We start from the raw sequence: 121,896 nt of genomic DNA on the forward strand, positions 1-121,896 counted from the left end.
ATACACTCTGGCCAGCCAAAGTTTTGCAGCCACTCCTTAGGACTCTGTTGACTGCATCTCACGTATATGAGTAATCTTGGGTGGAATTTCTGAATAAGCTAAAAAAGACAAAGCTACATGTTGCTTTTATCAGGGTTAGGGGGACCCCTGTGAGTTTCTCTTCGAGGTCAAGTCCTGCTGTGCGCCCTAAGGGTCAGCATCTTTCCCAGACACAGAGGTGGGAATTGGAGGGCCTGGGCCTGGGACCTCTGAATGCATTCCCGTTACATCATTTGGATTTCTTTATAGACTGGAGAGTTTACAACATCATCAAAACACATGTTTTTGTGATTTTCCAATAGCCTTGATTCCTGCTACCATGTCCTGTTCCCAGGCCACCACTGAGCACAGCAGACAGATGCCAGCAAGCATCTGAGCTCTCAAATGCACACAGCATGTCCCTTCTCATGGGTGGGGAGCTTTGGAAAATGGAACACTGGGTGTGAAAGACCCAGAAAGGGCCCTGTGAGGCTGCAGAGAAGGGGTGAGGGTGAGGCCAGCCTGCCCAGCCAGACCGTAACTGTGGAGACTCCGTGAGTTTCCAGAGTCGTGATCAGCATGAAGAAGCCCCTGGGGCCCAGCACAGCCATGATGACCAGCACAGTCCACTGCATCAGCCACCGAGGGCCTGGGCCCCATGGAACTCGCCAGGGTAGTGCTCGTGATCCTGCTTCTCAGTGTATCTGGACTAGGAAACCCCGTGGTGGTCAGGACATCCAGGGGAGCTGACAGTCTGTGGCCACATCACTCTCCCCCTCAGGCCCACCAGGCTGAAAGGGCAAATTCCAACCCTCCTTCAGAAAGGGAGTTCTCCCTGAGTCCTTGAGATCCACTGCTCTCTTGGGGCTAAACTGTGTTTACGAAAAATTCAGATGTTGAAGTCTCAACCCCCAGTACCTCCGAATGTGACTGTATTTGAAGATAGAGTCTTTAAAGACATGACCGAGTTAAAATGAAATCATTAGGATGGGCCCTAATCCAGTATGACTGGTGTCTGTATAAGAAGAGGAGACGAGGACACAGACACTCAGAGGGAGGACCATGTGAGGACACGGCAGAAGGCGGCGTCTGCAAGGCAGGGAGAGAGGCCTCAGGAGAACCCAGCCCTGCCGACACCCTGATCTTGGACTTCTAGCCCTGTGGGAACTATATGGGAAACTGTGGGAAAATGAAGCCCCCTAGTCTGTGATTCTTTGTTTCTGTAGCTCAAGCCGACTAAGACAGACACTCCAGAGCCCTGGCCAATGCGGGCCTCTCTGCTGGGTGAGGAACCAAGCTTAGCATGCCTCATGAAGGGGTTCAGGGGTGTCCCTGAGACCTGTGCCCACTGCCTCCTCTGTCTTCCCCCTGGGTAGGGCCCTTCAGCTCTGTCTGCCCTGGGGCATCTCAGTCCTGCCCTGGCTTCCCATCCCCACAGGGTGAACTGCTTGAAATGCAGATGTGCTCATTGAGAAAGGGGGGCTTGAGCCAGGTTTCCAGGCAATGCTCACTTGACTGAGCCCCAGACGGCAGCACTTTGGGCCCCATCCCCCAGGCACGGCCTATTCCCCTGGAGCTGCACAGAGGATGTGGGGCTGTTACCTGGAGCTGATCCTTGGTGCTATACAGCCCTTTTCTCTCTGGCCTGAGCATTAGCCCTCTCCCCAAGGGGGTCCTGCCTCCTACCCCCAGAGGGGTGTGCTTCCCTTTAATTTCCTGCTTCTTCCGTGAGGATCTGGAAGCCACCTTGCCTCTGGGTGGGATCTGAACCACACACCTGTAGCTGGAGATGCTGCCACGGAGGGGAGAAGGAAGGAGGTGAGCTAAGAGAAGGGGTGGGTGACAATTCTGACACCAACCGGGGACCCACAATTCAATTCAATTCTAACACAACTGCCTGGAGCTAGCACCAACCCCACAAGCTAGGGACTCTGCCCTGCAAGACTGCACCCACTTCAAGACGCCAGCCACAAATCTCAGGGGCCCCAGGCCACCTGCACTTCTGCCCGGCAGAGTACACATCTGGGGGCTCCCACAGACCGCCCCCTTGATAATTTGCTAGAACAACTCACAAAACTCAGAAAAGAGCTGTCCCTACTATTACAGTTTATGATAAAGGCTACAGATAGATGGCCATATGAAGAGGTCCTTGGGGCCAGATCTGGGGCAGGGCCCATGCCCTCTGGGCTCCCCTTCCAGCACACCCGTGTGTTTCAGCATCAGAAAGCTCCCTGAACCCCCCGTTGCAGGGGCTTTGTTGGGGTTTCGCTACACAGACATAATGGATGCAATCACTGGCCATGTGATGGAACGCAATCTTCAGCCCCTGTGCCTCCCTGGAGGTCAGAGGTGGGCGGGGCTGAAAGCATCAGTCCTGTAATCAAGTGCTTGGGTTCTCTGATGCCCACCCCTGCCTTATCCCACTCAGGTGTGGAGAACTCTGGTGAGGGCCCTCCTCTGGGATACAGACCACTGGCTTCTCAGCATTTTCATGTGGCAGAAAGTGGGTAAGAAATATTCTGGGGGTCCCTTTTATAAGGCACTAAACCCATTCCAGTGGGCTCCACCTTCATGACCCAAATCACCTCCCAAAGGCCCCAGTCCTAATCCCATTACCCTGGGGATTAAGATTTCGGCACACAAATTTGGGGGGACATAAACATTCCATCCATTTTCTCTCCCCTCTCTCCCGAGTGACCCCATAGGGTTACTGGGTGAGGGTACCACTCTCGGCCTGCAGGCCCCACTCCTCCTCCCACTGCCGAAGGTGTCTAGACCCAGAGGAGGAGACCCTGCCCCGAGTCATGCTGCTCCCATACTGCCACCAGGCTGCTGCGATGCTGGGTGGGGGACTGCAGAGGCAGGCGGGGGCCTCGAGAGCAGTGTTAGGGCACCCATGCCCGATCTTCTAAGTGACAGGGAGAGTGGGGTGGGGGTGGCACCCATGAAGAAAGGCTGTTTTGCTGTCCACGTGGAGAGTCATACAGGGGATCACAGTGTACAGCCTTGGGAAAGCTCTCACTAAATAGTCCCTGAATGGAACTGGGGGGCCTGAAGCAGGTGGGTTAAGGGAAGCCTCCATGTGTCTGAAACCTAAGAGCAGGACTAACTCCTGGATAGCCCAGGAGCCTAACTCCCCACTTGCTCCACCCACCAACACCTTGTGGACAAGCGCCCCCCAGAGCCCAAGGGCCCAGGGCAGCAGCCCGTCCTGGAAACTGCTGTGAGGCCTGGTTGTGCACTCAGGGGCAGTGGCCGGGCTCCTGGCTTCTGGCAGAGTCCCACTGGGAACTCCAAGAAGGGAATGGTGAGTGGGAGGCCCTGGCCTTCTTCATGTGTGTGGATGGAGGCAGCTGGACACCATGGGGAGCCCAGGTCACAGGGGCTGGGCCCCGGGAGTGAGGGGTGAGGGAGGCCGGAGCCAGTATGTGCTGGGTGCAGGTCCAATCCCGCCAAATCCTCACCCTCTTCACGGGAGGGGATGTGGTCACTCTCATGAACCCTATTTTACAGAAGATGAAACAGGCTCAAGGAGGGTTAGTTCCCTAGGCTCACTCAGCTGGGGGCAGAGCTGGGATTAAACCAGGTTGGATGGGGCCAGGGACCCTGGGTGAATGCACCACCCACGCTGCCCTGCAGAACCATATGGAGATGGGCACAGTGACCGGAGGTGGTCTTGGGGGTCGATGACATTTGCAGGCAATAGTATAGCTCTGGCTCTCTGTAGTATTTCCTGTAGGGAGGCAGAGGGCAGATGGGGTCTCTGCCTCATGGTCCTGCAGGGAATCTGCTGTCAGCGCTGGAGCACCTGTGGGCACTTGATCCTATCCAGCTGTAGCTGCTGGCATCCCCAGGAGGGAACAGAGTGGCAGACAGACCTCCGTGCCTCTCTTCAGGAAGCTAAGGGTGACTGGAGCTCACAGGCCTCCACCCAGCCTGGACTCCTCTCTCCCAGGCTTCTGGGAGTCGTCCCAGAGGAGGTGGGGCCCAGAGTCCATCCTGTCCAAGGACCACAGACTTGGATTCCTGCAAGGGCCGGGAAGGATGAGTAAAGAGCTGAGGATGGGGCCTGGTGGAGGCTCTGGCCACCCAACAAGCACCAGCCTCTAAGAAAGGCACAGCCACTGACTGTGCATCTGTGGGCTACCAGGCTACAGCCTCATATGGACAGGGTCAGATAAGCCCCTGCTCACACAGGTCTGGGCTCGCAAAACCCTACAGCCACCCTGCCGCACCACACAGGGGAGGGAGCAAAGGCCCCCGACTGAAGAAGCCCCACCCCATCTGGCTTCAGTCTTCTCTGTCTCTGGTCCTGAGGCCCTCACACGTTCCCTGCTCTGTGCCCAGCACACCCTCCTCCACCAGACTGCCTCTGAGAGCAGGGCACAGGCAGCAGGCTATGGAAGTGACGGGCTGTGGAGTTAGGCCTGGCTCGCTCCACCTCCCTGCTGTGTGACCCTGGGCAGGTGCTTAACCTCTCTGAGCTTCAGTGTTGTCACTTGACAGGTGGTTGTGAAGATCCAAAGCAATAATGTGTGTCAAGTGCTTTGCATGGAGCAGATGAAGCCTTCCTTTCCTGCCTGAAATTAACAAGCGCAGTGCTGGGAAGTGGGAGTCAGGCATAGTATTAAGTCCATGCTCAAATAGGATGTGGGTCTGATGGCAGAGGTTTCCCAGCTGGGGCTCATCTATTAGCCGTGAACTTCTGACCCAGAACAGAGGAGGAAACGCAGGTTCAGCAGCTGAGCGTGTGGGTGGGGAGTCAGGGGAACCTGCTTCCCAGAACCTGCCTCTGGCAGTGTCCTCATTGCTGCGTAGGTGGGCAGCGCCACCTAGTGGGCATGCATAGTGCCATGACTCAGGGTATTGATTGTCCTCACAAACATACACACGCACAGAGCTGTGAACACACACCGCAGGCCCCTACCCACACCTTCACCCACACACAAACGTCTCCTAGCTTCCTACCCCTTGGATCCTATCTTGGAGCTGAGCATCAGCAGCCATAAAACCATGCATCCTTCCTCTTTCCAAAAGCCAGTTTGGGGATTGTGTGAGGACAGCCAGGTAGTCTGAAATGGAAAGGGGGTGAGGTCACATTTGCTAAGGGCATGATAGTGCATGCCAGGCTCCAAGCCATGAGGGAGGTGTCACTGTAGCACTGAAAGGTTAAGAGCTTGCCCAAGCCCACCCAGAGAACACAAGACTGCAAGCCCCAGGCTGTGCAGCTGGACGGCCTGGTTCCTACAAGCTCCACAAACTATTCCATCATAAAAAAGGGTTTTTCTGGATCCTTTAACTTCCTTCTTGAAGTAGGTTTTTTTGAAATGGAATCAACTTGGCTCATGATTCTATTTAGGGTCCCGAGATGATTTTCTAAGTGACAGCAGAACCTGCATTCTCAGCAGCCATTGTCTAACCTCTGCTGTCCTCCTCCTCCTTCTCCTCCCAGCAACGGTGTGTGTGTGTGACTGTGTGGTTTGTGTGTGCACAAATGTGTGTGTGTGGTTGTGTGTGTATATGTGGTGTGTGTGGTGATGTATGGTGTGATATGTGTGTGTGGTGTGTAGTGTGTGTGGTGTGTGTGATGTGTGTGGTATAGTGTGTGTGGTATAGTGTGTGTGGTGTGTGTGTGTGGAGTGTGGAGTACTTGTGGAGTGAATGTGTGGTGTGTGTTTGTGGTATATGTGCAGTGTGTGTGGTGTGGTGTGCATGTGTGGTGTGTGTAATATGTGGGTTTGTGGTGTGCAGTGTGTGGTGTGTGGAGTGTGAAGTGTGCATGGTGTGTATGGCATGGTGTGTATGTGTACATGGTATGTGTGATGTGTGTGATATATGTGGTGTGCCATGCATGTGTGGTATGTGTGATGTGTGATGTGTGTGATGTGTGTGTGTGGACTGTGGGTAGTGTGTGGTGTGCATGTGTGTGGTGTGTGTGATGTATGTGTGTCTTGTGGTGTGCATGTGTGTGGTGGGTGTGGTGGGTATAATGTGTGGTGTGTGTGGCAAGTATGTGGTGTGGTGTGTGTGGTGTGGTGTATGTGATGTGTGTGTAATGTGTGGTATATGTGGTGTGTGGTATGCATGTGTGTGGCATGCATGTGGTGTGTGTGTGGTGGGTGTGGATTGTGTGGTGTGTGTGGTGTATGTGTGTGGTGTGCTGTGCATGCATGGTGTGTGTAATGTGTGGTGTGTGATGTGTGTGGTGCATGTGGTGTGTTGTTTGGAGTGCATGGTGTGTTGGAGGAGTGTGTGGTGTGGGGTGTATAGAGTATGTGGTGTGTATGTGTGTGGTGTGCTGTACATGGTGGTGTGTGTAATGTGTGGTGTGTGGTGTGTTATGTGTGGTGTGTAATGTGTGGTGTGTGTGGTATGAGTGCGTTCGTAGTGAGTGGGGTTCGCGGCACCAACAGGCACTCAGAGTGTAGTTAAACCCCTGCTCTGCACCAGATGTCCTGGGTGTGTTCCTGTGGAACCCGTGCCTGGACTGCAGGCTGCTCCTGGTGCCTTGTTTCTAATGAACAGAACAAGGCAGAAGTCATCGGCCACCACTTCCAAGATTAGGTTACAAAAAAAAAAACCTCGGGTTTTGCCCTGGGTGCCTCCTGCCCGCTCGCTTGCCTGTTTCAGGGAAAGCCGGTGGCCAGGCTGTGGCCTGGAGAGGACCATGCAGCAGAGAACTGAGCCTGGCCTCAGCCAACAGTCAGCAAGTGATCCACAAGCAGCTGCCTGAGTGTGATTGGAAGCAGAGCCTCCGAGTGAAGAGAGCCTGTGGGACACCCTGAGGCAGAAGACCCAGCGAAGCCACCCTAATCCCTGCCCCATAGGAACCGTGCGAGGATAACTGTTGTTGGAAGCCACCAAAGGGAGGGCAGTTTGTGACACCGCCACAGAGAACTAACTCAGTGGACCTTTTCTGTCCCCTTCCGAGCCCCACACTCCCTGCTATAAAGTAGGGATTGGGTCACAGGTCATGCTTGCTTAACACGGTGCTTGGGACCAAAGAGAGACTCAACAAAAGTCCCCTTTTTCCTGTCCACACTCAGAGGCAGGCTTGGATCCTGCTCACCCAGCCTGGTGTGATGAAAATCCCCAATCAGGATCCATCCCACAGCTGGGGGCTGACAAACAGCACCCCTTTGCCAGCCACGGCAGCTGGAGAAGGAGGTCGCCAGCAGGAGGGCTGGAGAGCACATCTGATGGCATCAGCTCGGGCTTGCTCCGTCCATGCCAGGCTGGAGTGTGGCCATCACTCCCAGCCACAGAAGCTAGTTGATCTCTGACCTCCCTGGTGGGAACAGACCCTTCTCCAGGACAGGCCAGGGCACCTGCACTCAGACAGTCTGCGGGTGCTCTCTAGGCCAGGGCTGACAGCCCCGATGGAAAGCTGATGCCCTGCCTTTGGCACAGTGAGTCCAGGAAGAGGCACCTAGCCACCACCCACATCTATGGGAGACATGCCTAGCCAGCTCCTGATTCCCTAGCCTCACTCCAGGCACCTCCTAACACTCCTTCCATCTTCCTAAGGGGCAGGAGGCAGCCTCCCACCCCAACAACGCTGGCTGCTGCCCGGGCTAGCCCAGTGAGCTCCAGCTGCAGTCCCATGGCATGGATCCCAGGACCCTGACTCTCCGGGGTGGGCCCTGGGAAGAGTTTCAGAGCTGCTGTCTCCCAGGGGAGGCTGGCCAAGCCCCTTTTCTCCTGCTCTCCCTCCCGTCAGGCACAGCAGCCCCCTGCTCTGGGAAAGTACAAAGACCTCACCTCTGAGACCCCTCCACCTTCGAAGCTCTAAAACCAGGATTCTCGCATGAGCCACCCTAACAGCAACCCTGATAAGATGTTCTTTCTACTTTCTAGATGAGGAAAGTCAGACTCTAAGGCTCAGAGTTTTTGGCAAGGTCACACAGCAAGGGTGGCAGTCTTAAACATGGCCCCAGAATCCCTTGACTTTCCTTCCACTGTGGGATGGGGTTTATGCCCTCTCTTTGAGCCTAGGCTCTGTGGCTGCTTGGCCAAGGAAACACTGTGGACATGATGCTGGGCCAGTTTCTGGGCTCAGGCTGTAAGAAACCTGGGTTCTCTTGGAACCCAATCATCCTTCTCCGAGGGTGCCCAAGTGGCCCAAGGAGAAGAACCTGGCTTGGCCCCCTGCTGACAGCCATGCGGTGTGCCATCTTGAAAGCGGACCCTCCACCCCACCTTGAGTTGCCCAGGTGATGCCACGGGGAACCATCCCCATGAAGCCCGACCCACAGTACAATGTCATGAGCTAAATAAATGTGTTTTTCTAAACCACTAGGTTTCAGGGTAATTTTAAGTAACTGATACAGCAAGAAGTGATGAACACAGTTCAGATGATCTCCAAGTCCACGGTCTTTTTGATTCCCATCCATGGCTGCCTCCCTGATTCTCACTGTATTAGTCTGAAGAGCTTATTAGGGGAGGAGCAGAGGCCTTGAAAAGACCCCCAAACTGAATTCCCCTTCCTCCCAGGGACAGCCCCCACCGGGAAATTCCTTTCAGGGCTGTCCTCGCTGCATTTCATCTCTAGCCCTGCGGCAGCGGTAGAATTGTTAGATGACCCCTAATGACTCCTGTCTTTTTTATAATTTTCCTCGAGTGAGTAAATGTGAGTATGAAAATCTATCACTCTCAAGGTTATGTTACTTACTTTGTGCAAAGACTCTGCAAATGTTATGAAGGTTACTAGTCAGTCAGTTGGCCTTAAGGAGATATTTTCTGCATGGGTCTAACCTAATCACAGGAGACCTTTAAGAGTAGAACATTTTTTTCTGGTGGTGGGAGATGAGGTAGTCAGAGAGATTTGATGCTTAAAGGGGCTTGTACACTAGGGAAGTTCTCCTCTCCTGAGACAGAGGGGCCATGGGGCCAGGCCCTGAGAGGAGCCTCTAGGAGCTGGGGTGGTCCTCAGATATCAGCCAGCAAGAAAGTGAGGACCTCAGTCCAACAACCACAAGGACATGAATTCTGCCCACATCCTGAATGAGCTTGGAAACAATTTTTTTCCCCCAAATTGTCCAGAAAAGAATGCAGTCCTACAAACAACTCAATTTCAGTTGTGGGATTCTGGGCAGACAACCCAGTTGAGCCCACTGGGACCTCTGACCTACAGAACTGTGAGATAAATGATTTAAGTTGCTAACTTTGTAATTTGTTACATAGGAATAAAATTAATACGATCTCGTTCTTTTTGTTTCCAGACTCTTCCTTCTCCAAAACTGTCCTTCCTTTTTTTCATTGCAGACCTTGTAAATGGGGTGACATGTAGATCTTCAAGCCGTGGCTGAAGCATGGATCTACAGCCTTGGCTAAGGCCCCTGGGCCAGCCCTTGGGAGTAGTGTTTCCACCCATAGCTGAGGGCTGAGTGTGGGCCCACAGTGGAATGCCTGAGCGTGCTCTAGCTGGGCCTCCATGGCCTGGCAGAGCCTTCCTGGGCTGGACCGGCTGAGTTTCTGAGTCCAGGGGAAGCCTCCAATGATCAAGCTCCCAGACTTCCTGTTAGGGTGACTAAGCCCAGCCTTAATTAGGTGGACTCTGATGATCTGGACTCTCCCAATTTCCTCATTTCTAGGACAATAATGGTTCTCTGTTCATACCAGACTTTCCTCCTAAAGAACCAGCCCCAGACTCTTCACACAGTTTATTCAGTCTTCTCCCTGTGTAACCCCAGCCTTTCCCATCCCTTACCTTTTCTGAAACCCAGTCACACTCTTACAGCACACGCTTACACTGCTGTACAGGTGGGGCTGAGTGTGCCTGACGCAGCTTGGCCTCCTCTCCTCACCCCAGTTCTTGGCCACACTCTAGAAGGCAGACAACACAGGAGTTCTCATGTCTGTCTTTGAAATGAGAAGCCTGAGGCCCAGAGACCTCAGCACGGAATGGAAGGCTTTGAATGCAAACCTAGAGGGTTCCTAGTTACTTTATGTCTCTGCAACTGCTTTCCAGGTTTTTAAGGACAGTGATCTTTGTCTTCTATCACCACTGAAGTTATCTCCTTCAGAAAGAAGCACTGGCCTAGATATGCAACAGATTGTTAAAAAAAAACTGTCTGATAATTGCAAGGTTTATATTTACTTATCATATCAAGAAGAAACATGTGGTTTTGACTCTCCATTTCCTTACTAATCATCTCATCTGCGCTACAGCCCCACTATATTATCTGTGTCCACTCCACGGTGGTGTGTTCACCACATCACTGGAAAATAATGCCACTCCCTGACAGCACACCCCCACAAAACTCCATCTTCTCAGAGGATGGGGGCCCAGACCCTCAACACCCTCTTCACTCTGCTCTCTGCCATTGTCTCCAGGATGGGAGAGGACACCAACCTCCATGCTCTGACTCTGCTGAAACCCTGTTCCCAGGCCCTCTCTGGTGGCCTCTGACTCCACTCTTCTCAGCCACACACAGAAACATCCTTATCTTGGGTTTCCTCATCCCTCAAGAATCAAACCAGCTCCTAGGCCAAGCCCTCTGACATTGCCATCATTCGCCACAATCTGCCTCCCCTTCCACCTCTCCCCAGGCCTGGTTCACCTGCTTTTTATTTCCATAAAGAAAACCCCATTCTTTTACCCTGCAATCCCTGCTGAAACCATTTTCAGCTCTATCCTCACACACAGACCAAACCCCTGCAGAGTCCCCCTTTCTATGGCTGCCTTGTCAGGAACCAACCATGGATAAGCCACCACCTGCCTTCCTCTATCTCCTGGCCAGTACGACATGGAGGGGAAGCTGTGCAACTGTGTACCTTGGCTCCTTGACAAGCCAGGCAACCTCCACCAGCCCCCAGGCTGCTGCACAGCCCAGCTCTTCATCTCTTGCTAGCGTCCCAACAGCTGTTCCCAATCTCCTTCTTTTTCCCCAGTCCACAAACCCACCCCCACTTCCCAAACTCATACCAGATGAATTCACTTTATAATTTATTGAGAATTTCATCCTATAATGACATTCTCACCTTCTCTCCCCTTCTCTTCAGAATGTCTCTTATCTTCCCCCAGTGTGTCTTTTTCTGAGAAATACCCTTCCTCTTTTTGAAACAAACATTTCCCTCTGGACTCTAAATCTGTCAGCTTCCTGATTCCTTCCTGACCTCCTTCCATTTTTCTGTCTTCTAACTTCTTCCAGTTTTCTGTCTTCTAACTTCTTAAATTTTTATTTTTTTGCTGTATTGAGATAGAATTGATAGAAAGAAAATTGCACACATTTAATGTATACCTCTTGATGAGTTTGGACATATGCACACACCATCACTACAACTAAGGAACTAAACATATTCATCACCTCCAAAAATGTGTGTAGTTTTGTAAGTCACGTTTTTTTGTAAGAACACTTAACATGAATTCTGTCCTCTTAATGTATTTTAAAATGTACAATGCTATATTGTTAACCATAGGTACTATGCTGTACAGCAGATCTCCAGAACTTACTCATCTTGCATAAGAGAAACTATACCTTGAAAAACAATTCCCCATTTCTTCCCCCCACCAGCCCCTAGCAGCTACCATACTACTGTTTCTATGAGTTTGACTATCTTAGATGCCTTATATAAGTGACATCATGCAGTATTTGTCCATCTGTGACTGGCTTATTTTACTTAGTATGTCTTCTAGGCTTATCCTTTTTTTTTGCAAATGGCAGGATTTTCTTCTTTTTAAAGGCTGAACAATATTCCATTGTGTATATGCATGGTAGTTTCTTCATGCATCCATTGATGGACATAGGTTGATTTCATACCTTGGCTATTGTGAATAGTGCTGCAATAAATGTGGGAGTGCAGATATCTCTTTGATATACCAATTTCTTTTCTTTTGGGTAGATATCCAGCCGTGGAATGGCTGGGTGATACAGTACTATTTTTAGTTTTTTGAGGAACGGCCATGCTGTTTTCCATAATGATTGTAGTAATTTACATTCCCACCAACAGTGTAAGAATGTTCCCCTTTCTTCACATCTTTGCTAGCATGCTATTTTTTGTCTTCTTGATAACAGCTATTTTAACTGTGGCTAGATGATATTGCATTATTTTGATTTGCATTTCTCTGATGATTACTGACGTTTAGCATTTTTTTCATATATCTGTTGGCCATTTGTATGTCTTCTTTTGAGAAATGTCTATTCAGATATTTTTCTCATTGGATTATTATTATTATTATTATTATTATTATTATTATTTGCTATTGAGTGGTTTGAGTTCCTTACCTATTCTGGTTATTAATCTCTTATCAGATGGATATTTTGCAAATATTTTCTCTCATTCTCTAGGTTGGTTGTCTCTTTGCTTTGTTGTTTCCTTTGCTGTGTATAATTTTTTTAGCTTGATGTGATCCCATTTGTCCATTTTTGCTTTGTTTTCCTCCACTTTTAAGGTATTACCTAGGAACAATCTTTGCCCATACCAAAATCCCGAGGCATTTTGAACTGGGATCCTTTTGAAAGTGAAGCAGATGTCATTAATAATTACGCAGGTCAATAGGCATCAAGTGGACTGTCCTGATCATCCTAGCCGCAGGGTTGCCATAAGGATATTTGGGATTTGTTTGAATCGGGTGTGGTAAGACACACAGGGATTAAAATGACTGTCATGAAGGAAGAGGCCTCCACACAGGTCCCTGGAAACAGGAGGCGTGGTGCCCCAGTCAGAGCCCAACAGGGAAGCACTGGGTTTAGTCAGGGGGCAAGGGGAGTGGGAATCCGTGGGCAAGAGACTTTATTGAGGTTTCTGTGAAAAGCAACAGGCAAGGCAAGGTAAACAGGCCTAAGATGAGCTAATTTGAATAATAGGAGAGGGCTCTGAGGCACAGGGGCTGCCCAGGTGTCTGGCACCTGGCCCTGGGTGATTAGGGCAGGTGAGTAGTGATCATGAGTGAGAGTCCCCTGGAGAGGGTCACTCAGGGTGTAAGCTCTGGACTGGTTGGTCTGTGTCTGAAAAGCATGCGCTTGGGTGACTTATTCACTGTCCTTAGGAACTGGCAGCCCTGGGAGGGGCAGCAAGGCCCCAAGCTGTCAGAGCAGCAGAATACAGAAAATAAAAGGGATGGCTAATATAGGGATTATCAGAGTCACCCAAGAGGCTTTTTCATAAAGTCCATGCTCCCTTCCCACCCCCGAGAGTTAAGTCCGTGCTCCCTTCCCACCCCCTCCCCCAGGTAAGAATGACTGCCTGAGTGAGCCAGTGCTACCCATGTGCACGTGCACACACCAGGTGCATGTGGAAAGGGAGAGATTGGGAGCCAGGGCTTTGCCTGCCGCCTCCCCCCGCCCCCCTGACTTATACTGACTTGACACATCTAATGCCTCAAGTCTAAGTTTGTGTCCTTCGCCTGCTGGACTGGATCCCACCTCCTGCCTGGTGCCGCAGTGACTCCTATTTTCTCTTTCACCTGGAACGCCTTCCCCCTCCACCTGTCAAAGACCCAGCTCTCTCAAGGCCCTGCTACAAGGCTGTTTCCTGGAAATTCAGCTTAGGCCTCTCTCCCTGCCTGAGTCCCTGCTGCAGTTTACACTCCCTCCCAGCGCCCCAGCCTGCTTTCCACCATGTCCACCTCTCCTATCAGTGTGCGCTTCCTAAGCAGCTCCTCTGGGGCAGAGAGAGGTGTAGACACTCTTAGAATGAACGATGCTGCCCACCTCCAGAGTAAGGCATGCGTGCCGATGTGCCAGTGCCTTACTCCCTAGCATAGTAAATGGGAGCAGAAGCCTCTGGGAAACACGCTGTCTTAGCCTAGTGTTTCCCATAGTAGGTTACAGGGCATGTGCTCTTCCTGGGGTTTGCTGAACTGCAAAACTTCTCACAGCTTAGATACTGAGGAGCCTGTGATGAAGTGATTCTCCCTAGGACATTTGAAAACCTTTTTCTTTTCTTTTTTTTTTTTTTTTTGTAGTTTATGTACTTGCCGTCTTTTTTCTGAGACTCACGGGACTGGTGGTCTTGAAAAGCATAAATGTCTAAGAGAGGTGCTTTCAGGAGACTGTAGGGCCACACTTAAGCAGGTGGCTCCTCCCGCAGACTGCAGGTCACGTTGGCTGGACTATCACCTATTTCACTGATGATCCTAAACCTCCAATTAAGGTGACATTTGCCTGGTGAAGCTAATATGTCCCATCTGCTCCTTCTCTTTCGTCCCCCAAGGGACATAAACTAAGCCAGCCCATCCCCTTGCCCTTGGCTCCAGTCAAGCTAATCAGCTTTCAGTCCCCTGAATGCACCACGCTTCTTCTCACCTCTGTGCCTTTCTCACACTGCCTGCTTCAACCACAAATCTCTCTCTCTCATATACATCACCTAATGTATATATGACCATATATACAGATATAAATATAATAAACACATATGTACATATGTATGAAGTTGGACATGCATGTGTATATGCTAGGCTAGAAAGATGATAGATACATGATAGATGATATAGATGATAGATGATGGATAGATAGTAGATAGATCAATAGATAGATAATAGAGAGATAATAGGTAGATTATAGATGATAGATATAGATGATAGATTAGATAGATGATAGATAGATATAGATAGATAGATAGATAGATAGATAGATGATAGGAGAGATTGCTTATTAGGCTGCCCCTTTTACTTAGGACATATCTAGAAATATTCTCTAAATGAAGAAAGGAAAATTAAACTAGAAAGTAAGTGAATGGATGGATGGATGGGTGGAAGGATGCATGGATGGAAGTAGAATTTGTATTACACATATTGGAGAATTTAAACTGATAATAAATAGAAGGTGTGGCTTGACAAGGACTCCTTCCTTGCCAGACTTTAGTCAGTCTCCTTTGAGCCCTCTTCTTGACTAGGCCGTGGCCTGTTGAACTCAGTTTACGGAGACTCCCCCGACCCTTGATATCTAATTAGGTTCCTCTCAATGATTTTCCACCCACTGACACCTAACTATACCCCTGCACTTTGGCTATAAATTCTCAGCTGTCTTTGCTGTATGCAGAGTTGAACTCAGTTCTATACTTGAACTTTTCTTGCCATTTTTAACAACTGTTCAGTGCAATTTCTTCTTGACAGGTGGTGAATGTGTACATGTATAGACCCATTCTGGGTTTCACTTGGCTGCTTTGGACAAATCTTAGGCATTGTAAGTTGTCACCGTCACATTTGTAAGATGGGTGTACTGCCCACTGGGCTCTCTGAGGAAAGCCTTCCAGAAAGGGTCAGAAGGCGATTCTTAAATGTAATGTGTGCTTTACAAGTCAGCCTAGATTTGAAGTGGTGTATCAGCACTGAAGAAACACTGTGTTCTCCTTCAGCACGCTGGAAGAACAGCAAAGTGTTATTCATTCAAGTTTGTCCTCTTGGCCCTTGGGCTGCCAGAATAAAAGATGGCTTCTCTAGAGTCAGAAGGGCAAGAGAACTGTGGGGAAGGAAGTGAACGCTGGCTCAACTGCTAGTGCCTGCCTGGTTCATGCTAAGCACTCTGTCCATGTGGCCTCACACAATCTTGCCAGCAACCTGCTTGGGCAGATATCATCACTGTTTCACACCTGGGTGCTCATCCGTCTGGCTTCTCTTCACCTGGCCTCTTGGCGTTAGTCTAGCCCTTGCTTCTTTATAGCGTGATGGTGGCTTCCCCAGGGTAGCAGAAGCTGCTGGTCTGCTTAAGGGCCAGAATCAGGACTGGCTTAAAAATCATCACTTTGTCTACATTTTATTGGTCAGGGAGTGTCAAAGGTTTGCCCCCAATTCAAGGGGCAGGAAAAGACTCCACTTCTTGAAAGTAGAGCACTGTTCCTGCATAGGGAGGGGAGGAATTGATGGAGACCATCTACTGCCTGCCCTGACCCAGGACAGGGACCTGGTAGGGATTCTGCTCACTGAGGCCAGGAAGCAGGTATTGGACACCTGTGGCATCATGGACCGGAAGTGCATTATACCTACCTGGGCCAGGTACAGGTTCTGACGGACTCAGAAACGGAGGTGGGGATTAGTGGAATCCAAGACAAACCTACACTCGCTTACAGTAAGCCTGCATGTCACAAATCCGAGGTGTCCCTCTAGAGGGAGCCACGGCCTTTTTCTGCTAGTTTGGGCTAGCCCTGGGCCACAGCAGCCAGCCCATCGGTCCAGGGGGAGTCTAGAATGTGGAACAACGCCCTCCGGGTGCTTGCTGGCCAAGCTGCCTGGGCTGTGTGGCTGTATCACAGTCCTGACCGCACCCTCCCAGCCTTCCCAGAACAGAGCTTCCAAGGCGAAAACACCTCCTGGCTGTTCTCATTCCCCAAATGGCTATGTTTTATGATGTGCTAAGTTTGGGGAGAAAAAAGAAAATTCCTCCAGCTGTGGTATGATCCCATCTGAAGGCATTCCAGGGATTTGATTTATAATCTCTGGGCACAAGCCGCATGCTGGGCTCTGTGAGAGGGGCGCCTGTCCGGGGCGCTGCAGGGCCAGGGCCGTTGAGGCCCTCCGGGTGGAGCTGCCTCCTTTGTGGGTTCCCGGTTTCCAGCATGCTGGAGCTGTCTCCAAGCCCAAGTTGTGCATGGAACAGGCATGCAGCTAATATTCAGAGTCAGGTGAGCTCACTCTGCTACCACCTTGCATAATATTTATTTATTCACTCATTTAATAAAGTTTCTGGGGACTAGAAAATACCTTAGGTACTGATAATACAAAATGAATATGGCAAAGATTGAAATACGTTTGAACCAAGGTTAATTTCAGAGGTAGGTATTGAAAGTTTCAACCCAACAATCAGCTTGTAAAACAGCGGGTCTGTTTTCTTTCTTTCTTTTTTTTTTTTTTTTTTTCAAGGGGATTTGAATTATTTTTGCGAGGGTGCTGGTAAGAGGAAGTTCTACATGAATTATTGGAGAATAACAGTTCTGAGAGGAGACGCAGCTGTTCTAAGCCCAGCCTGATGCTGGTCTCCCCAGTGTCTTTCTCGAGAGAAAGAAACAAATGAAAGTTGATCTCAGCAACCAGGACCCATCTGGGTAACCACACCTTTCTTTCCCAGCAGCCCTGCAGGGTTGAGGCTTGTTCTCACAGCCTGGAACACAGGAATAGCATGTGTTCCAGATGGAGCAGAATGATTCTGGCCTAGGAAAGACATTATACCGAATGGGTTTCAGATTCTTATTGGTATCTGGGAAAGGACAGACAGCCACTTCTACTTAAAGAAATGCCCACAATCCCACTTCCCATCATGGGCAAAACATACACATGAACTGCACCCCACAGAGGACCCTGTGTGCAGGGTGGTGCAAGGCCAACATAAAATCAAGTCAGGCCAAAGAGGAAGTGTCTTAGCCCAACCACGGTATTGTGAAGGGAGCCTTGCACAGCTGAGTCACTATTTTGATTCAAAGACTGTCTATTTCTTTTTGTCCTCCCTTTGTCCCTTTGTTTCCTTGGTTGAGATTGTGTTGGTGAGTGAACTGTTGCTGGCCTGCTACCAGGGTCAGCAGGGCCTGAGTCTCATGTCACCTTTGATCATCATTGGCAGCTTCTTCAGCTCCCTGAGACAGTCAGGGCAGGGGGCTTTAAAATCTTTGAGCAACTATACACATAGAGGGCTGAATCCTAGACACAGCTGACATATACTATGACTTATTTCATTTTAAACCAGTAAGTCTTGGGTCTATCTGTTATTAGCAGAAGCTTCTAAACAAAACAGGAATTCCAAAATTCAGGAGGATTAGTTTGACAGATTCCCCAAACACCTTGGACAGCAGCATGAGTTAAAATGTGACCCCCATCACCACTATGCACTCATCATGACTAGCTTGCCTCTCTCAAAAAATGGCCTGGGAGAGAATGGGCCAGAGGTGCTGTTCTATCTGTCAAATGTGATCTATGTAATCATCCTAGTTGGCACTGCAGAATGAAAACTCAAATGTGTCTCTTCTCATTCCATGAAAAAGGAAAGCCCCTGAGGGTTCTCTGTGACAATACTTGTGCTACTTATTCTTGGTCCTGTGGTGGCACTCAGTTTCTCTAAAAGCGAAAGGACATTATGGTGGCCTACTTCACCCAAATGCTAGGAGATCACACAGTGAAAGTCAGGTATTTGCATTCATTCACTCCTTAGAAACTATGTACTGCTGGAAACTGAGGAGCAGAGACATCCCCTGCCCCTACAGGACAGTGTTGGTGAGGATGGATTTAAAGACAACAGAGCAAAATCCGAGTTGCCCCCTGCCCTGATTCAACACCAGCTGTCAACATCAGCTGGCAGAGAGGAGGAAAAGCGGCTTCCAAAGAGGAAAAGAACAATCAAGGAAGCCATTCGAAGATAGTAGAAAAGAAAGCAACAGGCAGCTCAAGAATATGCAGTAGATGAAAACTACGGCTTCCACACAGGAAGAGCTAAAGGAGAGAGGCCCTCAAAGAAGGGTAACAAGAAAAGTTTAAAAGTGAGTTGACCATTTTAATGATATTGATTCTTCCAATCATGAGCATGGAATGTTCTTCCATTTGTTTGCATCATCTGTGATTTCTTTCAGCGTGTAATTAATTCTCCTTGTAGAGATCTTTCACCTCCTTGGTTAGATGTATTCCTAGATATTTTTGTGGCTGTTGTCAATAGGATTGTATTCTTGATTTGATTCTCACATTGAACATTATTGGTGTATAGAAATGCTACTGATTTTTGTACACTGATTTTGTCTGATGAAACTTTACAGAAATTGTTTACCACTTCTAGGAGCCTTCTGGTGGGGTCTTTAGGGTTTTTTTTTGGTTTAGAATCATATTATCTCTTATTTCTTTTTCTTGCCTGATTGCTCTGGCTAGGACTTCCAGGACTATGTTGAAGAGAAGTTAATGGGTATGGGCATGAACAGACACTTCCCAAAACAAGACATACATGCTACCAACAAACATATGAGAAAATACTCCACATCACTAATCATTAGAGAAATGCAAACACAATGAGATACCATCTCACACCAATCAGAATGGCTATTATTAAAAAGTCAAAAAATAACAGATGCTGATGAGGCTGTGGAGAAAAGGGCATGCTCATACATTATTGGTGGGAGTGTAATTAGTTCAGCCACTGTAGAAAGCAATTTGGATATTTCTCAAAGAACTTAAAACAGAGCTACCATTTAACCCAGCAATCCCATTAATGGGTATATAGTCAAAGAAAAATAAATTATTCTACCAAAAAGACACATGCACTTGTATGTTCATCTCAGCACAATTTACAATAGTGAAGACATGGAATCAACCCGGGTTCCCATCAGTGGTGGATTGGATAAAGAAAATGTGGTACATATACACCAGGGAATACTACACAGCCATATAAAAAGAATGAAATCATGTCCTTTGCAGCAACATGGATGCAGCTGGATGCCATTATCCTAAATGAATTAACGCAGGAACAAAAAAATAACAAATACTGCATGTTCTCACTTATAAGTGGGAGCTAAATATTGGGTACTCATGGACATAAACATGGAAACAATAAACACTTGGAACTCCTACAGTGGGGAGAGAGGGAGGGAGACAAGAGTTCAAAAATTACCTATTGAGTACTATGCTGATTACCTGGGTGGTGGGATCAGTCATATGCCAAACCTCAGCATCACGTAGTATACCCTCGTAACAAATTTGCACATGTATCCCCTGAATCTAAAATAAAAGTTGAAATTTTTTAAAAAAGAAAGAAATGACTTAGCATGTCAATGAAAGACTTTATATTAATGACAAACTCTAGTGGAATATATGCCTATTTTCTTCACTTTTACCTAATACAATTTAAAACTTTCAAAAATAAAAGATAAATGAGTCGACAACAGTGCTTGGGGAAAACAATTCTTGTTTCTTAATGCCCTCCAATCCAGCTCTTTTGCCTTCCAGCTGGCTAGTCATTAAACAGTTAAATGAAACAATAAAATGTGCTCACTCCCTCTGTGTATGAGAATTATGTTTCCAACACAATAGATTCCTCCATAACAACACTGAATGTTAAGAAAAAGTAAGTGAAACAATGTCTACAAGCCCTCCAAGTGAGAAAAAAATGATACATGAATTTTATACAGAGCCAAAATGTCACGTACATATAAAGAACTTCAATTAATTGAAAGAATGCCAGAAATCAAGGACAATAGAACTTGTGAGCCCATCTTGGAAAACCTTTTGGAGGATGAACTGTCATCAGCCAAGTTATGCATAATGAAATGTCTGTATACTAGCTAAAAAGACAAAACAAATTTGTCACTACATTATGCTCTTTGGATATTTAATTCACTCCTCCTTACCCTTATATTCCTAATTTCATAACCAGAAGCTGAAGTGATGTCATTTTTTCCATGTAAGTTCTTCTCCAGGTTCTTCAGGTGCTAATACGCTTAAATCTCTTCAAATATTTTGTAGTGTTTGTTTTTGTCGACAATTGGAATATGACCATGTTCCTGCCTGTCCTACTTATTATACAGGTGTGTCAAAAGGACAAATGTGTCACAGGGCAAGTGGCATAGTGCCAGGAGACACACACCTGCACGAATGTCCATGTATCTGGGTGTGGGCAACCAGAGTGCACATGAGAATGAGAAGGGCTACTTCTGTGACTTTCCTGAACCAATAGTCACAATAGAGCCAGGCTAGAGCAAAACCACAGCCTCCAAACCCAGAGGTGCCTCCCCCAGCACTGATTTAGGAGCCCCCAGCCCATCTCCAAGTGTTGTGCGACACTCTGAAGTTCCTCCTCACCCCCTTGAGGCAGCTGCTCCGGGGCTCTGGACTCCTCAAACTCTGATTCCCCTGGCAGAACACCCTCCCGGCTGCAGGTGTGGCTCCTGTCCCAGCCTCAAAGCAACAGGTTCCTGTGCTCTCATCATTACAGCAAAGAGCTGAGGGTTCTTTTCCTTTCATTGAAACCCCTGAGGAGCACCCCCCCCCCAACAACAGGATATCCCCAGGCTATCTGTTCTTACCATACCCATAATGTTTTGGCTTTGTCATGCCATTTACCCAGCCTCAACTTAACATACTTTCCCTGAAGGTCTAAATCCAGACAAAAATACAAGCAACCCTTCTCAACACTTGGCCTCCCTAACATAATTACAAACCCCTTATTCATGGTCTTTGGCTCTGTCCAGAGCGTTGGCAGTCTCTTCATGCCTGGATGATTCTCCCACACAGTATGTGACCTGAGAAGTCAGGAATGGCCATTGTGCTCTAATGTCATAGCAAGTGGTATGCCACCTAGCTCTGGGGGTGGCAGTCGGTGCCAGAGGCCCAGTCATTGTCTTCCCTAGAGGCCATAAGAACTCTCATAGAAATAAGTTGACCCCACAGGTATGCCAGCCCAGACATCCTGGTGAGGCCCCAGCATGCCCCAGTTCTCAACGGCAAGCAGCTCGGGAAGTACCGAAAGGACCCAGGCACCATTTAGTTTTGTAAGGCCATACAGTAAAGCTCAGGCTCTTGGAAAGCCAGCCTCTTTGATTCAGTCCTTTGTTGCTATTCGCTTTAATGTTTACCTCATTTTCTACTTCATGCAGCCAGAATTACTGGTAAATAAGCCCTTCAGCAACCGTAGAGTCTTGTGCTCTGCTGGAGATGTATGTGCTTGGAGAATGAAATACTGTGAACACACATATTTCAGTTTGGACTGTGAAGTGCCTTCTATACATCTGATTTGTAAGAGAGATGGTTCTGATCGCTAACATCTCAGTGGTGATCCTGAGGAGAAAGTCTTGACAGAATTTTAAAAGTGCTCTATGGAGTATAATTAACCAAATCCACTCCCCCCCATATCTGAAAAAGAATTCTGGCAGTGTTACCAGTGAGGAAGATAGGTTCTTTTGCATAAAGGGACGTTTAGTTGTTTCCCAGGGGTTATTATCTCCAAGCCTGGCTGTGTGGTGGACTCAGTTTCCCCAGTTGCATTCCAATCCATTCTTCAGACCAGTCCAAGACAGTACTTGACTTGTAGGAGAGAAACAGTGTTTTACCATAAAATGTGCTTCTGTTGTAAGTTTGCTGTAGCTATGTCCTAGCAGATTAAGGTAATTCCCTTCTATTCCAAGCTTACTAAATTTTTTTATTTTTAAAATATAGAATGGATATCAAATTTGATTAGAATTTTTTTCTGCATCTGTTGAGGAATGGCTCTTGGGAACAATATTTTCTGAGCTCTTGCATGTTGATTTCAATTTTCACCCTGTGCATCAAGGGCAGTTTTTCTAGACATAACATATTTGGCTCATAAAAATCTTTCCTTGGACATCTTAACTATATTATTCCATCTTCTTTTGTATTAAAGCATTACTCTTAAAAATCTGATAATCATCTAATTTTCTTTTCCTCATATTCTTTTGCATAAATCACCCCCTCCATTTTCTTTCTTCAAACTGCAGCAATTTTACTTAAAAATTTATTAAACCTTGGTATTGGTCATACTCATTTGATGGTTTCAGGTATGTACTATTATATTTCAACATATAATTTTAAAAACAATTATTTCAGGAATATTTTCTTTAATTATTATTCTAAATATTTCTTGAATTAGTGAATTTGTTCTGAACCCTTGCTTTGGTTTTTCTTCTTTAAACTTTCTATTATCTATCACTAGTCTTCTTTACCTATCATTGATTCTTCTTATGCTCTTAAATCCTGTTTTCTTTCTCCATTTTGTTTTGAAATTATTCCTCTTAAGCTTTCTATTTATTGTAAAGCATCAGTTATCAATTTTTTGTGTTCCTTCTAGTTTATAGATTTTATTTCTAATTTTTGTTTCTAACTCTTTCTTGATTTTCATACTGCTTTAAATTTTTCTAGTTCTGATTTTTGTTGTTCCATCCCGTTTTATGCAATTTTCCTATTGTCTTTAAGCTCATTTTGAAATAGTAGGATATCATTTTCTGTGACTTCCCGAGCTGCTTGCCATTGAGAACTGTGTTTTGAGTGTATCTTTCTGGTGTACCTTCATTGTTTGTAAGGGATGCTCTTCAGCTCCTCAGTCTTTTTCTTATGGTAACTTGTACGGGCTTTGATCATATTTTCTAGTGCTTGTTTCCATGTGAATTTGGTTTTCCTAAACTAAACTTGACTTGGACAGACAGCTCTTATAAGTTCACTGAGCTTGCTTTCTGAGGATTTCTGGCTCTATTCTCCTCAATCACTTTTATAGGACCTTCTCTTTTCTTCAGCCCATTCTCTCCATTCTCTCCTCAGTTTTGATTCTAAGGTTTCTCCTCAGTGTGACTCTGTTCTGGAAAGGAGCCTTGGCTGGTCACCTTTTAGAGCAGATAAGAGCTACACTGCTCTAACCCCTTCAGGCCCTACCATGTGTTCCTTGCACTTTTCCACTTTGAAAGTGAGCAATGCCCATCCAGTTTCAGATGCCACCCTCAGCTTAGCCCCACCACACCTCCTAGTAAATATCTGTTGGATCTTTAGGCTGTGTTCAGGTCTATCAGTTGGTAAATAAAACTGGTCCTTCACCGGAGTTTGAGAAGCATTGCTGAAGGAATCAGCAGAGGGAGAGATGAGTGTTAGAAGGCTTCATGGAAGAGATAGTTCTTAGGCCAGGCCCTGGAGGGCAATCAGGGTCGAAGTGAATGTTGAAGTTCCCCAGTTCTCTGCCCTTGGCCTTCATCTCACTTTCTTTGTGGAGCTCATCCATTCCCATGCTCTCAAACATCACTTTCAAGGCAAGCATTCTTCCAGATCTGAGTTTTCATCTCAGGAATCTTTTTTAACACGAAACTTGTAGAGACACTTGCATAGGTATAATGAATTCAGCATGAACCAAACAAGTGCATGACTTTTTCCCCAAGTTTTGTCAATGAATCTCAAAAGTTTTTTTGCGTTTTTATTTTCGTTCAGTTCCAAATATTTTGTAACTTCTAATTTTTTCTCTGACTCATAAGTTATTTAGAAGTATGCCGTTTAATTTCCAAATATTTTGGAATTTTAAACATATCTTTACATTATTGATTTCTAGTTAATTCCATAAGCATACTTTATATAGTTACGTTCTTCTGAAATATAGTGAGATTAATGACCCAAAATATAGTCTCTTTTGGTGCTATGTCCGCTTGAAAAGAATGTGTATTCTGCTGTAGTTTAGTGTTCTATAAGTATCAGTTAGGTCAAGCAGGTTGGTAGGTTATTCAAATCTTTTATGTCTTATTTTCTGTTTACTTGTTCTATCAATTACTTAGAGACAAATGCTGAAACCTCAAACTCTAATTATGGATTTGCATATTTTTCCAGTTTGATCTTATCTATCCATTTTTGTTTCATGTATTTGAAGCTCTGTATTTGAAATGCTATCCTTAGCATATAGTAAATTCACAAATATAAATGAGTCTGTAATGCTCAACTCTATTTTGTTCCATTTATCTATCTATATATCCATGTGCCAGAATCAGATTGTTTTAATTACTGTGACTTTAGATAATACTTTGACTATCGCTAAGGCAAACCTTTTCCCTTTCCTCCAGTTAATTTTTCTTTCTCAAAAATATCTTAGCTCTTTTCAGACATTTACTGTTCATTTAGAATGTAAGCATCATCTGGGCACGTTCTTGTTAAGTTTAATCTTAAGTATTTCACATATTTTATAAAATATACATTTTATATATGCCTGTTGCTCAGAGATATTTTTCCTGTTGAAGATACAGAACAGGAGTTGGCAAAAATTTTCTTTAAAGGGCCAGGTGGTAAAAATTGTAGGCTTTATAAGACATGTGATCTCTGCTGATACTATTTACTCAGGCATCGCCATAATACAAAAGCAGCCGTAGTAGACAATATGTAAACAAATGGGCATAAAACTTTTACAAAAAAAGGCAAGAAGTCAGATATGGCCTGTGGGCCATAGTTTGCTGGTTGTAGATAAAGAGACAGACTAACAGATATAGAGAAAGATTAATTTTTACATAGTTATCTTGTATCTTAACTTCATATTAAGTTTGCTAATACTATTTTTGAGTTGAGTCTATTATTTCTATGTGAACAACATATAAACAAAAGATAATTTTGTTCTAGCTTTCCAATATTTACAGCAATTATTCCACTTTTGTAGTCTTACTGCATTGGCTAGATAACTCTGGAGCAATACTCAGCTACTGTGCTAACAGGAGGTATTGTTTTGTTAATGGGGGGGCTCTATTTTTTCACCTACAAATTTGATGTTGCTGTTGGTTTCTAAAAAATGTTCTTTATCACGTTCAAGTTTCAGATACGATGCTTGTATTCAATCTTTTAAGATCCCTTCTAATTCAAATTGTTTAATTATGAAGTAATTACCAGTTTTTGATTGAGGCTATAGACAAATGAGTGTTCCAGTGAGCAATCCATCACCCCCATTGAATACCAATGACTTGTTTTTACTTAATAGAGACCTTCTGAATCTTCTTGTTCAATTACATGAACCTCAAGACAACATAGAAGAAAACGAATTCTTCCCAGGAATTAGAAAAAAATTAAGTAGGAAATAAAAGTATTTTGCTTTAGACTTTTTAAAGGTGTTTTCCTTTGAGGTTTTTCAACAAAAATAAATCACTAAAATAACTTTTGAGTGCTAAAGGTAAATTTAGCTGAAAATTCAATAATGTTCTAAGGATATTGGGGGTAAAAGGTCCAAAGGAAGATAAATTACTAACTCTAATATGGAAGAAAAAAATCTAAGATGTTTATTTCTGAAAAGCTTTGGTCTAACATGTAAGCCTCAAGAACATACAACTTTAAAAATATGTATTTAAAATTGAAAGTTAATAAATGTATATATGCTTATATTTAAATATTTTAAAACTTCCTTTAAATTAGCATTCATATACTCACAAAGGTGTCAATGAGAATTTCATATTCATATTGCAGGCAGAAATTGATTCATTATTGATACAAAATTATTTCAATCAGTCAAAAGTTTTCACTTTGGCATTCACCTTCCAAGAATGAAGTGAAAACAAATGCAATTAGTATTTCCATATTCACTCCTTTAATTTCCCTGGAAAACTAAAAATTAGTCCAGCTGTAAAAATATGAGGCACACATTAAATAAGAGACATGTTTAACATCAAGCATTGTGGAATTTTTCTTTACAAGACGATTTCAAGGCCCAGATAAATAAAAACACTTCAGGCAATACATAGTAAATATTTTATTTTAATAATAGCATAGAATTCTTCTGAAGAAAATTGTTATACATTATAGCTATTGTTTTACAGTAACAGAGAGAAAATAAAATTAGAGATACAAATATTAAAGGCCAATTATCAAAATGAAATTAACACAGATTATTATTCATATGAAAAATGTAAACAGAATCATCTATTTGATTTAACATCAAATATATTTTTGGCATATAATTATTTTTACAATGAGAATTATTAATTATTCAACGAATTCAAATATACTCATTCAGCCAAAAGAACAAAATAAGCCTCTTAGAAATTCAAGATTTATAGATTGATATTAAACATTTTCTCCATACATAGAATATTCTGATCGCCACTGAGTTAAACTGTACAAACACTCATATCTATTGTTTTATAGCTTATAATTAGGTATAGCTGGTCACCAGAACTCCTTGTCCAAAATATCACTATTAATTGTACGAGGCAAAGTCCTATAATAAAATTACTGTAATAATGGCCACATCTTTTCAAAAACAGAATATGTAAGTTTCCATTTTCATGACTATGAATCTGGTTTTCCAAAATCTGGTTCCCAAATCCAGTGTCTAAATGTTTCAACAGAGGTGAGAAAGTAAAGGAAATAAATGATTTAATGGAACTCTGGAAAAAAAACTATCATAGATCTTAGTTTGAAAAATACATCAAACATGAGAGATACCATGAATGACTCAGAATTATATAATAATGCCTATATCAAACTTTATTAGTTAGCTAAAGGGCAAAGAGTAAGAGGCAAGTTAAACGTAATACTTGCTTTTAACAAAGCAGACTAAGTAATATGTTAAGTGTTAGGGTGGGATAGGAAAGAACTCAGGCCTGGCAAAAATCTCCTCTTGGACTTTCTATATAAACATCTATTTTAGTTTTGGACTGTTCACCGAGAGGAGCTCTCCCTATCCATGACATGCTTCCCAGACCAACAGGTCTTGGTCTAGCTGCTGTAGGAAGGCAGCAGCGTGAAAATGTAGGAAATGGAAGCCAATTAGTGTCCAAAGTTAGTCCACCCTAACTGGACTCTTTTTAAACTGGGTTATTCAAATGCCAGCTAGAAGTACAGGCTCTAGCTAAAGAACATGAATAGACATCTGTCTTAAAAATGCCTGGAAGAGGTCATGATTATTGGCCTTATGTTCTCCCAGAATAAGAACTTATAAAGTCCTGGAAATCCTCAGCTCTCTCCAGCCACCTTTCCAAATAAAATCTTAATGAATATATTTTAAATCCTTTATTGGGCTCTGTAATCCCTTCAACCAAATAGCCAAGCTGCAATCGTTTTATGTAACATCTGTTTCACTGGAAAATTTGGGAAGTTATTTTGATATTGTCTAGCAAGATCAATGAGTAAACACTGTTCACCCCAAGACAAATGATGTTGCCCTTCAGGGAGCTTTTAGAAAGAAAATAAACTGATAAACCAAGAAAGTAGATTGTCCGCATAGCAAAGCCCTTCAGCACAGTGCAAACATGTTCTTTATGAGGAGGCACAAAGCCACTTGGTAATTTCAAGTGAGAGGCAACAGAAGTCTTTCTTAATCCAAAGTCAGAAGTTTCCGAAGAACTTCAAGCACGATATCGTAACAAAAGTGATACTGCTCCTATATACATATATATAAAAAACAACAGAATGTTAAGTAATTGAATATCAGAATCCACTTTCAGAAAACACATTTGTAATTTTCAGCCACACTGGAAAGTTCCTAAAAAGAGCAAACATTTAACTATAAACACTTAAGAATTTTATGCGAATACATTTTTAAAACTATGAGGAAGATAAATGATCAAAATATAGCTCTTGGCCTAGAACTAGTTACCTTAAGGCTTAGCATAACTGTTCTTTTTAAATCATTATCCATATTCTATTAATCTGCTCTCCCAATGACTACTAACAAATCTGTGACATAAATGATGTCTTTTTATGACATCCCGATAACCTTGACAGTTTAGTGGCAAGTAAGTATCTCAAACTGCTATCCAGAAATGTTTTAAAAATAACTTTAGATGTCACTTAAATAGCACGGCATTATGGACAAAGCATGTGTTTGGACACGAGAAGACCTCAACTTGAGGCTTGGCTCCTCCCCTTCTATCTGAGTGACCCCATGGAGCAGGTTTTATTGCTCTGAATTTGAAGTACTTGGTCAGGAATACCAGAGCACCAGAGCAAAACTAATGTCTACCTCAAACAGTAGGAATTCAATGAGATTATGTCAATAAAAGAGCTTTATAAGTGGTAAAGTGTTATGCAATGTTAATCTTTATATTCATTATTCTTATTATTATGTACGTGGTGAAAGCTTACCTTCGTTTGCACCATGCCAGAACGTTGTTCTCTCATTTGGGCCACTATATCCATGATGTTGAACTGTAATGAGATGACAGTAATTTTGTATGATCCACATAGGGGGAAAAACACAAATTCACAGATTGCCAAAAAGGGTAAAAGAGGTGTCAAGATTTAATCAGAAAGATCTCATTTTCACTCACAACAAAATGTACTATTTTTAACTTAGCCCAATGGATAAGGAAGACTATTTTAATAGGTTTTCAGGAGGAAGCAGTAAGCAATCATTCATAATAAGAGATGCTCTCCAAAATAAGTAATAAATTTGCCCTTGTGTGTCCCTGCTTGTTATCCAAAGGCAGAACTTAAAGCAGCACTGTAATTCTGGAAAGGCACAGAAGACTTTCTCTGGCCCCAACAATAGCATATCTGTTTCTTATATGAAGATCCCTGTCAACTCACACAGAAACCGGGAGCAAAGGTCGACCCAACACTAGATTCCAGACTGTGTGTGGACACCAGTACATCTGGGTGTGGTCATTGAGTTGGTGCAGGCCTACAAAGTCTGTTGCTGGTCCACAATGAGTCAAGAAACTGGGAGTAAGTGCTCAGAAACTCTTATGGCAATTTGACACTGGCACAGCACTGAGAAGTGTGCTCAGCTGAACAGGATATAGACCAGCTCAGGTGTTGCTGAACTTGCCTGGAGAGTCACATGTGGGACAAGCTGAGTATGAGTTGTTTCAGCAAGACATTGTGGACACATGTAAATTTTGTCACCTGTAACCCCAAAGCATATAAAAATAGAAAACAATAAGCATTCCTTTATTTTCATAGCTTATCATTTTTATAATTAAAATTTTTAATTAACCCTTTGAAAAAACTTTTTGTTTTTTAGAGACAGGGTCTTGCTCTGCTGTCTCAGCTGCTGGAGTACAGTGGTGTTGTCATATTTCACTGCAATCTCAAACTACAATCCTCCCTCCTCAACCTCCTGAGTAGCAAGAACTATAGGTGCATGCCACCATGCCCAGCTAACTTTTTTATTTTTATTTTTGTAGAGATGGGGTCTAACTATGTTGCCCAGGCTGGTTTCAAACTCCTGGCCTAAAGTGATCCTCAGCCTTGGCCTGCTAAGGTGCTGGGATTATAGGTGTCAGCCACCATGTCTGCCATCAAAAAACATTTTATTTTATAATACAGATATACAGGAAGTTGTACAGGGTGGCCCTGTGTATCTTTCACCCAGTTTCCCAGATGGTGTCATCTTGTTTAACCAGATATAGTATCAAAACCAGGAAACTGACATTGGGACAATCCACAAAGCTTAATTCAGATTTCACCAGTTTTACATGCAACTGTTAGTGAGTGTGTGAGAGTGTGTATGTGTGCATGTGTGCACGCACACAGCTCCATGCAATTGTATCATATGTGAAGATTCATGTAACTATAACCACAATCCAGATGCAGAGCTCTTCCACCACAAGACTTCCTCCTGCTATCCCTATAGAGTCACACTCGCCCACCCCAATCTCTAACCCTTGGCAAATAGTAATTTGTTCTCCTTCTCTATGATTTTGCTATTTCAAGAAGAAATAGCAAAATTCACCATACAAATAAAATTGCACAATAGCTAACCTTTTGTGATTGACTTTTTTCCCACCCAGAATAACTTGGAGATCCATCCAAGTTGTTGGTGTAACAATAGTTTGCTTCCTTTTACTGCTAAATAATATTCCATGATGTGGATATGTGCCACTTTATTTAACCATCAATTTGTTGAAGGACATCTGGGTTGTTCTGGTTTTTGGCTATTTGAATATAATCTGCTATGAACATTTACATACAGGTTTCTGTATGAACATAAATTTTGATTAATCTGGGATAAATGCCCCAAGAGTGCTATTGCTGGGTTATATGTCAACTTTAGTTTAGTTAATTTTTTCCCCCACCAAGAAACTGCTCAATTGTTTTCCGCAGTGGCTGGTACCAGTCTACATTCCCAATGTCTCATACATATGGGTAATGTATGAGCAATACAGTTTCTCCAAATCTTCACGTAATTCTCCAAATCCTCACCAGCATTTCCAAATCTTCATCAGCATGGGGTGCTGTCACTATTTTTACATAAGCCTTTCTGATAGGTGTGTAATGCTACTCCATCCTGGTTTTAATTAGCATTTCCCCAAGGGCTAATGAAGCTGAGTGTCTTTTCACGTGCTTGTCATCTGTATATTCTCTTTGGTGAACTGTCTGTTCATGTCTTTTACCCATTTCTGTTTTTCTTTTTTTTTAACTATTGATTTTTGAGGGTTCCTTATAAATTCTAGATCCAAGGCCTTTGTTGGATATGTGCCCTGCATACAGTTACTCTCTAGCTTGTTTTTTTTTTTTTACCCTCTTCATTGGGTCTTTCACAAAACATAAAATTTTAGTTTGTTTTCCCTCTGAGATCAGTGATGGCAACAATGCCTGCTCTCACCACTCGTATTCAACATAGCGCTTGACATTTTAGTACAGCAATAAGACCAGAAAATAAGTAGGATGTATACAGATCAAAAAGGAAGAGACAAATCTATATGCACATCGCATGACTGTCTATGTAGACCACACCAAAGAATCTAAAAAAAAAAAACCTACAAAACCTCTAAGAGCTAATAAGTAAGTTTAACAAGATCACAGGGTACAAGATCAACAAATGAAAATCAATTAAATTTCTACATACTTGCAATGAGTATGTGGAAACTGAAAGTACAAACACAATACCATTTACAATTGCTCCAAAGAAAATGAATAGGGTAAATTTAACAAAACATATACAAGATCTATACACTGAAAATGACAAAATGCTGATGAAAGAATTCAAAGACGACCTAAATAAATAGAGATATTTACCATGTTCATGGATTGGAAGATTCAATACAGTAAAGACGTCAGCTCTCTCCAACTAAACTACAGATTTAAAGCAATTTCCATCCAAATCCCAGCAAGTTTTGTGTAGATGTAGCCAAACTAATTCTAAAATTTATTAGGGAAAGCACAGACCCTAGGATAGCTCAAACAATTTTGAAAAAGGAGAATAACGTGGGAGGAATCATTCTATCTGATGTTAAAGCTTACTATATCACTACAATAATCCAAAGGGTGGTACTGGCAGAAGGACAGACACACTGATAAATAGAACACAATACAGAACCAGAAATAGGCCCATACAAATATGCGCAATAATTTTTGACAAAGGTACAACAATAATTCAATGGAGGAATAATAGAATTTTCAATAAATGATATCGAAACAACTGGCCATCAATAGGCCAAAAAATGATTCTTCACCTAAATTTCATAATTTATTAACTCAAAATGGACTATGGACTTAAATGTCAAATATGAACTTACAGAATTTTCATAAAAGAACACAAAAAAATTATTCAGGCCCTCAGCTAAGTGATGAGCTGTTAGACTTGATATTAAAACATGATCCATAAAAGGAAAAACTAATAAAATACAATCTCATCAGAATTAAAAACTGTAACTTCTTTAAAAGTATTTTTTAAAATTATAATTTAAGATTAGGCAAATTATGGAAACACATTTGAATTACTAATTTTTAATCAGTTTACTGACTATAAAACAAACATCACTGGACTGTTTAGTTAAGAAAAGACACAGCTTTCCAAATGTGGCTGTAGTGGTTAATCAAATAATGAAGATGGAAGTGACTGCAACGAAATGAAAACCAAGAGTTACATAATTTTCACTTGGAGTTATGATTCCTCATATATTGGGTTTTGTAGTCATTATTGATTGTGAAGCTCTAAAACTACACTTGTGTTATTTCCAAAGATGTATTGGTTAACAAAGCAAAGGAACCATTAAGACTTATTTGTAATTTACATAAAAAATAATTAATTCAAAGATAAAATAATTATCTTAAAGAGAATTAGATTAAAAAGACAAGGGAGGACTTCTGGTTCCAAAATAATAGTGTAGAAGCAAGCTGGCTTCACTTCTTTACAAAGAAAACCAAAACCAAAACCAAATATACAGCACTGAAATGATCACCAACAATATCCCAGAAATCAAATACGAGGAGAAGACAGTTCCTGGATCCACAGAGATGGGGAAAAAACTCTAAGTAGGCAGTAAGAGAACTGGGTTTCCACTTCTGCAATGCCCGTTCCTCCAATTTGCCCAGCACCAAGAGTGCAAAAAATCTCCACCTGATTCATGATTTCTATACTAGAAAAGGTGACAGCCAGGTTTCCCACCATCTGGGTGACCTGGCAGGAAACCTGTCCTTACCTCAACCCACAGGAAGCACTACATGTGCCTGAAGAAAGAAATATCCTGAGAACGGTCAGAAACAAACAGGTGAGGTGGGACTACCATCCCCAGCCCTGGAAACTCTGGTCTGTAACTCAGCTAAAGGAGATGCCAAACCAGAGTGGTTGTTTAGTAGCACTACATTGCAGAAGATATGTTGCACAGGACCCCTGGACGTGAATCTCTAGCCACCTTTCCCACACTGCCATGATATCCCCTTTGAGACTTTCCCTAATTGGGATGAGCAGCTCTCTTATTGTTTACTGGAGCCAAGGCAAACTTGGTCGTAAGGTGACATCTAGTGCCAAAAAGAAGGCAGCAACTTAGCCCCTCACAAAAAAAAAAAAAAAAAAAAAAAATCAACAGGTAAATTACAGCGAATCTATAAGCAAATATATTCAATAAAAAACAAAAATAAGCCAGACAGAGAACACTGGAATAAATAACTAATCCTTCATTCAAAGACATCAATACAAGATATATATTTCTTGCACATCCACAAGAAACTGCAGTCAACACAAAACCATGACCTCCCCAAATGGATAAAGCAAGGAACCAGTGACTGACCCTCATGAGATGGCCATATGAGAGCTCCCCGATCAAAAATTCAAACTAGTATTAATAGCTTTGAGGAAACTCAGAGATCTCCAAGGTAACAGAAAACCAATTCAAAAATTTATTAGACAAACTTAACAAAGAGATTGAAATAATTTGAAAATCAAATAGAAATCTTGGAGCTGAGAAATATATTAGCTGAACTGAAAAATTCATTACAGCCTCACAATAGCAGAATGAATCAAGCAGAGGAAAGAATCAGTGAGCTTGAAAACCGGCTATTTGAAAATACAGTCATAGGTGAAAAAAGAATAAAAAAGAATGAAGATCATCACCAGATATAGACAATTACCTCAAAGACCAAATCCAAAAATTACTGGTGTTCAAGAGGGAGTTGAACAAGAGAAAGGGGTAGGAAGCTTATTCAAAGAAATAATAACAAAACTTTCCAAAATGCAATAGATATAAATATTCAGGTATAAGAGTGTCAGAGAACACCAAACAGATTCAACCCAAATAAGGCTAAACCAAAGCACATAATAATAAAACTCTAAAAAAATAAAGAGAGGATCCTAAAAAGTAGCAGGAGAAAAGATGCAATTAACATGTAAAAGAGCTCCAATTCATCTGACAATTGACTCTCAACAGAAATCATATGGAGGCCAGGAGGAAGTGGGATAAATTTTCAAAGTGTTGAAAGGAAAAAAAAAAACTACCTGTTATCCAAGAACACTGTATTCAGCAAAGGTACTTTCAAATATGAAGGAGTGATAAAGTATTTTTCAGATAAACAAAATCTGAGGATTCACCACCACCAGACCTGACTTACAAAAAATGCTAAAATGAGTTCTTCAGAAGGAAAATACAAAAATACAAAAAAACACATGCACATTCAAAAAGAAAACTTTTCAAGGCATAAAATCCACTGGTAACATTAACAACATGGACAAAGCCAGAATACTCTATTACTGTAATGATGGTGTGCAATCCATGCCTAACTCTCGTATGAAGCTGAAAGATAAATTCATAAAAAGCCATAATAGCTACAGCAACCTATTAAGAGAAAGGTAATATAAAAATACACAAATTTAGATAATAAGCAGTTGAAATGTGGTGGGGATGGAGTTAAAGCATAGAGAATTTTTTTTTTTTTTACTTTTTTCTTTGTTTGTTTCTATTCTTTACTTTGTGATCTAAGATAAGTTGTCACTTCTTTAAAATAGCTTCTTGAGATTCAGTCAAGGCAAAAAGAACTGGGAAGTCCCCACAGCTGTCTGCTGGGCAGAAAACCCTAGGCTATGGGTGCCACATCAGCTGTACACCCACGGCAACACCGCCCTGCCTGGAGATCTCACACCCTTGACCTACTGCATCAACAAACCATCTGTAGACCTACCGCACAATTAGCTCTGACTCCCAAGCACACAGGATCAGCAGGCCTCCAGCGTGCTGTGGATCTCCTGGTGACCTAAACTTTGGCTCGAGCTGCCCCAAGGGAGGACAGAGCACAAGCTGCCTCTCTTCCTTGGGGTTCCCCTTGGGGTTAAAGAGATGTGGGCATGGTGCCAGTAACTGGAGGGGGCTCCCCTAAGGCCTGGAAATGGACCTGGCAGGGGATCATAGCTACCCCTTCCCACCCCCATTGCTGCAAATGCGCTGAAATATAAAAGAGCCCTATTTGCCGGCCATTACTCTCAAGCACCATCTACTGGATTGAAGCCTAAATTACAACATCCAAAACTCTTCCAGTATACACTGTCTGTGAAATCAGTGCCAGAATCTAGCCACAGTATTAATAAATATCCCATACAGAGCATTGGCCCTCTGAAAGCACCCATAATAAAGCCAACTGACTATACTCAGCTTACGCTACAGTCAAACCCTCAAGGGATATAAAGAATATAAAAACAAAAAGCCTTATCAAAATGATAACAAATTCAACAAGATAAAAGAACACCTGCCCTCTCAGAAGAGAAAGATTTAGTGCAAGAACTTTAGCAATTCAAAACATCAGTGCCTCCTTATCTCCAAATAATTGTACTAGCTCGCCAGAAATTGTTCTTAACTAAATTGAGATGGCTGAAATGACATAGAACTCAGAATCTGGGTGGTAAGGAAGCTTAATGAGATTCAGGAGACAGCTGAAACCTAATCCAAGGAATTCGGTAAAATGATCCAAGAGTCAAAAAGTTGACAAAGCCATTTTAAGAAACAAACAAACTGACCTTCTGGAATTGAAAAATTCACTACAAAAATTTCATAATACAGTTGGAAGCATTAACAACAGAATAGACCAAGATGAGGCAAGAATCTCAGAACTCAAAGATTGGTCCTTCAAATCAATTCAGTCAGACAAAAATAAAGAAAAAAGAATTTCGGGCCGGGGGTAGTGGCTCATGCCTATGATCCCAGTACTTTGGGAGGCTGAGGCAGGAGGATCACTTGGCGCTAGGAGTTCGAGACCTGCCTGGCCAACATGGTGAAACCCCATCTCTACTAAAAATACAAACACTAGCCAGGCATGGTGGCATGCGCCTGTAGTCCCAGTTACTCAGGAAGCTGAGGCATGAAAATTGCTTGAACCTGAGAGGTAGAGGATGTAGCGAGCTGAGATCACGCCACTGCACTCCAGCCTGGGCGACAGAGCAAGACTCTGTCTCAAAAAAAAAAAAAAAAAAAAAAAAAAATTGAAAATGAACAAAACCTCCAAGAAATAAGAGATTATGTAAAGAGATCAAACCTATGACTCACTGGCATTTCTGAAAGAGAAGAAGAGTAAACAACTTGGAAAACGTATTTGAAAATATAGTGCACAAAACTTTTCCCAATCTCACTAGAGAAGTCAATAGGCAAATTTAAGAAATTCAGCAAAGTCCTGTGAGATACCATAAAAGATGACCATCCTCAAGACATATAGTTAACCGATTCACCAAGGTCAATGCAAAAGAAAAAGTCTTAAAGGCAGCTAGAGAGAAAGGTCAAGTTACTTACAAAGGGAATCCCATCAGGCTAGAAGTAGACCTCTCAGCTGAAAGTTACAAGTGAGAAGAAACTGTGGACCTATTTTCAGCATCATCAAATAAAAGAAACTCCAAACAATAATTTGATATTCTGCCAAAGAAAGCTTCATAAGCAAAAGAGAAATAAAATCCTTTTCAGACAATCAAAGCTAAGGAAATTCATGAGCACTAGACCAGTCTTACAAGAAGTCCTTAAGGAAGTGCTAAACGTGGAAATGAAAGAACAGTACCTGGCACCACAAAAACACAAGCACATGACCCACAGACACCATAAAGCAAATATACAATCAAGTCTACAAAGCAACCAGCCAACAACATGATGGCAGCATCAAAATCTCACATATTGATATAAACCTTGAAGGCAAATGGTCTAAATACCCCATTTAAAAGGCTTAGGATGGCAAATTGGATTAAAAAAACAAAGCCCAACCATCTTCTGTCTTCAAGAGACCCATCTCACATGTAAGAACACCCACAGGCTCAAAGTAAAGGGATGCAGAAAGATCTATCATGCAAATGGAAAACAAAAAGAAAGCAGGAGTCACTATTCTTATATCAGATAAAACAGACTTTAAACCAACAATGATCTAAAAGGAAAAGGAAGGGCATTACACAATGACAAAGGGAAAAATTCAAAAAGAAGACTTAACTATCTTAAATATACACACAGCTAACAATGGAGCACCCAGATTCATAAAACAAGTTCCTCTGGACCTATGAAAAGACTTAGTCACAAAATAATATTGGGAGCCTTCAACACCCAACTGACAGGATTAGAGAGATCATCAAAGTGAAAAATTAACAAAGAAATTCTGGACTGAAATTCAACACTTGACCAACTGGACTCAATAAACATCTACAGACTAGTCCACTCCAAAACCATAGGATATACAGTCTTCTTATCTGCACATGGAATATACTCTAAGATCGACATATGCTCAGCCATAAAGCAAATCTGAACAAATTTAAAAATACTGAAATCGGCCGGGCGGGGTGGCTCACGCCTGTAATCCCAGCACTTTGGGAGGCCGAGGTGGGTGGATCACGAGGTCAGGAGATCAAGACCATCCTGGCTAACATGGTGAAACCCCGTCTCTACTAAAAAATACAAAAAATTAGCCGGGCATGGTGGCACGCACCTGTAATCCCAGCTACTTGGGAGGCTGAGGCAGGAGAATGGCGTGAACCCGGGAGGCAGAGCTTGCAGTGAGCCGAGATCATGCCACTGCACTCCAGCCTGGGTGACAGAGCGAGACTCCGTCTCAAAAAAAAAAAACACTGAAATCATCTCAAGCATACTCTCAGTACTCTCAGACCATAGTACAATAAAAATAGAAATTACTACCAAGAACATCTCCCAAAACTACACAATTACTTGGAAATTAAACAACTTGCTCCTAAATGACGTTTGGGTAAACAAATGAATTCAGAAATCAAAAAAAATCTTTGAAATTAATGAAAACAGAGACAAAACAAATGCAAATCTTTGGGATGCAGCTAAAGCCATGCTAAGAGTAAAGTTTATTGTGCTAAATGCCTACATCAAAGAAGTTAGGAAGATCTTAAATGAACAACCTGATGTCACACCTAGAGAAACTAGAAAAAAAGAACAAATCAATCCCAAACTAGCAGAAGAAAACAAATAACCAAAATCAGAGCAGAATTGAATGAAATTAAGATGGAAAAACACATACAAAAGATCAACAAAACTTTTTTTTTTTTTTTGAGACGGAGTCTTGCTCTGTCTCCCAGGCTGGAGTGCAGTGACACAATCTCAGCTCACTGCAACCTCTACCTCTTGGGTTCAAGCAATTCTCCTGTCTCAGCTTCCCAAGTAGCTGGGACTGCAGGCGCACACCACCACACCCGGCTAATTTTTGTATTTTTAGTAGAAACGGGGTTTTGCCATATTGGTCAGGCTGGTCTCGAACTCCTGACCTCAGGTGATCCACCCACCTTGGCCTCCCAAAGTGCTGGGATCACAGGCGTGAGCCACCAGGCCTGGTCTGTTTTTTGAAAGAATAAACAAAATTGATAGACTGCTAACTAAACAACAAAAAAAGAAAATCTAAGCACAATCAGAAATGACAAAGATGACATTACAACTAATCCCACAGAAATATAAAAGATCCTCAGAGATTATTATAAATATCTATGCACACAAAAATTAGAAAATCTAGAGGAAATGAGTAAATTCCTGAAAACACACAACCTCCCAAGACCGAACCAGGAAGAAATTGAAAACCTGAACAGACCAATAATGAATTCCAAAAGTGAATCAGTAATAAAAATTCTACCAACAAAAAAAAGCCCTGGACCAGATGGATTCACAGCTAAATTCTACCACATGTACAAAGAAGAACTGGTACCAATCCTACTGAAACCATTCCAAAAAATTCAAGGAGGAGGGACTCCTCCATAACTCATTCTATGAAGCCATTATCATCTTGATACCAAAATCTGACAGAGACACAATGAAAAAAAAGTTCAAGCCAATATCCCTGATGAACATAGATGCAAAAAAAATCCTCAACAAAATACTAGCAAAACAAATGTAACAACACATCAAAAAGATAATGCACTATGACCAAGTGGGATTTATCCCCAGAATGCAAGTATAATTTGACATATGCAAATCAATAAATGTGATACATCACATCAACAGAATGAATGACAAAAACCATATGAGAATCTTAATAGATGTAGAAGCATTTGATAAAATTCAACATGCTTTCATGATTAAAAAAAAACTCTCAACAAATGAGGCATAGAAGGAACATATCTAAACACAATAAAGACCATATATGACAAACACACAGCTAAGATCATACTGAATGAGGAAAAGCTCAAAGCCTTTCTTCTAAGAACTGGAAAATAAGTCAAGAATGCCCACTTTTACCATTCTTATTCAGTATAATGTTGGATGTCCTAGCCATTGCAATTAGTCAAGAGAAAGAAATAAGGGGCATCCAAATTGGAAAAAAGGAAATTAAATTGTCCCTCTTTGCACGTAACATGACTATATATTCATATATTCATATATATATATGTATATATATATATCCCCCAAAACAATGACTCTACCAAAACACCCTAAGAACTAATAAACTAATTCAGTACAGTTGCAGGATACAAAGTCGACATACAAAAATCAGTGATATTTCTAGATGCTGATAATGAACTAGCTGAAAGGAAATAAAGAAGGTGATCTTATTTACAATAGCTATAAAAAAAAAACTTAGGATAAATTTAACCAAAAAAGTAAAAGACCTCTATGAAGAAAACTATAAAACACTGATGAAAGAAACGAAGAGGATAGAAACAAATGGAAATAATCCCATGCTAATGAATTGGAAAATGGAATACTATGCAGCCATAAAAAAGAGTGACATCCTGTCATTCACAGCAATATGGACAAGTCTGGAGAACATTGTATTAAGCAAAACAAGGCAGGCACAGAAAGATAAATACTGCATGTTCTCATTTATATATGAGAGCTAAAAAATCGAGCTCATGGAAGTCGAGAGTAGAACTGTGGGTATTAAAGATGATAAAGAAAGGTTGGCTAACAAATACAAAATTACAGCTAGATAGGAGGAATGAGCTCTGGTGTTCTGCATCACTGCAGGGCAAATATGATTAACTATAATTTACTGTATATATTTGAAGAGGTAGGAGAGAAGATTTTTGATGTTCACAACACAAAGAAATGATAAATGTTTGAGGTGATGGATATGTTAACCACCTTGATCTGATCACTACACATTGTATACATATATCTAAATATCACTCTCTGTACCCCACAAATATGTACAATTATTACATGTCAACTAAAAATAAAAGGAAAAACAACACAGATGGAATCATTTTAACAAATAAAACTTGAGAATAAAAATAATCATAAAGGAAATATTGTAATCATCACATCTGATTCCTGTGTCTATCTCTTAGCTGGTTCCAAATTAAAAAGAAAAGTAAAGGATTGTGAATTATTGACTCAAACTCAATTATATTATTATGTTTATTTTGCAAATGAGAAAACTAGATTTGAGAGAGGATGAGCAATTTACCCAAAGTCACCAAAATCTAAAGTATGTGGCAAAACAGGCAGTCAAACAGGGACCCCTCACTAACTCAGAAGTCTACATTTTTTCTCACATTCTTATGTGCTTGTCACTTATACTCATTAAAAATAGGCACATTCCATCAACATTCTCTAGTAAGAGTCTAAACACCCTGTGTAAGATACAGGGAAGGAAAAGGAAATGGAACTCACATTTTCTGTGTATCTATTATGTTCCAGACATTGTCCTAAGCCATTATTTACATTACATACTTTAATCCTCACAAACACCCCCAGGAACCTGCAGCAAGTTCAGTGAGAATCAGGTATCCAAAGCTCATGTGCTTTTGATTTACTAAGTTGCTTTTGACGACCAAATATTAGTCTTCCAAATAATCAGGCTGTTAAATGTAGCGTGTTTACCAACAGCATCAGTGTATCTGCTTGATTCACACACTTACTGAACAGTTCTTTACGATGGCACACAACACGACATCCACACATAGGAACACCCCTGTCCGGCCTATGCCAGCACTGCAGTGAACAACCATGGGTCCCGTAAGGTGGCTCTTCCTTGCATAACGAATATATTTTATGAAGCTATCTGCTGAGGCAGGAGTGCCATGGTCTGGCCACTTGGTGAACTGCAACTGTTTTACAGAGTGACTAGTTCCCGTCTGTAAGAGAAAGAAACAGAGCGAGAAAGATATTTATTGATTTCTTATATTAGAGACCTCACGCCAACTTCTAATATTCAAATGATAATAATAATGGCTATATGGTATTACCTTGGTATTATATAGAACTCTCAAAAAGTACTCAAATCTCTTTTTGATGTTTATAAGAATTCTGGAAGTTGCTAGGAATAGAGGTTTTCTCTATTTTACAAAGAGAGCACAGTAACAACAATAAAAATACCAGTATTAACAGGTAACAAAAATTAAGCACTTGCTGTGTGGCAGGTACTATGCTAGGGGCTTCACATGAATTCTCTCCTTTAATCTTCACATCAACCATGTGAGGTAGGCACCATTTTATCTCCATTTTACAGATGAAAATTTAAAGATGAGGGGGACGAGAGATGTATGCTAGGTCAGAAGGTTCACACGTTTAGAGCTGGAACTGTAATGTAGGTGTCTTGAATTCTAATCTACCGTCATTCTTCTGTACCATGAGGCTGCAGGAAACCAAGATTTCAAAATGCTTAGAGTGAGAGATGGATTTTCATGTTAGGAATAAGACCAAAAGGCAAGGTATCTTAGTTTAGAAATGACATATGAAATTTAATTAAGACATACAGGTGTCTGACAAGAGAGGCACCAATCTCTTCCAGCGATGAAGACAGGGTAGTCAATGACCATGAGAGTAGATTGTGGGTCCCACTATTGTGCTGAGCCCCCTTGAAGTGGAGTCATGAAACTCTTCCCAGCATTGTCAGCTAAAGCACTTTGAATTTACCTATATCTCATCCAAAGGGATCATGACCCTTTCCTCAATGTGGGGCCCTTATTTTACCACACATGGGACCCTAATGGAAGAACTCAAAATGAGTTTCTCACTTCTTCTCTGCTTCTCCCGAATGCACCTCTTTTTCCTTAGTTTCCTGAATAAAGATGCTAGTGCTCAAGCTCTATTCTAATCCACAGTGTTGACTGAAATTTGTGATAGTTAATTTTATGTGTCAACTTGGCTGAGCCCTAGTATCCAGATACTAGGCCAAATATTATTTTGTGTCTATGTGAAGGTATTTTTAGGTGAGATTAACATTTAAATTGGTAGAATTTGAGTAAAGCAGGTTATTCTTCACAAAGTGGGTTGGCTTCATCTAATCAACTGAAGGCCTTAAGAGAACAAAAACGGACCTCCCATGAGCAAGAAGGAATTCTACCAGCAGATTGCTTCTGGACTCAAACTGCAATTCTTCCCTGGGTCTTCAGCCTATTTTCCCACCCTGCAGATTTGCCAACCCTCCACAATCACTTGAACCAACTCCTTAAAATTAATTTCTCTCTCTGGATCAGTCACATAACCTGTATTCAGGGATCTCAATGTTATACTGCTAGAAAAAAACATATAATCACATATTTTGTTGCTACTGTAAATGTATGGGTCAAACCTCAGCATCACTCAGCAACCCTTTTCCTGGTGATTGTGCTCCAATCAACTTCTTTGGTGATGACTCCAAAACTCACCATTCTCTATAAGTTTCCTGTTCAACTCCTATTCCCTTCACTCTTGTTAACACATGTATCACCTACCTGCCAACTGAATCCACTAGAGCAATCTAACTCATTGTTTCTCCTATAAACCATTCCTTTTCTGTTTTCTAAGTCTATTAGACCAAGAAATCCATGAATTATTCTAGACCAATGCTTCTCAACAGAACTTTCTATGCTGAAGCAAATGTCTTAAATAGTGGCAATACAGTAGCCACTATCAACATGTGACTAATAAGCGCTAGAAATGTGGCTACTGCAGGTGAGGAACTCGATTTGTTATTTTACATAAATTTAAATAACTTAAATTTAAACTTAAATATCCACATGTGGTTACTGTATTGAATATATTTTCAACCCCTCCTCTGTCACTTATAAATCATGAGTCATAAGTCATGTATAAGTCTCCCAATTTTACCTGCAAAACACTTGCATCTGTGCTTTCCACCCCCATGCCAACAGCCGTAGTTGATCATGTCACTTACTAAAATCCTTCAATGTCTCCCAATTATCTTCATAATAAAGTTCATGCTACTTAGCTGAAACTTAAGACATTTCACATTCTAGCTGGCCCCTGCTTACTTTTGATAACCTCATCTCATCTTTTATTACTCCCTGGCACTGAACTTTTACATTTCAGAAACACTTAACTACTTACATTTGTCTCTACATACACCTTATGCTATTTTATATTTTGATCATCTACTTTCTCCCTCCATCTTTCTCATTTGCATAATTCTCAAAACAAATACCACCTCCTCCAGTAAATCTGTCTCAAAACCCCAAGTAAAGCTAAGTATTTACCTTCTGAGCCCCAAAGTGCCCAAGATGTATCTCAACATTATCACTGAACATGGTAAGTTAGGTATCTATCAGTGAGTGTACCAACCTCTCCACTACTTGGTAAGTACTGATAGTGTCTGGCCCAGTGATTAGCATACCTTAAGGACTCAACACGTATCTGCCACACTTGGCAGAGGTAGGTATAATCCAGAATCAGACAACTTCAACAGTCACTCTCCCTGCCCCATCTCTCTTTTCCAATTTTTTCTTCTCCACAGAATCTGGTTAAGGAGAAGTAGAAGTGGTGGTGGCTTCTGGTACCAGGGATAAGTAAAAAGTTACTTTAAGAAGTATCATCGATCTATTTTCCATCCTACTGCTAACTTCTAGTTCTAAGACATCTGCTTATGTGGTGAAACATATATCTAATACTGATGTTTAAAAACTTACGGACTTCTCCACAACTTGAAACATTCGAATGATGAAATATTGAAGTATCTGGTAGTTCTCCAGGAATACACGGAAGTGTTTCAATTCCAATGGCTTCTTCAGAGAAATGGGCCAGTAATGGTAGCATTTGATAATTCCATCTTCTATCTCTCTGGTTATCATGGCAATAACATTCGAATTATTTTCCAATACCATTTGCCAAAAGTCATCTATGGTGCTCAGCAGTGGTCCTTGAGTAGCGATATAAAAATACTCTTCTCCACAATTGACTATTCTAATATAACTAGCATTGATGTACTCCTTGCTTTTTCCAAGAGGAACGCGTGTTGAATCATCTATTACAGAAACAGAAACATCTGGTAGATAAAGGTGGGAGATACGTCACACCCAGACTTCATGAAAGGATTTCACACACGTAAATCCATGTATCTCTTTGACCAATACAGAAGATGGCCTAGGAGTTTCTTTTCAAAACAGTTGAGTCCACGAGTTTAAATTATTTCCTCCCTGAAAACTATTGGCATGACCGAAGAACTGTACAATTATGGGATGTTTATTTTTCAGATCAGTTTTTAATAAATACAGAATGATATCATTAGCATCCAGGTACTTTTGGAAATTTCTGCTAGAAGTGGCATGGGCAAGATTAAGTCAAGGGAAGTATCCTCTAGTTTGCAACTGAACACAACAGAGGAGAAACTCTTTGTGGGAGTAAATGAATGGTATTCTCCTGCAAATCTGAAACCTGCAAACCCAGAGCAGCAGGGGCCAGGGGAAAAAAAAAATCTGATAGTTGACTGCAGACAAATTCTAGAATTAATGGAATTCCACCAGTGTCCCCAAACTAGACAGCCATATTTTATGTCCATTCTCAGCCTTCATCTGGTGATGGGACATGTTATTCAAAGCAAAGATACTGTGGCAAAAGGATGCTACCAAGGGGATTTGCTCCAAGTAATATGGGACTCATCTAACATGGACTGTTATAACAAATATGAGAGGGAAAACCAGCTATTTGACCTACTAAGCTTTACTGCTCCAGGAGTTCCTTCTTCACCTGACACAGACATCTGAAGCTCTGGTTCCACCACCATCCCCACATTGAGAGCAGAAACACACACAGCAAAGGAGGCCCTTCTCTGCCATGCAGCTCTCTCACCAATAACCTCTCCTTACTACTCAGAATCACATGGACCACTTATCGAGTAAATATGCTGACAAGACCTGAACAGGCATTTATATAATATCTGGCAGAACTCTTCTCAAATTTTAACATAGCACACAGAAACTTTCCCTTGTAAATATGAATGAACAGAAAAAACAGCCAGGCGCAGTGGTTCACACCTATAATCCCAGCTACTCAGGAGGCTGAGGCAGGAGAATTGCTTGAACCAGGGAGGCGGAGGCTGCAGTGATCTGAGACTGTGCCACTGTATTCCAGCCTGGGTGACAGAATGAGTGACACTCCATCTCAAAAAAAAAAAAAATTGCTAGATATATAAAGATACCCGGTATTTCAAAAAGGGAGCCCATTCTAAAAAATCACAACAAATATTCTCCTTTCTATAAACGGTGATAACACCTTAAAAACTCCTATTTGTATATTAAATAAAATTCAAGAGAGCATTATTTAAAACAACACTTTATAACTATGTTTACTAACAAATATGTTATATTACTAAATTATAAAGGCGATAAACAATGGCTTTGTAGGGAGATCTTTCATCATATTTATGTAGATATATGATGATATATGTCATATAATAATAATAAGCCTGGCAAGTGTTCATCACAATGTTAGCAGTAGTTATTACAGTATCTAAACCGTATAAATTACTTGATAGTAAAAAAAGCATTTTTTAAATTTTGAAATGAGATTAAATACGTGAAAATTAAATAATCTAAAATAATAAAAGCTTGATTTCATATAAAAGTCACAATCATTCAACTCAAACTCCGAAAGCAGGAATTGAACAGAAAACCAAATTTGTGTTTAGAAAACCAGCTTAAAAAATTTTGCCAGAACTCAGAAAAAAAAGATTAAAAAAACCTACAATAATGATTAAAATGCTAAAAGACACAGTGCATACAAGGGGAATATAAAAAAGGAATTTCAGAAGCAAACTGTGGAATTCACTGCAGAAAAGAAATAATTCAAGTGATCATAGGAAAGCTCCCTAAACAGAAGCGGGAGTACTAACAGAATGCAGTGAAACATGCTTACCAGGTTCAAGCAGCACGATATGCTACATGTATCACCTTGTCAACTCCAAAACAAACCGTTGAGGGAGATGCTACTATATTCATACTTTTCAAATAAAGAATCTGTACAAAGTAACTTGTTCCATATTACCCAGCAATCTTCTAGACTCCACAGACTAGGTAAATCTAGACCCCGGTCCAAAAATAATTCCATGCTCTGTTGTCCATCAAGGAAGACTCAAGTTTGCAGACAGAAAGGCCTAAGTGTCAGACAACATTAATGAAGAGAGCCACTAAGACCCCTAGACCAGCAGAGCATAAGGCCACAGGAACAGGAAGCAAAAATTATGCTAATGGATGACTAGGGGTAATGGCGACTGGTGCCACTCCCCATTTCCACCCCTTGATTCTTGAATCCTGGCTATGGTAGAAACAGCATCATATATTGGATGCTGACATGGGGCATATATAATCTCCTGAAGAACATTACCCCAGCCCTGCAAGGTACTGCCACCTAGCTTTCACTGTAATTGAGTCTTCAAAAGGCCATTCATCCATTCTATCAAGCCAGCTGCTTTGAGAGGATAAGGAATATGGTAACATAGTGGCAGTAAGGCCATTGCCACAAGGTATTTGCCACAGAGTGAGTTCTTTGATTACAGCAATGCTGTATGGAATACCATGATGGTGGATAAAGCATTCTGTAGGTCCACAGATGGTAAATTGGTGGAACCACTGTGTGCAGGGAAGGCAAATCCATACCCAGAGTTACTGTCTATTCTAGCAAGAAAAAAGTACTGCTCCTTCCATTATGGAAGTGGTCCCAGTGTAATCAACCTGCCATCAGCTAGCTGGCTGATCATCCCATGGAATAGTGCCCATCAGGTACTCAGTGTTGGTCTCTGTTGCTGGCAGATTGGACACTCAGCAGTAGCTGTAGCCAGGTCAGCCTTGGTGAGTGGAAGTTCATGTTGCTGAGCTCATACATAACCTCCATCCCTGCCATTATGGCCACTTTGTTCATGAGACCTATGGGCAATGACAATGACAGGGGTGGCTGGGGGAATAGTCTAGCTGATATTCAGAGAGCATGTCACTCCATTCATTTGATTATTAAAGTCTGCCTCTGCTGAGATCAACCTGTGGTGAGCATTCACATGGGATACAAATATCTTTGTGTTTGTGCCTATCTAGCAAGGTCTATTCACATGCCTCTTCCCCAGACCTTATTGTCACCAATTTTTCCAATCATGTTCCTTCAAATTCCCTGACCATCCAGCTAAGCCATTAAACATAGCCCATGAATCAGTATACATTTATACCTCTGGCCATTTCTCCAAGCAAAAAAAAAAAAAAAAAACACCAAGTGCACTACCCAATGTTCTGCCCACTGGGAGTATTTCTCTTCACCACTGTCCTTCAGAGATGTCTCAAAAAAGGGGCTGTAGTGCTGTAGCTGTCCTCTTCTGGTTGGTACCTTTATATCACGCAGAACCTTCTGTAGACCAGGTCCAAGTCTTCTCTTCTTCTGTCAGCTGATCATAGGCAACTCCTCATGAGGCAACAGGTGCAGGCTGAAGAGAGCAGGTAATGTAGCAGGGGTGGGAACAGTGAGCATTTGGGCAGCTTCTTCGTGTAACTTATTTGTGCCTTCAGGATCTGCTCAAGCCCAATCTTGTATCTACCACTTTCATGTGATGGTGGAGTGCTGCTGTGTATGCCCAACTTTATGGCCCATAGTTAAGCATTCTCTACTTAGTTCTCTATGAAGCAGTCTCTACCAAGGCCCAGTAGCAGGCCAAAAGCTGTTTCTCAAAAAGAGAGTCCGCAGAGGGTGGCAGGAATTTGCTCTAAAATCCTATGTGCCTGCACTGTGACTCATCTAAAGGGGTCTGCCAAAGGTCCAAACAGCACCTTTATCTGCCAATGACACTTCAAGCACCATTGGATTCGCTCGATCATACAGCCTACATGGCAGAGAGGCTTGCATGGCAGACTGAACCTGTTTCAGAGCCTTCTCTTGTTTTGGGCCACACTCAAAACTAGCAGCTTTTCACATCACTTAGTAAATGGACCAGAGTAGCACATCCAAATAAGGAATGTTTCCTCCAAAACGCCTAGGTTCACTAGCCATTGTGCCTCTTTTTTGCTTGTAGAAAGAGCCAGATACAATTTATCCTTCACCTTATGATTATCTCAACATGTCCCACACCACTGGACCTCTAGAAACTTCACTGAAGTAGAAGGCCACTGAATTTTTGTTGGATATATCTCCTACCCTCTGACAGACAAATAAGACTAAAGCATTTGCTACTTCTTGTTATTATCAGCACAATGTCATCAATGTAATAAACCTCTGTAATACCCGTGGAAGGGAAAGGTGATTGAGATCCCTGAGAACTAAATTACAACATAGGGCTGAAGAGTTAATACACCCCTGAGATAGGACAGTGAGGGTGTATTGCTGGCCCTGCCAGCTGAAAGTAAACTACTTTTGGTGCTCTTGATTAATAGGTATAGAGAAAAGAGCATTTCCCAGATCAATAGCCACATAGCAGGTATGAAGAGATGTGCTGATTTTCTAAGGCAATGAAACTATATCTGGTATAGCAGCTACAACTAGAGTCACCATCTGAGGAAGCTTACAATAATCCACTGTCATTCTCCAAATTCCATCTCTTTTTTGTGTAGGTCAAATAGGTGAGTTGAATGGGATGTGATAGGTATCAACATCACTTCATCCTTAAAGTCCTTGATGGAGGCATTAATATCAGCAATCTCTTCAGGAATGTAGTATTGCTTTTGCTTTTTTACTATTTTCCTAGGTAGAATCAATTCTACTGGCTTCCATTGGCCCTTTCCTGCCATAATATTCCTCACTCCACAGGTCAGAGAAGCAATGTGGGGATTCTACCAGTTGTTGAGTATGTTTATTCCAATTATTCATTCCAGGGCTTGGAAAATAATCACAAGATGGTTTTACGGACCTACTGAGTCCACTGTGAAACGAACTTGAACTAAAGCTCCATTGAATATCTGACCTCCATAAGCCCCTGCTTTGATTTGTAGACCACAGTGATGTTTTGGGTCTCCTGGAATTGGTGTCAATTCAGAGCCAGTGTCCAGTAGTTTCTGAAAGTTCTGACGATTTTCTTTTTCCAAATGTACAGTCACCCTGGCAAAAGGCTATAGATCCCTTTGGGGAAGGCTGAAAGATTAACAGTATACATTTTTAGCAGTGCGCCAGGGTCCTCCCTTTCATTCAAGGTGTTCTCTGTGTGTAAACTGGCTCAAGTCTGGGAAGTTATTGACTGGTTGTAATTCTCTGTTCCTATGGTTCAGGTTAGAATTTTGCTCACTTGACCTAGAACTCTTCTGCTTACACCTATCAAGGAAGAATTTAGTAGACGTCCCATCTAGTTCACTTCTAGGAACACCATGATCAACTAATCAACACCATAGGTCTCTATAGGTCAGACTGTTCTGATTGCTGCTTTGACTCTGCTGTCTATTACCATACCACACTCACCTTGCCTTTGGCTATCAAGTGCCACCACCTGGCCCTTATCTCTCTGGGATCCAATTATACCCACTGCATTCAGGTTTCCCAACTCAGTGGCAGCAATTTCCACTGCAATATCTGAGCTACAGAGAAGAACAATCACAGTATTCTTCAAGGATGCTGGGACTCTCCTCACAAATGTATTTCTCACAGTTATGAGAAAAGCACATCCTCTGGACCTCCTGGGGTGGGTGGGCAGCTCTTAAATGATAAACCCAATCTAATGTTCCAATCTCCCTAATCCTTTGGGTCCCTTCCTTCACAGTATATAGTATATCGAGGCAGTTCTGGCATTTTATCTTCATTTAGACTGGGCCACCTTTTGGTCCATTTAATACAACCAACCAAATAAACTGTAAGAGCTCTTTCTAACTCCCTAAGCCACATATTAAGTCCAGAATCTCTTCTTTGTGGTCCCATTTCAATAAATTCAGCCTGATCAAACACTAAGTTCCTTCCACCACTGTCCCACACCCTTAAAATCCCTCCCCACAAATATTTCCCAGATTTCTGTCAGTATAAATTGGAAAAATCACGTAGCTCTTTTGTAGTGTAACACATCTCCCCATGGGTCACACTTTGTACCTTACCTTTAAGGGCCTGCTGGGACTTGAGTCTAGTTATAGGTCTAGAAGCAATGAAGGATGGTGGCTGTGAGTCTCGAGAACAATCAGCAATATCTTGCAAGGCAACAAACTCAGGGGAGGTAATAAAAGTTTCCTCAGGTAAAGTAGCATTAATCTCCTCAGATGGGAGTGGCATGGCTGCTTTTACTGGCAAGGAAGACTCATCAGGGTCAAGGGGTTCGATACACCCAGCTTTATAAGGCTCTTCATATATGTCTCCACCCCAGTTTTCAAGATCCCATTCCTTCTCAGTCAATGCCCTCATTTTAACAGCAGACACCCTAAAAGGGTTGGGGATTCAATTTGCACTGTAATTCAGCCATTTTCAGGATGAGATTTTGGGTTTGGTTTTAAATAATCTTAGTTTTGTTGTTATAAAATATAAGAGTTTCTTTCAGGGCAGAAAGAGAAACTTTTGGGTTATTCATGCGGCACTTGAGCTGGGAAATTTAATCCCTAAGATCATCCTTTCCTTCTCTGAATTAGGAGTAACTAGCCAATCTCGTTGTTCTCATGAGAACTCAAGAATGTTCTAAGGTATCAAATACAGACACCCAGAACCTTGCTTCTTGTAAGTGTCTGAATAGGATTACCTAATGGCGATACTTTGCATATCTCTACTGTCACATTACACTATGAATTATTAATACTCTATTCACTGCTGAAAAGTCATTAATGCCTTTACATCTTATCAGATTAGGGAAGTAATTCATAAAACTCATCCTTAAAATTCTGTTCCTCTAGAATTTCTCTCAGTACCAAATTCTATTACTCTAGATTCTCTAGATAAAAAGAATCAATAGACTGTATATATACAGTGAGAAAGATTTATTTTAAAGAACTGACTCATGATTGTGGGGACTGGCAAGTCAATATCTGCAGGGTAGGCCAGCAGGTTAGACCCCAGGGAAAAGTTGACACTGTAGTCTTGAGTACAAAGGCAGTCTGGAGGTAGAATTCCTTCTTCCTCTGGAAATTTTAGCCTTTTTTTCTTAATGACTTCAACTGACTGAATGAGGCCCACTCTCATTATGGAGGCTAATCAGCTTTACTCAAAGTCTGCTAATCTAAATATTAGTTACATCTTTAAAAAATACCTTCACACCAACATCTAGATGAATATTTGACCAAATAGCTGAGTATCATAGCCTGGCCTAGTAGACACATGAAATTAACCATTAAACAAGCTAAAAATTTTAGTAGATGATTTGAAGGAGGAAATTGTTTTAAAAACTTAAATTAGTTTCCTATAAGACCAAGTGAAAGAAGAAAATAAGAATAAAAATGAGAGAGAGAGATAGAGAAAGTACATGCAAAACTACAGAGGTAGAAGAAGTAACGAGAAAAGGTTTTACAAGATAGAACCAAGAGGCAACCCTAAAATTCATAGAAACTAAAAAAAAAAAAAAGACAAGAGTAGACTGAAGAGTAGAAATTACAGCTAAAGTAAGATCAATTAAAGGGTTTATTTGTCTAGGTAAGAATGATGGAAATGAAGCACACCTGGTAACATTATTTAATTCCAGGAAAATAGTTAAAGATTTTGAAATAAAAGAACATATTTCTCATGAAGAAAAGGAGTCAGATGGCCACTACAGTTCTCATCTAAAACACTGGAAGGAAGAGGACAGTGAAGTAACACTCGGGAAAAAAAATGAGAAAAAAAAAGAACTAAAACCCAAGATTCCTAAAACCAACAAGGATATTCATTTATCAGGATTAAAAAAAAAAAAAAAAAAAGAAAGATAAAGGTAAAGTTTGAGACTGCATCAACTACTTATACCCATCTCCAATCAAACAATTAATTCATCCGAACAGTGATTTCAAATTAAGGGAAAAGGGAAAGAAAATGAAGTAACAGCAACAAATACTACAAAACATAGTTTCATATCTATAAGAAGAATGACGAGAGCCAGGCATTTCAGCTACTTGGGAGGCTGAGGCAGAAGGATCACTTGAAGCCAAGAGTTTGAGACCAGCCTAAGCAAAAGCGTGAGTCCCTGTTTCTAAAAAACAATAAATGAATAAAAAATTAGCTGGGTATGGTGGCACATGCCCATCCCCGTAGTCCCAACTACTTGGGAAGCTGAGGTGGGAGGATTGCTCGAGCTCAGGAGTTTGAGGTTTCGGTGAGCTATGATTGTGCTACTGCACTCCAAGTAGACTCTGATTCTTATAGAAACAAAACAGCTGGGTGCGGTGGCTCACGCTTGTAATCCCAGCACTTTGGGAGGCCGAGGTGGGTGGATCACCTGAGGTCAGGAGTTCGAGACCAGCCTGACCAACACGGAGAAAACCCATCTCTACTAAAAATACAAAATTAGCCGAGTGTGGTGGCACATGCCTGTAATCCCAGCTACTCTGGAGGCTGAGGCAGGAAAATCGCTTGAACCCAGGAGGCAAAGGTTGCAGTGAGCTGAGACTATGCCACTGCACTCCAGCCTGGGCGACAGCGAGACTCCATCTCAAAAGGAGCAAAAAAAAAGGTTTCTTGAAATAGAAAACAAAACAATGTACAATAAATACAGTGGTGGTTAGGCCTGGGTTTGAATCCCAGATCTCTCTCCTATTTGCAGTGTGAATGTGAGAAAATTACTTAATCTCTTTTAGCCTTTCTGTAAAACAAGGACACAAACATACTGACACCTCAGAGGTAGGTTGTTGTGGGGATTAAATATTACTACCCATAACAGACTTAAATTATGGGTTAATTAAATTATTGCTTATTAAATTAGTAATAAGCAATAGTAATAAACATATTAGTATTACTACTACTACTATTACTATTAGTGGGTGGTAGTAACAGAAACAAACATACAGCAGCCTCAAGAAGTACAGAAAGAAGCTTGTTAAATCTCTGCCTTAAAGAGCTTGTTTTCCCATCTATCTACATTATAATGCTGAAGTGTATGAAAATTTTTTTAAAGCGTAATATACCTTTTGCACTCACAAACCACCTTTTTAACAGTTTATGGAGGTAAAACTGTCATACATGTGCACCCATGAGACCACCAAAACAATAAAGATAATTAAACATCTCTATCAGTGCAAAACTATCATCATGCCTCTTTATAATCTATCCTTCTTGCTCTCATCTTGCCCCAAGGCAACCACTGAGAGGTTCTGTCAATACAAATTAGTTCAAATTTTCTAACATTTTATATATGTGGAACCACTGATATACTCTGTCAATACAAATTAGTTTAAAATTTCTAACATTTTATATATGTGGAAGCATACAGTATATTAGTTTTGTAGGTTTGAAATTTATTTTCACATTCTGGAGGCTGGAAATCCAGTATTGTTATGGTTTGGATGTTTGTCCTCTCCAAACCTTATGTTGAAAACTGATCCCCAACATTGGAAGTGGGGCCTAATGGGAGGTTTTGAGTCATGGAGACATATCACTCATGAATAGATTGATGCCCTTCCTTGGGGTTGACTGAGTTCTCACTCTATTCACTGCTGCAAAAACTGATTATTAAAAAGGACCAGGCACCTCTCTCTCTCCCTCTTGTGTCCTCTTTCACCATGTAATCTCTGCACATGCTGATTCCACTTCACCTTCTACCATGAGTGGAAGCAGCCTCACTAGAGGCCCAATCTTGAACCTTCCAGCCAGCAGAACCGGGAGTTAAATAAACCTCTTTTATTTATAAATTAACCAGCCTCAAGTATTCCTTTATAGCAATACAAAATGGACTAAGACAGAGAATTGGTACTGAGAATTGGGGTGTTGCTATAAAGATACCTGAAAATGTGGAAGCAGTTTTCGAACTGGGCGATAAGCGGAGGTTGGAAGTGTGTGGAAGGCTCAGAAAAAGACAAGAATATGAGGGAGTGTCTGGAAAAAGTGCCCAAAGGCACTTCAGAAAGATTTGGGGCCACCCCTTCCCTAATAGGCCCCAAGGCCTTTTGGGGACAGACCTGGAGCACCACTGCCCTTGGCCACCTCTGGATGCTGCTTCCCACATCCTGGCTGCTCTGGCTCCAGCAGGGTCAAATGGCCCCAGGTAGGGTTTGGGCCACTGCTCCTGAGGGGCTAAGTGGTAAGCCTTGGTGGCATTCATGTGGTGTTAAGTCTGCAGGCATCCAGAATGCAAGGGACATGGAGGCTTGGCAGCTTTAACCTAAATTTCAGAGAATATATTAAAAAGCCTGGGAAAGCAGGCAGATGCCTATTGCAGGAGTGGAGCCACCACAGAGAGCCCCTACCAAGGCAATCTTTAGTGGAAATGTTGGGTTGGAGTTTCCTTAGAGTCCCCACCAGGGCAACTCTTAGTGGAGCTACAAAGGTGCTGGAACCCCACAATAGTAGAGCTATCCACAGCATTCCACCTCAGCCTGAAAAAGCTGCAGCATTATTACAACCCATGGAAGCAGCCAGTGGTCTACACCCAGCAAAGCTATGGGGGAAGGGCTACTCAAGGCCTTGGGAGCCCACCCCACACACCACTGTGACCAATATGCAGGAGATGGAGTCAAAGGAGATTATTTTGGAGCTTTAAGATTTAAAGTGTGCCCTGCTGTGTTTTGGATTTGCATGGGGCCTACTATCCCTTTCTTTTGACCAATTTTTCCTTTTTGGAATGGAAATGTTTACCCAGTGCCTGTACCACCATTGTACCTTGGAGGTAAATAATCTCTTTTTTGATTTTACAGGCTTACAACTGGAAAGAACTTACTTGGAGTCTCAGATGTGACTTTGAACTTTTAAGTTGGTGCTGAAACAAGTTGACTTTTAGGGACTATTGGGAAGGAATAATTGTATTTTGCAATGTGGTAAGAACATAAGTTTTAAAGGGCCAGGGGCAAAATGCTATGATTTAGATGTTTGGCCCTTCTAAACCTCATGTTGAAACTTGATTCCCAATGTTGGAAGTGGAGCCTAATGGGAGGTGTTTGAGTCACAAGGGCAGATCCCTCATTAATAGATTAATGGCATGAGTGAGCTTTCACTCTATTCGTTCTGCAAGAGCCTGGTACCTCCCCATTTCTCTCCTGCTTCCTCTCTCACCATGTGATCTCTGCATATGCTGGTTTTACCTCACTTTCCACCATGAGTGGAAGCAGCCTGTAGCCCTCACCAGATGCCCACTCTTGAACCTTCCAGTCTGCAGAACTATGAGCTAACTAAATCCCTTTCCTTTATAAATTATTCCTTTATAGCAACACAAACAAACTAAGACAAAGATCAAGGTGGCAGCAGGCTTGGTTTTTCCTGAGGCCTCTCTCCTTGGCCTGCCAATGGCTGCCTTCTTGCTGTGTCTTCACATGGACCTTTCTCTGTGCCTTTGGATCCCTGATGTCTCTTGTGTGTCCCAATTTCTTCTTTATATAAGGACACCTGATGGATTGGATTGGGCACACTCTAAGAGCCTCATTTTATATTAATTACCACTTTAAAGGTCCTATCTCCAAATCAGGTCACATTCTGAGGTACAAAGGGTTGGAACTTCAACATACGAATTTTGGGAGAATTTAATTTGGTTGATAACATACAGTATATACTCTTTTTTCACTGAGTAAAATTATTTTAAGATTCATTCATGTTGTTCAATGCATTGTTAGTCATTTTTTATTGCCTAGTTGCATTCTACTATGTAGACATACCACAATTTGTTTATTCACTCTCCCGTTGATGGGCATTTGCAGTGATTCCAGTTTTTGGCTATTATAAGTAAAGCTGATATGAACATTAATATATAAGTCTTTATGCAGACATATACTTTAATTTCTCTTAGGTAAAACATATGAATAGAACTGCTAAATCATATGGTAGGTATATGTTTAACTTTATTAGAAACAAACTCCATTTCACTGCAGTGAGTGTAAAATGGTATCTCATTATGGTTTTAATTTTCATTTTCCTAATGATTTATAATGGTGAATATCATTTCATGCATTTATTTGCCATCCTTATATCTTCCTTAAGAAGTATCTGTTCAAGTTTTTTGCTCATTTAGTTTTGGGTTATTTGTCCTTTTCTTGATTTGTAGTAATTATAGATAATAAATATAAGTTTTTGTGAGATAAATGTTTTGCATGTATTTTTCTTCTAGCCTGTTGCTTTCCTTTTTGGTTTTATAATAATATGCTTTGAGGAGCAGGTTTTTTTTTTTATTTGATGAAGTCCAATTTATTTTTTTTCTTTTACAATTTGAGGGTTTTGTGTCCAATTTAGGAAAAATTTGCCAAACCCAAGGGCAGTAACGTTTTCTCCTAGGGTTTCTTTCAGAAGTTTTATGTTTTTAACTCTAATGACAGGTCTATAATCTATTTTGAGTTAATTTTTATATAAGTTGCGAGGTAAGAATCAAAGTTCATTTTTGGTACATGAATATGCAACTGTCCAGATGATTTGTTGAAAGATTATCCCTTCCTTATTGTCTTGCATTAAATTTAGATATTATCATCTTCTCTGTTCTTCTCACATGATCATACAGAATACTGAATGAGAAATATATAAACATGCTCTGAAAAGTGAGAAGCTAACAGAAACCTAAGTCACTACCTTTATTAGTTCTGAGTAGGTCCCTGATAGACAAGTAACAGAAAAAGTATTAGGCCAGGAGTTGGAGAACCTGTGTGACTCGCTCTTTTATTAGCCCTCAAAGTTGTGAAATGGTAAAGAAATGGAAGATATTGTCTTTACACCTAAAAATTCCTATACTACATAATAAAGGCCATTCTTGCTTGGCATGATGGTACAGGGCCATAAATATGACCATGCAAGTTGAAACCATGCAAAAGGATCTTTTTTTTTTTTTTTTTTTTTTTTTGACATGGAGTCTTGCTCTGTCGCCTGGGCTGGAGTGCAGTGGCACTATCTCAGCTCGGCTCACTGCAAGCTCTGCCTCATGGGTTCACGCCATTCTCCTGCCTCAGCCTCCCAAGTAGCTGGGACTACAGGCACCTGCCAGCACGCCTAGCTAATTTTTTTGTATTTTTAGTAGAGACAGGGTTTCACCGTGTTAGCCAGGATGGTCTCGATCTCCTGACCTCATGATCCGCCCGCCTCGGCCTCCCAAAGTGCTGGGATTACAGGCGTGAGCCACCGCGCCCGGTCGCAAAAGGATCTTAGTAATCAATAGGAAATATTATTCTTGTTTCACGGCTCTTAACATTTTTTGTGAAATCATTAAAAACTCACTTATTGCTGGCTATACATATATAGAGAAGCAAAAAATAGCAAGACTAATATTTATTTAAAACATTGTAATTTAAAACATTAGAAATATTGGGAATTAAAACATTTAATTTGTTAAAGAAAAAAACTTACCAAGAGTAGTTTGAACAGTGTTTGCCTCTTCTTTTTGTTGTATAACTTACAATACAGAGTGAGCATCTTTTCTATGTCTAGGCTAACTTCCAAGTCTGGATCAGTTTCCACCTCTTATCCTTGGCACTTATATTGTTGTGAAATAGCTCCAAAGTTTCTTTAATGTCAAGTTTTTTACCATCATTGCTTCCCCTAGGTTGCCTTTATCCTTTTCCTCACAAGCACTTCGGTCATTCATGTTGGTAAGCTCCCCTTCCACAGGTGCCTTAGGCTGCAGCTCTAGAGTCTTTTGAGCAGTAGCAGTGTCAGCATGTCCCTGGTCAGTTAGTTCTTCTATAACTCCATTCAAATTTCATTTCCAACATTATCACTTTTTGTTTCTTTATTGCAGTTTCATCTCTCTCAGCCAAATCTCTCTCGATTATACATTTTGGTAAAAGGTCATAGGGGTTTACGATTGAGAGACAAGGAGACAACACAATCACATGCTTTGCTGTGTGTGAACTGAATAAGAGGCTCACAGTTACCTATCACTGACATATTTTGAAAGAAGTAACATTTATCAGTCACTGGTCATGATGCACATCTGTTATTTACATAGGGACTTGTGGACTAAAGTGCTAGCAAAGATGCTTACTACTTTAGGCAATTACTTGCAGTGAATATATTGTGGTAACTAAAATGTGAATTGTATTGTGGGACTGGTGTTATTTAGCTAAACACAGTAACTGATATTTGAGCATACTGGGGCCATGCAAAGTGAAGGCTCCCTATATTTGCAGTGTTCAAAGGTGTGTGAATTCATCTATTTAGTGTTCTCAGCATTTGAAGACGACAAATAAATTACTTCTTTAGCTTTCTTGATATGAGTCTTCAGGAACCTTTTCTATAAAGCCAAGAAATGTGTGATTAAAAAAACCACAGAGCTTTCTATGATGGCCGCTTAAGTTGGCTGAGTTTCAGATTAGATTACACTGTGTTATGAGGTAGCTATACCAATGGGCCTTTAAATAGAATATGGTTGAATTATAGTTTCTTTTCTTTTATGAAAAGCCAAAAGTTTTACATAACTTCCCTTACTTTAATGATTTAACATTATTTTTTATTATCTTTGAATTTCTTAGTTGTAACTCTTTTGATACCCAGAATAAAAACTTCAAGTCAGATCAAATATTATGTGTACCCACTATTGTAAAATGAGCTTCTTACAATCCCGAGAGGCTAATTTTTAAGGCATGTTTGCTTTTAGTCTCCTTGAGGGCAAACTGCACATGCAGGAATAGAAATTATAAATTTTGGACCTTTGACATTTTGGGAGAAGCAACAAATTATTAGCATTATTTATTAAAATGCCTAATCATGGTTCATTACTCTGATTTCAGAAGTATTCATCAATGCACTTCTCCACATTCTCCCCACAGAAGATAACAGAATAGCTTATTTTAACCATGTTGGAAATGTACTTGTTTTTTATAATCATAAAGTTAGTTTCAATTTTAATAAACCAACTAAACATGAAGGTATTTATCTAGTGACAGCAGTCACTGTGTTCCACTCTGGTTTTTATAATAACTATCTCAAGTCTAGTAGGAGAAACAAAAGTGAAAATAATTAAAATATGGTTTGGTAGAAGGGGAGAGTGGTTACAAGATGCTATGAGACTACTGGAAAAACACCAAACCAAACCTAGCTTTGAGGAAAATAAGAAAAGCCTATTGGAGCTGGTTAAGAAAGATAGCAGGAACTGCCTCAGCAAAGAAGGGATGAGTAGTTCTTTCAAGAACTGCAGGTTAAGAGGCATAAAAACCAACAAACAAAAAAAAAGAATTATGAATTCTAGATACCAAAAGAAGTTTTGTGGGAGAGCTAAGGCTAGAGAGGCAAACAGGTGAAATTCATATGCCATGTTAAACAACTGTACCATGATAGTAACAAAGAGCCAAGAAAGAGCTTTAAAAGAAGAGCTACATGTTCTGACTTGCATTTTAAGAAAATCTCAGTAGCTTTTGTGAATGATCAGAAAGGGAGGCAGTGAAGAAGACAGTAACCAGCTGAGAGGTAAAATGGGCTCAGTCTAAGTCAGCAGCAGTGGGAACTGAGAGATGGGGGAGGACCCCAGAGGTATTATGCAGGTAGAATCAACTGACTCCCTGTTTTCTGGTTTGAACTTGGTGATTACATAAGATATAGAATATAAGATGAGGGTCAAGTTGGAGGAAGTAAAATAGTAAATTTAGTTTTGAAAAACTTTGACTTTGAAAGGAATGTGAGTTATGGAATGAGATATCCTGCCTAAGATTAAAATTGCATTGCTGCGTTTTGATTCTGCTCTTTGAATGGCCGGAGACGGATAACTCCTAAGAGTAACTGAGTGGGGAGGATAGAAGGTGCCACTACCCTCCCATCCAACACAGGGAAGCAATGTTAAGGCTCTGTGGAGACAATCAAAAGTCAGCCTCCTGTTGGAGAGCAGATTAATAGCTTTATTGTCCAGGACGAAGGATGCAAATAGCTCTTTTTTTGTGTGTCTAAACAAAATAGCCAGAGAAGGTGGTTAAGGCTTCGGGTACCAAAAGTGGTGTATGACTCAGACTATTGGATTTTATGTTTTGGAAGGCTCATGTTCTGAGAAGCAGCAATATATGAGAACAAGGCTGAAGGACTGCTGTAAAGGACCCTGTGACAGTGGCTGAAGGATGTACCAGAAAACAGAGGACCTGACTCTCTCATATCTCGCACATTTCTTAGAATATGTCCGATCACCCAGTGCTATGTACCAGAACCCTTTATCATGGCCACGGGCCAAAACTTCTCAAACAAAAAGCCATACAGTGCCCTTTGCACTTTTTCTAAATGTCAACCGGAAAATAATCAAAACCATTTTTAGCTTACATGGAAGAATATCTCGGTATCTGTTTTTTTCTCTGTTGCTTGGTTGATTCCCAGAGTTGAACTCGCCAGGCAGATTCTTAAGTTCTAAAGCCTTTAAAAGGTTAAAAATAAATAAATAAATAATAAATTGTGTATTTACTATAACCAATAAAAAAGAAAAAATATGCCTTTGTTTAGTGCTCATGATCCTTAAACCCCTATATAACATGACCTGCTATTTAACGTGTTGTATGATAAGTGAAGCTAGATCCCCATTTAAAAAGTGCTATATAAAATATCTCAAGTTTCACATGCCAATCAGTGAGGTGGTTAATAAGAAAATGTTAAACTTTCTGGAGATACTTTCCACTTGAACTTCATTTTGTTCTTCTTTCATAAAAAAGGAAACACAAGCTATTCATTTCTCAGAACCCACCACAGATCTATCATTTTATAAATAAAAATAACAAAATAACAACAACAAAAACATATAAACAAAAAATATATACAAACAGTCTCACAATTTACCCTTCCCCTTTGAAGAAATTATAGTTAGGACCCTAAGAATCCTTCCTTTCAAAAAATTTCTTTACCAAGTGTGAATTCAACAAACACTTATTAAGCATTTAGTAGGTACCTGGCCTTGTTTCAGACACTGGAATACAGGGATGAATTGGATAATGGCCTCATACTTAAGGAGTGAACAGAGTAGTTACAGGACATGTAATCAAATACCATGTGACCAATGTATGGAGACAGTAGTATAAATGACAGCACTAGATTGTACCTAAAAGTCAAGAAGAAAAGCTCCTCAAGGGGAAATAGCCCTTGAACTGGGCCTTAGTGAGTCATTGGAAGTTAGCATATGAAAAACAGTGTGTACTTAGAAGGAAAGAGGAGAGAAGGTGAAGGGGTGGAAATAATGGAGGCATACGTGTCCCTTTGGGAAACTGTGACTAATATGGTAATAAGAGCACAGAGCACATGATCTAGTCCAACAACAGACTAAAACTATAAACGATCTTCTTTCATATATAAATGAAATTAGGAGGTAGCTAGTCATACTTTATTAGAATATTTGTGGAGAAAGCCTGAGAATCTATACATTTTCAAAGCTCTTGGGTAACTCTTGTGTAGCCAACCTAGCAACCACTGCCATGGAGAACAAGGAGCCTGTGAAGGTTTTAAGTAGCACAATAAAATGATCAAGTCTTTCTGAAAATCAATTTTAAAATTAATCTGGAAAAAATTCTGTAGGAATAATGAGAAAAAATTCATTTATGAATGAGTAATGATGGCAGATGAGTCTCATTAGATGTTAAAAGATAATATGAAGCTATGCTAATTAACAGAACAATACCAATAAAGGAATAAGAAAATCAGTAGAAAAAGTCCAAGAATAAATTAAAATATATGTAAGGCTCTAGTATATGATAAAAGTGGCATTTTACATCACTCAAGAGAAGTTTCAGGAGAGTCTTGGGACAATTGGATAGCTATATAATGCTGAGTCCCTATCAAACATCTTATACCAAATTAAATTCTAGCTGCATCAAAGATTTAAATGCTTAAAAAATCATAAAGGTACTAGAAAAAAACATGAAGTAATTATTACAGTCCTAGAGTAAAAGAAGCATTCCTAAAGAGCACAGAAAGCCCCAAACCCAGAAGCCCCAAAAGAAAAGATTGCCATATTTGACCACTAAAAATCAGCTATTTCTGTGTGTAACACAAACAACAGCAGAAAAAATACTACATGTAAGACACACAAAGGCATAATTTTTTCCTTAAAGAGTTAGTAATCGGCCAGGCGCGGTGGCTCACGCCTGTAATCCCAGCACTTTGGGAGGCCGAGGTGAGTGGATCACCTTAGGTCAGGAGTTTGAGAGCAGCCTGGCCAACATGGTGAAACCCTGTCTCTACTAAAAATACAAAAATTAGCCAGGTGTGGTGGCAGGCGCCTGTAATCCCAGCTACTCGGGAGGCTGAGGCAGGAGAATCTCTTGAACCCGGGAGGCGGAGGTTGCAGTGAGCCGAGATCGCACCACTGCATTCCAGCCTGGGGGACAAGAGCAAGACTCGTCTCAAAAAAAAAAAGAGTTAGTACCAATAAGAAAAAAAAAAAATGGAAAATGTGGCAAAGAATTGAAACCAGCAGTTCACTGAAAATATAAAAGGCTTAAAAACATATGGAAAGATATTCTTTTGTTCTCAAATAAATACCAATTAAATAATCAATAAGAAATAATTTGTCATTTAAGAGATGAGAAAAGATCCAAAAAATTGATAGCCCAAAATATTAATATTGTCTTTCTAGGAATTTGTTCTAAAAATATTTAAATATATGCATACAGTATATGAAGAGAGATGACTGCTGTTCATAACAGCAAAGACTAGAACAACCTAAATGTCCAAGTGTTCTATGGTAGTTAATTATATGGATAAGTACCCTAATTTCAGAAATTAAATATTAAATAAATTAAGGTACTTATCCATATAATTACCATGCAACACTTAAAAAAATGGGATACTGCTATACATGCTGACAATATATTTGGAAATTGTATCTAGGAGGAAAACAAATTTAAGGATGTAAAGTGCATTCCAACAAATTTTTTTAAAAGTTTGCATGACAAAATGACAAAATGAATAGTGTAAAGGGGCCCTAGAAAGTCTTGAGAGAAAGAGAGAGACTTTCTATTTTATATCCTTTTATGCTATTTGGCTTTTTTTTTTTTAACCATGTACATCTATTACTTTAAAATATATATAATATTTAAAAGTAAAAACAATGTACTAAAACCAAATAAAGAAAGAAAAGAAAAGAAACCCTCTGGCAATGATATAAAAAAAGAAATCACATATAGACTTTTGTTGAGAAAATATTTACCATAAATTCCTGCATGATATCATACGCTGTTGTTTTTTTCTCAAGCATTTTCAAACAATGCTTGATGGCTGTCTGCTCATGAAAATTGAATATTAATGGCCGAATCTGAGCCAATTGATCTAGTTCTCCTTCAGAAACAATTTTGTGCGTATCTAAGGAAGAGAAAAATTCACATATGTAAGTTACTGGTATATATGTGAAGGGAGATTTTATTTTTGTTTCTGTTTCTCTTAAAGGCACAGCCACTTAAGGGTAAACAGAAGTTTATTTTTCCACGGGTGAAGAGTCTACTACTTTGAAAGAGGCTTCCTTTGGAAAAATAGTGGCTATTTACACCTTGAAATTATACAAAATCCACTGTCCTTGGAGAAAACTGTTCAGTGCTATAAACATAACGAATGCTGTGGATTGAGAAGTGTTCAGTTTTATAATGTGAATTGGGTATATGGATTGAAAATTATGCCAAGGCAAGAACGTACAAGGCTTGGATTAGGAAAAAGAGAGAACTTTTGCCCTCCCTGGGACCAAGTGTTTGGAAGTTCCTAGAGTCTGAGATGTGGGAATGTGGAGAGTTCACGTCCTGTTTCATTACTCTGAAACAGACTGAACATGGACACACACACGTGCACACACACCAAGGATGGAGAGGATCTATGCAATATAATTAATAAGACTGAATAATGGATACATATGGACACTTGCAACCAATAATTGGGGAGAACATTCTATTAATATTTAATAGCACATATACAATCTTTTTATTTTTAATTATGATCTTTTAGGTCATGTTGACAGTCAAGGTTCCAAATATCTGAAATTTTATACATTATGTCCACTGGCCAAAATGCAATAAATCTAGAAGTCAACAGTAAAAGAATATTTTAAAAGCTTCAAAATTTTGAGGTAAGATGTTCAAGTAAAGCAAGTTCTCATAATCTCTTTGCAAAGCCAAATAATGTGAACAACAATCAAGTTAATACCAGGAAAAAGATATATACAAAACAATACAGCAAAAGAAAGAGGTGGAAATTTCTAAGAATCTGCACATTCCTGGGAAGCACATCTTATCTTGGTACTCCACTATATCCAGAGGCTCTTTGTAGGGTTGGAAGTGAGGGCTCTTGCTTGGGATAGACAGGCACAGAAATCCTAAAATTTCTCACAAATACCCCTAACCTTAGTATGAGAGGAGGTCTAAGCAGACTGGAAGGGGAGAAAAAATTCCCACAAGCGTAGAAGCCATTTTGATCATCTTTGATGCCCAACAGAAAAACCCTTAGACCTTCCCATTGTGTTCCACCTTTGCTAGTACAAAAGCTGGGAGAATGAAGAGAGAAAAAAAATGAAAATGTAGAATGACTGTAACAAACACTGGTGTTGACTCCCCAACACTGATTCTACCTCTCTGGTTAGTTAAAGCCATTTGCGATCATTCCACAGTAAGATCCTTCCAGTGAATAATTCAGAAATAGGTAGGAGATTTGTGCCAACCATAGAAATAGGCTGGTCTTGTAAAAAACAGAAGCAAACCTGTCTTCTACCCTCATCCCTCTGTACAGACATAAACAAAGAAGTATAAGGACCTAATTATCATAGTCTGCCCTCTTATGGCCATAAAAGGAAGGAGTATAGCAAATGTGAAAAACATAAAGAACCTAAGTTCTTGATGACATTAGCAACTGATCATATTGAACCTGGAATCCTTCCTATCTCTGGACTTCCATTATGGTAGAAAATATATACCTTTATCATTAACATCATTCTGAATTTGGTCTCTTTTTCTTGTAGCCTGGTCCAAGAATTCCAATCAAAGTATAAAGGTGAGGTTTCAGCTGTAGATCATGGGAATCATTTCAGCCTGTTTACAGGAAGGGATTTGATATATCTATCTGGTGCTTGTATCACCATTGGGTGGGCTTGAAGAGCAGATGCCTCTCTCATTATGATCCAAGAACAACACTGCATAATGGTCTGCCAAGAAAAGTTCTGTCTTTGCCACAATTAGGAAACTGAGGAAGGTGGAGACCATTTTTTCTAGCCACTGGCTCCTAGATGACACCACTTGAGCAACAATGGAGAAATGAAAAAGTCACTACCATGACTGTTGGCTCTAGTAACACATCACCTTGCCTATAATGAGGACCAGGAACGCCAAGCCTGCTATGATGCATAGCAATAAAATGGATGCCTCTCTACACATTTACATCTTGGCTAAGTGCATATGATTGGCATATCCCAAATAAGCTACCAGGAAGTCTTGAAAATGTAATTTTTCATTTTTCTGCCTGGGCCATACAGGAAGGTACACTAGGAGAAGGGCGTGATTGATATTGAGTAAGGGCATCTGTGATATCTGCTTAACATTTCAGCCACACCATGCCCTTTGAGTATCCTGCTCCTTGGCCCCTACTCCTTCAGCACACTTATCATTGTCCTCAGGCAAAATAAAAAATGCAGCCCTCCAAAATATAGTTTACAAAGGAAGATAATGAGATCCAAATAAACATGGAAATCAGGAAGAATTCATTCCTGCTCAATCAACAAAACCGAAGAGATAGAAAAAGCTATGCATGTTCATAACAAAATGGAAAAAAACGTGAAACACAGAAAAAATAATAATATAATATAGCATGCAGAATAATTTTTAAAATCTATTCTAAAATGGAAGATAAGCTTAAAAAGGAAAATGAACTGTGTAGGCAACATCTGTCGAAAGAAAAAGAAAATAAATTATTTTAAATAAGAGTTCACAAGGAGATAAGAAAACAATAGAATGAGGTTAAAAAAAATTAGTTTATAAACCTAAGAAAATAAAAGTAAAACTCAAAAGTACATAATTACAGCAACAATTTATAATTAAATCGAATTCTGCAAGAAACAAAGCAGACAGTTGAAAATCAACTTATTGCCATAGGACAAAGGCATGTATACATACATTAATGAAGACAAGAAAGGTTTAAAAACAAACAGTGAAAAGATAATGCATGTGAGGGCCTCATCAGAGGCTCAGGAGAAAAGCTGCAGACAGGGTGAGGAGCTTGAGAAATCCTCCTTCGTGGGGCAAGCTTGGGAAAGGGAAAAACAGCATCCACAGGAATGGCACAAAGCATGCCCAGAATGCTTTTCCCTATTTCCCTAATGGACCAAAAGCATAAGAACCTGAGAAAAGGCATGAAACTCTGCCATACTCCAGGCACAAATGAAGACTCATTAACATTGGGGGTAGGGAAGAGAGAAGAGCATCCTGGACCCAGGCCATAAGATATTCCCTACACCTGCAGAATGGACAAAATAACAAAGGAGGTACCACTTGAGGCCTTCCTAAGACTGAGACTGAACAAGGACATCAGAGAATGTCACCCCCAACCAGGTTGGCAAGCAAGGTAATCATAAGTAAGAGCTCTCTACTGCTGGGAATTAGACAAGATCATGGAGAAGACCTTCTCTGAGGTGAATGTACAATGGGAAGAGCTAAAGCAGAGGGTGGAGTAAACACTGAGGCAAATCCTCTACGTGTAAGGTAACACTGGAGGAATTTGAAGCTGGTGGTGCACTAAGGGTAACCATAGCAACATCAAACCCAAGCCCTGCTGCATTACTGAGTAAATTAATGCAACTCCTCACACTGAAGGCCTACCAACAAAAGAGTCATGCCAATCCCTATTTACCTCAGCGTCTAGAACTTAGGTAAGAAATACTACAATAGCTCCCCCTTATCTGCAGGGGATATGTTCCAAGACCCCCAGTGGATGCCTGAAACTCTGGATAGTACTGAACCTGATCGTCATCAACTGAAACACATTTTTGTTCATGTCTTCCACCCATAAATTTAATGCCTTTTCCATCTTAAGTAAGCATGTATCATGCACTGTGGCCATAACTTTGGCACTCTGATGTGCAACAGCAAAACTTGAATAGAAGATTCATTCTTACCATAAGTCTAAGCAACTTTAGCATATGATTTTTTTCTTTCCTTATTAAGTCAAGAACTTTCACCTTTCCATGTAAAGAAAGCACTTTATAGCTTCCCTTTGGCATATCCAAATTGCCAGCATCACTACTCTTTGGGGCCATTACTAAGTAAAATAAGGGTTACTTGAACACAAGCACTGTGAGGCCAAAACAGTAGATCTGATAACCAAGATGACTACTAGTTGACTTATAGGCAGGTAGCATATAGGGCATGAATATGCTGGACAAAGGAATGATTCACTCCCAGGCAGGACAGAGCAGGACAGTGTGAGGTTTCATCACACTACTCAGAACAGCGTGCAATTTAAAACTTATTGTTTGTATCTGGAATTGTCCACTTAACATTTTTAGTCTGTGGTTGACTGCAAGTAACTGAAACTATGAAGAGTGAAACCACGGATAAGACATTTTTACTTCTATCTCTAGACTATACAATATTCAGTTTTCAACCAAAAAATTAGAGTACACACAGAAGTAAGAAAAAGAGAAAAAAGTTGCCAAGAGACAAAGCAATCAACAGAACCAGACAGAGATATAACATATGTTAAAACTGTCAAGTGATGAATTTAAAATAGTGATAATCAATGTGTGAAAAGGCAGTGGGAAAAGTAGACAATATACATGAACAAATGGAGAATTTCAATGGAGAGATGGAAGCCATAAAAAGAATAAAGTGGAAATGCTTAAAGTAAAAAAAATTGTAAGAAATTAAGCATGTTATTGATAAGCTCATCAGTAGATTTCACAGAAGCAAGAAAAGAACTCATGAATTACAAAATAGATCAAGAGGAATTATCCAAATTAGAACACAGAGAAAAAAGGTAGATGAGGAACAGAGGCAGAGAAGAAGAGACCATCCAAGAACTACAAGCCAATATCAAACAGACTAACATATTACACCTGTAAACGGAATCCTAAAATAGAAGAGAAGGAGAATTGGGCAGAAGAAATATTTGAAAAGATAATAACTGAGAATTTTTTCCAAAATGAATGAAAGACACCAAGCCTCAGATCCAAAAGCTCATCAAGGACAATATAAGCCAGAAGACAATTGAGTGACAACTTTAATGTAATCAAAGAAAAAATCAAAATAAAGAAATTAAGATTTCAGTAAATACATGACTAATTATAAAAGCTAGTATTCTTGTAACAATAATGTGTAACTTCACTTTTTCTTTTCTACATGATTTAAGAGATGACTGTTTCCTAAATTTATTAGTCTAAAAATAAAAAAATTACCATAACTTTAGATTGTAAATCCACATTTTGTTTTCTACATAAGAAACTAAAGCATTAAAAATATTATTTTATGTTTTGGAACACATAATATATAAAAATGTAATTTTGTGACAACAAATGAAAAAGATGGGGTCAGAACTGTTAAAGGAACACAGTTTTTTTTTTTTTTTTTGTATTTTACTGAATTAGGCTGGCATAAATTCAACTTAGAGTGATAAGTTTAGGATGTTAAATATAATGCCCATGGTAACCATAAAGAAAATAGCTAAAAAAAATACATAAAGGAAATTGTTAGAGAATTTAAATATTTCATTACAAAAGGCAACTAAATACAAAAGGAGACAGTAAGGCAAAAAAAAAAATGAGGAACAAAAAAGCTACAAGAAATATTTTTTTAAAATAGCAAAATGACAGAAGTCTCTCCTTATCAGTAATTACTTTAGATGTAAATGAATTAAACTCTCCAATTGAAAGAAAGATTGGCAGAATGGATTAAAAAATAAAAACACGACCCAACTATACACTGTCTACAAAGGACTCACTTTAGATCCAAAGACGCAAATAGGTTAAAAGTAAAAGAAATATTCCATGCAAACAGGAACCAAAACAGAGCATGAATAGCTATATTAATATCAGATAAAATCGATTTTAATTTTAAAAAGTTAAAAACGACAAAGAAGGACATTATATATCATAAAAGGTTCAATACAGCAAGAACATATAACAGTTATAAACATTTATGCGCCTAGTAACAATCAAAATACACAAAGCAAAAATTGGCAGAAATGAAGAGAGAAAGAGTTTTACAATAATAATTGAAGACTTCAATATCCCATTTTCATTAGTGGATAGAACAATCAGACAGAAGTAAGAAAAGGGAGGACTTGAACAATATAATAAACGAAGTATATCTAACAGATACATACAGAATCCTGTGTGTAACAACAGACCACATATTCAAGAACACATGGAATATTTTGCATGTGTTAGGCTATAAACTAAGTATCAATCAGTGATAAAAGACTGATATCACAAAGAGTATCTTCTCCAAATACAAGAGATAAAGATAGAAATCAAATATAAGAAAAACTGATAAACTTACAAATTTGTGAAAATTAAACAATATAATTTTAAAACACCAATGGATCAAAGAAGAAATTACAAGGGAAATTAGAAACATTTAGAAATAAGTGAAAACATAATACAACATATCAAAACTATGGGACACAGCAACAGCAGGGTTAAGGGGGAAATTTATAGCTATAAATGCTTACATGAAAAAAAACAAGGCCTCGAATAAACAAACTAGCTTTACAATGTAACGAATTACAAAAAGAACAAACTAAACCTAAAGCTAACAAAAGGAAGGAAATAGTAAAGATTAGAGCAGAGATCAAAATATAAAATATAAAAAAGAGAAAAATCAATGAAACCAAAATCAAGTTCTTCAAAAATATCAACAAAATGATGTGATGAACCTTTAATTATATAAACTAAGATAAAAAGAGAAAAGACTCAAATTACTAAAATCAGAAATAAAAATGAGGACATTACTACCAATTCTAAAGAAATAAAAAAGATTACAAGGGCGTACTATGAGCAATTGTATGCAAAAAAACTGGATAACCTCAATGAAATAGACAAATTTATAGAAACACAAAACTACCAAAACCAAACCACAAATAAATAGAAAATCTGAACAGACCTATGACTAGTAAGGTGACTGAATAAGTTATCAAAACTGTCCCAAAAAAGTAAGCCCTGGATCCAACGGCTTCACTGGTAAATTCTACCAAACATTTAAAGGAGAACTAACACCAATACTTCTCAAACTGTTCAAAAAAATTAAAGAGTAGGGAACACTCCCTAACTTAATCTATGAGGCCAGCATTATCCCAATATCAAAGCCAGACAATTATCCTACATGAAAAGAAAATTAAAGGCCAATATCCATCTTAAACATTGATGTAAAAATCCTCAACAAAATAGTACCAAAGCAAATATTTAGCGGCATATTAAAAAGATCATACACCATGACTATGTGGGATTTATTACCGGAATGCAAAGATGACTTAACATACAAAAATCAAGGTAATACAATACGCTAACAGAAAAAAAGGCATGCTTATCTCAGTTGATGCAGAGAGAGTATTTGACAAAATTCAACATCCTTTCAAGAATATATTCTTTTTTTTTTTTTTTTTGAGACAGAGTTTCACTGTTGCGCAGGCTGAAGTACAGTAGTGTGATCCCAGCTCACTGCAACCTCTGCCTCCTGGGTTCAAGTGACTCTCCTGCTCTGCCTCAGCCTCCCAAGAAGCTGGGATTACAGGCAACTGCTACCACGTCTGGCTAATTTTTGTACTTTTTCTTTAGTAGAGACATGTTGCCTAGGGTGGTCGTGAACTCCCCGACCTCAGGTGATCTGCCTGCCTTGGCCTCCCAAAGTGCTGAGATTACAGGCATGAGCCAACATGCCTGGCCTATTTGTTTGTAGAAAAAAAATTCAACAAACTAGAACATAAGAAAGATACCTAAACATAATAAAAGTTATATATGGAAAACCCACAGCAAACATACTCAATGTTGAAAGAGTAAAAGCTTTTCCCCTAAGATCAGAAACAAGGCACGGATGCCACTTTTGCCACTTCTATTTGACATAGTATTGGAAGTCCTAGTCAGAGAAATTAGGAAGAAAAAGAAATAAAAGCCATCCAAACTGGGGAAAGCAAAAAGTAAACATCTCTGTTTGCAAATATGATATGATATTATATGTAGAAAATCCTAAAGATTACTGGATTTTACACACACATACACACACACACACACACACAGTTAAAAAAATAAATTCAGTAAAGTAGCAGGATACAAAGTCACACACAAAAATCAGTTGCATTTATATATACTCACATGAACAATCTGAAAATAAAATTAAGAAAACAATTTCATTTACAATAACATATAAAAAGAAATAAAATACTTTGAAATTAACTTAGCCAAGAAGGGGAAGGGAAAGATTTGTACAAAGAGACCTACAAAACATTGCTGAAAAAAGAATTAAACAAATATATCTCATGTTCATGGTTTGGAAGATTTAATATCATTAAGATATCAGTACTACCCAAAACGATCTACAGATTCAATGTAATCCTTATCAAAATCCCAATGACTCCTTCTGCAGAAATAGAAAAACTCATCCTAAAATTCATATAGAATTTCAAAGGATCCCAAATAGCTAAAACAATCCTGAAAAATATGGGGAAAAAAAGACTCACACTTCTTGATTTCAAAACTTACTACAATACTACAGTAATCAAAACAGTCTGGTATGGGCATAGACAGACATATAGGCCAAAGGAATAGAAGAAAGAGTCCAGAAATAAAACCCAATGATTTTCGAAAAAGTTGTCAAGGCCATTTAATGGTAAAAACACAGTCTTTGCAACAAATGGTGCTGGGAAGCTGGATATCCACAAGCAAAATAATAAAATTGGATCTTTACCTAATGCCATATACAAAAATTAACTCAAAATGGATCCATTACCTAAAAGTAAAAGCTAAAACTATAAAACTCTTACAAGAAAGCATGGCAATAACTTCAAGACATTGGATCTGGCAATGATTCCAAAGGTACAAACAAATTTTTAAAAATATAATTAATAATACTGAAATATACACTTAAAATGGATAAGATAGTAAATTTTATGTTATGTAAGGTTTACAACAATAAAAATAATTTGGAGAAAATACCTCTAAGTAACCCACAGATCAAAGGGGAAGTCACAAGAGAAACAGGAAGACATTTTGTTAAAAATGTGTAGATTGTATTTTTTAGAAAAGTTTTACATGAAAAAAAAATGAGCACTTAGAATTCCCATATATCCCCTGCCAAAGTTTCACTTATTATTAATGTTTTACATTTGGATGGTACATTCATTAGTATTGAACCAATATTGACACATTTTTGTTAACTAAAGTCCATACTGTATCTTGGTTTTCTTAGATTTCCTTAATATCTTTTTACTGTTTCAGGAGCCCATCTAGGATAAAACATTACATTTAGTTGTCAAGTCTCTTTGGGCAACTTTTGGCTATGATGGCTTCTCAGATTTTCCTTGTTTTTGATGAGCTTGATAGGTTTGAAGAGTACTGGCCAGGTGTATTCTTCAATGCCTTACTATTGAAATTTGTCTAATTTTTTCTCATGATTAAGACTGGGGTTATGGGTTTTCAGGAATAAGATCACAGAGGTAGAGTGCCATATTTATCCATAGTATCAAGGGTATATTCTACCAACACGATGTATGACAGTTGATGGTGACCTGATCACATGGCTGCAGTAGTGTTTATTAGGTTTCTCTACTATGCAGTTATTCTTTGTACTCCTCTGGCCATACTGTACTCTTTGAAAGATTTTATGTGCAACCCACACTTAAGAAGTGGGAAATTATGATCCACTTCCTTTAAAATTGAATATCAATGTAATTTATCAGGAATTCTTCTGCATGGGAGATTTGTCTCTTCTTACCCATTTATTAACATATTTAATCATTTATTTATATCAGTATGAACTCATGGATGATGATTTTATACTTCATACTATAATCCACTGCTACATTAGATTGTTGTTCAAATTGTTCCACCTTTTGCTACTTAAAATGAGAAAACATTATAAATTGAATGAAAATAAAAACATCTCAAAATGTGTGGGATGCAACTAAAGCAGTACTTATAGGAAGATTTGTTGTATTAAATGCTTGTACTACTGTTGTCCCTCTGTATTTGCAAGGGATTGGTTCCAGGACCTCCCACGGATACCAAAATCCTCAGATGCTCAAGTCCTTTACACAAAATAGCATAGTATTTGCATATAATATAAGCACATGCTCTCTCTCAAATACTTTAAATCATGTCTAGATTACTTATAATACCTAATACAACATAAATGCCATGTAAATAGTTGTTATACTATATTTTTAAAATTTGTAATTTTTTGTTGTTGTATTGTTATCTTTGTTCTTAAAATATCTTTGATCCATAGTTGGTTGAATTTGTAGATGCAGAATCTACAGATATGGAGGGCCAGTTGTATTTATGAAAAAGAAATATATCAATAATCTAATATATCAATAATCTAAGTTTCCACCTTAATAAATTAAGAAAATAATTTAAAAATAAAATAAAATCCAAAGCAACAAGGAAAAAGGAAATAATAAAGAGCAGAAATCAATGAAATTGAAAACAATGAGAAAGTAAGGGAAACTAAAAGCTAGTTCTTGGAAAATATCAATAGAATTGATACAGTCTCTAGCTAAACTGATCAAGAAACACAGAACAAAGACACATTTTATGAAATTGAAAAAAAAGAGAGGTGATCAATTAAGATAGACATTAAAAAGTTAATGAGGGAATATTACAAACAACTCTAGTCCCATAAGTTAGACAATTTACATGAATGGGACAAATTCACTGAAAAATACAAACTGCCAAAGCTCATTAAAAAAAAGAGAGACACCTAAATAGTCCTATATCAATTAAATAAATTGAATATTGTTATGGGCTGAATTGTGTCACCCCCCAAAAAATACATATGCACTAAGTCCTAACTCCCAGTAACTCTAAATGTGGCCGTATTTGGAGATAGGGTTTATAAAGAGGTGATTAAGTTAAAATGAAGTCATTAGAATAGCCCTTAATGTAATACAACTGGTATCCTTATAAGAAGAGATTAAGACACAGATATACACAGTGGGAAGACCATGTAAAGACACAGAGGAAAGACGGCCATCTGCAAGTCAAGGAGAGAGGCCTCAGAAGAAATCAACTTTGCTGACATCTTGATGTTGGACTGCTAGCCCACAGAACCGTAAGATCCATTCTTGGATATTTTGTTATAAAAGTCCCCCCCCCCCAAAAAAAAAAAACTAAAAACTAATACAAATATGTATTTAGAAACCTCACAAATTCTGGGTCCAGTTGGCCTCACTGGTGAATTTTAGCAAACATTTAAGGAAGCAATACTACCAATTTTATACAAACTTTTCCAGAATATTGAAGAGGAGAAAACACTTCCCAAATAATTTTATAAGGGAAGCATTACTCTGATACTAAAACCGGAAAAAGATATCACAAAAAAAGAAAATTACAGATCAATATCTGTCATGAACATAAACACAAAAAAAGTCTTCAGGAAAATACTAGCAAATCAAACCGTAAAACATAAAAACAATATTACACCATGACAAAGTTGGGCTTATCCCAGGAATGCAAAGCAGGTGAGATATTTGGAAATCAACCAAAGTAACTCATAATATATCAACAGGCAAAAAAAAAGAAAAACTATATGATCATCTGAATAGATGCAGAAAAAGCATTTAACAAAAGTAAGAGTCCATTTATAATAACTCCAGGAAACTAGAATAATAGGAAGGCTCCCTTAATCTGATAAATGGCATTCACAAAAATAGTACAGCTAACATTATACTTTATGATGAAAAACAGAATGCTTTCTCCCTAAAATGGAGAATCTGGAAAGGATGTCCACTCTCTTTCCTCTTATTCAACATTGAACCAAAGGTCCTAGCTAATGCAATAAGTCAGTAAGTCAAAAAAAAAAAAAAAAAAAGAAAGAAAGAAAGAAAGAAAAGAAATGAAAGGCATATACATTGGAAAGGTAGAAAAATAAAACTGTGTTTATTCACCAACATGAGTAGCTACCTAAAAAAAATTCCAAAAAATATATTTAAAAGGCCCTAGAATTAATGAGCGTTTAGGAAGGTTGAAGGACACATTGGTAATATACAAAAATCAATCATATTTCTATCTACTATCAATGAACAATAGAAGTTAAAATATTTTTCATAAGTTTCATTTACAATGGCACCAAAACATGTGAAATATTAGATATAAATCTAACAAAACATATATACAATCTATATGTTAAGACTGCAAAACAAACAAACACTGATGAAAGAAATCAATGCAGACCTAAACAGAGTGAGGAATGCTTCCATCAGGAGAAACAACAACAAATCCATTGAAGTGGAATTTGAGAATGCCACCAGGCCATTTTGGCTCCTCATATGCCACTGAATCATCAGGGAAAGGAGGATTACTACACTGCCTAGTGTGCTGCATTCTAAGTATTAAGGGGAAACTGGGCTGCTGCTATCCAATGGAGTAACGAGGAATATGTCTGCAATGCAGGTGATCCTCTAGGGTGTGTCAAGGTGATTAAGTAAATGGAAAACTACAACCACCTAATCTAGGCAGAACTACTAATGACTTAGATCTTGAGGAATGAATGTTTGGGTCACCCTATCAGACAAGGAACCACAACCAAATGGGATGTTTGCTGAGCTGAAAGAGAATACCAGACAGGTGTAAGACGGCAGTGGTCAAAACCAGATACAACCATGTGACCAGCTACATAAACAGGGATAAAATATTGTGAATTTTTCTTTTTGATATGCATATGATATATATATATATCATATTTTCGTTTTCTTTTAAAAATATTAAAGGGAATGTGAATCAGTTGGAAAAGAAAGAATATCACTCAAGACAAAAAAGAGACACTTTTGGAGAAGGGGAGAGAATGTTTTCAGTTGTACACAGATTAGTTTTATCACTGTAGATGCAAGCATAAGGTTGTCTTTATTTGGATATTAAGTAACATTTAAAAGGGTGTATATAGGTGCCAGGCTGATATAGGGTGGACTGTGATAGCTTTACAATATGTTGACATAGCTAGGCTGGATCACTTTTCCCAGAATTCTGTTCCTTGAATATTTCCAGCTAAAACAGGGCACAAGCGAGGTTCTCATGTCAGATCTGGAAGGTGTACATGGGGCAGCAGCTATTCTGTGCTCAGATGCACCATGGATGATCTCCTGACTCCCCTCATTTTATATGTGGAAGGAAGAACTTAAAATCACAACAGTGCCAATCCTACCTGAATGAATATAACTGGCATGTCATTCTATCTAAATTTCAAACAAGTTTACACAGGAACGAACAAAATAATTTAAAATCACTGATGCAGCAAAAACTTGCCCAAATAGTTACAAAAATGTATTTTTTAAAAAATTACAGGGAGGATTTTCCTTTCCAGATATATTTAGAATAAGTAGAATCAAAACAGAATAATATAATATGTCCACAGGAACAAACAAGTCAATTAGTAAAAAAAATTCAGAGAATACAAAAGGATCAAACATTTTTGGAAACTTAATATGTGATAAAAGTATATATAAATTCATTTGGGAAATGTGGTTTACTTAGTGAATAGTGCTGGTATAACTGTCCAGTCATATGAAAGAAAATATAGTTTTCTATACCTCTATAATATTTAGCAATAAACTGCAGACAGATTCATGATCTAAGCAAAATAAATGAATAAAAATTCTGAAGAAAATTTAGGAGAATATTTGTATGTTTTTCCTGTAAAGAAGACTTTTTTAAACATTTTAGAAATTAAGAATGTTCATGAAAGTCTCCCTTCTTAAGGTATAGAATTGAGGGTTACAATTTATAGCACATTTGTCAGACAGACATGTTAAGATTTCCAACATGTGAAGAGTTCCTACAAATTAATAAGAAAAGAAAAACAATGAACAAAGTTTATAAATATGCAAATCCAAGAAGAAGTTAATAAACATATATTAAGATACTTGATCCTGGCTGGGCACAGTGGCTCACGCCTGTAATCCCAGCACTTTGGGAGGCCAAGGCAGGTGGATCACAATGTCAGGAGTTCGAGACCAGCCTGGCCAACATGGCGAAACCTGGACTCTACTAAAAATACAAAAATTCGCCGGGCATGGTGGCTAAGCTTTTGGAAAGGAATCTGGTATTGCCCATTAAAATATAAAACGAACATAAACTTTGACTTAACTATCTTACCTTAGGGAATCTAACCAAAATCAAAGTACCAGTACTTAGGAAATACGTGTAAATATATATATTGCAGAAAAAGTCAATTGGAGAATGGGTGAATATATTATGGTATTTCCATACAATGAAATATTAGACAACTATTAATCCTATGTTAGAATATGTCTTAACCTATATAATAATATAGTTTAAATTTTAAAAACTATGGTTGCAGAGTAATTGTAGAGTTGCAGAGCACACATCAATTTTTATTTAAACTTTAAACAGAAAATCTGTTTTTATATCTTTGTGTATTCTTAGATAAACTATTATATTGGTTGCCTCTGAATCAGGATTCAGGATGATGGGTGGAAATTATTAACTTTTTGTCTATATCATTCTATATTGATTTTCATTAAAATATTAGCACACATTAACTTTATAATTTAATTTTTTAAAATTTTGGCTTTTAAAATATTTTATTAAATGTTAAATAGGTGCAAAATAATAGTTAAGTAAAATATCTTTAAGAAAAAGAACAATACATACCCAATTTAAAACAGAACATTAGCCCCTGATGCTCCTGTGTCCCCTTCCCAGACCTCATTCCTTGTCCTCCTCCCTCAGGGAATAATCACTATTCTGAATTGTACTATCATTCCTTTTGTTTGTTTTGTTTACCCTTTATGCTGTTTTGCATATTTCACAAATTTATATAGATTACATTATTTTGTTTTAAATCTTGACTTTTTTGCTAAGACTGCATCTGGGTTTATTCATCTTCACATTAAACAAAATACAATATCTAATTCATACGTGCTGGTGTTGACAGATATCTGAGTCGTTTACAGTTGAAGTCTATTACAAACAAGCCTAGTATGGACATTCTTGCATACGTCTTCTGGTACAAAAGGCAAAGAGTTTCTCTAAGCTAAATAACCAGGAAGAAAATTGCTAGGACATACGGCATGTGCACACTAAAAAAATACCAAATTATTTTCCAAAATGGTTTCCATCAAGCCACATACTCACCAATATCAACTATTATCACATTTTTAAAAATGGAAACAATCTAGTCAGTGTAAATTATTATTTCACTATGATTTAATTTTCTCTTCCCTGATTCAAAATTAGGTTGGACCACTTTTTCATATTTTCTCTTCTGTGAAATGTTCATGTGTTTTGCCCATTTTTCTATTTGGTTATCTTTTACTTACTAATATGCAGTTTTTTATATTTTCTAGGCATTAATCCTTTGTGAGCATAGACCTCAGTAACAGACCCTAGGAGGAGCCTAACCATATAGTCCTAAACTGAAACTGAAAAGGAGGGTACTAAGAAAGAAAAAAGCAGTGTCTACCTACTTTTCCCTAGGAACTGGCCTTACTCTAACAGCTAAGACATGGATATTTCCTGTTTGCAAAGGAATGTGTTCTTATTTTTATTTTAAAAATATATTTATATTCAAAATTCCACTTCTGCCTAAATATAGAAAGCTAGTATGAGCATCACTCATACTCTAACAATATACACAAATTGAAAAAAAAACACTAAATCAAAATTTTATTGAACCCATCAGAGAGCTGAGGTTGCAGGGCAACCAAGTAGTCTGAAATCTAAGGAAAGACAGACTCTCCTAAGGAGTGACAGGACATGAACACTGGCTCCCTGTGGCAGTTCAAGGGAGAAAGCGATACCAGGCACTATACAAATGGGAAAGAAGTATTCAGACATAAAATGTAATGCACTCCTGATAATAGCTGGATGTGGGCCAGTGTGACAGTACAGAACAGCGTAAAGCCACAGACACAAAAAGAACTTGCACACATTCACAGACTTAAGTTCACAGACCTCCAACAGACCTCCAACAGAAAGACTGAGAGCAGAGCAGGAAACGGGAAGAACCATTCCCTCAGAAGGGTAGGCTTGGAGGAGGGGAGCTACTGTCATGGTCGAAAATGCGTAAAGCCCCACCTAGACCTATTTCTCCCAGAACAAAAGCCTTACACTGCAGGAGGAGGAGCAGCAATCCCTGCTGTGTATAAGTGTATACCCACCACAGTTGGGAACAGAGCAAACAAAACCCATCTATTCCTGGAGAAGGTGCAGAAAACAGTCCTAAGCCCAGGATTTAATGCCATTATTATTACAAAACTCCTACCACTACACTAAGTGAAGGGGAGGAAACCTTCTCCACTGTAGACTTGCCAAAGGTGTCAGGCAGAGTCTGGATGCCATGAGAAGGGGCAGTATCACTGACCAAGCCTGTCACTGAGGACCAGGGACAGAGGACCAGCCCAAGGCTGAGAATGGAATAGGACAACAAAGAATGACTTGGCCTTCCCTCCCCAGGCAAGCAAGCACCAGTCTACTGCTGGAAGATAGGCAGGAGAAGGAAAGAGAGCCCTTCTAAAGCACAGGCACACAGGAGAGGCCTAAAGCTGAGGATGAAACAGGAAGAGACCAAAAATAAAAACTCCTTAGCACCCCAGCTGCCACCCTGCGCACAAGCTAAATCCTAAGGAATTCTAAGCCAATGGTTCACTGTAGGTAATGAGAGCAACACAAAACCAAAACCCAGCTCATGTCCTAAATGGCCTACCAGAGGAATAGGCATGACTATTTCTAGGCATAAATTCTATTTACTTTAGTCTCTTTTTTTCTACACCCAGTACCAACACTCAGTCAGATATATAGACACATAATGAAGCTGCAGCAGCTGCAACAGAAGCCAGTGTCAAAAAGCAAAGCAATCGCAGAAAAAAATATCAGCAACAACCCATCTGTCAGAGTTATCCAATGGGGAATTTTAAATAACTATCATTAACATGTTAAGCTCTATGAAAAATGCAAACAAAACACATTAACAACAGAGACAGAATCTGTAAGAAGGTGTCAAATGGAAATGTTGTACATAAAAAACACTATATGCTTTCAATGGGTTCATTAGTAGACTTGACACAACCAAGAAAGGAATCAGTAAACTTGAAGACAGGTTGACAGAAATTACCTAACTGAAATACAAAGAGTAAAAAGAGTAGGAGAAAAAAAAAGTAAAAAGCAACAAATAATGTCAGTACAGCTTCTTTGGAATACAGTTTGTCTGTTATACACTTATGACCCAGCATTCCCACTCCTAGATATTTACCTTAAAGTAATGGAAACTTATGTTTACACAAAGTTTGTGAATATCTGTAGTACTTTTATCCATAATTGCCAAAATCTGGAAACAACCCAGTGTCCTTCAACTGGTGAATGGAATACTATTCAATAAAAAAGAAATTAAATACTGATAAATGCAATGACACAGATGAATATCAAAAGAATTATGCTAATGAAAGAAGTTGGACTCAAAAGGCTGCATATTTATGATTCCATTTATACAATACCTTGAAAAAGACAAAAGTAAAGAGAATGAAAATAGAATCCTGGTTGCTAGGCACTGGTGGTAGGGTTAAGGGTTAACTACAAAAAAATACAAGAGAAATTTGGGGGGAGATAGAAATGTACTATACCTTGATTGTGGTGGTAAACCTTGGTCAAACCTCATAGAACCGTATGCTAAAAGGGTGAATTTTACTGTATGCCTCAGTTTAATCAAGCGTGTTTTAATTAATTAAAAATTATGCCTTGTTTTATAAAAGCATATTCTTATAAACTATTTTTGTAGGAGATCTGCATTTTAAAAATTGCATAAGGTGATATTTTCTTAACTGGGTTTGACATTTTTCAAATAAAGTCATTAGAGAAGATGTTCCCAACATTTGATGGGATGTTGGTTATGGATGACCTCTAAGATCCTCTCCAACTCCAAGGTTTTTGAGGTGTGCATGTGATCCCCCAAGTTTACAAACACAAATTTTATAAATATATATATATACACATACACATGTATGTTAAGTATATATTCATAGTTCTAATTATGTTTATATTATATATACATGTAAATACGTATACACAAAAAGTTCTGAAATATTCTTCAGTGTTATAATTTATTATATATTTGTTATTTTCTTTTTTCCCACTATAAACATGTGATCATTTGTAATCCAAAAATGTTATTATTTTACTTACAAAGTATATATTGTACAAAAAATTTTAAAAAAGGAAATAAGGAAGCAGGTTGTTATTTTTCAAATCTATAAAATACCTAGCTTTCAAAAAATGGATTTTATTAAACTGACATATTTAATACTTTAAAATACTTGAAGAAAGGACAGAAATTAGCCATTTTGAATATGGGGTGTGGAGCATTTTTTTAATTGCATTTTTTTATTTTTAAAAGAAAATCCTAGAAAACCATATTTTCCCATTTTTTGAAGTTTTCCCTAGCTCTTTCCCTCATTTGTATTAGAAATATCTTTGTGCATATCTCTAAAATAGAGCCTCAACTTGCTACTACAAATAGGATGATGTCATACCAGAAAGTAGAGGGGAGAGAGCCTGTGACGGCCCTGCAGCCTCCTCATCCTCACTGCTCCACCTGTCTCTTCTGAAGGGGCCTCTGGCTGTCCACATGCTGGGATCACTGCCACTAGAAAAGAAATGTATATATTTGCCCATGGTTTCAAAGAATATATACATTTGAGAAACACTTTCTAATCATCTTTATTGATTATTTAATTGACATTCATTTCCATTTCAATTCAGCCACCCACTCCCATTGTCATCACCTGAAACTGGCCCACTTGTGAGATAACTCCCAAATCCCAATGTCTGATCACAAACTCCATCTCCTCCCACTACTTTTACCTTGCAAACTAGTCGCCTCAGATCCATCCGCTTATTTACCTTCTCCGCTCCTTTACCTAGGCTGTGGGAGGGAAGTACTCGGGTCACTGGGCTTTCTAATATCGGCAGAGAGCCGTTTGGAAAACACCAGCATGCCCCTGGTTGGTTTCCTGTACCACTCTTCCACGGCAGCTAATTCCAAGCCACCATCTTGTTATAGTCCTTATCTTAATACTCTCTCTGACTTAGTAAAAATGTAACTTCTTCTAGAAAATGCAAGCCAGAAAATAGAAATTCTTTCAATTTATTATCTTTTAAAACATTTACTTAGATGCATCAATGTCTTTCTTATTCCTTGCTTTCTGCCTATTCAAAATTCATCCTTCCGTGTTCTTAACCACATTCCTTCTGCCTCCTCTAAGGTACTTTTCTATAACTTATTTTTTTTAACATATCATGAATCTCTCCCTATCTACAAATTCTTTCATATCCTAAGAATATACAATTTTCTGTATCTTAAAAATAGGAAATGCTTTAAACTCTGTCTAGCTACTAATTGTTAACAGATTTTTCAAATCCTAGCCCATACCCACTTTCTATTTCCTTTGCAAAGTCTCCATACTCAACTGACTCGCTAATGCTATTAACTTGGCTCTTGCCGCACTTTCATTTGCAACCCTACCTAGCAAAATCCTCCTAATTTGACTTCTGCATCTAACCTTCAATGTTTAGAGAAAATTCTTCCTAAAATACAAACTTAATTACACCTGCCCACCAATATCAGGATAAATCAAGGCACCTTATCAGACACCTAAGTTTAGGATATTGGCCAGGTGGCCTCTGTCTACTTTTCCATCACCATCTCCACTGATTTCCTACATGCACTGTATGCTTTAACCTTAGCAAAATAAATGCCTTTTTCTTTTACTTCTGTAAGGAAACTTGGGTTTCTTAACTCTTTCCTCCTTCTCATTTTTTTCTTGGATTACTGTAAACATTTAATTAATCTCCACTGACTGCCACTTCCAGCTATCCTCACCTTGCCACCAGCATTCCTCCTTCTGGATGGATAAATAGATAGTTGCATGAATAAAACAAAAAGACCCTCCGTATGCATCCTTTTCATTTTAACAGACTGAATAAAATGTATACTCAGCTTCACATATATGGCATTACTTCCCACTCCAGCCCACACTGTATTTTGGGCTCCACCTCTCATCTTCTCCAGCTTCCTGGCATTCCACCTCACACACACCCTACGACTCTTGGCACCTAATATTTCTCCCCATTACCCCTAAGATATTTTCACAACTCCTTACCCTCGCTCAAACTTCTTCCTCTTGCCTGAAATGTTCTTCTCTTTTTCACCTGCTAAGTTTCTATTTAATTAAATCCTAAATTCAACCAAAATATCTTTTCTTCAAAGAAGCTTGTGGGAAACCTCCCTCATGCATAGTCAATCTTCTGTACCCACAATCTTTGGATTTTTACTCTAAAATAATATTTACTATGTTGTACATCAATTTGTCTTTTATATGTCTGTTTCCCTAATTAAACTGTGAACTAAAGAGCAAAAAATATATAGTAGTTTGTATTTGTGTACAGTGCTTAGTATATCATAGAATCTCAGAATGTCTTTGGAATTACTATTATTTGTTTAATGCACTTCTGAAAGTTGTACATATAAATTTCATACAATACACATACAAAAACACATAATATAAAGAATATACACATTCTTATACAGTGCTATTCAAGTGAGGGTAGCTAATATTACTGATAAATTTCTAAGAAAATATGGCTTAACAAAATGTTTCCTCATTTGATGTTTTTGCTCACAACACCTAAATTTGAACATTTTATAAGCATGAAAACTTGTTTCTTTGTTTTCCTAATGGAAATTTGCTGTTCTTCAGGTACTTTAAATTTTTTAAATATATACTACCAGAAATTCACCATACTAATAATCCTGTTGTTTATATCATATAATTTTCTTTCTGAAAACAGATTGCATTTCTAATAACATTTAGTGCTGTACCGTGAGCTTCATGCTACCTCAAGTACACTGACCACTTCAAAAGCTCCAAGCATATTTGCAAAAGCTTTGATGCCATGTAACTATTGAGAGGATAGAGAAATCGAATCCTTCAAGAATACTTTTCTCTTATGTTAATTACCATGTTTATGAGATCATAAACATATTTCTAAGAAAGCTAAATCAAGTTTATAAAAAGCTATATCTTGAAAAATTAAACATTTGAGGGCCATTATTCACTGTCTCCATTAGGAGGGCTAGCTATGAATATAAGTAGCATAAACAGAAAACTCACTAAATAAGCATATTAGTTATACCTTTCTGAAGGCTCTTCAAAAACATCTTCATAATCATTACGTGGGAAATTCCAAAGAGAAAGTTTTACCTTCTCTGAGTTAACTTTATTTTCAAAAACCTACAGACATAAGAAAGGAAACAAATTATAGCCCTGATTTTAGAAAAATATGGTTTAAAAGAAACGTGATTTCTATAGCTACTTAAGAAGAGCAGAAAGATCTGCAAATAATGGAATTATAACCACAATCACATAGTATAATGTCTGCTCCAAAAAATCACTTAATTGTATATCTCCCTATTAAATATTTTCCAATCTGTCAAAACAATGTAGAGTACTATGTAAACAGAAGTTATTTATATTGAATTGCCCAAGTGATTTTTCAAAACTAAATTTTTAAAAAGCTTCATTTGAGAAAAAATAGATTTATTACTTCAGCCCAGAAGAGATTTTCTTATAAGTGTTTACCATGTTTTGTTTACTGTGAATATAAAATTCCTGCCACTATATTTATCTTTACTTTAGTACTTGCACCATCTAATCTACTAATTCTTTCTCCACATTCCACTGCCCAGTTTTGCACTGGAGAGACTTCAGTCTTGATAACTCGCAGTGCCAGTGCCCCAGCCACCATATACACATGTTTCCTTCCTTCCTTGTCTAATACTGTCTTGCCATACTTGGCCTTCTATTTTCTCAAGAACATCTTTTGAATCAGCTGATCAAATCTCATTCACACACAGAAATAACTTTGGGACTATTATTGAAATTAAGTAATGTGAATTTTTTAATTTAAATTGGAAATAAGTGATATATTGATATATTTATATATTAAGTATCATTATCCACTAATATGCTATAGCTATCCAGCAAAAACATTATAAAATATTCTCAATAAAGACAATGTATACCTTTTCTTAGATTTACTCCTAAACACCTTAAGTGGCACAATTGTAAATGTAATGTCATAGATTAGACCTTTTATTTGCTACACACTGCTCAATCCACAAACCACGTTTTTATATCTAGTATTTTTGTGTACATTCCATTCTAAACTTCCATTATGATTTCTTCTTTGACTAATGAGTTTGTTAGTGTTTGCTTGGTGTATATTTAATTTTTACTTTAAAATCACAGGAAAACGTCCACCTAAGATTACTTCTCATTAAACTATGTAGCTATAATACATGAAATGAAATGAGCTTCACAGAGTTGAACTAGTTTTGAAATCAGCACTGATTGGTAAATCCCTAAAAATTAATTTCAGGATAATTAAAATTAAAATGTAGAAAGTGTGGCTCCAGTGGGATGGAGGAAAAGAAGTGGGACACATGCTGTTACACAACATGATCCCACTTCCCTCCTATGAGACATGCTTAAAAGTCATTTAAGTACAATTCATTTACTTAGAAAAAGTGATATCTGGAAGTCTTAACACAATTTAAACCTGAGACATCTTTCAAGTCATGGTTCAAAAGCAAATTGATTATATTTATTTTTTAAAGAAGCAAACTGTTCCAGATGGCTGCAATTCAAATTCAAGACTGACTAACATATGTCTGATTGAGTGAAATGTGATTTTGCTAACAATACCAAGAACTAACAAGGAGAAATATAATAAATTATCAAGATGGCAGGACTCTTGGAGATCGCTCACGGAATCAAATTAATATCAAATTTTTTAAATGTTAGAAAATGTTTTCTGAGGAGGCTAAGTTAGCTTTTCTGTACTCCATGAGGCAAGGATTTATGAGGACAAAGTGAAAACAGTAACACAGATAGGAGCCTGGTTTCTAGTCTGTGACCCAAGAGTTATATGATCATAGACAAATTGCTTCAGCTTTCACCTCTAAAATGAGTGCTGGCATAAAAATGTCTTTAACAGGCCAGGCGTAGTGGCTTATGCCTATAATCTCAGCACTTTGGGAGGCCAAGACGGGTGGATCACCTGAGGCCAGGAGCTCAAGACGAGCCTGGCCAACGTGGTGAAACCCTGTCTCTACCAAAAATCCAAAAAATAAATTAGCCTGTCTCAAAAAAAAAAAAATTCTTTATGCTCCAAATCTAACCAACTTCAAGTCTATGAGTCTAGACAATTTCTAGGGGACAGCATCATATCTGAAAGGACATAAAAATGGCTACAGTATCAAATTGTTTCATGAAACATAAGAAAAGCAAGTTCTAATAAAATCAGGTAATTTTCCCAACACTCTAAAAACCATCCAGGAATGTTCTAAGATCCTTTTTTCTGAAAGGAAACTTTAAAGCATATCAGAATTCATCCTAGATAGGCCAAGCTATAACTTAGCAAAAACAAACAAACAAACAAACAAGCAAAAAAACCCCAAAGTAAAAATATAAACAAACTCACAAAATGTGCTCAGTTCTAGAAGAAGTCAAATAAGACTATAAGACTATATAAAGGATATACTTGGGCCATTCTGTGAAGGTGCTCCCTTTCAAATCATCTCTGCTTCAAAGAGAAAACCATTCTGATCAGAGAAAAGAATCAAGAGTGAGCGGAGAGCACAACACAGCACTAACAGCCAAAGATTCCCAGCCAAAGATGTGATGGTAGCCTTGATGTGGCCAACTTAAGTATAGCAGAGAATGGACAGGAGATAATAACCAAGTTACAATGCTGTTCTTAAAAGCTGCACTCCTGCCCACCTCGGGTGGAGGTGGCAATTGAATGGGGGACGTGGTAGAAGCAGTTTTTGGTCTATGTACTGACTTTATCTCTATTACTCCTGTAACTTACAGGAAATGAGCACAAGGCCAGCATCATCATGGCAGTTCCAAAGCTCCAGTTGACTAGGTAAGAGAAAAAAAAAAACCACAAAGCACCCACCAGACTAAAATGCATTTCCCTTTTTTTGTGCTCTAACCCTAGCACTATCTCCACAAATGGGGTAATGTGTTGAAGTAAGAGGTTTTGTCACAGACTTTTCACAGCCCTCTACTTTTCCATAGTTTGGAGACACCCAATCATGCTGTCTCAAACAATGAAAAAGTCCACAATCAATACATCTAAAGGTGCTTCATACTTCATGTGACATTTATTTTGTATCTTCATTAGTAACACAAAACTAGTGCCTGTAAAATTTCCAGAGTAGCATTAGAAAATGCAATTCATTAGAAACTTTGCAAAAAGTTCCACTCTTCCAAATCCCCATTTTGGTCACTGTCAACACTACAGTGACAAAAAATTAAGTAATCATTTTGGTGAGAACCAAACAGATACCCATTTCCCAGAGAGCATAGTCAGCAATTTAGGTATTAGCCAAAATTAGTAGAGATCCCTCTCCTTTTAGTCTTACCTTTGATCTAGGTGTGTTTTTCTGACTTGATGAAGGCAAAGTCTCCCTGAAATTCAGGTCTTCTGCTTCAGAGTCATTTCCCTCATAATCGTTTACTGAACAAAGGCGGGGGGAAAAACTGATCAAACAGAAAACACTACACAGAAGGAAAAATGGAGCCTTAATGAGAAAAAACAAGCTACATGAGGGGAATTTTCATCTACTTTTCCTGTTTTCCAAACACCCCATCTTTATCTCCTATGGTAATCATCTCTTTCCCCCCTGCTTTGAAAAAATCAACATAGCAAAGCTGATCCTTCTTCTAGGATTATCCTCAGGGAGTTGACTTTTGAGCAGTTCCCTTGTTCCTCATTGCCATATTATTCAAGAAAGTACTCTTCAAGTAAATCCTAGATATTTACAACCTGCAGAACCTATGCATTGGGATCTACAGAATAGTCTTCTGTGTTTCAGAGTCTATTTCTTGAATAAAGAATACTGTGTTACAAAAGGCACACTTTAACTTCTTGTATTATTTATGATTCATAAGTTAGCAATATGTTAAATTATATAGAAAATTGTTTTCGGCTTTGTTGAATAATGTAATATGAATCATCCCAAGGAAACTCTGGGTTTCTTATATGATTATTCCTAATTACTGTGTTAATTTTACTGCACAGACTCTTTCAGATAAGAAGCCAAGAGAGAAAATTTTCTCTGATCTCAGTATTGAGCACTCAGAGTACTGTTTCTCATACCATGGGAGCCTTAAATATTATGATTTAGAAATTCTGTGGCATGGCATATTAAAAAATCAATAAAAATATAGTAAACAAGTACTATGGAAATGAAAAAGTGTGTTCCTGAATGTGTGTTAAAAAGGAAATCTAATAGAAATTATGAACCTTTATAACACATGAATTAATTTTATAAATTAAAACATTAAGAAACATCAATGAAGGGACAACATACCAAAACTAATGTGAAGTAGCTAAATGAGTATTTAGATAGAGGGAAAATGTATAGGTTTAAATGTGTTTACAAAAAAGGCAGAAAAAAAAAGCTGATATAAATGAGTTTTGTATTCAATCACAGAAGCCAAAGAAAAACTTGAGGAAACCCAGAGAAACTACAAAGGAGAAAATCACAAAGAAAAAGATAATAACAGAAAATAAGCCTAAAGAATAATCAGCAAAATCCAATAAACTAGTTCTTTGAAAAAAAAAAACTTAAAAAATACGCAACCCTCTTTCACTACAAATCAATGGAGAGTAAGTGCACAAATAACATTAAAAATGAAAAATGATCGCTTCTCGGCCTTTTGGCTAAGATCAAGTGTAAAAATGAGAAAGGGCACAGCTACAGATGCAACTCTCGTTTTTAAAGGTAATAAGCAAATACTATGAGAAACTTTAGGGAAATCTGATGAAATGGCAACTTTTATAAGAGAATTATAAGTTATAAAAATTTACTCCAGAAGATGTAGAAAGCCTAAATAGTGTAATACCCATTTAAAAAGTCAAACCAATCATCAAAAATATCACTCCCAAGAGGAAAAAGCATCTGGGCCCAAACAGGTTTCCAGATGGGATTTTATCAGACTTTCAATGAACAAAAATCTCTCATGCAAACGGTTTTGAAAATAGGAAATTCTGCAAACCTAGGAAGGAGCTTCAAGTGCTAGGAAAAAAATTAACAGGAAAAAAAGTCTATGAGAATTATAAACAAGCAACTCATAGAAGGCGACTTACAGGCCAATAATGTATTTTTAAAAAGTCCAGCCTCACCTGACAAACAAAAAATGAAAAGTAAAACAACCTACAATTGACTTTCATTTATGTTTATGAGAGATTTACTGTAATAGGACTTAACCACAACCAACCAGAAAATAGGACAAAATATATAAAACAATAATTTTCAGACCTTAAACAATAGACTGTGATCCCAGAGAGAAGGGGGTGACCCTTCTGGTTGCTCCAGATTATGACCTCCAGGAGTTTGCAGGCTATAGCTCAGCAAAGGAATCAAAGAGTCCAGTGACTCAATGAGTTGAGAAGAAAAAGATCAAAGTTAGGAGAGGCTGAGGCAGCCAGAATTTGTAGGGCAGAGTACCAGGGAGGAGGGAGCTATACAGAAAAAGAGAAGTCTAAGTAGCTGCAAAGAAACCCTCTCATGTCCTTTGCAGAATATGGATATGCTTATATGAAGGAGGACAATCTCTGACACTCAGGAAGGACCACCGGAAAGTAGCAAGCCACACAATTCCTAGGAACAGTTCATATGAGCCAGAATGAGGAGACCCTGTAATACAGGCGGCATTGAGGATAGTGCACAGAAGAGATACCTCTTAGTAGTAAAACTATCCTTAGAACAGAAGCTCCTTAGGGCCACCTATAAAACGGTGAAGAGCAAGCCTCAGACAGGATCAGGTTAAACTTCAAGTAACATAACTACAAGGCAGAAACACCCAACATTCTTTAAAGAAAAATCAAGGCTGGGTGTGGTGGCTCACGCCTGTAATCCCAGCACTTTGGGAGGCCGAAGCGTGTGGATCACGAGGTCAGGAGTTCGAGATCAGCCTGACAAACATGGTGAAACCCCATCTCTACTAAAAATACAAAAATTAGCTGGGCATGGTGGCACGCACCTGCAATCCCAGCTACTCAGGAGGCTGAGGCAGGAGAATCACTTGAACCCAGGAGGCGGAAGGTTGCAGTGAGCCAAGATTGCACCACTGCACTCCAGCCTGAGAGACAGAGCAAGACTCTGTCTAAGAAAAAAAAAGTAAAAGAAAAGAAAAAGAAAAAAGAAAAAAAAAAGAAAGAGAAAAAATCCAGCACCCAAATCATATAATCCACAATGTGTAGCAAACAATTAACAGGTATGCAAAGGAATAGAAAAGTATAACCCATAGCCAAATCAATCAATCGATAGAAATGTACTTAGAAATGACAGATGATAAAATTCAGAAAAAAGAACTTTTAACTATTATAAGTTTTTAAAAGGTGCTCAAGGAAATAAAGAAAAACATGATACAATAAAAAGAGATATAAATCATGTAAAAATAAGACCTACTGAAATTTCTAGAGACAATGTATGAACTAAAAGAAATTAACAGCAGATAACTCAGAAGGAAAAAAATCAGTGTCTGTCAACATAAAGCAAGAGTATATCCAAAATGAAGCGTATAGTAGCGAAAAAAAGAGACTGAACAGACTCAGCAAACTGGGACAACATCAAGTGAACTAAAATTCCTGTAACTGGAATGCCAAAACAAATATGAAGAAATAATAGCTGAAATGTTACCAAACTAGATGAAAACTATAAACCAACAGACCAAAGAAGGTAAATAAAATACAAGTGTAATATATGAGCTTATAGAAAAATCACATTCATGTATGTCATATTCAAATTACTGAAAAGAAAAAATGCCAGAGAAAACAGACACATTAAATATAGAAAAACAAAGATAAGAATGATGGATTTCTTATCAGAAATCATGCATGCTAGAAGATAATGGTGAGACATTTTAAAGTATTGAAAGAATACAGAATTCTTAGAATGTCAATATAGAATTCTATACCCTGAAAATATATATTTCAAAAAATAAGACTTCTGTAGACCAACAAAAACTAAGATAATATCCAGCCTGCACTAAACAACAACAACAAAAGTTAAAGGAAGTTTTTCAGGCACAAGGAAAAGGATAAAATATGAAAATGTAGACCTATCCAAAGGAATGAAGAGTGGCGAAACTGGAAAATACATGAGCACATAAAACATACTCTTTCACATGTTCTAATTTCTTTAAAAGATAACTCAATTATAAGGAAAAATAATAATCTATTGTAGGGTATACAACATTCACAATAAAATTGGTATCAATAATAGCATGAAAGGCAAATGGGAGGAAAGGGAAGTATCTTATGTTCCTACAACTATATGTGAAATGGTAAAGTCGTTCCCGCTTACCCACAGGGAATGCCTAGTTCCAAGACCCCCAGTGGATGCCTAAAACTTAGGATAGTACCTTCCTGCACTGAAGTCTTAAATCCCTCAAAGTCATCCATGAGGGTTAAAATGAATTTCTCCAAAACTCCCGTTAATGTTGACATTTTGACCTCCTCCCATAAATCACAAATGTTCTTAATGGCATCTAGAATGGGGAGTTATTTCCAAAAGGTTTTCAATTTACTTTGCCCAGAGCCATCAGAAGAATCACTATCTATGGCAGCTACAGCCTTACAAAATGTTTCTTAAATAATGAGACATGAAACTCAAAATTACTCATTGATTTCTAGGCTATGGAATAGATACTAAATCAGGAACTAAATCAGTAATTTAAAAAAACCTACCAATCAGAAAGAGCCTGGGCCAGAAGGATTCACAGTCAAATTCTACCAGATGTATAAACAAGAGGTGGTACCAATCCTACTGAAACTATTCCAAATAATTAGGAAGAGGGACTCCTCCCTAACTCATTCCATAAGGCCAGCATTGTTCTGATACCAAAACCTGGCAGAACACAAGGTCTATTATCCAGAACTTATAATGAACTTATAAATGAACAAGCAAGAATCAAACAACCCCGTTAAAACATGGGCAAAGGACATGAACAGACACTTTTCAAAAGGAGACATACACATAGCCAAGAAGCATATGAAAAAATGCTCAATATCACTAATCATCAGAGAAATGCAAATCAAAACCACAATGAGATTCCATCTTACACAAGACAGAATGGCTATTATTAAAAAGTAAAAATTAAAAAAAAATGTTTGTGAGGTTACAGAGAAAAGGGAACACTTACACACTGCTGATGGGAATTTAAGTTCAACCACTGTGGAAAGTGGTTTGGAGATTTCTCAAAGCACATAAAACAGAACTACCATTTGATTCAGCAATCACATTACTGGGTATATGAAGGGATATAAATTGTTCCGTCATAAAGACATATGCACATGTATGTTCATCACAGAACTTTTCACAATAGCAAAGACATGGAATCAACCTACATGCCTGTCAACAGTGGAATGGATAAAGAAAATGTGGTGCAAAAACACCATGGAATATTACACAACCATAAAAAGAATGAAATCATGGCTGGGTGCAGCGGCTCATGCCTGTAATCCCAGCAGTTTGGGAGGCCAAGGCGGATGAATTACCTGAGGTCAGGAGTTTGAGACCAGCCTGGCCAACATGATGAAACCCTGTCTCTACTAAAAATACAAAAATTAGCTGGGCATGGTGGCACATGCCTGTAATCCTAGCTACTCGGGAGGCTGAGGCAGAAGAATTGCTTGAGCCTGGGAGATGGAGGTTGCAGCGAGCCGAGATTGCGCCACTGCACTCCACCTGGCTGACAGAGCAAGACTCTGTCTCAAACAAAAACAACAACAACAACAACAACAAAAAAAAACAGAATGAAATCATGTCCTTCACTGCAACATGGATGCAGCTGGAGGCCATTATCTTAAGTGAATCACTACCTGGGTGATGAAATCATTTGTTCACCAAACCACAGCAACAAGCAATTTGCCCATGTAACAAACCTTCCTATGTAACCCCAAGCCTAAAATAAAAGTTGGAAAAAACTAGTCTACAAAAAAGTTTGGGTAGCTTTCCATGTTTTCGCATATTCTAGCATAACTGATTTAGCATTAAAATTAGCTTTTTCATAAAAGTTTGCAACTGTTAAAGGATAGTTTTCAGAAAAAGAAAATCACAGCTCTCACAGATATATAAATGCACATGTTACTTTATTATATTCATTAATCAGTGAGGGAATCAGGCAGATGTTATTTTTAAAATTTTTTTTAAAAACCCATAATACTGTGTGTTAGTCTGTTAGCATCACTATATAGGAATGTCTAAGGATGGGTAATTTATAAAGAAAAGAGGTTTGTTCTGGCTTGTGGTTCTGCAGGCTGTACAGGAAGCATGGTGCTGGTATCTGCTTCTAGTATCTAACCTCAGGAGGCTTATTATAGTCATGGCAAAAAGTGAATGAGGAGCCAGCATATCACATGGTGAGAGACAAAGCAAGAGAGAAGGGGAGGTTCCAGACTCCTTTGAACAACCAGATCTCACATGAACTGAGTGAGCACTCACTCATCACCAGGGGGATAACATCAAGCCATTCACGAAGGATCTGCCCCTATGATCCAACATCTCCCACCAGGTTGGGGATTACCTTTCAACATGATTAGAAGAGATAAACATCCAAACTATACCATACAGGAAGTCCTTGCCAGAGCAATTAGGCAAGAGAAACAAATAAAAGGCATCCAAATTGAAAAGAAGGAACAATTAGGCAAGAGAAACAAATAAAAGGCATCCAAATTGAAAAGGAGGAAGTCAAATTTGTCCCTGTTTACAGATGATATGCTCTTACAAATGCAAAAACCTGAAGAATCCACCAAAAAACTCTTAGAACTGATAAACGAATTAAGTAAAGTTGCAGGATACAAAATCAACATGCAAAAATTAGTAGCATTTCTATACAACAATAATAAACTACCTGAAAAAGAAATCAAGTAAGCAATCTCATTTACAATAACTACAAAAAATAATACCTAGGAATAAATTTAACCAGAGATTAAAGATCTCTACAATAAAAACTATAAAAAATTGATGAAATAATTTGAAGAAGACACAAACCAATGGAAAGACATCCCATGTTCATGGAATGAAAGAATAAATATTTTTAAAATGACAATATAACCAAAGAATCTGAGAGCTCAATGCAATTCCTATCAAAATACCAATGACATTCTTCAGAGAAATTTTAAAATTGTAAAATTCATATGGAAGTACAAAAAATACTCCAAATAGCCAAAGCAATTCTGAGCCAAGAAAAACAAAAACAAAATAAAAACAAACAAACAACAACAACAAAAAAACAAGAACAAAGCTTGGGGTATTACACTACCTGACTTCAAAATACACTACAAATCTATAGTAACCACAAAATCATGATACTGGTATAAAAACAGACACATATACCAGTGGAACAGAATAGAGAACCCAGAAATAATTCCATATGTTTATAGCCAACTGTTTTATGACAAGGCACAAAGAACATATATTGGGGACAAGACAGTCTCTTCTATAAATGGTCCTGGAAAAAACCGGATATTCCTATGCAGAATAAACTTAGACTCCTATCCCTCACCTTACACATAATCTGACTTACAGATGGAATCCAGGCTCACAAAAGCAGAGAGCAGAATGGTGGTTGCCAGGGGATAGGGGAAGGAGGAAATGGGGAGTTGTTGGTCAGATGGTATCAAGTATCAGTTACACAAGATGAATACGTTCTGAAGATCTGATGTATAGCATAATACATATAATACTGTATTGTAATGATATTTGCTAAGAAGGTAGATCTTATGTTTGTACCCACAAAGAAAGAAAATGGTAACTGTGAGGTGGTGGATATGTGAGCTTAATTGTGGTAATCATTTCACAGTATATAGACAAATCAAAACATCAAGTTGCACACCTTATGTATACACAATTTTTGTCAATTATACCCGATAAGGATTGGAAAAACACTTCTAGGGAGGGAGCAATAATAATGACAAGGAGGGCGGGTAGAAGAGGGAATAGAAGCTGGGCTGAAGGTGGAAGGAATGAGAAAAGGCATAAAAGACATACTGAAAAATGATGGCAAGCTACTAATGTTTTAAGCAAGACAATGGCAATATGGGTCAGCTGGGAGACAGCTGACATTTAACTAAAACACTGCATTAGTAGATGTATCAAAAACCTTAGAAATGTATATGCCCTGAGTTCACATCTAACAAAATTATGGAAACAAACAGCTTTGTGGCAGATTACAGGTTGTTTTTATTGTCTTGTTGTTTTCTTTGTGTTTTGGTGCTTTTTTGTACTTCCCAAATTCTTCACAATAAACCTATATTACATTTATAATCAGGAAAAAAATGCCATTTGAAAAGGGTAAAGTAAAACACTAGAGTTTAATTGTTGTTACTCTAAGTGTGACGGCTTATTAGAAATGCAGAGTCTTGCCCACCCCACCCCACCCCACCCCACCAAGACCCAGGGGATCAGAATATGCAGGATAATAATCCACAGGTGGTCCCTATGCAAATCTACAGTCTGAGAGGCACTGCTGTAGCTCCTCCTGATCCCATACCCACAAAAGTAGATGATGCACCTACCAGACTCTGCTCTAAAGTCCCTAGGTGAAGACATGTTGTTCCCATCCCCTAAATGAGACGGGTAAAAGGCTTCTTCAGAAAAGGAGCCTTAGTGTCCTGTGAGTCAGGCCAAAGGTCTAATTAGTATCCTGGGGGCCAGCAAACAATTTTTGTTCACCTGGTAAAACACACAAAGCCGAAGATTTTTCTGTTAGACAACTGGAACTATCACAGCTTTGACATATTATTACTCATCAATTCAAAATATTTTAAAACAGTGCAATTTTAATTAAGGACAATTAAAATAAATTTCATTTGAAATTTTATCAAATAATTTCAGGATATTCCTTGAGAACTGGAGAGACGCTTATTTATTCAAATACCAGAGCTTAAATATGCTATACCTTGCATTCTACAAATAAATATGTGAATGGCCCCTCCACGCCAATGATGGATCTCTTTATATAAACACACACACACACACACACACACACACACAAATTCAATCAATGTCACTCAATGGAAACTCAATTATTTAAATGCCACACCTAAGCTAAATTAGGTGCTGAGAATTCAGTACTGAATAAATAAGAATTAATTACAGAGCCTGTCTTCAAGGAGTTCTTGTTCATTCAATCTATAAAAAGTTCTCGCACAGAATAAATATTTTTCTTTTCTAATTCTTGCCATAAGGGGTCTGTAAGGCCATGTTACATTGCTCCCATTGGTTAAAACCAAGAATACTTTTTGTCTGGAGACCTTTCCATTAACTACCTGCAAATAAAATGGTATTACTGTAATCTGAATCTAAAGTTAATGTGTGAAACAGATTTACTTTAAAAACTTTGAGATATAGGTGTTAAAAAATTATTTAAGGCTAGGTGTGGTGGCTCATGCCTGTAATCCTAGCACTTTGGGAGGCCAAGGCAGGAGGATCGCTTGAGCTCAGGAGTTTGAGACCAGCTGGGGCAACTGGGCGAAACCCTGTCTCTACAAAAATTAGATGGGCGTGGTGGCACACACCTGTGGTCCCAGCTACTTGAAAAGCTGAGGTAGGAGAATGGCTTGAGCCTGGGAGGAGGATACAGTGAGCCAAGATCATGCCACTGCAGTCCAGCATGGGCAACAGAGCCAGACCCTGTGGCAAAAAGAAATTAAATTAAAATGTGAAAGTAAGGCAAAAAGATAAGTGGAATGTCACTTCAATGTCATAAAATAATGACAGGCCATCCCAAAGATTATTTATGTGGGGAAATTGTACTTTATTCAGTTCATTGTTTACCACTGATTAAAAGTCCTAGACTTAATGCAATTGCAAGGTAACCTATAGATTTTTGTCCAGCAGTGATACAAATAATTTCTGTCTGATAAGGTAACACTAAAGATTATAATTTATTTCTGTCTGGCATTAATCACGTTTTCTTAATCTAATCTAGCATTCTTACTCTAACATTGGTTCAAAATGCCAGTGAAAAACCTAGATCCTCAAACTGTTCTTTGAACTACCTTTGCCATCTTCCTGGTTTCTTCACTAATTAATACATTGAGTAAAATGTTTAACCTGGTTTCATTTCAAATTTGTATGAGTCACATTTTTAATTTTTAAAAAACTCTACTTTGACAAGAGGAGGAATATCTTTTTTAAATAGGAGGAGGGCTAGGCACAGTGGCTCACACCCATAATCCCAGCACTTTGGGAGGCCGAGGTGGGAAGATCACTTGAGCTCAAGAGTTCAAGGCCAGCCTGAGCAACCCAGGGAGCCCTCATATCTACCAAAAATTAAAGAAAAGAAAAAGATAGCTAGGTGTGGTGGCACTCACCTGTAGTCCCAGCTACTTGGGCGGCTAAGGCAGGAGGATCACTTGAGCCTGCGAGATGGAGGCTGCAATAAGCTATGATTGTGCCACTGTACTCCAGCCTAGGCAACACAGCAAGACCCTGTCTCAATTAAAAACAAAAACAAAAGGATGGCAGTGGTCTTGTGACTGGTAGTGAGGTAATAGATTTCAGTGAGGAGCCTTCCCTGGAAGCAGACATGAGATCTTACGGACCTCAGTATTAACTAAGAACCTCTAAGAATGACACCTAAGCTTCTGCCTACCAACTATGTTATTGAAAAGATACAAAATAGTATAATTTTAATTAAAGACAAAATAAATTTTGTTTCAAATTTTATCAAGTAATTTCAAGACACTCCTCGATAACTGGAGACACTCTTACTAATTCAAATACTAGGGTTTAAACATGCTATACCTTGCATTCCACAAGTAAATATGTGAATGGTCCTTTACCCCAATGACTTATCCTCTTTATATAAATACACACACATATTATTAAGACCTCTCCAGTGCACAGATGAATAGACTAAAATTCATATCAAACCATACCAACAGTCAGTTGTTTAAACCTTCCATCAGAACAGCTTTGATCAGAAATGCATGCCTAATCCTAGTATTTTAATAAACAACAGTGCAGTGAGTCACAGATAACCCTACAGAAACACAAGAATTAAACTGGATAAATTTCCCTTTCCTGGCATGTTTTCTAGTATATCTTAAAATAGACAAAACAAAGCAATATTAAAATGATTAACATTTAATTCAATTTTGAGTTGCAGCTACTGTAGTAAATCAGTAATAAGATCATACAAGTCAACATCAACACATGTGTACTGAAATTTTAGGTAGCCTAGAAAAGTAAACTATATGATAAAAACAAAATCTTCATTTGCAGAAGAAAACTTTTCAGAAAATATAGTGCAAGCTTTTACCGTATTTCCAACCTCCCCTCAAGCTTGGCTAAGTAAGCCCCTGCAAGTGCTTCCCCTATAAGCTCCATGTTTTATAATGATTTCTGGACTCATCTCCTCGGGTTGGACCATAAGCATCTTGAGGACAGAAACTGTAACATTTTCACTTTTGAATCTCCAGCCACTAGACTAACACATTGGAGACATGGCAAGAAATGTCTGAGGGACTAATTAGTTAATTCCATAAAGAATGTGTATGTATCACCAGGTAACTAATCTGCATGTCCACATCAAGAACTCTGAGAAGTCACAGAGGTATCACTTGAGTGATAGGCACTTGGTCCCTGAGGGAAAGACTGTGAAAGATATTGAGGGACCAGTGGTCAGATCCGTAAGATAAAGGTTTCCCTCCAACTCCTGGGGAAGGTGCAATAGTATAGAAAATAGAGAATTAGCCCTGATAAAAGGGAAATCTTTAAAAAAGTATTACTTATTCTGTGATAGGGCACTGAGGATAGAGAAACAAAAGCTCCAATATGAAACAAAGTGATCCCATCTAATCATAAAAAAAAACAAAAACTACAAGTGTTTGGTTTGCTCAGGAAACAAAAGCAAAACACCTTTCCTCAGGTGGCAGGGTGACATAATTGGAGAGTCACCGAATACTGTACATATTCTCAAATTCTCAGCTGGGACACTATTTTCAGTCTATCTCAAACTCTCTCAAAACTGAAGCAGGTGCCTAACAAAGACTATTTCTTCACAGTGGACTTTGGGTTGGGTGCAAGATGCCAAAATAGACAATTTAAAATGACATGCTCAGCACCTTGGGCCTCTGGCAATTCTTAGCACCAGGGCTGGGGCTACTTCTAATTCTTGTGAAAGTTCTATCATACACTACTCCCTGAGACCTATACTAGCCTGAAGAGAAGGGAATGAAAGAAGTCTCAAATGTTCAATGGTGACTGACTCTTGCCCTACCTGTAGGCACCCCAGGGATAAGAGTTCCTTCCTCTGAAATCTGTATTTCCTGGGACTAAATTCTCAGTACAAGCTTCTTAGACTACTAGTAATTATTTGGCATGTTTTATGCCTTTTAATAATGGTTCTTAGTTTTTTATAAGGAATGGTGGTATTGCTTTTTCTGATTATAAACATAACCATTAAGAAATGTCATTCCGTGGTTTCTTAATCAATCATTCCCTGTAGTATGTGAGTGTGAGGGCTGGGGGATCAGAGGGAAGCAGGGAGAAGTGAAGTGCTAAAGTGCTACCTCCGGAGCCGCTGACAATTCTGCCCAATGCAATCAGGCAAAACAAGAAAAATAAAATAAAAGGATTCATATTGGGAAGGAAGAAAGAAAACCATCTTTACTTGCAAGGTTAAAAGCTTTATACATAATTATACCTCAATAAAGTTGATCTTTAAAAAGCCACAAAAAGATAATGTACTTCAATTAAAATAAAATATAGACACGCTTGTATAAAGATAATATCAAGTTATTAATGCAAGTTTAAACATTAAAAAATAGTTGCTACCCACCCACCATAGACATGAGAACAAACTGTTACCATCTGTGTTAGCAGCAAGCTCATTAAGGATTACTGTGAGCATCCATTGGAACAATGGAAGACTTAATGTTCCAAAGGCACTGGAACCCTGTGTCAACAATACTTCACCCTTGAAACCCAGGGACTGATGATACAGTTGCCACGAGCTACTTTCTGAGTGAATACTTTATCAGTTATTAGAATGGTTCAAGTAAAAGTAATAAATGACTTAAGACATCTTTCCGAAATGACTCTGTTATCTGGATGCCTCTGCTATTAAGGTGCAAGGCAAACAACCTTCTACTGTTTGTTTCATTCACGATATAAATTGCTTTGGCATATTCCCTCCAACCTGCTGAACCTCAGGTCCATCTGTTTGTCCATCTGTCTGTTTAAACTTCTTTTCTTCCCTCCTTCCTACATTCCTCTCCCTCTCTTTTGGAAGTGTATCAGTAATTACAAGAGGGTGCTTTATTTCAAAAGACACAATTCCTGTACCTCCAATCACTGTTACCAAGCAAAAGAGTTCACTGTTCAATGTGTTAGAAGCCAATACTATGGCACTGGGTTTTTGAGAAAAGAAAGACTTTTTTGTAGGTCAACCAAAAAGGAGACAGGAGTCTAGCTCAAATCTGTCTTCCTATACTGTTTTTAAGGCAGTATTTTTATTAGAAAATGTTTAGGGAATGAATTTGGGGATAGTAGGAGATTGGCAGAAGGAAAGCGGGGTCTGAAAAGGCTTTGGGCATGTGCAGTATCTCTTCATGCTATCTCATGGGCCACATATGTAAATTCAGGGGGAGTTAGCACGAAACATGCAGTGGAAATTTGGGCTGTGGCGTCAGCAAGCTCATTCTATGTAGACTCTAGTTTGCTGCATTGGTTCCAACTGATTTCAGCCAGTTTTCTTAAAACCGATTTCAGCCAGTTATCTTAAAAGCAGAGAGAATTTCAGTGTTTCAGAAAGTTGTTTTTGTTTTTTATTTTTATCAACCAATCTTACAAACTCAAGAATTTCTCTTTGCCACTGGTTAACTCTTTGGGGCATGGTTTCGTTAGTAAACCTTGGCTTCCATACTCCAAAGAACTACTTATTTACTGGGTGCAGCTGAACCATTTCCATAACTGAGATCATGTAAGTCAGGAATGTATACACATTACATATGTGTGCAGACAAAAGTTCATGACTTCACCTACCAGGTCCAAGACGAGTCTCCTTAGGAATGCCTGCATACAAGCCTGGCCCTTGGCTGATGTCTGGGAACTTGGCTGATAAAATCATTGCCTACACTAATATAAAATTTTTTCTAAATGAGAAAAGTAGCTCATTTTTCCTAAAACATCTTCTTTCCTTCTAGGTATCTGGAATTTTAGTGACTGCTATCAGTCTCACTGACAGTCTGTGCTCATGACTAACCCCTGATAAAGACCCTAAACTCTTAAGCTCAGACGAGCTTCCCTGATAGCCAACACTTCACACAAGTTTCCGTACCTTGTTTTTCAGAAAATTAAGTGCATCCTATGTGACTCCACAAGGAGAATATTCTGGGGAGCTTGTATCTGATTTCCCTTTGTTGATTTTGCTTTGTACCTTTTCAGTCTACCATATCTTAGCCATGAATATGACTACCTGCTGAACCCTATGAATCCTTCTATCTAATCGCTGAACCTGGGAGTAGTCTTAGAGAGCTCTGACAAAGGCTAGCATGGGAAAATACATTGTCATCCTCATTAACAGACCCTTCTTAGTTATATCTCACTTTCTAAGTTCCTGCCTTCCACTTCCTAGGAGAGAAAAAATTACACAGCATTACCTGAACATCATCCCAGGGTAATCACAGAACAGCCATCTCTGCAAAAGAAAGAAAAATGAACTATGTAATGTTGCAATATTTTTAACTGCAAATAATTTTGCATACAAGGCTTACCTACATCTGACCATTTTTGCACTAAATGTTTTTTAAAGTAACAAGCTAATATCTTCTTAATATAAAAATATACATGTCCAACAAAATTTAATTTGTTCTGCTATCATGAAAAGAGGAATTCCACACAAGTGTCCCATAATGTGCAGTCAATGGGCTTATATAAATAAGGACTAAAATTACAGGCTCAATAAAAGATCATCAAACCAGGGAAAACTCCAAGTAAAATTATAATACACAGTTGTTCCTCCCACCTGAGACTCACCTGAGACTCATACCTTTCTTCCAACATGCCTGATCTGCCTATTCCCTCAAGACTCAGACTTCAAATGAGTTCCCTTTAAGTAGATAAGAACAGTTTCGCAACAGATTCCAGAAAAACCAATATGCCACCTAAAGGACAAGGAAGGCATCTGCACTAAGAAAATGAAATCAGAGAGAGAACTTCCTGACTTACTCAGATTATATTCATGGGTCCACATATGCCTAAAGGCCAACCTTGTCCTTAATCTTTAGTCACTTAATCTATAAAATAAAAGATTTAGAAAAGGGCTATGGGCAATATGGATCTTTTGCAGGTACAAAATTTTTTAAGTCCATAAACTTTCTCCTTAAAACACTGAAGACCATTAGTGATGGTTATAATATTCTTGTCTGAACTGAGAGCTACAGTCAGGCTCCTTTTAGAATCCCTGCCACAAACAGAGAAAAAAGAAAAGGCATGTTCCTACTCCTCTATCCTCTGTAGACATCTTCTCCGTGAGAAGTTAATAATGAGAAGAGAAAACCAACCTTCTAGCTTTCTCATCATTTAATGGTTTGAACCCTGAGTTTCTGCAGCCTGGAAAAAAAAAAAAAGAGAAAGCAGCAGCAGCAACAGCAAGTTCTCCTCATTTGAAATTCTTCCCTCTCCTAGCTCACCTTCCCCATCTTCTCACTTCTTTGTGGTCCTCACAGTCAGATATGAGGTAATAGGTGGAAAATACTTCCCTGTAATAAGGCAGTGATGCCTGAGCTACCCGCTTCTGGTAATAAAGCTGTTCCTAAAGAATAGTAAATGGTACTCATGTTTTGGGGAACTCTATGCTGCTTAGAAGTGAGTGGTTGAAGTTGCACAGTGACAAATTCAAGAACAAACAGAAGAAAAGGACAAACAGAAAAATAAACAGAAAGAGGCATGCCCTTAGCCTCAATCAGGTAGTTCTAAGAAAGTGATTAGGATGGTTCAGAGACCACCAGCCCCATACCTCATCCAGTCACCAAACAACCCAGGCTGGGGTGTGGTTACCTGGCAACCACACCTTCTGTGTACTGAGTATGTCACAAATATGTCTTTCAGGTGTGTGATCTCTTGACTGTGAAAAGTAAAACGCTAAATCAATTCAGCAGGCTTTGAGTGTCTACAATGTGCTAGTCACTGTATCAGAGATGTGGATCCAGGGATGATGCAATAACTTCTGCCTCCAAGGAGCTCATAGTTTAGTGGACATCTGGCAAAGTACTCACTGATTCTTGAAAATTCATATAATCATATCAATAGATGCAAAAATGCATTGACAAAATCCAAATTCCATCCTTGATTTAAAAAAAAAATCTTAGAAAACTAGGACTAAAGGCAAACTTTCTCAACTTGATAAAAAATATCTACAAAAAAAATGTACAGGGAGAAACTAGAGGCTTTCCTCTAAGATAGGTAACAAGGCAAGGATGTTCTTTTTCACCACTCCTATTCAACATTATATACAACTTCTGACTAATTCAATAAGAAAAGGCATACAGTTGGAAAGGAAAAAATAAAACTGCCTTACTTCTCAGATGACATGAATGTCTATATAAAATATCTCAAAGAATAAACAAAAACAATTAGCCACTTAATCTATAAAATAAAAGATTTAGAAAAGGGCTATGGGCAATATGGATCTTTTGCAGGTACAAAATTTTTTAAGTCCATAAACTTTCTCCTTAAAACACCAAAGACCTGGAACTTAGCTGGGCGCGGTGGCTCACACCTGTATTCCCAGCACCTTGGGAGGCCGAGGCATGCGGATCACTTGAGGTCAGGAGTTTGAGACCAGCCTGACCAAAATGGTGAAGCACCATCTCTACTAAAAATACAAAAAATTAGCCAGGCATGGTGCTGCGCACCTGTAATCTCAGCTACTCGAGAGGCTGAGGCAGGAGATTCTCTTGAACCTGGGAGGCAGAGGTTGCAGTGACCTGAGATCGCACCACTGCACTCCAGCCTGGGCAACAGAGCGAGACTACATCTCAAAATAAATCAATAAATAAAAACTCCTAGAACTTAATAAGCAATTATAGCAAGGCTGCAGAATACAAAGTTAATATGCAAAAGTCAATTCCTTTTCTATAAACCAGCAATTAACAATTGGAATTGGAAATTTAAAACACAGTATCATTTACATTAGCTGCTCCCCAAAACTGAAACATATAGGCATAAACATAACAAAATATAATCAGGATCTATATGAGAAACTCTACCAAACTTTGACAAAGGAAAGCAAATATCTAAACAAATGGAGAGATATTTCATGTTCATGGATAGAAACACTCAATATTTTTAAGACCTCAATTCTTCCCAATATGGTTTACAAAGCCAATGTAATTCCAACAAAAATACCAGCAAATTGTTTCATGGATATCAACAAATTCATTCTGAAGTCTATATGAAAAGGCAGAAAACCCAAAATAATCAACAAAATACTAAAGAAGAACAAAGTTGGAAGACAGATAATACAAGATTTCAAGACTTACTATAAAGCTACAGTAATCAAGACCACAAGGTACTGTTAAAAGAATAGACAAATAGATCAATGGAACAGAATAGAGTATCCATATAAATATATCCACACAAATGTAGTCAACTGATCTTTAGTAAAGAAGCAAAGAAAATTCAATGAAGAAAGAATATTCTTTTTCAAAAAATGATAATGGAACAGACCTTACACCTTTCACAAAAAAAAACTCAAAATGAATCACAGACCTAAATGTAAAACACAAAAACTCTCAAACTTCTAGAAGATAACTGTATTGGTGCCCAAGGGCTGCTATAACATGGTACCACAAACTGGGTGGCTTAAAAGAAGGGAAAACAAATCTGGAAATTAGAAGCCTTAAATCAAGGTGTCAGCAGGGCTGCACTCTATCTGAAGGCTCTAGGGGAGTATACTTCCTTGTCTCTTCCTGTCTTTTGTTGGTTGCCAGAAATCCTTGGACAGCACGATTCAACTGTCTCACACAATTTAAACCACAACAGTCTTCTCTCCAATCCCACAAAAGTCATATCCTTACTATGTGCAAAATACATTCACCCCATTTCAACATCTCCAGGAGGCTTGACCCATTCCAGCATCAACTCTAAGTCAAAATTGCCTCTAAATATCAACTGTAATGTCCCAAATCTCATTTCTTAAATCATCTAAATCAAGTATGTGTGAGATCCTGGGTATGGTCCATCCTGGGGCAAAGTTTCTCTCCTATGGACACCGAAATCCACAAAACAAGTTATCTGCTTCCAAAATACAACAGGCATAGGACAGACAGTCCCCTTCCAAAAGGGAGATACTAGAAGGAAAAAATGGGTCACAGGTCTCAAACAAGTCTAAAACATGGCAGGGAAATTTTCATTAGGTTTCCAGGGCCTGAGAGGGCTGTCTGGATCCATGAGTCACACATGTAATCTTTTCAGTGAATGGTTGTTCAGCCACACTCTTGGTCCTGTTTCAGGAGTATGTTTCCTGGATTGGCTGAGAACTTTCAAACCCATCAAGTGCTGGTTCCTTTGCTTAACAATTTCTTCCTCAAGTTATCTCTTTCCTTTTGCATTTCACTATAAGCAGCAAGGAGAAACCATGGCCCCATCTTTCACGCTTTACTTAGAAATCTCCTCAGCTCATTGCCTACAAGTTCTGCTTTCCACCCACAGGTAAAACACAGTTCACCCAAATTTCTGCCACTCTGTAATAAGGATCACTTTTCCTCCAGTGTCTGATAATATATTCACCACTTCCTTTTTAAGGTCTCACAAGAAGCACCTTTAAAGTTCACATTTCTAGTAACATTCTGTTCATGACAATATATGTATTCTCTAAGATGCAAAGAATCTATGATAGATGCTTTTTCTAAAATTCTCCTCTCTACTGAGCCTTCACCAGAATCACCTTTAATATCTGTATTTCTACCAATAGTCTTTTCAAAGCAGTCTAGGCTTTTTATATTATGCACCTAAAAATTATTCCAGTCTATACACAATTCGAAAGCCACTTACATGTTTTTTAGGTACTTATTCCAACAGAAAAAGATTTCCTGGTATCAAAATATGTATTCATTTCCTATGGCTGCCATAACAAAGTGCCACAAATTGGATGGCTTAAAAACGCAGAAATGTTTTCTCTCACGGTTCTGGGGGCAGAAGTCTGAGGGTGGCAGCAAGGCCATGCCTTCTCTTAGGTCCCAGGGAAGGATGTTTCCTTGTCTCTTCCTAACTTTTGGTGGTTTCAGTAATCCTTGATGTTCCCTGGTTATAGACATCCCACTCCAATTTCAGCCTCTGCTGTTACATGAATTTCTCCCTCTGTCTGTGTCCAAATTTCCCTTGTTTTACAGGGACACCAGTCATTGCATTAGGACCTCAGCTTAACTTGTTTAACATCTGCAAAGATCCTATTTCTAAGTAAGGTTGGACTCACAGGTATCTGGGGTTAGGACTTCAAAATATTCTCTTGGGGTATAAAATTCAACCACACAACAATAATAAAAGAGAAAATCTACGTGACTTTGGTTTTGGCAATGAGATTTTAAATACAACACCAAAAGGATAATCCAGGAAACAAAGTTGATAAGTTGGACTTTATTAAGATTAAAAACTTCTTTTCTGCAAAATACACTGTTAAGAGACTACAAAGACAAGCTACAGACCAGGAGAAAATGTTTGAGAAAGCACATATCTGACAGAAAATTTCTAATAAAAAATAAACAAAGAACTCTTAAAGCTCAACAATGAGAAAACAAACAACCTCATTTAAAAATTGGCAAAATAGGCATGCCACTGCAAATTCCGTGAAACAGGAGAAAAACTGTGAGTTCCCAAAGTGTAAGAGGGAGAAAACCGACCTCCAAACACATCCCTACTGGGAATCTGAAAATCCAGATCACAGGAGAAGAATTTAACCTTACCTAGAGATGGAAGGGATTTAGAGAGTCACACAAAATATGAAAGTAGAAGTAGCAGCAGGAAGTGCCTTGTACACACTCCCATTCTCCAGCTCGAGCACAGGGAAGCCATCCCTGACTATATCTCACTGGGGCCCTTGAGGAAGACAAGCAGCAGAACTGCGGAAGTGTTGTGGGGTGAAGAAAGCTCCCAGATGAAATTGGTAGTGGTTTCCACTGGGCACAAATTTTCTGGAGTGGAGTCCGAGGAAGGAGCAGGAGCTGCTGCACATACAAGCAAGTGCAAGAGTACAAGAACTGCCACCAACAGAGCGGGGGCAAGGTCTGGGCGGGGCATTGCAGGATATGTGGGCTTGCCAACTGCATGGGAGATGAGTCAGGCCTCTTGCTACTGGCTATCCCTGACTTCCCTGGTAAACTATATAATACAGTAGAGGCGGCCAAGATCCCCTACGGAACATAACCCCATTGGCCGGAGAACCAACCCCCAGCGCCCACAGTGGCCTCAGCAAGCCCCACCCAAGGAGCTTGCCTAACCCTGCTGCCTAACCAGACCTGCCTAACCCTGCTGCCACCTGATGGCATTTCCCTACCTGCCCTGGTAGCCTAACACAAAACATAGAAACTCTGGGGAGCTTTATCCCCTGAACCCTGCCCCCAGCACCCTCTGCTCTGGAGGGTTGTCTTTAATTGTCTATGGAGCATATATATATATACTCTTTCCTTATGGTATATAAGCCCTGAGTCTGGGGAGTAATGGTGTGAACATCTACCTGTCTTACAAGAACACATTTCTGTCCATAAGTTTCCCCTAAAAATCACCCTCTGCCAATAAACTAGATATGCCTGCCTCATTCTTTCATTTCTTGGCTCCTTCTGTATTTGGAGCTTATTTTGCATATATGGCCCTTTCAAGGAATATTTATCTATATAAAGATAAACAATAAGCTATCAAGCTATAATAAGATATGGAAAAAGCTTAAATCAATGTTTCTAAAGAAAATAAGCCAATTTGAAAGGCTGCATACTATGTAATTCCAACTATATGACACTGTAGGAAAAGCAAAGCTTTTGAGACAGCAAAAAGATCAGTGGTTTGCAGGGGTTCGGGGTTGAGCTAGAATAATGAATAGATGAAGCACAGAAGACTTTTAGGGCAATGAAACTATTTTGTATGATACCATAATTGTGGATACATGACATTATACATTTGTCAAAACCCATAGAAATGTACAATATAACTAGTGAACCTTAATGTGAACTAGAGACTTCAGTTAATACTAATCTATAGATATTGGTTTATTAACTATAACAAACGTACCAAACAAATGCAACATATTAATAACAGGGAAAACCGTGGGGCTGAGGGGGTATAGGGTAACTTTCTGTACTATCTACTCAATTTTTTAATAAATCTAAAACTGTTCTAAAAGTAGTCTATAAAATAAGATTTTTAAGAGCAAAGAGAACAAGAATTTTAAAAGATAATTGTCTAAAGCACAAATAATGACAATTATATGGTGGAGTTTATAAGATATGTAGATGTAAAATGTATGGCAATCATAACACAAAGTATGGGTGGGAAATAATGGAAGCACACTGTTGTAAGGTATATATATTATACTATATGTGAAATGATATATTATTTGAAGGTAGACTGTGACAAACTTATATAGCCTAGAGTAACCACTAAGAAAAAGAATAAAAAGAAGGAGAAGCAGCATGGAGGAGAACAAGCAGAAGCAACATAAGGGCAGAGTGGAGATAAAATGGAGTAAAAAATTGAGTAATTAAAGAAAGCCTCATTTAAGCCAAAAGGGTATGGGAAAAGAAGGGAAAAGATTAAAGAACAGGTAAGGCAAGTGCAAACCTGGCAAGATGATAGATTAAGATCTAATCATATCAATAATTACATTAAATGTAAACAGTCTGACCACCCAAATTAAAAGTCAGGGATTGTCTGACTGGATTAAAAAAGTGAAATCCAATTATATACTGTCTGCAAGAAACCCACCTTACATACAAAGACATTGATAAACTAAAAAAATGGAAAAAAGATAACCCATGTAAACACTAATCAAAAGAAGGTAGAACGGCCATATTAACATCGACAACATAGACTTTAAAAAACGATAAACATTTCCAGAAATGAAAAGGGGCATTACATAATACATAGGAATTCTAAATGTGTGTGTATCCAACAATATAGCTTCCAAAGTGATAAAATAAAAACTGAAATTAAAAAAACAGAAAAATCTACAACAATGTTGGAGACAAGTAGACAGATAATAAGGACACAGAAAACCTGAACAACACTATGAAGCAATTTGGCATAACTTTTATAGGGCATCCCAGCCAACAACAAAATAAGTATTAAAGTGGACATGGAACATTCACAAGGATAGTCCATATTCTGGGCCTAAAAACAAACCATAAAACCTAAAGTATAATAATAATAAATAAATAAATAAATAAATAAAACATTAAACTGAAATACAAAATATGTTTTTAAAAATGGAAATAAAATAGAAATCAACAGAAATAAATCTTTAAAATTCTCAAATATTTGGAAATTAAACAATATATTTCTAAATAACTCCCAATTCAAAGAAGTGACAAAGGAAATTATACAATATTCTGAATTGAATGAAGGTAAAAATACAACATCAAAATTAGTGGATGCAGCTAAAACAGTGCTGATAGAGAAATTTATAGCATTAAATATTTATATTGGGAAATAATAGAGGCCTCAAATGAGTAATCTAAGTTCTTACCTTAAGAAATTAAAAAAGAAATTAAATCCAAGGCAAGCAAAAAGAGGGAAATAATAAAGAGGAAAAAAATTAATAAAATGGAAAATAAAAAAATAACAGAGAAAAATCAATGAAACCCAAAACAGGTCCGTGAAAAGATTTAAAAAAAAATTGCTAACCTCTACACCCTCAATGTCCAGTAGAACTGTGTATAATGATGAAAACATTCTATACAGCAGCACCCTCCAATGTGGAAGCCACTTGTGACTACTGATCACTTAAAATGTGGCCAGTGTTACTGACGAACTCAATTTTTAATGTAATTTTATTGAAATTAATTTACATTTAAATAGACACATGTGACTAGGGATAACTATTGAACAGTGGTGGGAAGGAAAGAGGAAGAGGAAGAGATAAAGGAGGGAGAGAAGGAGGGAGGCAGAGAAGATGAGATACACAAATAACCAAAATCAGAAATGAAATGAAAAAGAGGACTTCACTACAGATTCTAATGTTAGTGCCATTAAAAGGATAATAAGAAAGTATTACAAACAACTGTATGCCAAAGTTGATAACATAGATGAGAAGAACTAATTCCTTGAAAGACACAAAGTACTAAAGTTCACTCAAAAAGAACTGAGTAGCATATAAAATCTGAATAGCCATATATAGTTTTAAAAACTTGAGTCCATGGTATAAAACTAACACAAGGAAACTCTAGGCCCAGATACCTCCCTGTTGAACTCTACCAAACCTTTAAGGAAGAATAACAATCCTATACAAAATGTTCCAGAAAATAGAAAAGAGAACACTCCGAACTAATTTATGAGACCACCATTAACCTTGATACCAAAATCAAGAATATTACAGACCAATATCTTTATACACCAATATCCGTCATGAATATATATGCAAAAAAACCCTTAACAAAATATTATCAAGTAGAATAGATTTATTTCTCCATTTATTTGGTTTTCTTTCTCTCTTCAATGTTTTATAGTTTTTAGTATTCAAATATTACAGAACATCATTAGATTTATCCCTCAGTTTTTCATGTTTTTGGTACCATTGTAAACTGTATTTCTAAGTTTTAATTTCCAATTGTTCATTGCCAGTGCTAAATACAATTGATTTCTGTATATTGGCCTCACATCCTGTGTCTTTGCCAAAGTCATGTTATTTCTAGTTGCTTTTTTGTAGATTCCTCGGGCTCCTACATAAACAATCATGTTGTCTGCAAATAAAGACAATTTTATTTCTTCCTTTTTTATCTGTGTACATTTATATCTTTTCCTTCCTTTATTTCACTGACTAGGACCTCCCTATAACGAACAGAAATTGTGAATGGAACATCCAATGTGGTGCTGGTATAAGAATTGACATATACCTCAGCAGGAAAGAACAGAGAGATTAGAAATAATTCACACATAGCAACAATTGATTTAGGAGGGGAAAGGTGCCAAGATAATATAATGTGGATAGGATAGTGCTTTCAACAAGTGTGTTGGGAAAATGAGACATCCACATACAGAATTATGAACTTCACCCCATACTCATATTATGTACAAAAATCAACTCAAAATAGATGACAGACCTAAATGCAAACTCTGAACCTATACAACTTCTAGATGAAAGCTTAGGGGAAAACTTCTGTGACACTGGATTATACAAGGATTTCTTAAGACACTAAGCAGAAACCACAAAATAAATAATTGATAACTCGACTTCGAAAAAATCAAAAGCTTCTGCTCTTCAGAAAACAGCATTAAGAAAATGCAAAGTCAAGTCCCAGTCTGGGAGAAGATATTTGCAAAACACACATCTGAGGAAGGACTTACATCCTAAATATATAGACCTTTATAACTCAAAAAGAGGACGACCCAATTTTAAATAGTCAAAAGATGTGAACAGATACTTCACCAAAGAAGAAACATAGAAGGCAAATAAATATATGAAAACATGATTAACACAACTGGCCAACATAAAAATGCAAAGGAAAACCATAACAAAATACTGCTACATACCTACTAGAAATGCTAAAATCAAGCACACACACACAATCCAATACAAAGTGATTCTGGTGAGGATGTAGAGCAAATGGAATCTCATGCATTGCTGCTGGGATCTCTACTCATCATCTTGCTTTATTTTTCCCAAAAGCACTTTTTATTACCTTAAAGTTTGCTTACCTATGTAAGTCCATATGTATCTTCTCACATGTTTATTGTCTATCTCCCCCAATATAAGTACTATGAGGCTGGCAACTTGGTCTGTCCTGTCATCACTGTGTCATTCTGGTACCAAGAACAGTGTCTGGCAATCTTTCCATATTTATTAAAAGAGAGAAAGGAGTGGAAAGAAAAGACACTAAGACATCTATAACTGAATGTATGAAGGCAAGGAACCCAGTCACAGCCATCTACAGAGGGGCATAAGAGAAAATTAATTTAGACCACCAGGAAGCTGCATGTTGTAATGCATGATTCCCAATTTCAGCTGCACATTAGAATTAGCTGGAGAGCTTTGCAAAATCCCAATTCCAGACCACACCAGATCAACAAAATCTGAATCTCTGAGAATGGAACACCAGCACTGGTCATTTTTTTTTTTTTTTTTTTTTTTTTTTTAGACGGAGTCTCGCTCTGTTGTCAGGCTGGAGTGCAGTGGCGCCATCTTGGCTCACTACAACCCCCACCTCCCAGATTCCAGTGATTCTCCTGCCTCAGCCTCCCAAGTACCTGGAACTACAGGTGCATGCCACCACACCCAGCTAATTTTTGTATTTTTAGCAGAGATGGGGCTTCACCATGCTGGCCAGGATGGTCTTGATCTCTTGACCTCGTGATCCGCCTGCCTCGGCCTCCCAAAGTGCTAGGATTACAGGCGTGAGCCACCACACCCAGCCAAGCACTGGTAATTTTAAAGTTCCCCAGGTGATCCCAGTGTGCACTCAAAGTTGAGAATCACTGCAGAAATGGAACCTAGACCTTGGAAATGTACACAACTGAGTGTGCAAGCTACTTAACCTCCCTTAGCCTCAAAATTCTCATCTACAAAATGGGAATTATATGTACCTCCCAGAGTTGCTGAAATATTGAGATTCTATATAAAGCTCTCTGGAAATGTAAATTCTCATCCCCAGGGGAAACCTGATCAAATCTTCATAGCTTAGGGTAAGAAATGCTAATTCTATCAGCAATTCACATTTTTCATTGTTACCTGATTATTTTATTGAACATTTACATTGGGGAAATTCAGAAATGCTCATTTTTCCACTTTCCTGGTGGTAAGATGCTGCCTGAAGCTATGTTTAAATTTTCAAGAGTAAATAAACTATGGCGGGAAATCTAGCTGACTATGCCAGTGATTCTCAAACCTAGCAGTACATTAGAATCACCTCAGAAATTTTTTTAAAGAAACACATGAATGTCCAGACCTCGCCAGGCCAAATTAAATCAGAATCCCTGGGGTGGCTCCGGAACATCAGTATTTTTTTAAAAAGCTGATAGAAAGGTAACTGTAAAACACAGTCAGGGCTTAAAAGCACTGATTTGTGCTAACGATATCCCATGCTAACTGCACATCACAGTCACCTGGGGAGCTCTTTAAAAAGTTGATTGATTCCAGAACCCTACCGAGACTTACAGATTCAGAATCTGTGGAAGTGGAGCCTGTCATTGTGCAAATCTTCATAAAGCTCCCCACTGGTGATTCTGATGCAAACTCACTGAGAACCACTACTTTGTATCATACATTTACTCTACGTGTTGTATATCAGCAAAGATCATTTAAAACTTTCAGTGGTCTCAAATGCCAAGCCTGCCAGTTACTTTTAATCAGTAACTGACACAACACATCACAGTAACTCCAAAGACTTTACAGATCTTTTCAGAACACTTTTATGTCCAGCCCACTGACCCACATCACCTACCCTATGCTGTGCCAAATACTGGCTATGTAGTCCATTGGTATTTCTAACCAAATTCCTCTAAATGGGCTGCTGATCTGGGAAAAGCAACATGGAATCACATGACTCCCCAAGCCTTATTCCCCTTTGCTAAGTGGTATGTAATGCCAGGATTAATGAAATGAACTCTATTGGTCAAATGAGTCTGAATGAAATCTGAGTTGTTGTCTGCTCCTAGAAGCAAACTGTTATCTATTTGTTTCCCTCAGAGAGATAAACTCAGAGGAAACAGGAGTGATCCCTGAGGTGGGAATAATATAGTGGGCTGCAATTTTAAAACTCTGCTTAGACAATAATAGGACACTTGGAATCTTATTTTGATAGATCAAACCAATCAGTATATACAGCACCATGGTGGTACTACCAGGCAGGTGATAGATAATAGTAGCATTTAAACAACCAGGCACTATATTAGGCATATTAAATATATTAACTCATGTGATTCTCAATTGCAATGATAATAGCCCTGTCAGGCAGGTAATATTATTATTTCCATTTTGTCAAAAAAGAAACAAAGGCACACAGAAGTTAGATGATTTACCCAAAGTCCCATAGCTACTAAGTGGCAGTTTTCTGAAACCAGGCAATCTGGCTGTGGAGTCCAACATCTTAAGTACTCCTCTGCAATGCAGATGAGTGATGGCCAAGCAGTTTAAAAAAAAAAAAAGTTACTGTCTGCAGTAGAAACTAGAGGTCAGGGTATGGGTACGTTGGGCAAATTACTTAGCCTCTTGGAGCCTATTTTTGCATCTGAAAAATCAGGATAATAATTGTACCTGCCTTGTAGAGTTGAGGTGATGATTAAACAAGATTAAGCATGTGATGTGCTTAGAAAAGTGCTTGGTACTTTTAAGAGCTTTCTGTCAGCCATTATTATTATTTGTATTTTAAAACAGCTCAAGTGGTCAGGGAGAAATGAAAATCTATTAAACTGAAAATTTTCCTGCCAATCTTAGATTTGTAGATTCTGTAGATTACCAGTACATCAGATCCAATGTGAAATGCAGTCATAAAACATTTTCACAAAAACTTAAGGACTGTCACTGTGACAAACCCCAGACCAAACAGTCCAGGACAATGGCTCTAAAAGGCAAACATCTTCAATTATCAGCCTGTGTACATGTAAACACAACAGGAACCAGACTTCTGAGTAGCTGCAAACTGCAATTCTCTGTGATGGGAGAACATGCCCCAGAACAGCCTGTCGAGTGGTAATTGCCAGCCCTCCTCAGTCACATATGTATAAACAGAAAAGAAAAACAAAACAAGGGCTCAAAAAGCGTTAACATTCATTAAACGCCTGACACTCTATTAAATGCTTTTCATGCATTACCTTCTTTAATCCTCACAACACCCTTCCAAAGTTGAACATGATACAAACACACTGGTTTGTATCACTTTAAATGCATGACTACACATCTCAAATGGGCCCTGAGCACTGCCTGGGAATCCAACTCTATTTCTCTAGTACGTTCACTTTCACCCTCTCTAGGACTCTGTCACATATCTCTCCTCCAAGTTCCCACACCTTTCCTCTCCCCTGCTGCCCTCCCTCTCAGCTGATGGATGCCTATACCAATAGACTCTTTTCCCACCACCCACTGTATCTGCACCTGTTATCTCAGCTTCCCCTCTAGTTAAAACAGAGTAAGTGTCCCTGCTCATTTCAAAACCAACTACTCACCTGCTTAGGGTCTCCTCCTTTCTCAGGTATTCAACAACTACCCTTTACAATGTTCCCCTCTTTCATCTGCAGCAGTTTTTCCTTTCTACGAGTTTAATCACATTGCCATATAAACATTCTGCTTTCTTCTATCTTGAAAAAAATGCTACCCAACCTTAAGGCCCCTCTTCTCCATTAAAGTTGTTCTTGTCAAAATGATTAAAATTCTCCTAATTACCAAAGTCATCTTATACAGTAACATTCAACATGGTTGACCACTACCTCCCTCCCTTGTTTGGCTTCGCCTCCTCTTCTTTGTGTACACTATTAAACTAGATGTCTTCACCAGTCCCATATATTTTAAATACTATGTACCGTATATGATGCCGATTCCAAAGGTTAACTCTACCAGGACTTCAGATTTAAATTTCTAAAAAGCACATTTGATATCTCGACCCAAATATCTACTAGATAATTTTTGTGTGTATATTTCACCATACTAAAAAAAACTATCAGGTGACTGATAAATGGAGAGAAGGTGAATAGGTAATGTGAAAAATCAAATGTGCTAAATGTTCATGGCACCTGTAGGTGGTAGGTGGTCAGAGTCCTCTGCAAAATTCTTCCCAGCTATGCTTATGTCTTCTATTGGGAAAAACTTACTAGGCATCTCAAACCTAACACATTCAAAACGTAAGTACTGATTCCACAACCTCCAAAAATGAAACCTACCCCATCCTACAATTTTCCTTGAGTCAAGGCTAGCATATGAGGGCTTTGGCATATGGGGACCTTGCCTATCGCGTTCATAGATATTCTGAGCTTCTAGAACAGCGTCTGGCACACAGGAGGCGTTCAAAATAGCTGCTGAATGGATTGATGAATTCATGTTCTTTCTTTCTAGGTCCCTCGACCTCCACCGGCCCTTGAGTCATTGGGAAGTTCTGGGCTGTCTTAGCGCCTGATGACGGCTTCTTACCAATCATACCACACGGCTGCTCCTCAGGGAGTTGGTGGTGGCCTTCCCCTACCACAGAGCCACAGGGTTCCTGTCCCGGTCCCGTCACGCATAGGCGCCCCAACACGCGTCACAGTGTAGCTGGCATCACACGGCCAGAATCGGGTCCTGCCCTCGGGCTGCAGCGACACTACCTCACAGCTCAGGCCCACCCGGGCAGTCTCCCGGGCCAGGGCCACAACCCACGCCTTGGGCCCCCTGCACGTCAACGGCATCTTCCTTCTTCACGCCCGCCCTCCCACAGCCCGGCGCAGCGGCCTCCCGCACGCCCCCTGCCCACCTGGCCCCCAGCCACCTTTCCTCACCTGGGCCTGCGGGGCCGCCCCAACTGCCACGAGGCAACCCCAGCAGCCTCGCCAGTTGGGTCCACTCCGAGCCTGCCGGCATTCGTCGCTATCCAATCCCACCTGCGCCCGCGAGCCTGCGCACTGGAGCTTTGCCCTGCGCCTCGGCCCTCTACCGGTCTTCCAAGGCACTGATAGCCCATTGCCGCGGACGCCGCTGTAAATTCCCTGCGGGCCCTGTGCACCACCCTGTGCGCGTCCCCCTCTCCCAGGCCAGGCTGATAATGCTAACAGCTCTCTGAGCTATTCTCATATCCTGAACCACTGAGGACTGTGTTCTCCAGGAATGCTCGCCTGACCCACACCTGCCCTCTAAGCCTCTAATGAGGCCCCAGAGGGCTGGGGTGGGGAGTCTCTTCGTAGTATCAGAGCAGGGCAGATAGGCTATTGCAAAAGGAGTCAGAGCCTGTGCCACAATATGAGGTCAGCTGGCTGCTAGGTCAATTAAGACAACTTCAGCAAGAGTGGTCAATGTAGAGGGAATTCAGTCGTTGACATTGCCTGAAAGCAGGAAGCCAGAATCTTTTTATCTTGACGAACACACCTCTATTCGTTGGTCCTGACCTCAGCCACTTTGGTGAATCCAGATACCCTGAAGGTGTGGCAAGACCTGCCTCACTCATCCCCCAGCCTTCAGTGCTGGTCCCACAGAGAGCCATATGCTTGAGCTGAACTGCAGTTAAGCAGTGACAGCTACCCTCTGTCCAGGCTCTGAGGCCAGCTTTCTGCTCCGTGAGTCACTGACAGTGAGTCTCTACAGAGACTTTTTCCTTCTGCAGCAGCCAAGGTACCCTGCAAGCAACCCACACCATTGCCATATGTCTTAGTTTGTTTGTGTTGCTATAAAGCAATACCTGAGGCTGGGTAATTTATAAAGAAAAGAGGTTTGTTTGTTTCACAGTTTCACAGGCTGTACAAGAAACATGGCACCACCACCCGCTTTTGATGAGGGCCTCAGGAAGCTTCCACTCATGGCAGAAGACAAAGGAGAGCCAATGTGTGCAAGACAGAGGAAGAGAGAGAGGTGGGAGGTGCCAGGCTCTTTTCCACGACCAGTTCTCATGAGAACAAAGAGTAAGAACTCACTCACTTCCACGAGACTAGCACCAAGTCATGCATAAAGGATCTACCCACATGACCTAGACACTGCACACCAGGCCCCACCTCCAACATTGGGGGTCAAATTTTAACATTAGATTTATTTTATTTATTTATTTATTTTGAGATGGAGTCTCGCTCTGTCGCCCAGGCTGGAGTGTAGTGGCATGATCTCAGCTCACGGTAACCTCCACCTCCCCGGTTCAAGTGATTCTCCTGCCTCAGCCTCCCCAGTAGCTGGGACTACAGGAGCATGCCACCATGCCTGGCTAATTTTTGTATTTTTAGTAGAGACGAGGTTTCACTGTGTTGGTCAGGCTGGTCTTGAACTCCTGACCTCAGGTGATCCACCCATCTCGGCCTCCCAAAGTACTGGGATTACAGGCATGAGCCATCGCACCCAGCCCAACATTAGATTTAGATGGGACAAATATCCAAACTATATCACCAGGGTAAGATTCCCCCTTAAAGATGGACACCATGTCTAATGTTTCTTCATAGTGCCTAACATCAAGATTCTGCGCTGGTCATCATTTCACAAACATGAGCAGCATGGCTGCTCCAAGACACACAGAGGGAATAACCCCCATTCACATCACCAGGAAATCCTTGCATGGAGGCTAAATGAACAGTTGGTAAGAGTGGACCCTGAGGTCTCATTCCATCTCCCCCAGACTTCCTGCTTGACCACACAATATTCCCAGAAGCCAGTGACCCAGAAGGCTCTTCTTGGCTTTCTGTCCTTTTACCTGTGAAAAATTTAAAGAACTATAAAGTTTAGGGCCCATCACAGTTTACTACCCTTCTTTGGAGGCCTCTTTAAACCCTTGAGTCTTACCAATTACCAGTAGCACTAGGAGCCTTGCATCCTGGCCTTAAGTCCTTGCTTTGCTACTGAATAGTTGGTGACCTTTGGAAGGTTACTTCCCAACTTGTGTCTCAGTTTTCCTTTTTTCAAAAAAGGGGACACAGTTGCAAGTGTTTAATGAGACAAAAAACAGAAGCATTCATCACCGTGCCTGGCAGTGAACACTGCTTTTCTTGCTCAAGAAGTTTGAGCCATACGCTTCTCTAGGTCTGTGACTCTCCCAGAGTTTCTGGGAGTTCCTCTCTGAGCAACAGACCCACTGCAGTCTCCATACTTTAGGGGTAAGGCTGGATGCCCTTCACACATCAGTCTGGATGAGTTCATGCACCACTCATCCAAAAGTGAATCCAAAAGTGATTCCAAAAGCAAAGGCCAGAGACCTAGTTACTAATGTTGTGTCTCCTCATGGTCCTAGGATTCAGCCACACAGGGCTTCCCATTGCAGCTTCAGGTCCTCCTCACTCCCCAGTGCAGGCCCAGTTTCACTCTCAGGTCCTCCAGCCCAGGCCTCAGTTCTGCCTCTTTTAGTCCATCCCTCCAGATCCACTTTCCAACAGGGCTCGGAAGTCGCTTGGCTGTCCCCTGCCTGCTGCACCACAGCCCCCAGACACCGCCTCCTTATTTCCTGCATGGTCCAAGGCTCAATGCTAATCCCTGGGTGTCTTAGTCTGTTTTGTGCTGCTATAATAGAATTCCTGAGCCTGGATAATTTGTGAAGAACAAAACATTTTTTTCTCACAGTTCTGGAGAATGGGAAGTCCAAGATAAGGTGCCAGCATCTGGTGCAGGTCTTCTTGCTGCATCCTCCAGAGGAGAGGAACGTTATGTCCTCATGTGGCAGAAGGCAGAGGGCAAATAGGAAAAAGGAAGCCAAACTCGCCCTCTTCTAACAGCATTAATCTCACGCAGGACAGAGTCCTCATGGTCCTTTCACCTCCCGAAGGTCCCACCTCCTAACACTGCCACAGCAGCAACCAAATTTCTTTTAATATTAATACATGAGTGTAGGAGTGGACAAACATTCAAATCATCACACTGGGAAGGCTCAGCTGGAGGAGGAGAATTGGCCAGCACAGGGAGGCAACGCTCATTTTGGAATTTTTGTCTTTGCAGTCCTTGGTCTTGATCCGGATACCCAGATGCCCTCTGAGATGGACCTTGAGGGCCATGCCAATGTCTGCTCTCTGCTGAGGTAGGGCTCATCTACTCCTTACAAGTATAAGAACTTACTGCCAAACATACCCTCCTCCAAGCCATGGGTCCCCAGATACAGTCAGGAGGACCCCAGGGGATAGCTGGAACTCAGGACCTCAGGAGAGATCCCAAGGCCTATGCTCAAGTTCAGAGTTTTCTAATTCAGGCTTGGAGCCCAGGAACAGAAGATAACTAAGAACAATATTGACAGAAAAAAATAATCACTTCATTGACATTACCCTTCACAGGACCCCCTGCTTCAGGCCTGTGCTTTGCAGCCTGGTTCATTTGGGAATGGTATGCTTCACACCCAGCCCTATTAAGTGTGAGTTGATGATGATCGTGAGCTTGGAAGAAGCTGTGGGGGCCTCTCTGTGTGTTTCTGTCTGCCCTGCTTTGAGACACTTCACATAAAAGACTTTATAAAAATAAACTGTGGAGATTTCAATGCCAGTAAAAATCCCGGTGGAGGTGGAAAACTATTTAAGGAGCACAAGGACATACATTTATCTTGCTGTGAATCCCTGGCTGCCTGGTCCCTGAGCCTGACACACAGCAGATGCCCAATAAATATTAATAGATTGATCCATTTGTTGGCTGCTCATCCGTTTGCAGCTTCAACCAGCCCATGGCTCTGCGTGCACACACCACAAGGAGACAGAATCCATAGGCTTCGACAGGAGAGAGCTGCTCAGCTGGCAGGAGAGCCTGCCACAAACCCTTGAGCATAAATGTCCTGCCCTCCACTTCCAGCTCTACGTACTAACTGTAAAATAATGATGTGGCAGAAAGTGAAGTGCAAAGACTGCCAAATTCTAAGAAAGAACCTGGTTTCATGCCTTTTAATCCTATGAGTCATTCCTTGGTCTGCACCAAGCCCTGTGCTTTACAGCAAGAATACAGATGTCTTCATCGAACTGCATCTCATTAGCTGGACCTAACAGAGTGCAAACAGAAGACAACTTTGTTTCTTTCCAATGCCATTTGAACTCAATGCCCAGATGCTTTTCTTCCCTGGGCCCATGCAGATGAAATCTTGGGCTGGTTTGTAACTTTGAACACCCAGAATACTCCCATTTCAGTTTAAGATTCCCTCTGACTTATCTAATTGTTAGGCTCTCTTCACCTTCAGCCTGAGAAATGGGTACCATCAATTTCTCCTTTCTCACCCAGCTTCACACCCAGGCCCTCCAGACTCAGTGGCTGTCTGACACCTCTACAGCTGGAGTCCTCCAGCAATGGACTCCCTGGGCTCAGCAGATATTTTGAGCTGGCTATTTCTTCTGCGAGACGATCTTGTGTTTTCTCAGGAATTCCCCTGCAGAAGATCTCTGAGTACGAACCCATGCCCAGTGATGTTGCCTCTGCCCAGCTGCTTACAAGACTGTTCCTTGGCCCCTCCAGGGCTAACAATCTGTTTATGTAATTTGTGCCATGAATAAAGATACCAGACAAATGAGTAAATGGAGGCTGAGTTGTAGGCATGGTTTTGTGCCCTAATAATGGGGTTTTGTGCCCCAATAATGGGCTGCACAGGAAAAGAAGGGCCCTGTAGCTGATGCGTAATTCATCAGCTACAGGTGGATGCCTTTTTGTGATTCCCCCTAATGCATGCTCTGTGTGAGCTGAGGCTCTGGCTGTCTCTCTGCTGGGGTCTACATCACCTCTGCTTGTTTT

General features: G+C 39.3%; 2 protein-coding genes across 9 annotated transcripts; one reads left to right on the forward strand and one right to left on the reverse strand.

The window, feature by feature from the left end:
• Positions 1–26,116: 26,116 nt before the first annotated feature.
• PTPN20 (protein tyrosine phosphatase non-receptor type 20) lies at positions 26,117–117,094 on the reverse strand. 8 transcript variants are annotated; one of them, XM_054522260.2, is made up of 13 exons: positions 116,677–116,724; positions 102,014–102,051; positions 97,721–97,838; positions 95,921–96,077; positions 87,756–87,850; positions 84,458–84,555; positions 81,796–81,908; positions 63,290–63,441; positions 60,421–60,511; positions 43,857–44,191; positions 40,869–41,084; positions 28,466–28,528; positions 26,117–27,761 (listed from the first exon to the last, which is right to left on the reverse strand). In XM_054522260.2, the coding sequence occupies exons 4-13, from the start codon at positions 95,952–95,954 to the stop codon at positions 27,696–27,698; spliced, it is 1,263 nt and encodes a 420-aa protein (XP_054378235.2). In that variant the 5' UTR covers positions 95,955–96,077; positions 97,721–97,838; positions 102,014–102,051; positions 116,677–116,724; the 3' UTR covers positions 26,117–27,695. The 8 variants fall into 8 exon arrangements, 7 of the variants coding, with proteins under 7 accessions (XP_054378235.2, XP_054378238.1, XP_054378236.2 ...); XM_054522262.2 differs by lacking the exons at positions 26,117–27,761; positions 28,466–28,528 and adding an exon at positions 28,851–29,227; XR_008510408.2 differs by lacking the exons at positions 26,117–27,761; positions 28,466–28,528; positions 40,869–41,084 and adding exons at positions 41,150–41,584; positions 43,565–43,720.
• Positions 116,662–121,688, forward strand: LOC129048488 (uncharacterized). Its single transcript, XM_054523484.2, has 5 exons — positions 116,662–116,706; positions 116,815–117,218; positions 117,961–118,133; positions 120,139–120,217; positions 121,393–121,688. The coding sequence occupies exons 1-5, from the start codon at positions 116,662–116,664 to the stop codon at positions 121,643–121,645; spliced, it is 954 nt and encodes a 317-aa protein (XP_054379459.2). The 3' UTR covers positions 121,646–121,688.
• Positions 121,689–121,896: the final 208 nt, after the last annotated feature.

This window comes from Pongo abelii, chromosome 8, assembly GCF_028885655.2.
Source record: "Pongo abelii isolate AG06213 chromosome 8, NHGRI_mPonAbe1-v2.0_pri, whole genome shotgun sequence".
NCBI lineage: Eukaryota > Metazoa > Chordata > Mammalia > Primates > Hominidae > Pongo > Pongo abelii.

Coding starts and splice junctions, on each gene's coding strand:
- PTPN20 (XM_054522260.2), bottom strand. CDS start 95,954: ATGTCTTCACCTAGGGACTTTAGAGCAGAGTCTG. Junction 84,556..87,755: donor AAAACACACCTAGATCAAAG/GTAAGACTAAAA, acceptor TTATGTCTGTAG/GTTTTTGAAAATAAAGTTAA. Junction 81,909..84,457: donor TTTGAAGAGCCTTCAGAAAG/GTATAACTAATA, acceptor TTTCTTTTCTAG/TGGCAGTGATCCCAGCATGT.
- LOC129048488 (XM_054523484.2), top strand. CDS start 116,662: ATGACGGCTTCTTACCAATCATACCACACGGCTGCTCCTCAGGGA. Junction 118,134..120,138: donor AGTTCTCATGAGAACAAAGA/GTAAGAACTCAC, acceptor TTGTCTTTGCAG/TCCTTGGTCTTGATCCGGAT. Junction 120,218..121,392: donor AATGTCTGCTCTCTGCTGAG/GTAGGGCTCATC, acceptor TTTCTCACCCAG/CTTCACACCCAGGCCCTCCA.